We start from the raw sequence: 144,179 nt of genomic DNA on the forward strand, positions 1-144,179 counted from the left end.
ACAGTAAACATATAGTGAAGCATCGGAATCTATAACTGGTCTCACAGTATATGTTCAAACATAGTCAGTAAGAAGAGTCAGTCTTCTTGTACTTAAGTCGGCATTGTGCCTTTTGTATTTAATTCCGATGCAATTTCTGTGTTTCGTCGTCAATAAGGAGGCCCAAGGGATACAGTAAACCTGAAGTGAAGCATCGGAATCTGTAACTAGTGTCACAGGAATGGTTTAAATCATAGACAGTAAGAAGAGCCAGTCATCTTGTACTTAAGTTGGCATTGTGCCTTTTGTATTTATTTCCGATGCAATTTCTGTGTATCGTCGTCAATAAGAAGGTCCAAGATATACAGGAAACCTGAAGTGAAGCATCGGAATCCATAACTAGTGTCACAGGAATGGTTCAAGTCATAGACAGTAAGAAGAGCCATTCCTCTTGTACTTAAGTCGGCAATGTGGCTTTTGTATTTATTGCGACGCAATTTCTGTGTTTCATCGTCAATAAGAAGGTCCAAGGGAAACAGTAAACCTGAAGTGAAGCATCGGAATCTGTAACTAGTGTCACAGGAATGGTTCAAACCATAGACAGTAAGAAGTGCCAGTCTTTTTGTACTTAAGTCGGCATTGTGCCTTATCTATTTAATTCCGATGCAATTTCTGTTTTTCGTCGTCAATAAGAAGGTCCAAGGGATACAGTAAACATATAGTGAAGCATCGGAATCTAAAACTGTTCTCACAGGAAATGTTCAAACATAGTCAGTAAGAAGAGTCAGTCTTCTTGTACTTAAGTCGGCATTGTGCCTTTTGTATTTAATTACGATGCAATTTCTGTGTTTCGTCGTCGATAAGGAGGTCCAAGGGATACAGTAAACCTGACGTGAGGCATCGGAATCTATAACTAGTGTCACAGGAATGGTTCAAACCATAGACAGTAAGAAGAGCCAGTCTTCTTGTACTTAAGTCGGCATTGTGCCTTTTCTATTTAATTCCGATGCAATTTCTGTGTTTCGTCGTCAATAAGAAGGTCCAAGGGATACAGTAAACATATAGTGAAGCATCGGAATCCAAAACTGGTCTCACAGGAAATGTTCAAACATAGTAAGTAAGAAGAGTCAGTCTTCTTGTACATAAGTCGGCATTGTGCCTTTTGTATTTAATTCCGATGCAATTTCTGTGTTTCGTCGTCAATAAGAAGGAACAAGGGATACAGTAAACCTGAAGTGAAGCATCGGAATCAGTAACTAGTGTCACAGGAATGGTTTGAAACATAGACAGTAAGAAGAGCCAGTCTTCTTGTACTTAAGTTGGCATTGTGCCTTTTCTATTTATTTCCGATGCAATTTCTGTGTATCGTCGTCAATAAGAAAGTCCAAGGGATACAGGAAACCTGAAGTGAAGCATCGGAATCCATAACTAGTGTCACACGAATGGTTCAAATCGTAGACAGTAAGAAGAGCCAGTCTTCTTGTACTTAAGTCGGCAATTTGGCTTTTGTATTTATTGCGATGCAATTTCTGTGTTTCATCGTCAATAAGAAGGTCCAAGGGAAACAGTAAACCTGAAGTGAAGCATCGGAATCTGTAACTAGTGTCACAGGAATGGTTCAGAACATCGACAGTAAAAAGAGCCGGTCTTCTTGTACTTATATCGGCATTGTGCCTTTTGTATTTAATTTCGATGCAATTTCTGTGTTTCATCGTCAATAAGAAGGTCCAAGGGATACAGTAAACGTATAGTGAAGCATCGGAATCTAAAACCGGTCTCACAGGAAATGTTGAAAGCATCGTCAGTAAGAAGAATCAGTCTTCTTGTACTTAAGTCGGCATTGTGCATTTTGTATTTAATTCCGATGAAATTTCTGTGTTTCATCGTCAATAAGAAGGTCCAAGGGATACAGTAAACGTATAGTGGAAGCATCGGAATCTAAAACTGGTCTCACAGGAAATGTTCAAAACATCGTCAGTAAGAAGAGTCAGTCTTCTTGTACTTAAGTCGGCATTGTGCCTTTTGTATTTCATTCCGATGAAATTTCTGTGTTTCATCGTCAATAAGAAGTTCCAAGGGATACAGTAAACCTTAAGTGAATCATCGGAATCTGAAACCAGTCTCACAAGAAAGGTTAAAATTATAGACAGTAAAAAGAGTCAGTCTTCTTGTATTTAAGTCTACATTGCGCCTTGAGTATTTAATTCCGATTCAACTTCTGTGTTTCATCGTAAATAAGGAAGTCCAAGGGATACAGTAGACATATAGTGAAGCATCGGAAACTAAAACTGGTCTCACAGGAAATGTTCAAAACATAGTCAGTAAGAAGACTCAGTCTTCTTGTACTTAAGTCGGCATTGTGCCATTGGTATTTAATTCCGATGCAATTTCTATGTATCGTCGTCAATAAGGAGGTCCAAAGGATGCAGTAAACCTGAACTGAAGCATCGGAATATAAAACCAGGCTCACAGGAAAGGTTCAAAGCATAGACAGTAAGAAGAGCCACTCCGCTTGTAGTTGAGTGAGCATTGTGCCTATTGTATTTAATTTCGATGCAATATATCTGTTTCATCGGCAATAAGAAAGTCAGACGAATACAGTAAACCTGAAGTTAAGCATCGGAATCTGAAACTGGTCTCACAGGAATGTTTCAAAACATAGCCAGTAAGAAGAGCCAGTCTTCTTGTACTTAAGCCGGCATTGTGCCTTTTGTATTAAATTCCTATGCAATTTCTGTGTTTCGTCGTCAATACGAAGGTCCAAGGGATACAGTAAACCTGAAGTGAAGCATCGGAATCGATAACTAGTGTCACAGGAATGGTTCAAAACATTGACAGTAAAAAGAGCCAGTCTTCTTGTACTTAAGTCGGCATTGTGCCTTTTGTATTTAATTCCGATGCACTTTCGGTGATTCGTCGTCAATAAGAAGGTCAGAGGGATACAGTAAACCTGAAGTGAAGCATCGGAATCTATAACTAGGGTCACAGGAATGGTTCAAACCATAGACAGTAGGAAGTGCCAGTCTTCTTGTACTTAAGTCGGCATTGTGCCTTATCTATTTAATTCCGATGCAATTTCTGTGTTTCGTCGTCAATAAGAAGGTCCAAGGGATACAGTAAACATATAGTGAAGCATCGGAATCTATAACTGGTCTCACAGTATATGTTCAAACATAGTCAGTAAGAAGAGTCAGTCTTCTTGTACTTAAGTCGGCATTGTGCCTTTTGTATTTAATTCCGATGCAATTTCTGTGTTTCGTCGTCAATAAGGAGGCCCAAGGGATACAGTAAACCTGAAGTGAAGCATCGGAATCTGTAACTAGTGTCACAGGAATGGTTTAAATCATAGACAGTAAGAAGAGCCAGTCATCTTGTACTTAAGTTGGCATTGTGCCTTTTGTATTTATTTCCGATGCAATTTCTGTGTATCGTCGTCAATAAGAAGGTCCAAGATATACAGGAAACCTGAAGTGAAGCATCGGAATCCATAACTAGTGTCACAGGAATGGTTCAAGTCATAGACAGTAAGAAGAGCCATTCCTCTTGTACTTAAGTCGGCAATGTGGCTTTTGTATTTATTGCGACGCAATTTCTGTGTTTCATCGTCAATAAGAAGGTCCAAGGGAAACAGTAAACCTGAAGTGAAGCATCGGAATCTGTAACTAGTGTCACAGGAATGGTTCAAACCATAGACAGTAAGAAGTGCCAGTCTTTTTGTACTTAAGTCGGCATTGTGCCTTATCTATTTAATTCCGATGCAATTTCTGTTTTTCGTCGTCAATAAGAAGGTCCAAGGGATACAGTAAACATATAGTGAAGCATCGGAATCTAAAACTGTTCTCACAGGAAATGTTCAAACATAGTCAGTAAGAAGAGTCAGTCTTCTTGTACTTAAGTCGGCATTGTGCCTTTTGTATTTAATTACGATGCAATTTCTGTGTTTCGTCGTCGATAAGGAGGTCCAAGGGATACAGTAAACCTGACGTGAGGCATCGGAATCTATAACTAGTGTCACAGGAATGGTTCAAACCATAGACAGTAAGAAGAGCCAGTCTTCTTGTACTTAAGTCGGCATTGTGCCTTTTCTATTTAATTCCGATGCAATTTCTGTGTTTCGTCGTCAATAAGAAGGTCCAAGGGATACAGTAAACATATAGTGAAGCATCGGAATCCAAAACTGGTCTCACAGGAAATGTTCAAACATAGTAAGTAAGAAGAGTCAGTCTTCTTGTACATAAGTCGGCATTGTGCCTTTTGTATTTAATTCCGATGCAATTTCTGTGTTTCGTCGTCAATAAGAAGGAACAAGGGATACAGTAAACCTGAAGTGAAGCATCGGAATCAGTAACTAGTGTCACAGGAATGGTTTGAAACATAGACAGTAAGAAGAGCCAGTCTTCTTGTACTTAAGTTGGCATTGTGCCTTTTCTATTTATTTCCGATGCAATTTCTGTGTATCGTCGTCAATAAGAAAGTCCAAGGGATACAGGAAACCTGAAGTGAAGCATCGGAATCCATAACTAGTGTCACACGAATGGTTCAAATCGTAGACAGTAAGAAGAGCCAGTCTTCTTGTACTTAAGTCGGCAATTTGGCTTTTGTATTTATTGCGATGCAATTTCTGTGTTTCATCGTCAATAAGAAGGTCCAAGGGAAACAGTAAACCTGAAGTGAAGCATCGGAATCTGTAACTAGTGTCACAGGAATGGTTCAGAACATCGACAGTAAAAAGAGCCGGTCTTCTTGTACTTATATCGGCATTGTGCCTTTTGTATTTAATTTCGATGCAATTTCTGTGTTTCATCGTCAATAAGAAGGTCCAAGGGATACAGTAAACGTATAGTGAAGCATCGGAATCTAAAACCGGTCTCACAGGAAATGTTGAAAGCATCGTCAGTAAGAAGAATCAGTCTTCTTGTACTTAAGTCGGCATTGTGCATTTTGTATTTAATTCCGATGAAATTTCTGTGTTTCATCGTCAATAAGAAGGTCCAAGGGATACAGTAAACGTATAGTGGAAGCATCGGAATCTAAAACTGGTCTCACAGGAAATGTTCAAAACATCGTCAGTAAGAAGAGTCAGTCTTCTTGTACTTAAGTCGGCATTGTGCCTTTTGTATTTCATTCCGATGAAATTTCTGTGTTTCATCGTCAATAAGAAGTTCCAAGGGATACAGTAAACCTTAAGTGAATCATCGGAATCTGAAACCAGTCTCACAAGAAAGGTTAAAATTATAGACAGTAAAAAGAGTCAGTCTTCTTGTATTTAAGTCTACATTGCGCCTTGAGTATTTAATTCCGATTCAACTTCTGTGTTTCATCGTAAATAAGGAAGTCCAAGGGATACAGTAGACATATAGTGAAGCATCGGAAACTAAAACTGGTCTCACAGGAAATGTTCAAAACATAGTCAGTAAGAAGACTCAGTCTTCTTGTACTTAAGTCGGCATTGTGCCATTGGTATTTAATTCCGATGCAATTTCTATGTATCGTCGTCAATAAGGAGGTCCAAAGGATGCAGTAAACCTGAACTGAAGCATCGGAATATAAAACCAGGCTCACAGGAAAGGTTCAAAGCATAGACAGTAAGAAGAGCCACTCCGCTTGTAGTTGAGTGAGCATTGTGCCTATTGTATTTAATTTCGATGCAATATATCTGTTTCATCGGCAATAAGAAAGTCAGACGAATACAGTAAACCTGAAGTTAAGCATCGGAATCTGAAACTGGTCTCACAGGAATGTTTCAAAACATAGCCAGTAAGAAGAGCCAGTCTTCTTGTACTTAAGCCGGCATTGTGCCTTTTGTATTAAATTCCTATGCAATTTCTGTGTTTCGTCGTCAATACGAAGGTCCAAGGGATACAGTAAACCTGAAGTGAAGCATCGGAATCGATAACTAGTGTCACAGGAATGGTTCAAAACATTGACAGTAAAAAGAGCCAGTCTTCTTGTACTTAAGTCGGCATTGTGCCTTTTGTATTTAATTCCGATGCACTTTCGGTGATTCGTCGTCAATAAGAAGGTCAGAGGGATACAGTAAACCTGAAGTGAAGCATCGGAATCTATAACTAGGGTCACAGGAATGGTTCAAACCATAGACAGTAGGAAGTGCCAGTCTTCTTGTACTTAAGTCGGCATTGTGCCTTATCTATTTAATTCCGATGCAATTTCTGTGTTTCGTCGTCAATAAGAAGGTCCAAGGGATACAGTAAACATATAGTGAAGCATCGGAATCCAAAACTGGTCTCACAGGAAATGTTCAAACATAGTAAGTAAGAAGAGTCAGTCTTCTTGTACATAAGTCGGCATTGTGCCTTTTGTATTTAATTCCGATGCAATTTCTGTGTTTCGTCGTCAATAAGAAGGAACAAGGGATACAGTAAACCTGAAGTGAAGCATCGGAATCAGTAACTAGTGTCACAGGAATGGTTTGAAACATAGACAGTAAGAAGAGCCAGTCTTCTTGTACTTAAGTTGGCATTGTGCCTTTTCTATTTATTTCCGATGCAATTTCTGTGTATCGTCGTCAATAAGAAAGTCCAAGGGATACAGGAAACCTGAAGTGAAGCATCGGAATCCATAACTAGTGTCACACGAATGGTTCAAATCGTAGACAGTAAGAAGAGCCAGTCTTCTTGTACTTAAGTCGGCAATTTGGCTTTTGTATTTATTGCGATGCAATTTCTGTGTTTCATCGTCAATAAGAAGGTCCAAGGGAAACAGTAAACCTGAAGTGAAGCATCGGAATCTGTAACTAGTGTCACAGGAATGGTTCAGAACATCGACAGTAAAAAGAGCCGGTCTTCTTGTACTTATATCGGCATTGTGCCTTTTGTATTTAATTTCGATGCAATTTCTGTGTTTCATCGTCAATAAGAAGGTCCAAGGGATACAGTAAACGTATAGTGAAGCATCGGAATCTAAAACCGGTCTCACAGGAAATGTTGAAAGCATCGTCAGTAAGAAGAATCAGTCTTCTTGTACTTAAGTCGGCATTGTGCCTTTTGTATTTAATTCCGATGAAATTTCTGTGTTTCATCGTCAATAAGAAGGTCCAAGGGATACAGTAAACGTATAGTGGAAGCATCGGAATCTAAAACTGGTCTCACAGGAAATGTTCAAAACATCGTCAGTAAGAAGAGTCAGTCTTCTTGTACTTAAGTCGGCATTGTGCCTTTTGTATTTCATTCCGATGAAATTTCTGTGTTTCATCGTCAATAAGAAGTTCCAAGGGATACAGTAAACCTTAAGTGAATCATCGGAATCTGAAACCAGTCTCACAAGAAAGGTTAAAATTATAGACAGTAAAAAGAGTCAGTCTTCTTGTATTTAAGTCTACATTGCGCCTTGAGTATTTAATTCCGATTCAACTTCTGTGTTTCATCGTAAATAAGGAAGTCCAAGGGATACAGTAGACATATAGTGAAGCATCGGAAACTAAAACTGGTCTCACAGGAAATGTTCAAAACATAGTCAGTAAGAAGACTCAGTCTTCTTGTACTTAAGTCGGCATTGTGCCATTGGTATTTAATTCCGATGCAATTTCTATGTATCGTCGTCAATAAGGAGGTCCAAAGGATGCAGTAAACCTGAACTGAAGCATCGGAATATAAAACCGGGCTCACAGGAAAGGTTCAAAGCATAGACAGTAAGAAGAGCCACTCCGCTTGTAGTTGAGTGAGCATTGTGCCTATTGTATTTAATTTCGATGCAATATATCTGTTTCATCGGCAATAAGAAAGTCAGACGAATACAGTAAACCCGAAGTTAAGCATCGGAATCTGAAACTGGTCTCACAGGAATGTTTCAAAACATAGCCAGTAAGAAGAGCCAGTCTTCTTGTACTTAAGCCGGCATTGTGCCTTTTGTATTAAATTCCTATGCAATTTCTGTGTTTCGTCGTCAATACGAAGGTCCAAGGGATACAGTAAACCTGAAGTGAAGCATCGGAATCGATAACTAGTGTCACAGGAATGGTTCAAAACATTGACAGTAAAAAGAGCCAGTCTTCTTGTACTTAAGTCGGCATTGTGCCTTTTGTATTTAATTCCGATGCACTTTCGGTGATTCGTCGTCAATAAGAAGGTCAGAGGGATACAGTAAACCTGAAGTGAAGCATCGGAATCTATAACTAGGGTCACAGGAATGGTTCAAACCATAGACAGTAGGAAGTGCCAGTCTTCTTGTACTTAAGTCGGCATTGTGCCTTATCTATTTAATTCCGACGCAATTTCTGTGTTTCGTCGTCAATAAGATGTTCCAAGGGATACAGTGGACCTTAAGTGAATCATCGGAATCTGAAACCAGTCTCACAAGAAAGGTTAAAAATATAGACAGTAAGAAGAGTCAGTCTTCTTGTATTTAAGTCGGCATTGCGCCTTCAGTATTTAATTCCGATGCAACTTCTGTGTTTCATCGTCAATAAGAAAGTCCAAGGGATACAGTAGACATATAGTGAAGCATCGGAAACTAAAACTGGTCTCACAGGAAATGTTCAAAACATAGTCAGTAAGAAGAGTCAGTCTTCTTGTACTTAAGTCGGCATTGTGCCATTAGTATTTAATTCCGATGCAATATCTCTGTTTCATCGGCAATAAGAAGGTCAGAGGAATACAGTAAACCTGAAGTTAAGCATCGGAATCTGAAACTGGTCTCACAGGAATGTTTCAAAACATAGCCAGTAAGAAGAGCCAGTCTTCTTGTACTTAAGCCGGCATTGTGTCTTTTCTATTTCATTCCGATGCAATTTCCGTGTTTCATCGTCAATAAGAAGGTCAGAGGGATACAGTAAACCTGAAGTGAAGCATCGGAATCTATAACTTGTGTCACAGGCATGGTTCAAATCATAGACAGTAAAAAGAGCCAGTGTTCTTGTACTGAAGCCGGCATTGTGCCTTTTGTATTAAATTCCTATGCAATTTCTGTGTTTCGTCGTCAATACGAAGGTCCAAGGGATACAGTAAACCTGAAGTGAAGCATCGGAATCGATAACTAGTGTCACAGGAATGGTTCAAAACATTGACAGTAAAAAGAGCCAGTCTTCTTGTACTTAAGTCGGCATTGTGCCTTTTGTATTTAATTCCGATGCACTTTCGGTGATTCATCGTCAATAAGAAGGTCAGAGGGATACAGTAAACCTGAAGTGAAGCATCGGAATCTATAACTAGTGTCACAGGAATGGTTCAAACCATAGACAGTAAGAAGTGCCAGTCTTCTTGTACTTAAGTCGGCATTGTGCCTTATCTATTTAATTCCGATGCAATTTCTGTGTTTCGTCGTCAATAAGAAGGTCCGAGGGATACAGTAAACATATAGTGAAGCATCGGAATCTAAAACTGGTCTCACAGGAAATGTTCAAACATAGTCAGTAAGAAGAGTCAGTCTTCTTGTACTTAAGTCGGCATTGTGCCTTTTGTATTTAATTACGATGCAATTTCTGTGTTTCGTCGTCAATAAGGAGGTCCAAGGGATACAGTAAACCTGAAGTGAGGCATCGGAATCTATAACTAGTGTCACAGGAATGGTTCAAACCATAGACAGTAAGAAGAGCCAGTCTTCTTGTACTTAAGTCGGCTTTGTGCCTTTTGTATTTAATTCCGATGCAATTTCTGTGTTTCGTCGTCAATAAGAAGGAACAAGGGAAACAGTAAACCTGAAGTGAAGCATCGGAATCTGTAACTAGTGTCACAGGAATGGTTTAAAACATAGACAGTAAGAAGAGCCAGTCTTCTTGTACTTAAGTTGGCATTGTGCCTTTTGTATTTATTTCCGATGCAATTTCTGTGTATCGTCGTCAATAAGAAGTTCCAAGGGATACAGGAAACCTGAAGTGAAGCATCGGAATCCATAACTAGTATCACAGGAATGGTTCAAATCGTAGACAGTAAGAAGAGCCAGTCTTCTTGTACTTAAGTCGGCAATGTGGCTTTTGCATTTATTGCGACGCAATTTCTGTGTTTCATCGTCAATAAGAAGGTCCAAGGGAAACAGTAAACCTGAAGTGAAGCATCGGAATCTATAACTAGTGTCACAGGAATGGTTCAGAACATCGACAGTAAAAAGAGCCGGTCTTCTTGTACTTAAGCTGGCATTGTGCCTTTTGTATTTAATTTCGATGCAATTTATGTGTTTCATCGCCAATAAGAAGGTCCAAGGGATACAGTAAACGTATAGTGGAAGCATCGGAATCTAAAACTGGTCTCACAGGAAATGTTCAAAACATCGTCAGTAAGAAGAGTCAGTCTTCTTGTACTTAAGTCGGCATTGTGCCTTTTGTATTTCATTCCGATGAAATTTCTGTGTTTCATCGTCAATAAGAAGGTCCAAGGGATACAGTAAACTTGAAAAGAAGCATCGGAATCAAAAACCGGTCTCACACGAAAGGTTCAATTCATAGACAGTTAGAAGACCCAGTCCTCTTGTACTTGAGTCGGCATTGTGACTTTTGTATTTATTCCCGATGCAATTTCTTTGTTTCATCGTCAATAAGAAGGTCAGGGGGATACACTAAACCTGAAGTGAAGCATCGGAATCTATAACTAGTGTCACAGGAATGGATTAAAATATAGACACTATGAAGAGTCAGTTTTCTTGTACTTAAGTCGGAATTGTGCCTTTTCTATGTCATTCCGAAGCAATATCTGTGTTTCATCGTCAATAAGAAGATCAGAGGGATACAGTAAACATGAGGTGAAGCATCGGAATCTATAACTAGTGTCACAGGAATGGTTAAAAATATACACAGTAAGAAGAGTAAGTTTTCTTGTACTGAAGTCGGCATTGTGCCTTTTCTATTTAATTTCGATGCAATTTCTGTGTTTCGTCGTCAATAAGAAGTTCCAAGGGATACAGTAAACCTTAAGTGAATCATCGGAATCTGAAACCAGTCACACAAGAAAGGTTAAAAATATAGACAGTAAGAAGAGTCAGTCTTCTTGTATTTAAGTCGGCATTGCGCCTTTAGTATTTAATTCCGATGCAACTTCTGTGTTTCATCGTCAATAAGAAGGTCCAAGGGATACACTAGACATATAGTGAAGCATCGGAAACTAAAACTGGTCTCACAGGAAATGTTCAAAACATAGTCAGTAAGAAGAGTCAGCCTTCTTGTACTTAAGTCGGCATTGCGTCATTAGTATTTAATTCCGATGCTATTTCTATGTATCGTCGTCAATAAGGAGGGCCAAGGGATGCAGTAAACCTGAACTGAAGCATCGGAATATAAAACCGGGCTCACAGGAAAGGTTCAAAGCATAGACAGTAAGAAGAGCCACTCTGCTTGTACTTGAGAGAGCATTGTGCCTATTGTATTTAATTCCGATGCAATATCTCTGTTTCATCAGCAATAAGAAGGTCAGAGGAATACAGTAAACCTGAAGTTAAGCATCGGAATCTGAAACTGGTCTCACAGGAATGTTTTAACATAGCCTGCAAGAAGAGCCAGTTTTCTTGTACTTAAGCCGGCAATGTGTCTTTTCTATTTAATTCCGATGCAAGTTCTGTGTTTCATCGTCAATTAGAAGGTCAGAGGGATACAGTAAACCTGAAGTGAAGCATCGCAATCTATAACTAGTGTCACAGGAATGATTCAAAACATAGCCAGTAAAAAGAGCCAGTCTTCTTGTACTTATGTCGGCATTGTGCCTTTTGTATTTAATTCCGATGCACTTTCGGTGATTCATCGTCAATAAGAAGGTCAGAGGGATACAGTAAACCTGAAGTGAAGCATCGGAATCTATAACTAGTGTCACAGGCATGGTTCAAATCATAGACAGTAAGAAGAGCCAGTGTTCTTGTACTGAAGCCGGCATTGTGCCTTTTGTATTACATTCCTATGCAATTTCTGTGTTTCGTCGTCAATACGAAGGTCCAAGGGATACAGTAAACCTGAAGTGAAGCATCGGAATCGATAACTAGTGTCACAGGAATGGTTCAAAACATTGACAGTAAAAAGTGCCAGTCGACTTGTACTTAAGTCGGCATTGTGCCTTTTGTATTTTATTCCTATGCACTTTCGGTGATTCATCGTCAATAAGAAGGTCAGAGGGATACAGTAAACCTGAAATGAAGCATCGGAATCTATAACTAGTGTCACAGGAATGGTTCAAACCATACACAGTAAGAAGTGCCAGTCTTCTTGTACTTAAGTCGGCATTGTGCCTTTTGTATTTAATTACGATGCAATTTCTGTGTTTCGTCCTCAATAAGGAGGTCCAAGGGATACAGTAAACCTGAACTGTAGCATCGGAATCTGAAACCGGGCTCACAGGAAAGGTTCAAAACATAGACAGTAAGAAGAGCCACTCTTCTTGTTCTTGAGCCGGCATTGTGCCTATTGTATTTACTTCCGATGCAATTTCTGTGTTTCATCGGCAATAAGAAGGTTAGATGGATACAGTAAACCTGAAGTGAAGCTTACGAATCTATAACTAGTGTCAAAGGAATGGTTCAAAACGTAGACAGTAAGAAGAGTCGGTCTTCTTGTACTTAAGTCATCATTGTGATTTTTTTTTTTAATTCCGATGGAATTTCTGTGTTTCATCGTCAATAAGAAGGTCAGAGGGATACAGTAAACCTGAAGTGAAGCATCGGAATCTATAATTAGTGTCACAGGATTGGTTCAAAACATAGACAGTAAGAAGAGTCAGTCCTCTTGTACTTAAGTCGGCTTTGTGCCTTTTGTATTTAATTCCGATGCAATTTCTGTGTTTCATCGTCAATAATAATGTCAGAGGGATACAGTATACCTGAAGTGAAGCATCGGAAACCATAACTAGTGTCACAGGAATGGTTCAAACCATACTCAGTAAGAAGTGTGAGTTTTCTTGTACTTAAGTCGGCATTGTGTCTTTTCTATTTAATTCCGATGCAATTTCTGTGTTTCGTCGTCAATAAGAAGTTCCAAGGGATACAGTAAACCTGAAGTGAAGCATCGGAACCTATAACTAGTGTCACAGGAATGGTTCGAAACATAGACAGTAAGAATAGCCAGTCGTGTTGTACTGAAGTAGGCATTGTGCATTTTGTATTTAATTCCGATGCTACTTCTGTGTTTCGTCGTCAATAAGAAGGTCCATGGGATACAGTAAACCTGAAGTGAAGCATCGGAATTTATAACTAGTGTCACAGGAATAGTTCAAAATATAGACAGTAAGAAGAGCCAGTCTTCCTGTACTTAAGTCGGCATTGTGCCTTTTGTATTTAATTCCGATGCAATTTCTGTGTTTCGTCGTCAATAAGAAGGTCCAAGGGATACAGTAAACCTGAAGTGAAGCATCGGAATCTATGTCTAGTGTCACAGGAATGGTTCAACAACATAGACAGTAAGATGAGCCAGTCTTCTTGTACTTACGTCGGCATTGTGCCTTTTGAATTTAATTCCGATGCAATTTCTGTGTTTCGTCGTCTATTAGAAGGTCCAAGGGATACGGTAAACCTGAAGTGAAGCATCGGAATCTATAACTAGTGTCACAGGAATGGTTCAAAGCATAGACAGTAAGAAGAGCTACCCTTCTTGTACTTAAGTCGGCATTGTGCTTTTGTATGTAATTCCGATGCAATTTCTGTGTTTCATCGTCAATAAGAAGGTCCAAGGGATACATTAAACACATGGTGAAGCATCGGAATTCAATACTGGTCTCACAGGAAATGTTAAAAACATAGTCAGTAAGAAGAGTCAGTCCTCTTGTACTTAAGTGGGCATTGTGCCTTTTGTATTTACTTCTGTTGCTATTTCTGTGTTTCGTCGTCTATAAGAAGGTCCAAGGGATACAGTAAACCTAAAGTGAAGCATCGGTATCTAATACCGGTCTCACAGGAAAGGTTGAATACACAGACAGTTAGAAGAGCCAGTCTTCTTGTACTTAAGCCGGCATTGTGCCTTTTGTATTTAATTCCGATGCAATTTCTGTGATTCATCGACAATAACAAGGTCAGAGGGAGACAGTAAACCTGAAGTGAAGGATCGGAATCTATAACTAGAGTCTCAGGAATGGTTCAAACATTGACAGTGAGAAGAGTCAATTTTCTTGCATTTAAGGCGGCATTGTGCCTTTTCTATTTCATTCCGATGCAATTTCTTTGTTTCGTCGTCAATAAGAAGGTCCAAGGGATACAGTAAACCTGAAGTGAAGCATCGGAATACAAAACCGGACTCACAGGAAAGGTTCAAAGCACAGACAGTAAGAAGAGCCAGTCTTCTTGTACTTGAGTCGGCATTGTGCCTTTTGTATTTAATTCCGATGCAATTTCTGGCTTTCATCGTCAATAAGAAGGTTAGAGGGATACAGTAAACCTGAAGTGAAGCATCGGAATCTATAACTAGTGTCACTGGAAAGGTTCAAAACATAGACAGTAAGAAGGGTCAGCCTTCTTGTACTTAAGTCGGCATTAGCCTTTTGTATTTCATTCCGATGCAATTTCTTGGTTTCATCGTCAATAAGAAGGTCAGTGGGATACAGTAAACCTGAAGTGAAGCATCGGAATGTAAAACCGGTCTCATAGGAAAGGTTCAATCATAGACAGTAACAAGGGCCAGTCATCTTGTACTTGAGTCGGCATTTGCATTTTGTATTTAATTCCGATGCAATTTCTGTGTTTCGTCGTCAATAAGAAGGTCCAAGGGATACAGTAAACCTGAAGTGACGCATCGGAATCTAAAACCGGTCTCACAGGAAAGGTTCAATACATAGACAATAAGAAGAGTCAGTCTTCTTTTCTTAAGTCGGCATTGTGCCTTTTCTATTCAATTCCGATGCAATTTCTGTGTTTCATCGTCAACAAGAAGGTCAGAGGAATACAGTAAACCTGAAGTGAAGCATCGGAATCCATAACTAGTGTCACAGGAATGGTTGAAATCATAGACAGTAAGAAGAGCCAGTCTTCTTGTACTTAAGTCGGCATTGTGGCTTTTGTATTTAATTCCGATGCAATTTCTGTGATTCGTCGTCAATAAGAAGGTCCAAGGGATACAGTAAACCTGAAGTGAAGCATCGTAATCTATATCTAGTGTCACAGGAATGGTTCAAAACATAGACAGTAAGATGGGCCAGTCTTCTTGTACTTAAGTCGGCATTGTGCCTTTTGAATTTAATTCCGATGCAATTTCTGTGTCTCGTCGTCAATTAGAAAGTCCAAGGGATACAGTAAACCTGAAGTGAAGCATCGGAATTTGTAACTAGAGTCTCAGGATTGGTTCAAACATTGACAGTAAGAAGAGTCAATTTTCTTGTACTTAAGGCGGCATTGTGCCTTTTCTATTTCATTCCGATGCAATTTCTTTGTTTCGTCGTCAAAAAGAAGGTCCAAGGGATACAGTAAACCTGAAGTGAAGCATCGGAATACAAAACCGGACTCACAGGAAAGGTTCAAAGCACAGACAGTAAGAAGAGCCAGTCTTCTTGTACGTGAGTCGGCATTGTGCCTTTTGTATTTAATTCCGATGCAATTTCTGGCTTTCATCGTCAATAAGAAGGTTAGAAGGATACAGTAAACCTGAAGTGAAGCATCGGAATCTATAACTAGTGTCACCGGAATGGTTCAAAACATAGACAGTAAGAAAGGTCAGTCTTCTTGTACTTAAGTCGGCATTAGCCTTTTGTATTTCATTCCGATGCAATTTCTGGGTTTCATCGTCAATAAGAAGGTTAGTGGGATACAGTAAACCTGAAGTGAAGCATCGGAATGTAAAACCGGTCTCATAGGAAAGGTTCAATTATAGACAGTAACAAGGGCCAGTCATCTTGTACTTGAGTCGGCATTGTGCATTTTGTATTTAATTCCGATGCAATTTCTGTGTTTCGTCGTCAATAAGAAGGTCCAAGGGATACAGTAAACCTGAAGTGACGCATCGGAATCTAAAACCGGTCTCACTGGAAAGGTTCAAATCATAGACAGTAAGAAGAGCCAGTCGTCTTATACTTGAGACGGCATTGTGCCATTTGTATTTAATTCCGATGCCATTTCTGTGATTCATCGTCAATAAGAAAGTGAGAGGGATTCAGTAAACCTCAAGTGAAGCATCGTAATCTATAACCAGTGTCACTGGAATGGTTCAAAACATAGACAGTAAGACGAGTCAGTCTTCTTGTACTTATGTCGGCATTGTGCCTTTTGTATTTAATTCCGATGCAATTTCTGTGATTCGCCGTCAATAAGAAGGTCAGAGGGATACAGTAAACCTGAAGTGAAGCATCGGAATCTATAACTAGTGTCAGAGGAATGGTTCTAAACATAGACAAGAAGAACAGCCAGTCTTTTTGTACTTAAGTCGGCATTGTGCCTTTTGTATTTATTTCCGATGCAATTTCTGTGTTTCGTCGTCAATAAGAAGGTCCAAGGGGTAGAGTAAACCTGAAGTGAATCATCGGAATCTATATCTAGTGTCACAGGTATGGTTCAAAACATATACAGTAAGAGGAGCCAGTCTTCTTGCACTTAAGTCGGCATTGAGCCTTTTTTATTGGATTTCGAGGCAAGTTCTGTGTTTCGTCGTCATTAAGAAGGTACAAGGGATACGGTGAACCTGAAGTGAAGCATCGGAATCCATAACTAGTGTCACAGGAATGGTTCAAACATAGACAGTAAGAAGAGCCACTCGTCTTGTACTTAAGTCGGCATTGTGCCTTTTGTACTTAATTCGGATGCAATTTCTGTGTTACGTCGTCAATAAGAAGGTCCAAGAGATACAGTAAACCTGAAGTGAAGCATCGGAATCTAAAACCGGTCTCACAGGAAACGCTCAAACATAGACAATAAGAAGAGGCAGTCTTCTTGTACTTGAGTCTGCATTGTGCATTTTGTATTTAATTCCGATGCAATTTCTGTGTTTCGTCGTCGAATAGAAGGTCCAAGGGATACGGTAAACCTGAAGTGAAGCATCGGAATCTATAACTAGTGTCACAGGAATGGTTCAAAGCATAGACAGTAAGAAGAGCTACCCTTCTTGTACTTAAGTCGGCATTGTGCTTTTGTATGTAATTCCGATGCAATTTCTGTGTTTCATCGTCAATAAGAAGGTCCAAGGGATACATTAAACATATAGTGAAGCATCGGAATTCAATACTGGTCTCTCCCCCTGCGGGTTCGGGGGTAAGAATAGGCCCGCGTTATTCCTGCCTGTCGTAAGAGGCGACTAAAAGGAGTCTCAAACGTTTCGGCTTTATGTGATGGTCCCCTCTCGGGTTTGACCTCCATCTATCTAAATTATTCCGAAGAGCGAGCCAATTGGGGAAGGGCACCTTACATGGTGCACTGTATCCTTCGTGCACTTAGACCTCTAGCCGTCTTTCTCGTCGTTGCAATGGTGTCCCGCTCGTTTTCGATCTCTTGGGCGATTACCACGCTGCACTCTGCAGTGTTTCTTTTAACTGTGACGACGACCTTGGCCATTTTTGCACCTAAGATCCAGCACGGTAGCCAGTCCGTTGTGGTGGGGTCGCCATGTACCCTCTTGGTTGTAGCCCCCTGACAACACAGGGATCGCTCTACTGATGCCTGCGCCGTTCACTCCCCACGTATGCCAAGGAGTAGATGCCCATCTCCCTGGGGCATCAGGACTCCCGGCAATGGCCATCCTGCCAGGTGGCCTTTGCTGTGGCTGGGTGGCGCCCGTGGGGAGGGCCCTTGGTCGGAGTAGGTGGCATCAGGGCGGATGACCCGCAATGAAGCGTGGTACATCATCTGTCGCTGGCGGCCAGCCGTCAGCAGTCTCTAAGCGTTCGAGAGCCCATTTTAAAGGTAACGTTTATGACCCCAAATCGTTCCCCTCCCTCGCCACACCATGGGAGGAACGACAGGCATTGCGTGACACTGAGACGTATTCGCCCAGATATCTTGTCTGTACCAGAGCTGATGGGGAATCTTTTCTATCCGTGAAGCCTCAGTTCTTTGTAGAGCATTTAGAGGACAAGTTCGGTGAGGTGGAGGGCTTGTCCAAGATGCGGTCTGGATCGGTGTTGATAAAAACGGCATCCTCTGCCCAGTCACGGAGGTTGCTCAATTGTGACAAGTTGGGGGATGTTTCCGTTAACATCACGCCGCATAAGAGTCTGAACATGGTCCAGGGTATTATATTCCACCGGGATCTTCTTCTGCAGTCCGACGATGAATTACGCGCCAACCTCGAACGACGAGGTGTTCACTTCGTCCGGCGCGTCCATCGGGGTCCGAGTGATAATCAGGTCGCCACCGGTGCCTTCATCTTGGCCTTTGAGGGTGATGTCTTACCCGAAAAGGTTAAGGTGATGGTTTACCGTTGTGATGTGAAACCATATATCCCTCCTCCGATGCGGTGTTTTAAATGCTGGAAGTTCGGGCACATGTCATCTCGCTGTACTTCCAGCATGACGTGTCGGGATTGCGGGCGTCCTTCGCATCCCGATACTCCATGTGCCCCGCCTCCTATCTGTGTTAACTGCGGAGAACACCATTCCCCCTGCTCGCCGGACTGTAGGATATTGCAGAAAGAACGGAAGATAATGGAATATAAGACCTTGGATCGGCTGACCTACCCCGAGGCTAGACGGAAATATGAGAGGCTCCATCCTGTGGCAATGCTGCCAACTTACGCCGCTGCTGCAACGACGGTTCTCCCGTCATCACGAATCGGCTCTACGATCGGTCAGCATCCACCGGCCCCCTTGCTTGTGGGGGGCACTTCACACCCTGTTGCTCCTGCTCCATCCTCTCCAGGAGCAACGCCCTCCCAACCATCGGGGACATCAGCTCCCCCTTCCCAGCCGGAGAAGCGTAAGACTTCTTCGGCTGCTCTCGCCAGGAAGGGATCCCTTGGGGCTCTCCCTTCACCAGTTCCGACCAGTGGAAAAGCGGACGCCCGCAAGTGGTTGAAACAACCGCCAGTCCCTGGTCGTCGAGCCTCGCGGTCGTCGTCTGTCCCTGAGACTGACCCGGTGAAGCCCATGCCGCCTGAACCGCCGAAGGCGCAGCGTGACAAGCAGACTAAGAAGAAAGTCCCCAAGCCCAACGGTATTGCGGTGGCACCGATCCCACCGCTTCCTACAAGCTCTGCCTCTGAGGACGAGGTGGAGATTCTGGCGTCCGCTGAGGACCTCGCTCTTGCCGGTCCCTCGGACGCAATGGATGGCATTTGTACGGATGCTCCATCGGCGGCAGCAGGTGACCCAGTGGCGTAATCTGCCTTCCCAGTCTCCTCACGCCTTTCCCAGCCATGGACAACACCATCCTCCAGTGGAACTGCAGCGGTTTCTTCCACCATCTAGCCGAGCTCCGTCAACTTATCAGCCTTCACCCTTTCTTCTGCATTGCTCTCCAGGAAACTTGGTTTCCAGCGATGCGAACCCCCGCCCTCCGTGGCTATCGGGGTTATTACAAGAACCGAGCAGCTTATGACAGGGTGTCTGGTGGCGTCTGCATTTATGTCCTTCACACTCTGCATAGCGAGTCTGTCCCTCTCCAGACGCCTTTAGAGGCTGTTGCTGTACGCGTGTGGACGCCACAGGCTGTTACCGTCTGCAGTCTTTACATTCCACCGGATGGTGATGTCTCGCAGCATGTCCTGGCTGCACTGGTCGCCCAATTGCCGCCACCTTTCTTGCTATTGGGCGACTTCAACGCCCATAACCCTCTGTGGGGTGGGTCGGTGGCAACAGGTCGAGGCACCATCGTTGAGCATTTATTGTCGCAGCTCGATCTCTCGCTGTTAAATGATGGTGCCTTCACACACTTCAGTGTGGCGCATGGCACCTACTCCGCCATTGACCTTTCAATCTGTAGCCATAGCCTCTTACCGTCTGTCCAATGGAGTGTGCATGACGACCTGTGTGGTAGTGACCATTTTCCGATCTTTTTGTCACTACCACAGCGCCACTCTTCTGGGCGCCCTAGCAGATGGGCTATGAATAAGGCTGACTGGGACTTGTTCTCCTCCACTGCCGCTTTTGAGCCTCTCTCTACCGATGACATTGATGCGGTGGTTCAATCGGACACCACCGGCATCGTTACTGCCGCCGAATCTGCCATTCCCCATTCCTGTGGGTCCCCTCGGCGGAAGGCTGTGCCTTGGTGGTCGCCTGAGATCGCTGAAGCGATTAAAGATCGCCGGCGGGCGCTCCAGCGTCACAAGCGACACCCCTCCCTCGACCACCTTATCGCCTTCAAACGGCTGCGTGCGCGGGCCCGCCTCCTTATCCGCCAGGGCAAGAAGGAGTGCTGGGAGCGGTATGTGTCCACCATTGGCCTCCATGTCACTCCCTCGCAGGTCTGGGCCAAGATTCGACGCGTCTACGGCTATCGGCCACCTGCCAGCGTCCCTGCGCTCTCACTGAATGGAGCAGTTTGTACTGACTCCGACGTCATTGCCAATCGCCTAGCAGAGCATTTTGCTATGAGTTCCGCTTCTGCGAATTACCCCCAGGCCTTCCGCTCCATTAAAGAGCGGATGGAACGTCGGAGCCTTTCGTTTCGCACCAACCACCCAGAATCTTACAATGCTCCATTTAGTGAGTGGGAATTTCGCAGTGCCCTCGCTGCTTGCCCTGATACCGCTCCTGGGCCAGATGGCATCCACTGTTGGATGCTGAAACACCTTTCAGTGGACTGCCAGCGGCGCCTTCTCGATCTTTACAACCGTCTTTGGGTCGAGGGGGAGCTTCCGTCGCAATGGCGGGAAGGCATTGTCATCCCCGTTTTGAAGCCTGGAAAGAACCCTCTGGAGGTGGACAGCTACCGTCCCATTAGCCTCACCAACGTTCTTTGCAAGTTGCTTGAACGGATGGTGAGCCGGCGCTTGCATTGGGTACTGGAGTCTCGGGGCCTTCTGGCTCCATCTCAGGGTGGGTTCCGTAAAGGCCGCTCCGCCGCCGACAATCTGGTGAGCCTGGAGTCGGCCATCCGTACTGCCTTTTCCCGCCGTCAGCATTTGGTCGCTGTCTTTTTCGACATGCGGAAGGCGTACGATACGACGTGGCGTCATCACATTCTTTCTACGCTTCATGGATGGGGTCTTCGGGGTCCTCTGGCGATTTTTATCCGCAATTTTCTGTCGTGTCGTACCTTCCGCGTGCAAGTCGCGGCCTCGTCTAGTTCCTCCCACGTCCAGGAGAACGGTGTGCCACAGGGCTCTGTTTTAAGTGTCTGTCTGTTTTTAATAGCCATTAACGGGCTTGCTGTGGCCGTGGGAAATTCTGTCTCTGCTTCCCTGTATGCTGACGACTTCTGCCTTTATTACAGCTCTACTGGCATTGCAGCTGTTGAACGTCAGCTACAGGGCGCTATCCGTAGGGCGCAGTCTTGGGCTGTAGCGCATGGGTTTCAGTTTTCGGCAGCCAAGACCTGCGTTATGCATTTCTGCCGGCGACGTACTGTCCACCCGGAGCCGCAGCTTTCTCTTAACGGCGAACTTCTTTCGGTGGTGGAATCACACAGGTTTTTGGGGGTGGTTTTCGATGCCCAGTTGACTTGGCTGCCTCATATCCGGCAGCTCAAACAGACGTGTTGGCGGCATCTCAATGCACTGCGATGTTTGAGCCACACCCGCTGGGGAGCCGACCGCTCTACCCTGTTACGGCTCTACCAGGCGTTAATCCAGTCCCGTCTGGATTATGGGTGCCTGGCATATGGCTCAGCATCCCCGTCTGCGTTGCGGGTGCTGGACCCAATCCTCCACAGCGGGATACGCCTTGCCACTGGTGCTTTCCGCACCAGCCCTGTGGACAGCTTACTCGTGGAGGCAGGTGTCCCTCCACTGCGGTTCCGGCGCCAACGTTTGCTGGCCGCTTATGCTGCCCATGTTCTAAGCTCGCCCGGGCATCCTAACTATCGTCTCCTGTTCCCGCAGTCAGTCGTCCGTCTGCCGGAACGTCGGCCCCAGTCGGGTTGTCCGATCGCCATACGCGTCAAGGAGCTTCTCTCCGGGCTTGGGCTTGTCCCTGTTCCACCTCCTTTCCGGGCACCTCTGCGTACACCCCCGTGGTGCGTTCCTCGCCCTTGCCTTCGGCTAGACTTGGCACAGGGCTCGAAGGACTCAGTCCCTCCAGAGGCCTTCCGCCGCCGCTTTTATTCCATCCTGGCCACGTATCAGGGCTCTGGCATTGTTTACACCGACGGCTCGATGGTTGCTGGTCGAGTCGGGTATGCGCTCACTCTAGGGGACCATTCCGAACAACGTTCCTTGCCGGCTGGCTGCAGCGTTTACACTGCTGAGCTGGTCGCCATCTTTCGAGCCCTAGAGTATATCCGCTCCTGCTCAGGTGAGTCCTTCGTTATCTGTAGCGATTCCCTGAGCAGTTTACGAGCACTCGACCAGTGTTTTCCTCGTTCCCGTCTGGTGATGGCTATCCATGAGTCCCTGCATACTCTTGCGCGTTGCGGCCGCTCTGCGGTCTTCGTGTGGACCCCAGGCCATGTTGGGATCCCCGGCAACGAGAATGTTGACCGGCTGGCGAAAGAGGCGACTAGTGCACCATCTCTGGACGTTGGCCTCCCGGAGACAGATTTGCGGGCGTTCCTACGCCGCAAAATTCTGGACCTTTGGGACACTGAATGGCGCGCCCTGCCTTTACGCAACAAACTTCGGGCCATCAAGGGGGCTACCGGTGTGTGGCGCTCCTCCTTGCGGGTTTCTCGCAAGGAGTCTGTTGTCCTCTGCCGGCTGCGCATTGGGCACACTCGGCTTACCCACGGCCACTTATTGCGCCGTGAGGATGCGCCTCTATGTCGCTGCGGCTCCGTTTTATCCGTGGTTCATGTTTTATTGGAGTGTCCGTTTTTAGCTGCGCTCAGGCAGTCGTTCGCACTGCCTGACTCGCTCCCTGCCCTTTTAACAGATGACCCGGCTATGGCTGACTTAGTTTTACGTTTTATTCGGGCAGGGGGTTTTTATTCTTTACTCTGAGTGTTTCTGTTTTTATCTTATTGTTTTGTGTTGATTCTGGCATTTGGCCTCCGATTTTAAACTGATTTTTAATGTGTTTTCAGTGGTTGGCTTTTCCTTTTTTATTTCTCTGGTCGGCCAACCACCGTCACACTCTGTGTGCTTTTAGTTCGTTTTGTCTTGTCTTTGTCTCAGTTTCTCTTGTCCTGTATCGTCTGTGATCTCTTCTGTTCCTCGTTTTTATTCTCTGTGGGTGTTCTTTGTCTTTGGAAAAAGGGACCGATGACCATAGCAGTCTGGTCCCTTTAATCCCCCAAACCAACCAACCAACCAATACTGGTCTCACAGGAAATGTTAAAAACATAGTCAGTAAGAAGAGTCAGTCCTCTTGTACTTAAGTGGGCATTGTGCCTTTTGTATTTAATTCTGTTGCTATTTCTGTGTTTCGTCGTCTATAAGAAGGACTAAGGGATACAGTAAACCTAAAGTGAAGCATCGGAATCTAATACCGGTCTCACAGGAAAGGTTGAATACATAGACAGTTAGAAGAGCCAGTCTTCTTGTACTTAAGCCGGCATTGTGCCTTTTGTATTTAATTCCGATGCAATTTCTGTGTTTCATCGACAATAACAAGGTCAGAGGGAGACAGTAAACCTGAAGTGAAGGATCGGAATCTATAACTAGAGTCTCAGGAATGGTTCAAACATTGACAGTAAGAAGAGTCAATTTTCTTGTATTTAAGGCGGCATTGTGCCTTTTCTATTTCATTCCGATGCAATTTCTTTGTTTCGTCGTCAATAAGAAGGTCCAAGGGATACAGTAAACCTGAAGTGAAGCATCGGAATACAAAACCGGACTCACAGGAAAGGTTCAAAGCACAGACAGTAAGAAGAGCCAGTCTTCTTGTACTTGAGTCGGCATTGTGCCTTTTGTATTTAATTCCGATGCAATTTCTGGCTTTCATCGTTAATAAGAAGGTTAGAGGGATACAGTAAACCTGAAGTGAAGCATCGGAATCTATAACTAGTGTCACTGGAAAGGTTCAAAACATAGACAGTAAGAAGGGTCAGTCTTCTTGTACTTAAGTCGGCATTAGCCTTTTGTATTTCATTCCGATGCAATTTCTGGGTTTCATCGTCAATAAGAAGGTCAGTGGGATACAGTAAACCTGAAGTGAAGCATCGGAATGTAAAACCGGTCTCATAGGAAAGGTTCAATCATAGACAGTAACAAGGGCCAGTCATCTTGTACTTGAGTCGGCATTGTGCATTTTGTATTTAATTCCGATGCAATTTCTGTGTTTCGTCGTCAATAAGAAGGTCCAAGGGATACAGTAAAACTGAAGTGACGCATCGGAATCTAAAACCGGTCTCACAGGAAAGGTTCAATACATAGACAATAAGAAGAGTCAGTCTTCTTTTCTTAAGTCGGCATTGTGCCTTTTCTATTCAATTCCGATGCAATTTCTGTGTTTGATCGTCAACAAGAAGGTCAGAGGAATACAGTAAACCTGAAGTGAAGCATCGGAATCCATAACTAGTGTCACAGGAATGGTTGAAATCATAGACAGTAAGAAGAGCCAGTCTTCTTGTACTTAAGTCGGCATTGTGGCTTTTGTATTTAATTCCGATGCAATTTCTGTGATTCGTCGAAAATAAGAAGGTCCAAGGGATACAGTAAACCTGAAGTGAAGCATCGTAATCTATATCTAGTGTCACAGGAATGGTTCAAAACATAGACAGTAAGATGGGCCAGTCTTCTTGTACTTAAGTCGGCATTGTGCCTTTTGAATTTAATTCCGATGCAATTTCTGTGTCTCGTCGTCAATTAGAATGTCCAAGGGATACAGTAAACCTGAAGTGAAGCATCGGAATTTGTAACTAGAGTCTCAGGATTGGTTCAAACATTGACAGTAAGAAGGGTCAATTTTCTTGTACTTAAGGCGGCATTGTGCCTTTTCTATTTCATTCCGATGCAATTTCTTTGTTTCGTCGTCAAAAAGAAGGTCCAAGGGATACAGTAAACCTGAAGTGAAGCATCGGAATACAAAACCGGACTCACAGGAAAGGTTCAAAGCACAGACAGTAAGAAGAGCCAGTCTTCTTGTACGTGAGTCGGCATTGTGCCTTTTGTATTTAATTCCGATGCAATATCTGGCTTTCATCGTCAATAAGAAGGTTAGAGGGATACAGTAAACCTGAAGTGAAGCATCGGAATCTATAACTAGTGTCAGAGGAATGGTTCTAAACATAGACAAGAAGAACAGCCAGTCTTTTTGTACTTAAGTCGGCATTGTGCCTTTTGTATTTATTTCCGATGCAATTTCTGTGTTTCGTCGTCAATAAGAAGGTCCAAGGGGTAGAGTAAACCTGAAGTGAATCATCGGAATCTATATCTAGTGTCACAGGTATGGTTCAAAACATATACAGTAAGAGGAGCCAGTCTTCTTGCACTTAAGTCGGCATTGAGCCTTTTTTATTGGATTTCGAGGGAAGTTCTGTGTTTCGTCGTCATTAAGAAGGTACAAGGGATACGGTAAACCTGAAGTGAAGCATCGGAATCCATAACTAGTGTCACAGGAATGGTTCAAACATAGACAGTAAGAAGAGCCACTCGTCTTGTACTTAAGTCGGCATTGTGCCTTTTGTATTTAATTCCGATGCAATTTCTGTGTTACGTCGTCAATAAGAAGGTCCAAGAGATACAGTAAACCTGAAGTGAAGCATCGGAATCTAAAACCGGTCTCACAGGAAAGGCTCAAACATAGACAGTAAGAAGAGGCAGTCTTCTTCTACTTGAGTCTGCATTGTGCCTTTTGTATTTAATTCCGATGCAATTTCTGTGCTTCGTCGTCAACAAGAAGGTCAGAGGTATACAGTAAACCTGTTGTGAAGCATCGGAATCCTTAACTAATGTCACAGGAATGGTTCAAATCATAGACAGTAAGAAGAGTCAGTCTTCTTGTACTTAAGTCGGCATTGTGCCTTTTGTTTTTTAATTCCGATGCAATTTCTGTGATTCATCGTCAATAAGAAGGTGAGAGGGATAAAGTAAACCTGAAGTGAAGCATCGGAATCTATAACTAGCGTCAGAGGAATGGTTCTCATCATAGACAGTAAGAAGAGCCAGTCTTCTTGCACTTAAGTTGGCATTGTGCCTTTTGTATTTGATTCCGAAGCAATTTCTGTGTTTCGTCGTCAATAAGAAGGTAGAAGGGATACAGTAAACCTGAAGTGAAGCTTCGGAAACTATAACTAGTGTCACAGGAATGGTTCAAAACATAGACAGTAAGAAGAGTCACTCTCCTTGTTCTTAAGTCGGCATTGTGCATTTTGTATTTAATTCCGATGCAATTCCTGTGTTTCATCGTCAATAAGAAGGTCAAAGGGATACATTAAACATATAGTGAAGCTTCGGAATTTAGTACTGGTTTCACAGGAAATGTTAAATTCATAGTCAGTATGAAGAGTCAGTCTTCTTGTACTTAAGTTAGCATTGTGTCTTTTGTATTTAATTCCGATGCAATTTCTGTCTTTCGAAGTCAATAAGATGGTCCAAGGGATACAGTAAACTTGAAGTGAAGCATCGAAATTTATAACTAGTGTCACAGGAATGGTTGAAATCATAGACAGTAAGACGAGCCAGTCTTCTTGTACTGAAGTCGGCATTGTGCCTTTTGTATTTAATTCCGACGCAATTTCTGTGTTTCATCGTCAATAAGAAGGTCCAAGGGAAACAGTAAACATATAGTGAGGAATCGGAATCTAAAACTGGTCTCACAGCAAATGTTCAAAACATAGTCAGTAAGAAGAGTCAGTCTTCTTGTACTTAAGTCGGCATTGTGCCTTTTGTATTTAATTCCGATGCAATTTCTATATTTCATCGTCAATAAGAAGGTCAAAGTGATACAGTAAACCTGAAGTGAAGCATCGGAATCCATAACTAGTGTCAGAGGAATGGTTAAAATCATAGACAGTTGAATAGTCAGTCTTCTTGTACTTAAGTCGGCATTGTGCCTTTTGTATTTGATTCCGATGCAATTTCTGCGTTTCATCGTCAATAAGATGGTCCAAGGGATACAGTAAACATATAGTGAAGCATCGGAATCGAAAACCAGTCTCACAGGAAAGGTTCAAAACACAGACAGTAAGAAGAGCCACTCTTCTTCTACTTGAGTCGGCATTGTGCCTTTTGTATTTAATTCCGATGCAATTTCTGGGTTTCATCGTCAATAAGAAGGTCAGAGGGATACAGTAAATCTGATGTGAATCATCGGAATCTATAACTAGTGTCACAGGAGTGGTTCAAAACATAGACAGTAAGGAGAGTCAGTCTTCTTGTACTTATGTCGGCATTGTGCCTTTTGTATTTAATTCCGACGCAATTTCTATATTTCATCGTCAATAAGAAGGTCAAAGTGATACAGTAAACCTAAAGTGAAGCATCGGAATCTATAACTAGTGTCACAGGAATGGTTCATAACATAGACAGTAAAAAGAGTCAGTTTTCTTGTACTTAAGTCGGCATTGTGCCTTTTCTATTTCATTCCGATGCAATTTCTGTGTTTCGTCGTCAATAAGGAGGTACAAGGGATACAGTAAATCTGAACTGAAGCATCGGAATCTAATACCGGGCTCACAGGAAAGGTTCAAAACATAGACATTAAGAAGAGCCACTCCGCTTGTACTTCAGTCAGCATTGTGCCTATTGTATTTATTTCCGATGCAATTTCTGTGTTTCGTCGTCAATAAGAAGGTCCAAGGGATACAGTAAACCTGAAGTGAATCAACGGAATCTATATCTAGTGTCACAGGAATGGTTCAAAACATAGACAGTAAGAAGAGTCAGTCTTCTTCACTTAAGTCGGCAATGTGCCTTTTGTATTGGGTTCCGAGGCAATTTCTGTGTTTCGTCGTCAATAAGAATGTACAGGGGATACGGTAAACCTGAAGTGAAGCATTGGAATCTATAACTAGTGTCACAGGAATGGTTCAAACATAGACAGTAAGAAGAGCCACTCTTCTTGTACTTAAGTCAGCATTGTGCCTTTTGTATTTAATTCCGATTCAATTTCTGTGTTTCGTCGTCAATAAGAAGGTCCACGAGATACAGTTAACCTGAAGTGAAGTGTCGGAATCTAAAACCGGTCTCACAGGAAAGGTTCAAACATAGACAGTAAGAAGAGCCAGTCTTCTTGTACTTGAGTCTGCATTCTGCATTTTGTATTTAATTCCGATGCAATTTCTGTGCTTCGTCGTCAATAAGAAGGTCAGAGGGATACAGTAAACCTGTAGTGAAGCATCGGAATCCTTAACTAGTGTCACAGGAATGGTTCAAAACATAGACAGTAAGAAGGGTCAGTCTTCTTGTACTTAAGTCAGCATTGTGCCCTTTGTATTTAATTGCCATGCAATTTCTGTGTCTCGTCGTCAATAAGAAGGTCCAAGGGATACAGTACACCTGACTTGAAGCATCGGAATCTATAACTAGTGTCACAGGAATGGTTCAAAACGTAGACAGTAAGAAGAGCCAGTCTTCTTGTACTTAGGTCGGCATTGTGCCTTTTCAAAATTTATTCCGAAGCAATTTCTGTGTTTCGTCGTAAATAAGATGGTCCAAGGGATACAGTAAACCTGAAGTGAAGCATCGGAACTTATAACTAGTGTCACAGGAATGGTTCAAAACATAGACAGTAAGAAGAGCCAGTCGTCTTGTACTTAAGTCGGCATTGTGCATTTTGTATTTAATTCCGATGCTATTTCTGTGTTTCGTCGTCAATAAGAAGGTCCAAGGGATACTGTAAACCTGACGTGAAGCATCGGAATCTATAACTAGTGTCACAGGAATAGTTCAATATATAGACAGTAAGAAGGGCCAGTCTTCTTGTACTTAAGTCGGCATTGTGCTTTTTCAAAATTTATTCCGATGCAATTTCTGTGTTTCGTCGTTAATACGAAGGTCCAAGGGATACAGTAAACCTGAAGTGAAGAATCGGAATCTATAACTAGTGTCACAGGAATAGTTAAAAACATAGACAGTAAGAGGAGCCGGTCTTCTTGTACTTAAGTTGGCATTGTGCCTATTGTATTTATTTCGATGCAATTTCTGTGTTTCGTCGTAAATAAGAAGGACCAAGGGATACAGTAAACCTGAAGTGAAGCATCGGTATCTACAACTAGTGTCACAGGAATGGTTCAAACATAGACAGTAAGAGGAGCCAGTCTTCTTGTACTTAAGTCGGTATTGTGCCTTTTGTATTTACTTCCGATGCAATTTCTGTGTTTCGTCGTCAATTAGAAGGTCCAAGTGATACAGGTAACCTGAAATGAAGCATCGGAAAGTATAACTAGTGTCACAGGAATAGTTCAAATCATAGACAGTAAGAAGAGCTACTACTCTTGTACTTAAGTTGGCATTGTGCTCTTTGTATTTAGTTCCGATGCCATTTCTGTGTTTCATCGTCAATAAGAAGGTCCAAGGGATACATTAAACAACTAGTGAAGTATCGGAATTTAATACTGGACTCACAGGAAATGTTAAAAACATAGTCAGTAAGAAGAGTCAGTCTTCTTGTACTTAAGTCGGCATTGTGTCTTTTGTATTTAATTCTGTTGCAGTTTCTGTGTTTCGTCGTCAATAAGAAGGTCCAAGGCATACAGTAACCCTGAAGTGAAGCATCGGAATCTACAACTAGTGTCACAGGAATGGTTCAAAGCATAGACAGTAAGAAGTGCCAGTCTTCCTGTACTTAAGTCGGCATTGTGCCTTTTGTATTCAATTCCGATGCAACTTCTGTGTTTCATCGTCAATAAGAAGGTCCAAGGGATACAGTAGACATATAGCAAAGGATCAGAACCTAATACTGGTCTCAAAGGAAATGTTCAAAACATAGTCAGTAAGAAGAGTGAGTCTTCTTGTACTTAAGTCGGCATTGTGCTTTTGTATTTAATTCCGATGCAATTACTGTGTTTCGTCGTCAATTAGAAAGTCCAAGGGATACAGTAAACCTGAAGTGAGGCATCGGAATCTATAACTAGTGTCACAGGAATGGTTCAAACCATAGCCAGTAAGAAGTGCCAGTCCTCTTGCACTTAAGTCGGCATTGTGCTTTTTCTATTTAGTTCCGATGCAATTTCTGTGTTTCGTCGTCAATAGGAAGGTCAGAGAGATACAGTAAACCTGAAGTGAAGCATCGGAATCTATAACTAGTGTCACAGGAATGGTTCAAAACATTGACAGTAAGAAGTTTCAGTTTTCTTGTACTTAGGTCGGCATTGTGCCTTTTCTATTTCATTCCGATGCAATTTCTATGTTCCGTCGTCAATAAGGAGGTCCAAGGGATACAGTAAACCTGAACTGAAGCATCGGAATCTAAAACCGGGCTCACAGGAAAGGTTCAAGACATAGACAGTAAGAAGAGCCACTCCTCTTGTACTAGAGTCAGCATTGTGCCAATTGTATCTATTTCCGATGCAATTTCTGTGTTTCGTCGTCAATAAGAAGGTCCAAGGGATACAGTAAACGTGAAGTGAATCATCTGAGTCTATATCTAGTGTCACAGGAATGGTTCAAAACATAGACAGTAAGAAGAGCCAGTCTTCTTGCACTTAAGTCGGCATTGTGCCTTTTGTATTGGATTCCGAGGCAATTTCTGTGTTTCGTCGTCAATAAGAAGGTACATGGGATACGGTAAACCTGAAGTGAAGCATCGGAATCTATAACTAGTGTCACAGGAATGGTTCAATCATAGACAGTAAGAAGAGCCAGTCTCCTTGTACTTAAGTTGGCATTCTGCCTTTTGTATTTGATTCCGAAGCAATTTCTGTGTTTCGTCGTCAATAAGGAGGTAGAAGGGATACAGTAAACCTGAAGTGAAGCATCGGAAATTATAACTAGTGTCACAGGAATGGTTCAAAACATAGACAGTAAGAAGAGTCACTCTCCTTGTACTTAAGTCGGCATTGTGCATTTTGTATTTAATTCCGATGCAATTCCTGTGTTTCATCGTCAATATGAAGGTCCAAGGGAAACAGTAAACATATAGTGATGAATCGGAATCTAAAACAGGTCTCACAGCAATTGTTCAAAGCATAGTCAGTAAGAAGAGTAAGTCTTCTTGTACTTAAGTCGGCATTGTGCCTTTTGTATTTAATTCCGTTGCAATTTCTATATTTCATCGTCAATAAGAAGGTCAAAGTGATACAGTAAACCTGAAGTGAAGCATCGGAATCTATAACTAGTGTCACAGGAATGGTTCAAAACATAGACAGTAAGAAGAGTCAGTTTTCTTGTACTTAAGACGGCATTGTGCCTTTTCTATTTCATTCCGATGCAATTTCTGTGTTTCGTGGTCAATAAGGAGGTCCAAGGGAAACAGTAAACCTGAAAAGAAGCATCGGAAACAATAATTGCTGTCACAGGAATGGTTCAAAACATAGACAGTAAAAAGTGCCAGTCTTCTTGTACTTAAGTCGGCATTGTGCCTTTTGTATTTGATTCCGATGCAATTTCTGCGTTTCATCGTCAATACGAAGGTCCAAGGGATACAGTAAACATATAGTGAAGCATCGGAATCTAAAACTGGTCTCACAGGAAATGTTCAAAACATAGTCAGTACTAAGAATCAGTATTCTTGTACTTAAGTCGGCATTGTGCCTTTTGGATTTAATTTCGATGCAATTTCTGTGTTTCATCGGCAATAAGAAGGTCCAAGGGATACAGTAAACATATAGTGAAGCATCGGAATCTATAACTAGTGTCACAGGAATGGTTCAAAATATAGACACTAAGAAGAGTCAGTTTTCTTGTACTGAAGTCGGAATTGTGACTTTTCTATGTCATTCCGATGCAATTTCTGTGATTCATCGTCATTAAGAAGGTCACAGGGATACAGTAAACCTGAAGTGAAGCTTCGGAATCCATAACTAGTGTCAGAGGAATGGTTAAAATCATAGATAGTAAGAATAGTCAGTCTTCTTGTACTTAAGTCGGCATTGTGCCTTTTGTATTTAATTCCGATGCAATTTCTGTGTTTCACCGTGAATAAGAAGGTACAAGGGACACAGTAAACATATAGTGAAGGATCGGAATCGAAAACCAGTCTCACAGCAAAGGTTCAAAGCCCAGACAGTAAGAAGAGCCAGTCTTCTTCTACTTGAGTCGGCATTGTGCCTTTTGTATTTAATTCCGATGCAATTTCTGGGTTTCATCGTCAATAAGATGGTCAGAGGGATACAGTAAATCTGATGTGAATCATCGGAATCTATAACTAGTGTCACAGGAGTGGTTCAAAACATAGACAGTAAGGAGAGTCAGTCTTCTTGTACTTATGTCGGCATTGTGCCTTTTGTATTTAATTCCGATGCAATTTCTATATTTCATCGTCAATAAGAAGGTCAAAGTGATACAGTAAACCTGAAGTGAAGCATCGGAATCTATAACTAGTGTCACAGGAATGGTTCATAACATAGACAGTAAGAAGAGTCAGTTTTCTTGTACTTAAGTCGGCATTGTGCCTTTTCTATTTCATTCCGATGCAATTTCTGTGTATCGTCGTCAATAAGGAGGTCCAAGGGATACAGTAAATCTGAACTGAAGCATCGGAATCTAAAACCGGGCTCACAGGGAAGGTTCAAAACATAGACAGTAAGAAGAGCCACTCCTCTTGTACTTGAGTCAGCATTGTGCCTATTGTATTTATTTCCGATGCAATTTCTGTGTTTCGTCGTCAATAAGAAGGTCCAAGGGATACAGTACACCTGAAGTGAATCAACGGAATCTATATCTAGTGTCACAGGAATGGTTCAAAACATATACAGTAAGAAGAGTCAGTCTTCTTGCACTTAAGTCGGCAATGTGCCTTTTGTATTGGGTTCCGAGGCAATTTCTGTGTTTCGTCGTCAATAAGAAGGTACAGGGGATACGGTAAACCTGAAGTGAAGCATTGGAATCTATAACTAGTGTCACAGGAATGGTTCAAACATAGACAGTAAGAAGAGCCACTCTTCTTGTACTTAAGTCAGCATTGTGCCCTTTGTATTTAATTGCGATGCAATTTCTGTGTTTCGTCGTCAATAAGAAGGTCCAAGGGATACAGTACACCTGACTTGAAGCATCGGAATCTATAACTAGTGTCACAGGAATGGTTCAAAACGTAGACAGTAAGAAGAGCCAGTCTTCTTGTACTTAGGTCGGCATTGTGCCTTTTCAAAATTTATTCCGAAGAAATTTCTGTGTTTCGTCGTAAATAAGATGGTCCAAGGGATACTGTAAACCTGACGTGAAGCATCGGAATCTATAACTAGTGTCACAGGAATAGTTCAATGTATAGACAGTAAGAAGGGCATGTCTTCTTGTACTTAAGTCGGCATTGTGCTTTTTCAAAATTTATTCCGATGCAATTTCTGTGTTTCGTCGTTAATAAGAAGGTCCAAGGGATACAGTAAACCTGAAGTGAAGAATCGGAATCTATAACTAGTGTCACAGGGATAGTTAAAATCATAGACAGTAAGAAGAGCCTGTCTTCTTGTACTTAAGTCGGCATTGTGCCTATTGTATTTCTTTCGATGCAATTTCTGTGTTTCGTCGTCAATAAGAAGGACCAAGGGATACAGTAAACCTGAAGTGAAGCATCGGTATCTACAACTAGTGTCACAGGAATGGTTCAAACATAGACAGTAAGAAGAGCCAGTCTTCTTGTACTTAAGTCGGTTTGTGCCTTTTGTATTTACTTCCGATGCAATTTCTGTGTTTCGTCGTCAATAAGAAGGTCCAAGTGATACAGGTAACCTGAAATGAAGCATCGGAATGTATAACTAGTGTCACAGGAATAGTTCAAAACATAAACAGTAAGAAGAGCTACTATTCTTGTACTTAAGTCGACATTGTGCTCTTTGTATTTAGTTCCGATGCTATTTCTGTGTTTCATCGTCAATAAGAAGGTCCAAGGGCTACATTAAACAAATAGTGAAGTATCGGAATTTAATACTGGTCTCACAAAAAATGTTAAAAACATAGTCAGTAAGAAGAGTCAGTCTTCTTGTACTTAAGTCGGCATTGTGTCTTTTGTATTTAATTCTGTTGCAATTTCTGTTTTTCGTCGTCAATAAGAAGGTCCAAGGCATACAGTAACCCTGAAGTGAAGCATCGGAATCTACAACTAGTGTCACAGGAATGGTTCAAAACATAGACAGTAAGAAGTGCCAGTCTTCCTGTACTTAAGTCGGCATTGTGCCTTTTGTATTCAATTCCGATGCAACTTCTGTGTTTCATCGTCAATAAGAAGGTCCAAGGGATACAGTAGACATATAGTAAAGGATCAGAACCTAAAACTGGTCTCAAAGGAAATGTTCAAAACATAGTCAGTAAGAAGAGTGAGTCTTCTTGTACTTAAGTCGGCATTGTGCCTTTTGAATTAAATTCCGATGCAATTACTGTGTTTCGTCGTCAATAAGAAAGTCCAAGGGATACAGTAAACCTGAAGTGAGGCATCGGAATCTATAACTAGTGTCACAGGCATGGTTCAAACCATAGACAGTAAGAAGTGCCAGTCTTCTTGCACTTAAGTCGGCATTGTGCATTTTCTATTTAATTCCGATGCAATTTCTGTGTTTCGTCGTCAATAAGAAGGTCAGAGAGATACAGTAAACCTGAAGTGAGGCATCGGAATCTATAACTAGTGTCACAGGAATTGTTCAAAACATTGACAGTAAGAAGTTTCAGTTTTCTTGTACTTAAATCGGCATTGTGCCTTTTCTATTTCATTCCGATGCAATTTCTATGTTCCGTCGTCAATAAGGAGGTCCAAGGGATACAGTAAACCTGAACTGAAGCATCGGAATCTAAAACCGGGCTCACAGGAAAGGCTCAAGACATAGACAGTAAGAAGAGCCACTCCTCTTGTACTAGAGTCAACATTGTGCCTATTGTATTTATTTCCGATGCAATTTCTGTGTTTCGTCGTCAATAAGAAGGTCCAAGGGATACAGTAAACGTGAAGTGAATCATCTGAATCTATATCTAGTGTCACAGGAATGGTTCAAAACATAGACGGTAAGAAGAGCCAGTCTTCTTGCACTTAAGTCAGCATTGTGCCTTTTGTATTTATTTCGATGCAATTTCTCTGTTTCGTCGTCAATAAGAAGGTCCAAGGGATACAGTAGACATATAGTGAAGCATCGGAAACTAAAACTGGTCTCACAGGAAATGTTCAAAACATAGTCAGTAAGTAGAGTCAGTCAACTTGTACTTAACTCGGCATTGTGGCTTTTGTATTTAATTCCGATGCAATTTCTGTGTTTCGTCGTCAATAAGAAGGACCAAGGGATACAGTAAACCTGAAGTGAGGCATCGGAATCTATAACTAGTGTCACAGGAATGGTACAAACCATAGGCAGAAAGAAGTGCCAGTCTTCTTGTACTGAAGTCGGCATTGTGCCTTTTCTATTTAATTCCGATGCAATTTCTGTGTTTCGTCGTCAATAAGAAGGTCCAAGGGATACAGTAAACATATAGTGAAGCATTGGAATCGAAAACTGGTCTCACAGGAAATGTTCAAACATAGTCAGTAAGAAGAGTCAGTCTTCTTGTACTTAAGTCTGCATTGTGCCTTTTGAATTTAAATCTGTTGCAATTTCTGTGTTTCGTCGTCAATAAGAAGGTCCAAGGGATACAGTAGACATGTAGTAAAGGATCAGAACCTGAAACTGGTCTCAAAGGAAATGTTCAAAACATAGTCAGCAAGAAGAGTGAATCTTCTTGTACTTAAGTCGGCATTGTGCCTTTTGTATTTAATTCCGATGCAATTTCTGTGTTTCGTCGTCAATAAGAAGGTCCAAGGGATACCGTAAACCTGAAGTGAGGCATCGGAATCTGTAAGTAGTGTCACAGGAATGGTTCAAACCATAGACAGTAAGAAGTGCCAGTCTCCTTGCACTTAAGTCGGCATTGTACCTTTTCTATTTAATTCCGATGCAATTTCTGTGTTTCGTCGTCAATAAGAAGGTCAGAGGGATACAGTAAACCTGAAGTGAAGCATCGGAATCTATAACTAGTGTCACAGGAATGGTTCAAATCACAGACAGTAAGAAGTGCCAGTCTTCTTGTACTGAAGTCGGCATTGTGCCTTTTCTATTTAATTCCGATGCAATTTCTGTGTTTCGTCGTCAATAAGAAGGTCCAAGGGATACAGTAAACATATAGTGAAGCATTGGAATCGAAAACTGGTCTCACAGGAAATGTTCAAACATAGTCAGTAAGAAGAGTCAGTCTTCTTGTACTTAAGTCTGCATTGTGCCTTTTGTATTTAAATCTGTTGAAATTTCTGTGTTTCGTCGTCAATAAGAAGGTCCAAGGGATACAGTAGACATGTAGTAAAGGATCAGAACCTGAAACTGGTCTCAAAGGAAATGTTCAAAACATAGTCAGCAAGAAGAGTGAATCTTCTTGTACTTAAGTCGGCATTGTGCCTTTTGTATTTAATTCCGATGCAATTTCTGTGTTTCGTCGTCAATAAGAAGGTCCAAGGGATACCGTAAACCTGAAGTGAGGCATCGGAATCTGTAAGTAGTGTCACAGGAATGGTTCAAACCATAGACAGTAAGAAGTGCCAGTCTCCTTGCACTTAAGTCGGCATTGTACCTTTTCTATTTAATTCCGATGCAATTTCTGTGTTTCGTCGTCAATAAGAAGGTCAGAGGGATACAGTAATCCTGAAGTGAAGCATCGGAATCTATAACTAGTGTCACAGGAATGGTTCAAATCACAGACAGTAAGTAGTGCCAGTCTTCTTGTACTGAAGTCGGCATTGTGCCTTTCCTATTTAATTCCGATGCAATTTCTGTGTTTCGTCGTCAATAAGAAGGTCCAAGGGATACAGTAAACATATAGTGAAGCATTGGAATCGAAAACTGGTCTCACAGGAAATGTTCAAACATAGTCAGTAAGAAGAGTCAGTCTTCTTGTACTTAAGTGGGCATTGTGCCTTTTGTATTTAAATCTGTTGCAATTTCTGTGTTTCGTCGTCAATAAGAAGGTCCAAGGGATACAGTAGACATGTAGTAAAGGGTCAGAACCTGAAACTGGTCTTAAAGGAAATGTTCAAAACATGGTCAGTAAGAAGAGTGAGTCTTCTTGTACTTAAGTCGGCATTGTGCCTTTTGTATTTGATTCCGTAGCAATTTCTGTGTTTCGTCGTCAATAAGAAGGTAGAAATAATACAGTAAACCTGAAGTGAAGCATCGGAAACTATAACTAGTGTCACAGGAATGGTTCAAAACATAGACAGTAAGAAGAGTCACTCTCCTTGTACTTAAGTCGGCATTGTGCATTTTGTATTTAATTCCGATGCAATTCCTGTGTTTCATCGTCAATTAGAACTTCCAAGGGATACATTAAACATATAGTGAAGCATCGGAATTTAGTACTGGTTTCACAGGAAATGTTAAATTCATAGTCAGTAAGAAGAGTCAGTCTTCTTGTACTTAAGTCAGCCTTGTGTCTTTTGTATTTAATTCCGATGCAATTTCTGTGTTTTGACGTCAATAAGATGGTCCAAGGGATACAGTAAACTTTAAGTGAAGCATCGGAATCCATAACTAGGGTCAGAGGAATGGTTAAAATCATAGACAGTAAGAATAGTCAGTCATCTTGTAATTAAGTCGGCATTGTGCCTTTTGTATTTAATTCCGATGCATTTTCTGTGTTTCATCGTCAATAAGAATGTCCAAGGGAAACAGTAAACCTGAAATGAAGCATCGGAAACAATAACTACTGTCACAGGAATGGTTCAAAACATAGACAGTAAAAAGTGCCAGTCTTCTTGTACTTAAGTCGGCATTGTGCCTTTTGTATTTGATTCCGATGCAATTTCTGCGTTTCATCGTCAATAAGAAGGTCCAAGGGATACAGTAAACATATAGTGAAGCATCGGAATCTATAACTAGTGTCACAGGAATGGTTCAAAATATAGACACTAAGAAAAGTCAGTTGTCTTGTACTGAAGTCGGAATTGTTTTTTTTCTATGTCATTCCGATGCAATTTCTGTGATTCACCGTCAATAAGAAGGTCACAGGGATACAGTAAACCTGAAGTGAAGCATCGGAATCCATAACTAGTGTCAGAGGAATGGTTAAAATCATAGACAGTAAGAATAGTCAGTCTTCTTGTACTTAAGTCGGCATTGTGCCTTTTGTATTTAATTCCGATGCAATTTCTGTGTTTCATCGTGAATAAGAAGGTCCAAGGGATACAGTAAACATATAGTGAAGCATCGGAATCGAAAACCAGTCTCACAGGAAAGGTTCAAAACACAGACAGTAAGAAGAGCCAGTCTTCTTCTACTTGAGTCGGCATTGTGCCTTTTGTATTTAATTCCGATGCAATTTCTGGGTTTCATCGTCAATAAGAAGGTCAGAGGGATACAGTAAATCTGATGTGAGTCATCGGAATCTATAACTAGTGTCACAGGAGTGGTTCAAAAAATAGACAGTAAGGAGTGTCAGTCTTTTTGTACTTATGTAGGCATTGTGCCTTTTGTATTTAATTCCGATGCAATTTCTATATTTCATCGTCAATAAGAAGGTCAATGTGATACAGTAAACCTGAAGTGAAGCATCGGAATCTATAACTAGTGTCACAGGAATGGTTCAAAACATAGACAGTAAGAAGAGTCAGTTTTCTTGTACTTAAGTCGGCATTGTGCCTTTTCTATTTCATTCCGATGCAATTTCTGTGTTTCGTCGTCAATAAGGAGGTCCAAGGGATACAGTAAATCTGAACTGAAGCATCGGAATCTAAAACCGGGCTCACAGGAAAGGTTCAAAACATGGACAGTAAGAAGAGCCACTCCTCTTGTACTTGAGTCAGCATTGTGAATATTGTATTTATTTCCGATGCAATTTCTGTGTTTCGTCGTCAATAAGAAGGTCCAAGGGATACAGGAAACCTGAAGTGAATCAACGGAATCTATATCTAGTGTCACAGGAATGGTTCAAAATATAGACAGTAAGAAGAGTCAGTCTTCTTGCACTTAAGTCGGCAATGTGCCTTTTGTATTTAATTCCGAGGCAATTTCTGTGTTTCGTCGTCAATAAGAAGGTACAAGGGATACGGTAAACCTGAAGTGAAGCATTGAAATCTATAACTAGTGTCACAGGAATGGTTCAAACATAGACAGTAAGAAGAGCCACTCTTCTTGTACTTAAGTCAGCTTTGTGCCTTTTGTATTTAATTCCGATGCAATTTCTGTGTTTCGTCGTCAATAAGAAGGTCCACGAGATACAGTAAACCTGACGTGAAGGATCGGAATCTAAAACCGGTCTCACAGGAAAGGTTCAAACATAGACAGTAAGAAGAGCCAGTCTTCTTGTACTTGAGTCTGCATTGTGCATTTTGTATTTAATTCCGATGCAATTTCTGTGCTTCGTCGTCAATAAGAAGGTCAGAGGGATACAGTAAACCTGTAGTGAAGCATCGGAATCCTTAACTAGTGTCACAGGAATGGTTCTAAACATAGACAGTAAGAAGAGTCAGTCTTCTTGTACTTAAGTCAGCATTGTGCCCTTTGTATTTAATTGCGATGCAATTTCTGTGTTTCGACGTCAATAAGAAGGTCCAAGGGATACAGTACACCTGACTTGAAGCATCGGAATCTATAACTAGTGTCACAGGAATGGTTCAAAACGTAGACAGTAAGAAGAGCCAGTCTTCTTGTACTTAGGTCGGCATTGTGCCTTTTCAAAATTTATACCGAAGCAATTTCTGTGTTTCGTCGTAAATAAGATGGTCCAAGGGATACAGTAAACCTGAAGTGAAGCATCGGAACTTATAACTAGTGTCACAGGAATGGTTCAAAACATAGACAGTAAGAAGAGCCAGTCGTTTTGTACTTGAGTCGGCATTGTGCATTTTGTATTTAATTCCGATGCTATTTCTGTGTTTCGTCGTCAATAAGAAGGTCCAAGGGATACTGTAAACCTGAAATGAAGCATCGGAACTTATAACTAGTGTCACAGGAATGGTTCAAAACATAGACAGTAAGAAGTGCCAGTCTTCTTGTACTTAAGTCGGCATTGTGCCTTTTGTATTCAATTCCGATGCAACTTCTGTGTTTCATCGTCAATAAGAAGGTCCAAGGGATACAGTAGACATATAGTAAAGGATCAGAACCTAAAACTGGTCTCAAAGGAAATGTTCAAAACATAGTCAGTAAGAAGAGTGAGTCTTCTTGTACTTAAGTCGGCTTTGTGCCTTTTGTATTTAATTCCGATGCAATTACTGTGTTTCGTCGTCAATAAGAAGGTCCAAGGGATACAGTAAACCTGAAGTGAGGCATCGGAATCTATAACTAGTGTCACAGGAATGGTTCAAAACATTGACAGTAAGAAGTTTCAGTTTTCTTGTACTTAAGTCGGCATTGTGCCTTTTCTATTTCATTCCGATGCAATTTCTATGTTCCGTCGTTAATAAGGAGGTCCAAGGGATACAGTAAACGTGAAGTGAATCATCTGAATCTATATCTAGTGTCACAGGAATGGTTCAAAGCATAGACAGTAAGAAGAGCCAGTCTTCTTGCACTTAAGTCGGCATTGTGAATTTTGTATTGGATTCCGAGGCAATTTCTGTGTTTCGTCGTCAATAAGAAGGTACATGGGATACGGTAAACCTGAAGTGAAGCATCGGAATCTATAACTAGTGTCACAGGAATGGTTCAATCATAGACAGTAAGAAGAGCCGCTGTTCTTGTACTTAAGTCGGCATTGTGCCTTTTGTATTTAATTCCGCTGCAATTTCTGTGTTTCGTCGTCAATAAGAAGTTCCAAGGGATACAGTAAACCTGAAGTGAATCATCGGAATCTGAAACTGGTCTCACAAGGAAGGTTCAAAATATAGACAGTAAGAAGAGTCAGTCTTCTTGTACTTAAGTCGGCATTGTGCCATTTGTATTTAATTCCGATGCAATTTCTATGTTTCGTCGTCAATAAGAAGGTGCAAGGGAGACAGTAAAACTGACGTTTAGCATCGGAATCTGTAACTAGTGTCACAGGAATGGTTCAAAACATAGACAGTAAGAGGAGCCAGTCTTCTTGTACTTACGTCGGCATTTTGCATTTTCAAAATTTAGTCCGACGGAAAATCTGTGTTTCGTCGTCAATAAGAAGGTCCAAGGGATACAGTAGACATGTAGTAAAGGATCAGAACCTGAAACTGGTCTCAAAGGAAATGTTAAAAACATAGTCAGTAAGAAGAGTGAGTCTTCTTGTACTTAAGTCGGCATTGTGCCTTTTGTATTTAATTCCGATGCAATTTGTGTGTTTCGTCGTCAATAAGAAGGTCCAAGGGATACAGTAAACCTGACGTGAGGCATCGGAATCTATAAGTAGTGTCACAGGAATGGTTCAAACCATAGACAGTAAGAAGTGCCAGTCTTCTTGCACTTAAGTCGGCATTGTACATTTTCTATTTAATTCCTATGCACTTTCTGTGTTTCGTCGTCAATAAGAAGGTCAGAGGGATACAGTAAACCTGAAGTGAAGCATCGGAATCTATAACTAGTGTCACAGGAATGGTTCAAATCATAGACAGTAAGAAGATTCAGTTTTCTTGTACTTAAGTCGGCATTGTGCCTTTTCTATTTCAATCCGATGCAATTTCTATGTTCCGTCGTCAATAAGGAGGTGCAAGGGATACAGTAAACCTGACGTGTAGCATCGGAATCTGTAACTAGTGTCACAGGAATGATTCAAACCATAAACAGTAAGAGCAGCCAGTCTTCTTGTACTTACGTCGGCAATTTGCCTTTTCAAAAGTTAGTCCGATGGAAAATCTGTGTTTCGTCGCCAATAAGAAGGTCCAAGGGATACAGTAAACCTGAAATGAAGCATCGGAATCTATAACTAGTGTCACAGGAATGGTTCAAAACATAGACAGTAAGAAGAGTCAGTCGTCTTGTACTTAAGTCGGCATTGTGCGTTTTGTATTTAATTCCGATGCAATTTCTGTGTTTCGTCGTCAATAAGAAGGTCCAAGGGATACAGTACATCTGACGTGAAGCATCGGAATCTGTAACTAGTGTCACAGGAATGGTTCAAAACATAGACAGTAAGAAGAGCCAGTCTTCTTGCACTTAGGTCGGCATTGTGCCTTTTCAAAATTTATTCCGAAGCAATTTCTATGTCTCGTCGTAGATAAGAAGGTCCAAGGGATACAGTAAACCTGAAGTGACACATCGGAACTTATAACTAGTGTCACAGGAATGGTTCAAATCATAGACAGTAAGAAGAGCCAGTCTTCTTGTACTTAAGTCGTCATTGTGCCTTTTGTATTTAATTCCGATGCAATTTCTGTGTTTCGTCGTCAATAAGAAGGTCCAAGGGATACAGTAAACCTGAAGTGAAGCATCGGTATCTACAACTATTTTCACAGGAATGGTTCAAACATAGACAGTAAGAAGAGCCAGTCTTCTTGTACTTAATTCGGCATTGTGCCTTTTGTATTTATTTCCGATGCAATTTCTGTGTTTCGTCGTCAATAAGAAGGTCCAAGGGATACAGTAAACCTGAAGTGAAGCATCGGAATCTATATCTAGTGTCACAGGAATGGTTCAAAACATAGACAGTAAGAAGAGCCTGTCTTCTAGTACTTATGTCGGCTTTGTGGCTTTTGTATTTAATGCCGATGCAATTTCCGTGTTTCGTCGTCAATAAGAAGGTCCAAGGGATACAGTTAACCTGAAATGAAGCATCGGAACGTATAACTAGTGTCACAGGAATAGTTCAAAACATAGACAGTAAGAAAAGCCACTCTTCTTGTACTTAAGTTGGCATTGTGCCTTTTGTATTTAATTCCAATGCAATTTCTGTGTTTCATCGTCAATAAGAAGGTTCAAGTTATACATTAAACCTGTAGTGAAGTATCGGAATTTAATACTGGTCTCACAGGAAATGTTAAAATCGTAGTCAGTAAGAAGTGTCAGTCTTCTTGTACTGAAGTCGGCATTGTGCCTATTGTATTTAACTCTGTTGCAATTTCTGTGTTTCGTCGTCAATAAGAAGGTCCAAGGGATACAGTAGACATATAGTGAAGCATCGGAAACTAAAACTGGTCTCACAGGAAATGTTCAAAAGATAGTCAGTAAGAAGAGTCAGTCTTCTTGTACTTAAGTCGGCATTGTGCCTTTTGTATTTAATTACGATGCAATTTCTGTGTTTCGTCGTCAATAAGGAGGTCCAAGGGATACAGTAAACCTGAACTGAAGCGTCGGAATCTGAAACCAGGCTCACAGGAACGGTTCAAAACATAGGCAGTAAGAAGAACCACTCTTCTTGTACTTGAGACGGCATTGTGCCTATTGTATTTAATTCCGATGCAATTTCTGTGTTTCATCGGCACTAACAAGGTTAGATGGATACAGTAAACCTGAAGTGAAGCTTAGGAATCTATATCTAGTGTCACAGGAATAGTTCAAATCATAGACAGTAAGAAGAGTCAGTCTTCTTGTACTTAAGTCGGCATTGTGGCTTTTGTATTTAATTCCGATGCAATTTCTGTGTTTCATCGTCAATAAGAAGGTCAGAGGGATACATTAAACCTGAAGTGAAGCATCGGAATCTATAACTAGTGTCACAGGAATGGTTCAAAACATAGACAGTAAGAAGAGTCAGTCTTCTTGTACTTATGTCGGCATTGTGCCTTTTGTATTTAATTCCGAAGCAACTCCTATGTTTCGTCGTCAATAAGAAGGTCCAAAAGATACAGTAAACCTTACGTGAAGCCTCGGAATCTGTAACTAGTGTCACAGGAATGGTTCAAAACATAGACAGTAAGAGGAGCCAGTCTTCTTGTACATACGTCGGCATTGTGCCTTTTCAAAATTTATTCCGATCCAAAATCTGTTTTTCGTCGTTAATCAGAGGGTCCAAGGGATACAGTAAACCTGAAGTGAAGCATCGGAACCTATAACTAGTGTCACAGGAATGGTTCGAAACATAGACAGTAAGAAGAGCCAGTCGTCTTGTACTTAAGTCGGCAATGTGCCTTTTGTATTATGTTCCGAGGCAATTTCTGTGTTTCGTCGTCAATAAGAAGGTACAGGGGATACGGTAAACCTGAAATGAAGCATCGGAATGTATAACTAGTGTCACAGGAATAGTTCAAAACATAAACAGTAAGAAGAGCTACTATTCTTGTACTTAAGTCGACATTGTGCTCTTTGTATTTAGTTCCGATGCTATTTCTGTGTTTCATCGTCAATAAGAAGGTCCAAGGGCTACATTAAACAAATAGTGAAGTATCGGAATTTAATACTGGTCTCACAAAAAATGTTAAAAACATAGTCAGTAAGAAGAGTCAGTCTTCTTGTACTTAAGTCGGCATTGTGTCTTTTGTATTTAATTCTGTTGCAATTTCTGTTTTTCGTCGTCAATAAGAAGGTCCAAGGCATACAGTAACCCTGAAGTGAAGCATCGGAATCTACAACTAGTGTCACAGGAATGGTTCAAAACATAGACAGTAAGAAGTGCCAGTCTTCCTGTACTTAAGTCGGCATTGTGCCTTTTGTATTCAATTCCGATGCAACTTCTGTGTTTCATCGTCAATAAGAAGGTCCAAGGGATACAGTAGACATATAGTAAAGGATCAGAACCTAAAACTGGTCTCAAAGGAAATGTTCAAAACATAGTCAGTAAGAAGAGTGAGTCTTCTTGTACTTAAGTCGGCATTGTGCCTTTTGAATTAAATTCCGATGCAATTACTGTGTTTCGTCGTCAATAAGAAAGTCCAAGGGATACAGTAAACCTGAAGTGAGGCATCGGAATCTATAACTAGTGTCACAGGCATGGTTCAAACCATAGACAGTAAGAAGTGCCAGTCTTCTTGCACTTAAGTCGGCATTGTGCATTTTCTATTTAATTCCGATGCAATTTCTGTGTTTCGTCGTCAATAAGAAGGTCAGAGAGATACAGTAAACCTGAAGTGAGGCATCGGAATCTATAACTAGTGTCACAGGAATTGTTCAAAACATTGACAGTAAGAAGTTTCAGTTTTCTTGTACTTAAATCGGCATTGTGCCTTTTCTATTTCATTCCGATGCAATTTCTATGTTCCGTCGTCAATAAGGAGGTCCAAGGGATACAGTAAACCTGAACTGAAGCATCGGAATCTAAAACCGGGCTCACAGGAAAGGCTCAAGACATAGACAGTAAGAAGAGCCACTCCTCTTGTACTAGAGTCAGCATTGTGCCTATTGTATTTATTTCCGATGCAATTTCTGTGTTTCGTCGTCAATAAGAAGGTCCAAGGGATACAGTAAACGTGAAGTGAATCATCTGAATCTATATCTAGTGTCACAGGAATGGTTCAAAACATAGACGGTAAGAAGAGCCAGTCTTCTTGCACTTAAGTCAGCATTGTGCCTTTTGTATTTATTTCGATGCAATTTCTCTGTTTCGTCGTCAATAAGAAGGTCCAAGGGATACAGTAGACATATAGTGAAGCATCGGAAACTAAAACTGGTCTCACAGGAAATGTTCAAAACATAGTCAGTAAGTAGAGTCAGTCAACTTGTACTTAACTCGGCATTGTGGCTTTTGTATTTAATTCCGATGCAATTTCTGTGTTTCGTCGTCAATAAGAAGGACCAAGGGATACAGTAAACCTGAAGTGAGGCATCGGAATCTATAACTAGTGTCACAGGAATGGTACAAACCATAGGCAGAAAGAAGTGCCAGTCTTCTTGTACTGAAGTCGGCATTGTGCCTTTTCTATTTAATTCCGATGCAATTTCTGTGTTTCGTCGTCAATAAGAAGGTCCAAGGGATACAGTAAACATATAGTGAAGCATTGGAATCGAAAACTGGTCTCACAGGAAATGTTCAAACATAGTCAGTAAGAAGAGTCAGTCTTCTTGTACTTAAGTCTGCATTGTGCCTTTTGTATTTAAATCTGTTGCAATTTCTGTGTTTCGTCGTCAATAAGAAGGTCCAAGGGATACAGTAGACATGTAGTAAAGGATCAGAACCTGAAACTGGTCTCAAAGGAAATGTTCAAAACATAGTCAGCAAGAAGAGTGAATCTTCTTGTACTTAAGTCGGCATTGTGCCTTTTGTATTTAATTCCGATGCAATTTCTGTGTTTCGTCGTCAATAAGAAGGTCCAAGGGATACCGTAAACCTGAAGTGAGGCATCGGAATCTGTAAGTAGTGTCACAGGAATGGTTCAAACCATAGACAGTAAGAAGTGCCAGTCTCCTTGCACTTAAGTCGGCATTGTACCTTTTCTATTTAATTCCGATGCAATTTCTGTGTTTCGTCGTCAATAAGAAGGTCAGAGGGATACAGTAAACCTGAAGTGAAGCATCGGAATCTATAAGTAGTGTCACAGGAATGGTTCAAATCACAGACAGTAAGAAGTGCCAGTCTTCTTGTACTGAAGTCGGCATTGTGCCTTTTCTATTTAATTCCGATGCAATTTCTGTGTTTCGTCGTCAATAAGAAGGTCCAAGGGATACAGTAAACATATAGTGAAGCATTGGAATCGAAAACTGGTCTCACAGGAAATGTTCAAATATAGTCAGTAAGAAGAGTCAGTCTTCTTGTACTTAAGTCTGCATTGTGCCTTTTGTATTTAAATCTGTTGCAATTTCTGTGTTTCGTCGTCAATAAGAAGGTCCAAGGGATACAGTAGACATGTAGTAAAGGATCAGAACCTGAAACTGGTCTCAAAGGAAATGTTCAAAACATAGTCAGCAAGAAGAGTGAATCTTCTTGTACTTAAGTCGGCATTGTGCCTTTTGTATTTAATTCCGATGCAATTTCTGTGTTTCGTCGTCAATAAGAAGGTCCAAGGGATACCGTAAACCTGAAGTGAGGCATCGGAATCTGTAAGTAGTGTCACAGGAATGGTTCAAACCATAGACAGTAAGAAGTGCCAGTCTCCTTGCACTTAAGTCGGCATTGTACCTTTTCTATTTAATTCCGATGCAATTTCTGTGTTTCGTCGTCAATAAGAAGGTCAGAGGGATACAGTAATCCTGAAGTGAAGCATCGGAATCTATAACTAGTGTCACAGGAATGGTTCAAATCACAGACAGTAAGAAGTGCCAGTCTTCTTGTACTGAAGTCGGCATTGTGCCTTTCCTATTTAATTCCGATGCAATTTCTGTGTTTCGTCGTCAATAAGAAGGTCCAAGGGATACAGTAAACATATAGTGAAGCATTGGAATCGAAAACTGGTCTCACAGGAAATGTTCAAACATAGTCAGTAAGAAGAGTCAGTCTTCTTGTACTTAAGTGGGCATTGTGCCTTTTGTATTTAAATCTGTTGCAATTTCTGTGTTTCGTCGTCAATAAGAAGGTCCAAGGGATACAGTAGACATGTAGTAAAGGGTCAGAACCTGAAACTGGTCTCAAAGGAAATGTTCAAAACATGGTCAGTAAGAAGAGTGAGTCTTCTTGTACTTAAGTCGGCATTGTGCCTTTTGTATTTGATTCCGTAGCAATTTCTGTGTTTCGTCGTCAATAAGAAGGTAGAAATAATACAGTAAACCTGAAGTGAAGCATCGGAAACTATAACTAGTGTCACAGGAATGGTTCAAAACATAGACAGTAAGAAGAGTCACTCTCCTTGTACTTAAGTCGGCATTGTGCATTTTGTATTTAATTCCGATGCAATTCCTGTGTTTCATCGTCAATTAGAAGGTCCAAGGGATACATTAAACATATAGTGAAGCATCGGAATTTAGTACTGGTTTCACAGGAAATGTTAAATTCATAGTCAGTAAGAAGAGTCAGTCTTCTTGTACTTAAGTCAGCCTTGTGTCTTTTGTATTTAATTCCGATGCAATTTCTGTGTTTTGACGTCAATAAGATGGTCCAAGGGATACAGTAAACTTTAAGTGAAGCATCGGAATCCATAACTAGTGTCAGAGGAATGGTTAAAATCATAGACAGTAAGAATAGTCAGTCATCTTGTAATTAAGTCGGCATTGTGCCTTTTGTATTTAATTCCGATGCATTTTCTGTGTTTCATCGTCAATAAGAATGTCCAAGGGAAACAGTAAACCTGAAATGAAGCATCGGAAACAATAACTACTGTCACAGGAATGGTTCAAAACATAGACAGTAAAAAGTGCCAGTCTTCTTGTACTTAAGTCGGCATTGTGCCTTTTGTATTTGATTCCGATGCAATTTCTGCGTTTCATCGTCAATAAGAAGGTCCAAGGGATACAGTAAACATATAGTGAAGCATCGGAATCTATAACTAGTGTCACAGGAATGGTTCAAAATATAGACACTAAGAAAAGTCAGTTGTCTTGTACTGAAGTCGGAATTGTTTTTTTTCTATGTCATTCCGATGCAATTTCTGTGATTCACCGTCAATAAGAAGGTCACAGGGATACAGTAAACCTGAAGTGAAGCATCGGAATCCATAACTAGTGTCAGAGGAATGGTTAAAATCATAGACAGTAAGAATAGTCAGTCTTCTTGTACTTAAGTCGGCATTGTGCCTTTTGTATTTAATTCCGATGCAATTTCTGTGTTTCATCGTGAATAAGAAGGTCCAAGGGATACAGTAAACATATAGTGAAGCATCGGAATCGAAAACCAGTCTCACAGGAAAGGTTCAAAACACAGACAGTAAGAAGAGCCAGTCTTCTTCTACTTGAGTCGGCATTGTGCCTTTTGTATTTAATTCCGATGCAATTTCTGGGTTTCATCGTCAATAAGAAGGTCAGAGGGATACAGTAAATCTGATGTGAGTCATCGGAATCTATAACTAGTGTCACAGGAGTGGTTCAAAAAATAGACAGTAAGGAGTGTCAGTCTTTTTGTACTTATGTAGGCATTGTGCCTTTTGTATTTAATTCCGATGCAATTTCTATATTTCATCGTCAATAAGAAGGTCAATGTGATACAGTAAACCTGAAGTGAAGCATCGGAATCTATAACTAGTGTCACAGGAATGGTTCAAAACATAGACAGTAAGAAGAGTCAGTTTTCTTGTACTTAAGTCGGCATTGTGCCTTTTCTATTTCATTCCGATGCAATTTCTGTGTTTCGTCGTCAATAAGGAGGTCCAAGGGATACAGTAAATCTGAACTGAAGCATCGGAATCTAAAACCGGGCTCACAGGAAAGGTTCAAAACATGGACAGTAAGAAGAGCCACTCCTCTTGTACTTGAGTCAGCATTGTGAATATTGTATTTATTTCCGATGCAATTTCTGTGTTTCGTCGTCAATAAGAAGGTCCAAGGGATACAGGAAACCTGAAGTGAATCAACGGAATCTATATCTAGTGTCACAGGAATGGTTCAAAATATAGACAGTAAGAAGAGTCAGTCTTCTTGCACTTAAGTCGGCAATGTGCCTTTTGTATTTAATTCCGAGGCAATTTCTGTGTTTCGTCGTCAATAAGAAGGTACAAGGGATACGGTAAACCTGAAGTGAAGCATTGAAATCTATTACTAGTGTCACAGGAATGGTTCAAACATAGACAGTAAGAAGAGCCACTCTTCTTGTACTTAAGTCAGCTTTGTGCCTTTTGTATTTAATTCCGATGCAATTTCTGTGTTTCGTCGTCAATAAGAAGGTCCACGAGATACAGTAAACCTGACGTGAAGGATCGGAATCTAAAACCGGTCTCACAGGAAAGGTTCAAACATAGACAGTAAGAAGAGCCAGTCTTCTTGTACTTGAGTCTGCATTGTGCATTTTGTATTTAATTCCGATGCAATTTCTGTGCTTCGTCGTCAATAAGAAGGTCAGAGGGATACAGTAAACCTGTAGTGAAGCATCGGAATCCTTAACTAGTGTCACAGGAATGGTTCTAAACATAGACAGTAAGAAGAGTCAGTCTTCTTGTACTTAAGTCAGCATTGTGCCCTTTGTATTTAATTGCGATGCAATTTCTGTGTTTCGACGTCAATAAGAAGGTCCAAGGGATACAGTACACCTGACTTGAAGCATCGGAATCTATAACTAGTGTCACAGGAATGGTTCAAAACGTAGACAGTAAGAAGAGCCAGTCTTCTTGTACTTAGATCGGCATTGTGCCTTTTCAAAATTTATACCGAAGCAATTTCTGTGTTTCGTCGTAAATAAGATGGTCCAAGGGATACAGTAAACCTGAAGTGAAGCATCGGAACTTATAACTAGTGTCACAGGAATGGTTCAAAACATAGACAGTAAGAAGAGCCAGTCGTTTTGTACTTGAGTCGGCATTGTGCATTTTGTATTTAATTCCGATGCTATTTCTGTGTTTCGTCGTCAATAAGAAGGTCCAAGGGATACTGTAAACCTGACGTGAAGCATCGGAATCTATAACTAGTGTCACAGGAATAGTTCAATATATAGACAGTAAGAAGGGCCAGTCTTCTTGTACTTAAGTCGGTATTGTGCCTTTTGTATTTACTTCCGATGCAATTTCTGTGTTTCGTCGTCAATAAGAAAGTCCAAGTGATACAGTTAACCTGAAATGAAGCATCGGAATGTGTAACTAGTGTCTTAGGAATAGTTCAAAACATAGACAGTAAGAAAAGCTACTATTCTTGTACTTAAGTCGGCATTGTGCTCTTTGTATTTAGTTCCGATGCCATTTCTGTGTTTCATCGTCAATAAGAAGGCCCAAGGGATACATTAAACAAATAGTGAAGTATCGGAATTTAATACTGGTCTCACAGGAAATGTTAAAAACATAGTCAGTAAGAAGAGTCAGTCTTCTTGTACTTAAGTCGGCTTTGTGCCTTTTGTATTTAATTCTGTTACAATTTCTGTGTTTCGTCGTCAATAAGAAGGTCCAAGGCATACAGTAACCCTGAAGTGAAGCATCGGAATCTACAACTAGTGTCACAGGAATGGTTCAAAACATAGACAGTAAGAAGTGCCAGTCTTCTTGTACTTAAGTCGGCATTGTGCCTTTTGTATTCAATTCCGATGCAACTTCTGTGTTTCATCGTCAATAAGAAGGTCCAAGGGATACAGTAGACATATAGTAAAGGATCAGAACCTAAAACTGGTCTCAAAGGAAATGTTCAAAGCATAGTCAGTAAGAAGAGTGAGTCTTCTTGTACTTAAGTCGGCTTTGTGCCTTTTGTATTTAATTCCGATGCAATTACTGTGTTTCGTCGTCAATAAGAAGGTCCAAGGGATACAGTAAACCTGAAGTGAGGCATCGGAATCTATAACTAGTGTCACAGGAATGGTTCAAAACATTGACAGTAAGAAGTTTCAGTTTTCTTGTACTTAAGTCGGCATTGTGCCTTTTCTATTTCATTCCGATGCAATTTCTATGTTCCGTCGTTAATAAGGAGGTCCAAGGGATACAGTAAACGTGAAGTGAATCATCTGAATCTATATCTAGTGTCACAGGAATGGTTCAAAGCATAGACAGTAAGAAGAGCCAGTCTTCTTGCACTTAAGTCGGCATTGTGAATTTTGTATTGGATTCCGAGGCAATTTCTGTGTTTCGTCGTCAATAAGAAGGTACATGGGATACGGTAAACCTGAAGTGAAGCATCGGAATCTATAACTAGTGTCACAGGAATGGTTCAATCATAGACAGTAAGAAGAGCCGCTGTTCTTGTACTTAAGTCGGCATTGTGCATTTTGTATTTAATTCCGCTGCAATTTCTGTGTTTCGTCGTCAATAAGAAGTTCCAAGGGATACAGTAAACCTGAAGTGAATCATCGGAATCTGAAACTGGTCTCACAAGGAAGGTTCAAAATATAGACAGTAAGAAGAGTCAGTCTTCTTGTACTTAAGTCGGCATTGTGCCATTTGTATTTAATTCCGATGCAATTTCTATGTTTCGTCGTCAATAAGAAGGTCCAAGGGAGACAGTAAAACTGACGTTTAGCATCGGAATCTGTAACTAGTGTCACAGGAATGGTTCAAAACATAGACAGTAAGAGGAGCCAGTCTTCTTGTACTTACGTCGGCATTTTGCATTTTCAAAATTTAGTCCGACGGAAAATCTGTGTTTCGTCGTCAATAAGAAGGTCCAAGGGATACAGTAGACATGTAGTAAAGGATCAGAACCTGAAACTGGTCTCAAAGGAAATGTTAAAAACATAGTCAGTAAGAAGAGTGAGTCTTCTTGTACTTAAGTCGGCATTGTGCCTTTTGTATTTAATTCCGATGCAATTTGTGTGTTTCGTCGTCAATAAGAAGGTCCAAGGGATACAGTAAACCTGACGTGAGGCATCGGAATCTATAAGTAGTGTCACAGGAATGGTTCAAACCATAGACAGTAAGAAGTGCCAGTCTTCTTGCACTTAAGTCGGCATTGTACATTTTCTATTTAATTCCTATGCAATTTCTGTGTTTCGTCGTCAATAAGAAGGTCAGAGGGATACAGTAAACCTGAAGTGAAGCATCGGAATCTATAACTAGTGTCACAGGAATGGTTCAAATCATAGACAGTAAGAAGATTCAGTTTTCTTGTACTTAAGTCGGCATTGTGCCTTTTCTATTTCAATCCGATGCAATTTCTATGTTCCGTCGTCAATAAGGAGGTGCAAGGGATACAGTAAACCTGACGTGTAGCATCGGAATCTGTAACTAGTGTCACAGGAATGATTCAAACCATAAACAGTAAGAGCAGCCAGTCTTCTTGTACTTACGTCGGCAATTTGCCTTTTCAAAAGTTAGTCCGATGGAAAATCTGTGTTTCGTCGCCAATAAGAAGGTCCAAGGGATACAGTAAACCTGAAATGAAGCATCGGAATCTATAACTAGTGTCACAGGAATGGTTCAAAACATAGACAGTAAGAAGAGTCAGTCGTCTTGTACTTAAGTCGGCATTGTGCGTTTTGTATTTAATTCCGATGCAATTTCTGTGTTTCGTCGTCAATAAGAAGGTCCAAGGGATACAGTACATCTGACGTGAAGCATCGGAATCTGTAACTAGTGTCACAGGAATGGTTCAAAACATAGACAGTAAGAAGAGCCAGTCTTCTTGCACTTAGGTCGGCATTGTGCCTTTTCAAAATTTATTCCGAAGCAATTTCTATGTCTCGTCGTAGATAAGAAGGTCCAAGGGATACAGTAAACCTGAAGTGACACATCGGAACTTATAACTAGTGTCACAGGAATGGTTCAAATCATAGACAGTAAGAAGAGCCAGTCTTCTTGTACTTAAGTCGTCATTGTGCCTTTTGTATTTAATTCCGATGCAATTTGTGTGTTTCGTCGTCAATAAGAAGGTCCAAGGGATACAGTAAACCTGAAGTGAAGCATCGGTATCTACAACTATTTTCACAGGAATGGTTCAAACATAGACAGTAAGAAGAGCCAGTCTTCTTGTACTTAAGTCGGCATTGTGCCTTTTGTATTTATTTCCGATGCAATTTCTGTGTTTCGTCGTCAATAAGAAGGTCCAAGGGATACAGTAAACCTGAAGTGAAGCATCGGAATCTATATCTAGTGTCACAGGAATGGTTCAAAACATAGACAGTAAGAAGAGCCTGTCTTCTAGTACTTATGTCGGCTTTGTGGCTTTTGTATTTAATGCCGATGCAATTTCCGTGTTTCGTCGTCAATAAGAAGGTCCAAGGGATACAGTTAACCTGAAATGAAGCATCGGAACGTATAACTAGTGTCACAGGAATAGTTCAAAACATAGACAGTAAGAAAAGCCACTCTTCTTGTACTTAAGTTGGCATTGTGCCTTTTGTATTTAATTCCAATGCAATTTCTGTGTTTCATCGTCAATAAGAAGGTTCAAGTTATACATTAAACCTGTAGTGAAGTATCGGAATTTAATACTGGTCTCACAGGAAATGTTAAAATCGTAGTCAGTAAGAAGTGTCAGTCTTCTTGTACTGAAGTCGGCATTGTGCCTATTGTATTTAACTCTGTTGCAATTTCTGTGTTTCGTCGTCAATAAGAAGGTCCAAGGGATACAGTAGACATATAGTGAAGCATCGGAAACTAAAACTGGTCTCACAGGAAATGTTCAAAAGATAGTCAGTAAGAAGAGTCAGTCTTCTTGTACTTAAGTCGGCATTGTGCCTTTTGTATTTAATTACGATGCAATTTCTGTGTTTCGTCGTCAATAAGGAGGTCCAAGGGATACAGTAAACCTGAACTTAAGCGTCGGAATCTGAAACCAGGCTCACAGGAACGGTTCAAAACATAGGCAGTAAGAAGAACCACTCTTCTTGTACTTGAGACGGCATTGTGCCTATTGTATTTAATTCCGATGCAATTTCTGTGTTTCATCGGCACTAACAAGGTTAGATGGATACAGTAAACCTGAAGTGAAGCTTAGGAATCTATATCTAGTGTCACAGGAATAGTTCAAATCATAGACAGTAAGAAGAGTCAGTCTTCTTGTACTTAAGTCGGCATTGTGGCTTTTGTATTTAATTCCGATGCAATTTCTGTGTTTCATCGTCAATAAGAAGGTCAGAGGGATACATTAAACCTGAAGTGAAGCATCGGAATCTATAACTAGTGTCACAGGAATGGTTCAAAACATAGACAGTAAGAAGAGTCAGTCTTCTTGTACTTATGTCGGCATTGTGCCTTTTGTATTTAATTCCGAAGCAACTTCTATGTTTCGTCGTCAATAAGAAGGTCCAAAAGATACAGTAAACCTTACGTGAAGCCTCGGAATCTGTAACTAGTGTCACAGGAATGGTTCAAAACATAGACAGTAAGAGGAGCCAGTCTTCTTGTACATACGTCGGCATTGTGCCTTTTCAAAATTTATTCCGATCCAAAATCTGTTTTTCGTCGTTAATCAGAGGGTCCAAGGGATACAGTAAACCTGAAGTGAAGCATCGGAACCTATAACTAGTGTCACAGGAATGGTTCGAAACATAGACAGTAAGAAGAGCCAGTCGTCTTGTACTTAAGTCGGCAATGTGCCTTTTGTATTATGTTCCGAGGCAATTTCTGTGTTTCGTCGTCAATAAGAAGGTACAGGGGATACGGTAAACCTGAAGTGAAGCATTGGAATCTATAACTAGTGTCACAGGAATGGTTCAAACATAGACAGTAAGAAGAGCCACTCTTCTTGTACTTAAGTCAGCTTTGTGCCTTTTGTATTTAATTCCGATGCAATTTCTGTGTTTCGTCGTCAATAAGAAGGTCCACGAGATACAGTAAACCTGACGTGAAGGATCGGAATCTAAAACCGGTCTCACAGGAAAGGTTCAAACATAGACAGTAAGAAGAGCCAGTCTTCTTGTACTTGAGTCTGCATTGTGCATTTTGTATTTAATTCCGATGCAATTTCTGTGCTTCGTCGTCAATAAGAAGGTCAGAGGGATACAGTAAACCTGTAGTGAAGCATCGGAATCCTTAACTAGTGTCACAGGAATGGTTCAAAACATAGACAGTAAGAAGAGTCAGTCTTCTTGTACTTAAGTCAGCATTGTGCCCTTTGTATTTAATTGCTATGCAATTTCTGTGTTTCGTCGTCAATAAGAAGGTCCAAGGGACACAGTACACCTGACTTGAAGCATCGGAATCTATAACTAGTGTCACAGGAATGGTTCAAAACGTAGACAGTAAGAAGAGCCAGTCTTCTTGTACTTAGGTCGGCATTGTGCCTTTTCAAAATTTATTCCGAAGCAATTTCTGTGTTTCGTCGTAAATAAGATGGTCCAAGGGATACAGTAAACCTGAAGTGAAGCATCGGAACTTATAACTAGTGTCACAGGAACGGTTCAAAACATAGACAGTAAGAAGAGCCAGTCGTCTTGTACTTAAGTCGGCATTGTGCATTTTGTATTTAATTCCGATGCTATTTCTGTGTTTCGTCGTCAATAAGAAGGTCCAAGGGATACTGTAAACCTGACGTGAAGCATCGGAATCTATAACTAGTGTCACAGGAATAGTTCAATTTATAGACAGTAAGAAGGGCCAGTCTTCTTGTACTTAAGTCGGTATTGTGCCTTTTGTATTTACTTCCGATGCAATTTCTGTGTTTCGTCGTCAATAAGAAGGTCCAAGTGATACAGTTAACCTGAAATGAAGCATCGGAATGTATAACTAGTGTCACAGGAATAGTTCAAAACATAGACAGTAAGAAGAGCTACTATTCTTGTACTTAAGTCGGCATTGTGCTCTTTGTATTTAGTTCCGATGCCATTTCTGTGTTTCATCGTCAATAAGAAGGTCCAAGGGATACATTAAACAAATAGTGAAGTATCGGAATTTAATACTGGTCTCACAGGACATGTTAAAAACATAGTCAGTAAGAAGAGTCAGTCTTCTTGTACTTAAGTCGGCATTGTGTCTTTTGTATTTAATTCTGTTACAATTTCTGTGTTTCGTCGTCAATAAGAAGGTCCAAGGCATACAGTAACCCTGAAGTGAAGCATCGGAATCTACAAATAGTGTCACAGGAATGGTTCAAATCATAGACAGTAAGAAGTGCCAGTCTTCTTGTACTTAAGTCGGCATTGTGCCTTTTGTATTCAATTCCGACGCAACTTCTGTGTTTCATCGTCAATAAGAAGGTCCAAGGGATACAGTAGACATATAGTAAAGGATCAGAACCTAAAACTGGTCTCAAAGGAAATGTTCAAAACATAGTCAGTAAGAAGAGTGAGTCTTCTTGTACTGAAGTCGCCATTGTGCATTTTGTATTTAATTCCGATGCAATTACTGTGTTTCGTCGTCAATAAGAAGGTCCAAGGGATACAGTAAACCTGAAGTGAGGCATCGGAATCTATAACTAGTGTCACAGGAATGGCCCAAACCATAGACAGTAAGAAGTGCCAGTCTTCTTGCACTTAAGTCGGCATAGTGCATTTTCTATTTAATTCCGAAGGAATTTCTGTGTTTCGTCGTCAAGAAGAAGGTCAGAGGGATACAGTAAACCTGAAGTGAAGCATCGGAATCTATAACTAGTGTCACAGGAATGGTTCAAAACATTGACAGTAAGATGTTTCAGTTTTCTTGTACTTAAGTCGGCATTGTGCCTTTTCTGTTTCATTCCGATGCAATTTCTATGTTCCGTCGTTAATAAGGAGGGCCAAGGGATACAATAACCTGAAATGAAGCATCGGAATCTAAAACCGGGCTCACAGGAAAGGTTCAGGGCCTTGACAGTAAGAAGAGCCACACCTCTTGTACTAGAGTCAGCATTGTGCCTATTGTACTTATTTCCGATGCAATTTCTGTGTTTCGTCGTCAATAAGAAGGTCCAAGGTATACAGTAAACGTGAAGTGAATCATCTGAATCTATATCTAGTGTCACAGGAATGGTTCAAAGCATAGACAGTAAGAAGAGCCAGTCTTCTTGCACTTAAGTCGGCATTGTGAATTTTGTATTGGATTCCGAGGCAATTTCTGTGTTTCGTCGTCAATAAGAAGGTACATGGGATACGGTAAACCTGAAGTGAAGCATCGGAATCTATAACTAGTGTCACAGGAATGGGTCAATCATAGACAGTAAGAAGAGTCAGTCGTCTTATACTTAAGTCGGCATTGTGCGTTTTATATCTAATTCCGATGCAATTTCTGTGTTACTTCGTCAATACGAAGGTCCAAGGGATACAGTACACCTGACGTGAAGCATCGGAATCTATAAGTAGTGTCACAGGAATGGTTCAAAACATAGACAGTAATAAGAGCCAGTCTTCTTGCACTTAGGTCGGCATTGTGAGTTTTCAAAACTTATTCCGACGCAATTTCTGTGTTTCGTCGTAGATAAGAAGGTCCAAGGGATCAGTAAACCTGAAGTGACACATCGGAACTTATAACTAGTGTCACAGGAATGGTTCAAAACATAGACAGTAAGAAGAGCCAGTCTTCTTGTACTTAAGTCGGCATTGTGCCTATTGTATTTAATTCTGTTGCAATTTCTGTGTTTCGTCGTCAATAAGAAGGTCCAAGGCATACAGTAAACCTGAAGTGAAGCATCGGAATCTATAACTAGTGTCACAGGAATGGTTCAAAACATAGTCAGTAAGAAGTGCCAGTCTTCTTGTACTTAAGTCGGCATTGTGCCTTTTGTATTTAATTCTGATGCAACTTCTGTGTTTCATCGTCAATAAGAAGGTCCAAGGGATACAGTAGACATATAGTGAAGCATCGGAAACTAAAACTGGTCTCACAGGAAATGTTCAAATCATAGTCAGTAAGTAGAGTCAGTCTTCTTGTACTTAACTCGGCATTGTGGCTTTTGTATTTAATTCCGATGCAATTTCTGTGGTTCGTCGTCAATAAGAAGGACCAAGGGATACAGTAAACCTGAAGTGAGGCATCGGAATCTATAACTAGTGTCACAGGAATGGTACAAACCATAGTCAGTAAGAAGAGTCAGTCTTCTTGTACTTAAGTGGGCATTGTGCCTTTTGTATTTACATCTGTTGCAATTTCTGTGTTTCGTCGTCAATAAGAAGGTCCAAGGGATACAGTAGACATGTAGTAAAGGATCAGAACCTGAAACTGGTCTCAAAGGAAATGTTGAAAACATAGTCAGTAAGAAGAGTGAGTCTTCTTGTACTTAAGTCGGCATTGTGCCTTTTGTATTTAATTCCGATGCAATTTGTGTGTTTCGTCGTCAATAAGAAGGTCCAAGGGATACAGTAAACCTGACGTGAGGCATCGGAATCTATAAGTAGTGTCACAGGAATGGTTCAAATCATAGACAGTAAGAAGTGCCAGTCTTCTTGCACTTAAGTCGGCATTGTACCTTTTCTATTTAATTCCGATGCAATTTCTGTGTTTCGTCGTCAATAAGAAGGTCAGAGGGATACAGTAAACCTGACGTGAAGCATCGGAATCTATAACTAGTGTCACAGGAATGGTTCAAATCATAGACAGTAAGAAGATTCAGTTTTCTTGTACTTAAGTCGGCATTGTGCCTTTTCTATTTCATTACGATGCAATTTCTATGTTCCGTCGTCAATAGGGAGGTGCAAGGGATACAGTAAACTTGAACTGAAGCATCGGAATCTAAAACCGGGCTCACAGGAAAGGTTCAAAGCATAGACAGTAAGAAGAGCCACTCCTCTTGTACATGAGTCAGCATTGTGCCTTTTGTATTTAATTCCGATGCAATTTCTATGTTTCGTCGTCAATAAGAAGGTCCAAGGGAGACAGTAAAACTGACGTGTAGCATCGGAATCTGTAACTAGTGTCACAGGAATGATTCAAACCATAAGCAGTAAGAGCAGCCAGTCTTCTTGTACTTACGTCGGCAATTTGCCTTTTCAAAATTTAGTCCGATGGAAAATCTGTGTTTCGTCGTCAATAAGAAGGTCCAAGGGATACAGTAAACCTGAAATGAAGCATCGGAATCTATAACTAGTGTCACAGGAATGGTTCAAAACATAGACAGTAAGAAGAGTCAGTCGTCTTGTACTTAAGTCGGCATTGTGCGTTTTGTATTTAATTCCGATGCAATTTCTGTGTTTCGTCGTCAATAAGAAGGTCCAAGGGATACAGTAAACCTGAAGTGAAGCATCGGTATCTACAACTAGCGTCACAGGAATGGTTCAAACATAGACAGTAAGAAGAGCCAGTCTTCTTGTACTTAAGTCGGCATTGTGCCTTTTGTATTTATTTCCGATGCAATTTCTGTGTTTCGTCGTCAATAAGAAGGTCCAAGGGATACAGTAAACCTGAAGTGAAGCATCGGAATCTATATCTAGTGTCACAGGAATGGTTCAAAACATAGACAGTAAGAAGAGCCTGTCTTCTAGTACTTATGTCGGCTTTGTGGCTTTTGTATTTAATTCCGATGCAATTTCCGTGTTTCGTCGTCAATAAGAAGGTCCAAGGGATACATTAAACCTGAAATGAAGCATCGGAACGTATAACTAGTGTCACAGGAATAGTTAAAACATAGACAGTAAGAAGAGCCACTCTTCTTGTACTTAAGTTGGCATTGTGCCTTTTGTATTTAATTCCGATACAATTTCTGTGTTTCATCGACAATAAGAAGGTTCAAGTTATACATTAAACCTGTAGTGAAGTATCGGAATTTAATACTGGTCTCACAGGAAATGTTAAAATCGTAGTCAGTAAGAAGAGTCAGTCTTCTTGTACTGAAGTCGGCATTGTGCCTATTGTATTTAACTCTGTTGCAATTTCTGTGTTTCGTCGTCAATAAGAAGGTCCAAGGCATACAGTAAACCTGAAGTGAAGCATCGGTATCTATAAATAGTGTCACAGGAATGGTTCAAAACATAGACAGTAAGAAGAGTCAGTTTTCTTGTACTTAAGTCGGCATTGTGCCTTTTCTATTTAATTCCGATGCAATTTCCGTGTTTCGTCGTCCATTAGAAAGTCCAAAGGATACAGTAAACCTGAAGTGAAGCATCGGAATCTGAAACTGGTCTCACAGGAATGGTTCAAAACATAGTCAGTAAGAAGTGCCAGTCATCTTGTACGTAAGTCGGCATTGTGCCTTTTATATTAAAATCCGATGCAATTTCTGTGTTTCATCGTCAATAAGAATGTCGGAGGGATACAGTAAACCTGATGTGAAGCATCGGAATCTATAATTAGTGTCACAGGAATGGTTCAAAACATAGACAGTAAGAAGAGCCAGTCTTCTTGTACTTAAGTCGGCATTGTGCCTTTTGTATTTAATTCCGATGCAATTTCTGTGTTTCGTCGTCAATAAGAAGGTCCAAGGGATACAGTAGACATATAGTGAAGCATCGGAAACTAAAACTGGTCTCACAGGAAATGTTCAAAAGATAGTCAGTAAGAAGAGTCAGTCTTCTTGTACTTAAGTCGGCATTGTGCCTTTTGTATTTAATTACGATGCAATTTCTGTGTTTCGTCGTCAATAAGGAGGTCCAAGGGATACAGTAAACCTGAACAGAAGCGTCGGAATCTGAAACCAGGCTCACAGGAACGGTTCAAAACATAGGCAGTAAGAAGAAACACTCTTCTTGTACTTGAGACGGCATTGTGCCTATTGTTTTTAATTCCGATGCAATTTCTGTGTTTCATCGGCACTAACAAGGTTAGATGGATACAGTAAACCTGAAGTGAAGCTTAGGAATCTATATCTAGTGTCACAGGAATAGTTCAAATCATAGACAGTAAGAAGAGTCAGTCTTCTTGTACTTAAGTCGGCATTGTGGCTTTTGTATTTAATTCCGCTGCAATTTCTGTGTTTCATCGTCAATAAGAAGGTCAGAGGGATACATTAAACCTGAAGTGAAGCATCGGAATCTATAACTAGTGTCACAGGAATGGTTCAAAACATAGACAGTAAGAAGAGTCAGTCTTCTTGTACTTATGTCGGCATTGTGCCTTTTGTATTTAATTCCGAAGCAACTTCTATGTTTCGTCGTCAATAAGAAGGTCCAAAAGATACAGTAAACCTTATGTGAAGCCTCGGAATCTGTAACTAGTGTCACAGGAATGGTTCAAAACATAGACAGTAAGAGGAGCCAGTCTTCTTGTACATACGTCGGCATTGTGCCTTTTCAAAATTTATTCCGATCCAAAATCTGTTTTTCGTCGTTAATCAGAGGGTCCAAAGAATACAGTAAACCTGAAGTGAAGCATCGGAACCTATAACTAGTGTCACAGGAATGGTTCGAAACATAGACAGTAAGAAGAGCCAGTCGTCTTGTACTTAAGTAGGCACTGTGCCTTTTGTATTTAATTAGGATGCTATTTCTGTGTTTCGTCGTCAATAAGAAGGTCCATGAGATACAATAAACCTGACGTGAAGCATCGGAATCTATAACTAGTGTCACAGGAATTTTTCAAAATATAGACTGTAAGAAGAGCCAGTCTTCCTGTGCATAAGTCGGCATTGTGCCTTTTGTATTTCATTCCGATGCAATTTCTGTGTTTCGTCGTCAATAAGAAGGTCCAAGGGTTATGTTAAACATATAGTGAAGCATCGGAATTTAATACTTGTCTCACAGGAAATGTTAAAAGCATTGTCAGTAAGAAGAGTCAGTCTTCTTGTACTTAAGTGGGCATTGTGCCTTTTGTATTTAATTCTGTTGCAATTTCTGTGTTTCGTCGTCATTAAGAAGGTCCAAGGGATACAGTAAACCTGAGTTGAGGCATCGGAATCTATAACTAGTGTCACTGGAATGGTTCAAATCATAGACAGTAGGAAGTGCCAGACTTCCTGTACTTATGTCGGCATTGTGCCTTTTGTATTTAATTCCGATGCAATTTCTGTTTTTCGTCGTCAATAAGAAGGTCGAAGGGTTACTGTAAACCTGAAGTGAAGCATCGGAATCTATAACTAGAGTCACAGGAATGGTTCAAAACAAAGACAGTAAGAAGAGCCCGTCTCCTAGTACTTAAGTCGGCATTGTGCCTTTGGTATTTAAATCCGATGCAATATCAGTGTTTCGTCGTCAATAAGAAGGTCCAAGGGATACAGTAAACCTGAAGTGAAGCATCGGAATCTATATCTAGTGTCACAGGAATGGTTCAAAACATAGACTGTAAGAAGAGCCTGTCTTCTAGTACTTATGTCGGCTTTGTGGCTTTTGTATTTAATTCCGATGCAATTTCCGTGTTTCGTCGTCAATAAGAAGGTCCAAGGGATACATTAAACCTGAAATGAAGCATCGGAACGTATAACTAGTGTCACAGGAATAGTTAAAACATAGACAGTAAGAAGAGCCACTCTTCTTGTACTTAAGTTGGCATTGTGCCTTTTGTATTTAATTCCGATGCAATTTCTGTGTTTCATCGTCAATAAGAAGGTTCAAGTTATACATTAAACCTGTAGTGAAGTATCGGAATTTAATACTGGTCTCACAGGAAATGTTAAAATCGTAGTCAGTAAGAAGAGTCAGTCTTCTTGTACTGAAGTCGGCATTGTGCCTATTGTATTTAACTCTGTTGCAATTTCTGTGTTTCGTCGTCAATAAGAAGGTCCAAGGCATACAGTAAACCTGAAGTGAAGCATCGGAATCTATAACTAGTGTCACAGGAATGGTTCAAAACATAGACAGTAAGAAGAGCCAGTCTTCTTGTACTTAAGTCGGCATTGTGCATTTTGTATTTAATTCCGATGCAATTTCTGTGTTTCGTCGTCAATAAGAAGGTCCATGGGATACAGTAGACATATAGTGAAGCATCGGAAACTAAAACTGGTCTCACAGGAAATGTTCAAAACATAGTCAGTAAGAAGAGTCAGTATTCTTGTACTTCAGTCGGTATTGTCCGTTTTGTATTTAATTCCGATGCAGTTTCTGTGTTTCGTCGTCAATACGAAGGTCCAAGGGATACAGTAAACATGAAGTGATGCATCGGAATCTATAACTAGTGTCACAGGAATTGTTCAAATCATAGACAATAAGAAGAGCCAGTCTTCTTGTACTTATGCCGGCATTGTGCCTTTTGTATTTAATCCCGATGCAATTTCTGTGTATTGTCGTCAATTAGGAGGTCCAAGGGACACAGTAAACCTGAAGTAAAGCATCGGATTCTATAACTAGTGTCACAGGGATGGTTCAAAAAATAGACAGTATGGAAAGCCAGTCTTCTTGTACTTAAGTCTGCACTGTGCCTTTGGTATTTAATTCCGATCCAATTTCTATGTGTCAACGTCAATAAGAAGGACCAAGGTAAACAGTAAACCTGAAGTGAAGCATCGGAATCTATAACTAGTGTCACAGGAATGGTTCAAAGCATAGACAGTGAGAAGAGCCAGTCGTCTTGTACTTAAGTCAGCATTGTGCTTTGTGTATTTAATTCCGATGCAATTTCTGTGTTACATCGTCCATAGGAAGGTCCATGGGATACAGTAAACATATAGTGAAGCATCGGAATCTAAAACTGGTCTCACAGGAAATGTTCAAAACATAGTCAGTAAGAAGAGTCAATCTTCTTGTACTTAATTCGGCATTGTACATTTTTTATTTAATTCCGACGCAATTTCTGTGTTTCGTCGTCAGTAAGAAGGTCAGATGGATTCAGTAAACCAGACGTGAAGCATCGGAATTCGTAACTAGTGTCACAGGAATGCTTCAAAACATAGACAGTATGGAGAGCCAGTCTTCTTGTACTTAAGTCGGCATTGTGCCTTTGGTATTTAATTCCGATGCATTTACTGTGTTTCGTCGTCAATAAGATGGTCCAAGGAATACAGTAAACCTGAAGTGAAGCATCGTAATCCTTAACTAGTGTCACAGGAATGGTTCAAACATAGACAGTAAGAAGAGTCAGTCTTCTTGTACATAAGTCGGCATTGTGCCATTTGTATTTAATTCCAATGCAATTTCTGTGATTCATCGTCAATAGGAAGGTCAGAGGGATACAGTAAACCTGAAGAGAAGCATCGGAATCTATAACTAGTGTCACAGGAATGGTTCAAAACATAGACACTGAGATGAGCCAGTCTTCTTGTACTTAAGTCAGCATTGTGCCTTTTGTATTTAATTCCGATGCAATTTCTGTGTTTCATCGTCAATAAGAAGGTCTAAGGGATACAGTAAACATATAGTGAAGCATCGGAATCTAAAACTGGTCTCACCGGAAATAACCAAAAAATAGTCAGTAAGAAGAGTCAGTTTTCTTGTACTTAAGTCTGCATTGTGCCTTTTCTATTTGATTCCGATGCAATTTCTGCGTTTTATCGTCAATAAGAAGGTCCAAGGGATACAGTAAACATATGGTGAAGCATCTTAATCTAAAACTGGTCTCACAGGAAATGTTCAAAACATAGACAGTAAGAAGAGCCAGTCTTCTTGTACTTGAGTCGGCATTGTGCCTTTTGTACTTAATTCCGATGCAATTCCTGTGTTTTGTCGTCAATAAGAAGGTCAGTGGGATACAGTAAACCTGAAGTGAAGCATCGGAATCCTTAACTAGTGTCACAGGAATGGTTCAAAACATAGACAGTAAGAAGAGTCAGTAATTTTGTACTTATGTCGGCATTGTGCCTTTTGTATTTAATTCCGATGCAATTTCTGTGATTCATCGTCAATAAGAAGGTCAGAGGGATACAGTAAACCTGAAGTGAAGCATCGGAATCTATATCTAGTGTCACAGGAATGGTTCAAAACATAGAAAGTAAGAAGAGCCTGTCTTCTTGTACTTAAGTCGGCATTGTGCCTTTTGTATTTAATACCGATGCAATTTCTGTGTTTCGACGTCTATAAGAAGGTCCAAGGGATACAGTAAACCTGAAGTGAAGCATCGCAATCTATTACTAGTGTCACAGGAATGGTTCAAATCATAGACAGTAAGAAGAGCCACTCTTCTTGTACTTAAGTCGGCATAATGCATTTTGCATTTAATTCCGATGCAATATCTGTGTTTCATCGTCAATAAGAAGGTCCAAGGGATACATTAAACATATAATGAAGCATCGGTATTTAATACTGGTCTCACAGGAAATGTCAAAAACATAGTCTGTAAGAAGAGTCAGTTTTGTTGTACTTAAGTCGGCATTGTGCCTTTTTGTATTTAATTCCGATGCAATTTCTGTGTTACGTCGTCAATAAGAAAGTCCAAGGGATACAGTAAACATATAGTGAATCATCGGAATCTAAAACTGGTCTCACAGGAAATGTTCAAACATAGTCGGTAAGAAATGTCAGTCTTCTACTACTTTAGTCGGCATTGTGCCTTTTGTATTTAATTCCGAAGAAATATCTGTGTTTCGTCGTCAATAAGGAGGTCCAAGGTATACAGTAAACCCGAAGTGACGCATCGGAATATATAACTAGTGTCACTGGAATGGTTCAAAACATAATCAGTAAGAAGAGCCAGTCTTCCTGTACACAAGTCCGCATTGTGCCTTTTGTATTTAATTCCGATGCAATTTCTGTGATTCGTCGTCATTAAGAAGGCGAAGGGTTACTGTAAACCTGAAGTGAAGCATCGGAATCTATAACTACTATCACAAGAATGGTTCAAAGCATAGACAGTAAGAAGAGCCAGTCTTCTAGTACTTAATTCGGCATTGTGCCTTTTGTATTTAATTCCGATGCAATTTCAGTGTTTCGTCGTCAATAAGATGGTCCAAGGGATACACTAAACCCGAAGTGAAGCATCGGAATCTATAAGTAGCGTCAAAGGAATGGTTCAAATCATAGACAGTAAGAAGAGCCAGTCTCCTTGTAATTAAGTCGGCATTGTGCCTTTTGTATTTAATTCCGATGCAATAACTGTGGTTCGTCGTCAATAAGAAGGTCCAAGGGATACAGTAAACCTGACGTGAAGCATCGGTATCTGTAACTAGTGTCACAGGAATGGTTCAAAATATAGACAGATAGAAGAGCCAGTCTTCCTGTACTTAAGTCGGCATTGTGCCTTTAGTATTTAATTCCGATGCAATTTCTGTGTTTCGTCGTCAATAAGAAGGTCCAAGGGATACAGTAAACCTGAAGTGAAGCATCGGAATCTATAACTAGTGTCACAGGAATAGTTCAAAACGTAGACAGTAATAAGAGCCAGTCTACTTGTACTTTAGTCGGCATTGTGCCTTTTGTATTTAATTCCGATGCAGTTTCTGTGTCTCGTCGTCAATAAGTACGTCCAAGGGATACAGTAAACCTGAAATGAAGCATCAGAATCTAAAACCGGTCTCACAGGAAAGGTTCAAAACATAGACAGTAAGAAGAGCCAGTCTTCTTGTACTTGAGTCGGCATTGTGCCTTTAGTATTTAATTCCGATGCAATTTCCGTGTTTCGTCGTCATTAAGAAGGTCGAAGGGTTACTGTAAACCTGAAGTGAAGCATCGGAATCTATAACTACCATCACAAGAATGGTTCAAAGCATAGACAGTAAGAAGAGCCAGTCTTCCAGTACTTAATTCGGCATTGTGCCTTTTGTATTTAACTCCGATGGAATTTCTTGGTTTCATCGTCAATAAGGTCAGAGGGATATAGTAAACCTGAAGTGAAGCATCGGAATCCTTAAGTGGTGTCACAGGAATGGTTCAAACATATACAGTAAGAAGAGACAGTCTTCTTGTACATAAGTCGGCATTGTACCTTTTGTATTTAATTCCGATGCAATTTCTGTGATTAATTGTCAATAAGAAGGTCAGAGGGATACAGTAAACCTGAATTGAAGCCTCGGAATGTATAACTAGTGTCACAGGAATGGTTCAAAACATAGACAGTAAGAAGAGCCAGTCTTCTTGCACTTAAGTCGGCATTGTGACTTTTGTATTTATTTCCGATGCAATTTCTGTGTTTCGTCGTCAATAAAAAGGTCCAAGGGATACAGTAAACCTGAAGTGAAGTATCGGAATCTATATCTAGTGTCACAGGAATAGTTCAAAACATAGAAAGTAAGAAGAGCCTGACTTCTTGTACTTAAGTCGGCATTGTGCCTTTTGTATTTAATTCCAATGCAATTTCTGTGTTTCGTCCTCAATAAGAAGGTCCAAGGGATACAGTAAACCTGAAGTGAAGCATCGGAATCTATAATTAGTGTCATATGAATGGTTCAAATCATAGACAGTAAGAAGAGCCACTCTTCTTGTACTTAAGTCCGCATTGTGCATTTTATATTTAATTCCGATGCAATTTCTGTTTTTCGTCGTCAATAAGAAGGTCCAAAGGATACATGAAACATATAGTGAAGCATCGGAATTTAATACTGGTCTCACAGGAAAAGTTAAAAACATGGTCAGTAAGAAGAGTCAGCCTTCTTGTACTTAAGTCGTCATTGTGCCTTTTTGTATTTAATTGCGATGCATCTTCTGTGTTTCGTCGTCAATAAGAAGGTCCAAGGGATACAGTAAACATATAGTGAAGCATCGGAATCTAAAACTGGTCTCACAGGAAATGTTCAAACATAGTCAGTAAGAAGTGTCAGTCTTCTTGTACTTAAGTCGGCATTGTGCTTTTTGTATTTAATTCCGATGCAATTTCTGTGTTTCGTCGTAAATAAGAAGGTCCAAGGGATACAGTAAACCCGAAGTGAAGCATCTGAATAAATAACTAGTGTCACTGGAATGGTTGAAACCATGAACAGTAAGAAGAGCCAGTCTTCCTGTACTTAAGTCAGCATTGTGCCTTTTGTATTTAATTCCGATGCAATTTCTGTTTTTCGTCGTCAATAAGAAGGTCGAAGGGTTACTGTAAACCTGAAGTGAAGCATCGGAATCTATAACTAAAGTCACAGGAATGGTTCAAAACAAAGACAGTAAGAAGAGCCAGTCTCCTAGTACTTAAGTCGGCATTGTGCCTTTGGTATTTAAATCCGATGCAATATCAGTGTTTCGTCGTCAATAAGAAGGTCCAAGGGATACAGTAAACCTGAAGTGAAGCATCGGAATCTATAACTAGTGTCACAGGAATGGTTCAAAACATAGACAGTAAGAAGAGCCAGTCTTCTTGTAGTTAAGTCGGCATTGTGGATTTTGTATTTATTTCCGATGCAATTTCTGTGTTTCGTCGACATTAAGAAGGTCCAAGGGACACAGTAAACCTGAAGTAAAGCATCGGATTCTATAACTAGTGTCACAGGGATGGTTCAAAACATAGACAGTATGGAAAGCCAGTCTTCTTGTACTTAAGTCTGCACTGTGCCTTTGGTATTTAATTCCGATCCAATTTCTATGTGTCAACGTCAATAAGAAGGACCAAGGTAAACAGTAAACCTGAAGTGAAGCATCGGAATCTATAACTAGTGTCACAGGAATGGTTCAAAGCATAGACAGTGAGAAGAGCCAGTCGTCTTGTACTTAAGTCAGCATTGTGATTTGTGTATTTAATTCCGATGCAATTTCTGTGTTACATCGTCCATAGGAAGGTCCAAGGGATACAGTAAACATATAGTGAAGCATCGGAATCTAAAACTGGTCTCACAGGAAATGTTCAAAACATAGTCAGTAAGAAGAGTCAATCTTCTTGTACTTAATTCGGCATTGTGCATTTTTTATTTAATTCCGACGCAATTTCTGTGTTTCGTCGTCAGTAAGAAGGTCAGATGGATTCAGTAAACCAGACGTGAAGCATCGGAATTCGTAACTAGTGTCACAGGATTGCTTCAAAACATAGACAGTATGGAGAGCCAGTCTTCTTATACTTAAGTCGGCATTGTGCCTTTGGTATTTAATTCCGATGCATTTTCTGTGTTTCGTCGTCAATAAGATGGTCCAAGGAATACAGTAAACCTGAAGTGAAGCATCGGAATCCTTAACCAGTGTCACAGGAATGGTTCAAACATAGACAGTAAGAAGAGTCAGTCTTCTTGTACATAAGTCGGCATTGTGCCATTTGTATGTAATTCCAATGCAATTTCTGTGATTCATCGTCAATAGGAAGGTCAGAGGGATACAGTAAACCTGAAGAGAAGCATCGGAATCTATAACTAGTGTCACAGGAATGGTTCAAAACATAGACACTGAGATGAGCCAGTCTTCTTGTACTTAAGTCAGCATTGTGCCTTTTGTATTTAATTCCGATGCAATTTCGGTGTTTCATCGTCAATAAGAAGGTCTAAGGGATACAGTAAACATATAGTGAAGCATCGGAATCTAAAACTGGTCTCACCGGAAATAACCAAAAATAGTCAGTAAGAAGAGTCAGTTTTCTTGTACTTAAGTCTGCATTGTGCCTTTTCTATTTGATTCCGATGCAATTTCTGTGTTTTATCGTCAATAAGAAGGTCCAAGGGATACAGTAAACATATGGTGAAGCATCGGAATCTAAAACTGGTCTCACAGGAAATGTTCAAAACATAGACAGTAAGAAGAGCCAGTCTTCTTGTACTTGAGTCGGCATTGTGCCTTTTGTACTTAATTCCGATGCAATTCCTGTGTTTTGTCGTCAATAAGAAGGTCAGTGGGATACAGTAAACGTGAAGTGAAGCATCGGAATCCTTAACTAGTGTCACAGGAATGGTTCAAAACATAGACAGTAAGAAGAGTTAGTCTTCATGTACATAAGTCGGCATTGTGCCTTTTGTATTTAATTCCGATGCAATTTCTGTGCTTCGTCGTCAATAAGAAGGTCCAAGGGATACAGTAAACCTGAAGTGAAGCATCGAAATCTAAAACCGGTTTCAAAGGAAAGGTTCAAATCATAGACCGTAAGAAGAGCAAGTCTTCTTGTACTTGAGTCGGCATTGTGCCTTTTGTATTTAATTCCGATGGAATTTCTGAGTTTCATCGTCAATTAGAAGGTCAGAGGGATACAGTAAACCTGAAATGAGGCATCGGAATCCTGATCTAGTGTCACTGGAATGGTTCAAACATAGACAGTAATAAGAGACAATCTTCTTGTACATAAGTCGGCATTGTGCCATTTGTATTTAATTCCAATGCAATTTCTGTGATTCATCGTCAATAAGAAGGTCAGAGGGATACAGTAAATCTGAAGAGAAGCATCAGAATCTATACCGAGTGTCACAGGAATGGTTCAAAACATAGACAGTAAGAAGAGTCAGTAATTTTGTACTTATGTCGGCATTGTGCCTCTTGTATTTAATTCCGATGCAATTTCTGTGATTCATCGTCAATAAGAAGGTCAGAGGGATACAGTAAACCTGAAGTGAAGCATCGGAATCTATATCTAGAGTCACAGGAATGGTTCAAACATAGAAAGTAAGAAGAGCCTGTCTTCTTGTACTTAAGTCGGCATTGTGCCTTTTGTATTTAATTCCGATGCAATTTCTGTGTTTCGACGTCTATAAGAAGGTCCAAGGGATACAGTAAACCTGAAGTGAAGCATCGCAATCTATTACTAGTGTCACAGGAATGGTTCAAATCATAGACAGTAAGAAGAGCCACTCTTCTTGTACTTAAGTCGGCATAATGCATTTTGCATTTAATTCCGATGCAATATCTGTGTTTCATCGTCAATAAGAAGGTCCAAGGGATACATTAAACATATAATGAAGCATCGGAATTTAATACTGGTCTCACAGGAAATGTCAAAACATAGTCTGTAAGAAGAGTCAGTTTTCTTGTACTTAAGTCGGCATTGTGCCTTTTTGTATTTAATTCCGATGCAATTTCTGTGTTTCGTCGTCAATAAGAAAGTCCAAGGGATACAGTAAACATATAGTGAATCATCGGAATCTAAAACTTTTCTCACAGGAAATGTTCAAACATAGTCGGTAAGAAATGTCAGTCTTCTACTACTTTAGTCGGCATTGTGCCTTTTGTATTTAATTCCGATGCAATTTCTGTGTTTCGTCGTCAATAAGGAGGTCCAAGGGATACAGTAAACCCGAAGTGAAGCATCGGAATATATAACTAGTGTCACTGGAATGGTTCAAAACATAATCAGTAAGAAGAGCCAGTCTTAGTGTACTCAAGTCCGCATTGTGCCTTTTGTATTTAATTCCGATGCAATTTCTGTGTTTCGTCGTCATTAAGAAGGTCGAAGGGTTACTGTAATCCTGAAGTGAAGCATCGGAATCTATAACTACCGTCACAAGAATGGTTCAAAGCATAGACAGTAAGAAGAGCCAGACTTCTAGTACTTAATTCGGCATTGTGCCTTTTGTATTTAATTCCGATGCAATTTCAGTGTTTCGTCGTCAATAAGATGGTCCAAGGGATGCACTAAACCTGAAGTGAAGCACCGGAATCTATAAGTAGCGTCAAAGGAATGGTTCAAATCATAGACAGTAAGAAGAGCCAGTCTCCTTGTAATTAAGTCGGCATTGTGCCTTTTGTATTTAATTCCGATGCAATAACTGTGGTTCGTCGTCAATAAGAAGGTCCAAGGGATACAGTAAACCTGACGTGAAGCATCGGTATCTGCAACTAGTGTCACAGGAATGGTTCAAAATATAGACAGAAAGAAGAGCCAGTCTTCCTGTACTTATGTCGGCATTGTGCCTTTGGTATTTAATTCCGATGCAATTTCTGTGTTTCGTCGTCAATAAGAAGGTCCAAGGGATACAGTAAACCTGAAGTGAAGCATCGGAATCTATAACTAGCGTCACAGGAATGGTTCAAAACATAGACAGTAAGAAGAGCCAGTCTACTTGTACTTAAGTCGGCATTGTGCCTTTTGTATTTAATTCCGATGCAATTTCTGTGTTTCGTCGTCAATAAGTACGTCCAAGGGATACAGTAAACCTGAAATGAAGCATCAGAATCTAAAACCGGTTTCACAGGAAAGGTTCAAAACATAGACAGTAAGAAGAGCCAGTCTTCTTGTACTTGAGTCGGCATTGTGCCTTTTGTATTTAATTCCGATGCAATTTCCGTGTTTCGTCGTCATTAAGAAGGTCGAAGGGTTACTGTAAACCTGAAGTGAAGCATCGGAATCTATAACTACCGTCACATGAATGGTCAAAGCATAGTCAGTAAGAAGAGCCAGTCTTCTAGTACTTAATTCGGCATTGTGCCTTTTGTATTTAATTCCGATGCAATTTCAGTGTTTCGTCGTCAATAAGATGGTCCAAGGGATACACTAAACCTGAAGTGAAGCATCGGAATCTATAAGTAGCGTCAAAGGAATGGTTCAAATCATAGACAGTAAGAAGAGCCAGTCTCCTTGTAATTAAGTCGGCATTGTGCCTTTTGTATTTAATTCCGATGCAATAACTGTGGTTCGTCGTCAATAAGAAGGTCGAAGGGATACAGTAAACCTGACGTGAAGCATCGGTATCTGTAACTAGTGTCACAGGAATGGTTCAAAATATAGACAGAAAGAAGTGCCAGTCTTCCTGTACTTAGGTCGGCATTGTGCCTTTTGTATTTAATTCCGATGCAATTTCTGTGTTTCGTCGTCAATAAGAAGGTCCAAGGGATACAGTAAACCTGAAGTGAAGCATCGGAATCCTTAACTAGTGTCACAGGAATGTTTCAAAACATAGACAGTAAGAAGAGTCAGTTTTCTTGTACTTAAGTCGTCATTGAGCTTTTGTATTTTATTCCGATGCAATTTATGTGTTTCGTCGTCAATAAGAACGTCCAAGGGATACAGTAAACCTGAAGTGAAGCATCGGAATCTAAAACCGGTCTCAAGGGAAAGGTTCAAATGATATACGGTAAGAAGAGCCAGTCTTCATGTACTTGAGTCGGCATTGTGCCTTTTGTATTTAACTCCGATGGAATTTCTTGGTTTCATCGTCAACAAGGTCAGAGGGATATAGTAAACCTGAAGTGAAGCATCGGAATCCTTAAGTGGTGTCACAGGAATGGTTCAAACATATACAGTAAGAAGAGACAGTCTTCTTGTACATAAGTCGGCATTGTACCTTTTGTATTTAATTCCGATGCAATTTCTGTGATTAATCGTCAATACGAAGGTCAGAGGGATACGGTAAACCTGAATTGAAGCCTCGGAATGTATAACTAGTGTCACAGGAATGGTTCAAAACATAGACAGTAAGAAGAGCCAGTCTGCTTGCACTTATGTCGGCATTGTGACTTTTGTATTTATTTCCGATGCAATTTCTGTGTTTCGTCGTCAATAAAAAGGTCCAAGGGATACAGTAAACCTGAAATGAAGTATCGGAATCTATATCTACTGTCACAGGAGTGGTTCAAAACATAGAAAGTAAGAAGAGCCTGACTTCTTGTACTTAAGTCGGCATTGTGCCTTTTGTATTTAATTCCAATGCAATATCTGTGTTTCGTCCTCAATAAGAAGGTCCAAGGGATACAGTAAACCTGAAGTGAAGCATCGGAATCTATAATTAGTGTCATATGAATGGTTCAAATCATAGACAGTAAGAAGAGCCACTCTTCTTGTACTTAAGTCCGCATTGTGCCTTTTATATTTAATTCCGATGCAATTTCTGTGATTCGACGTCAATAAGAAGGTCGAAGGGTTACTGTAAACCTGAAGTGAAGCATCGGAATCTATAATTAGCGTCACAGGAATGGTTCAGATCATAGACAGTAAGAAGTGCCAGTCTTCTAGTACTTAAGTCGGCATTGTGCCGTTTGTATTTAATCCGATGCAATTTCAGTGTTTCGTCGTCAATAAGATGGTCCAAGGGATACACTAAACCTAAAGTGAAGCATCGGAATCTATAACTAGCGTCACAGGAATGGTTCAAATCATAGACAGTAAGAAGAGCCAGTCTTCTTTTACTTAAGTCGTCATTGTGCCTTTTGTATTTAATTCTGTTGCAATTTCTGTGTTTCGTCGGCAGTAAGAAGGTCCAAGGCATACAGTAAACCTGAAATGAAGCATCGGAATCTATAACTAGTGTCACGGGAATGGTTCAAACATAGACAGTAAGAAGAGTCAGTCTTCTTGTACATAAGTCGGCATTGTGAAATTTGTAATTAATTCCAATGCAATTTCTGTGATTCATCGTCCATAAGAAGGTCAGAGGGATACATTAAACCTGAAGTGAAACATCGGAATCTATAACTAGTGTCACAGGAATGGTTTAAAACATAGACAGTAAGAAGAGTCAGTCTTTTTGTACTGATGTCGGCATTGTGCCTTTTGTATTTTTTTCCGATGCAATTTCTGTGATTCATCGTCAATACGAAGGTCAGAGGGATACAGTAAACCTGAAGTGAAGCATCGGAATCTATAACTAGTGTCACAGGAATGGTTCAAAGCATTGACAGTAAGAAGTACCAGTCTTCTTGTACTTAAGTCGGCCATGTGCCTTTAGTATGTAATTCCGATGCAATTTCTGTGTTTCATGGTCAATAAGAAGGTCCAAAGGATACATTAAACATATAGTGAAGCATCGGAATTTAATACTGGTCTCACAGGAAATGTTAAAAACTTAGTCAGTAAGAAGAGTCAGTCTTCTTGTACTTAAGTCGGCATTGTGCCATTTTGTATTTAATTCCGATGCAATTTCTGTGTTACGTCGTCAATAAGAAGGTCCAAGGTATACAGTAAACCTGAAGTGAAGCATCGGAATCTATAACTAGTGTCACAGGAATGGTTCAAAACATAGACAGTAAGAAGAGCCAGTCTTCTAGTACATAAGTCGGCATTGTGCCTTTTGTATTTAATTTCAATTCATTTTCAGTGTTTCGTCGTCGATAAGATGGCCCAAGGGATACAGTAAACCTGAAGTGAAGCATCGGAATCTATAAGTAGCGTCACAGGAATGGTTCAAATCATAGACAGTAAGAAGAGCCAGTCTTCTTGTACTTATGTTGGCATTGTGCCTTTTGTATTTAATTCAGATGCAATAACTGTGGTTCGTCGTCAATAAGATGGTCCAAGGGATAGAGTAAACCTGACGTGAAGCATCGGAATCTATAACTAGTGTCACAGGAATGTTTCAAAGTATAGACAGTAAGAAGAGCCAGTCTTCCTGTACTTAAGTCGGCATTGTGCATTTTGTATTTAATTCCGATGCAATTTCTGTGATTCGTCGTCAGTAAGAAGGTCCAAGGGATACAGTAAACCTGAAGTGAAGCATCGGAATCTATAACTAGTGTCACAGGAATGTTTCAAAACATAGACAGTAAGAAGAGCCAGTCTTCTTGTACTTAAGTCGGCATTGTGCCTTTTGTATTTAATTCCGATGCAATTTCTGTGATTCGTCGTCAATAAGTACGTCCAAGGGATACAGTAAACCTGAAGTGAAGGATCGGAATCTAGAACCGGTCTCACATGAAAGGTTCAAAACATAGACAGTAAGAAGAGCCAGTCTTCTAGTACTTGAGTCGGCATTGTGCCATTTGTATTTAATTCCGATGGAATTTCTTGGTTTTATCGTCAATAAGAAGGTCAGAGGGATACAGTTAACCTGAAGTGAAGCATCGGAATCCTGAAGTAGTGTCACAGGAATGGTTCAAACATAGACAGTAAGAAGAGTCAGTTTTCTTGTACATAAGTCGGCATTGTGAAATTTGTAATTAATTCCAATGCAATTTCTGTGATTCATCGTCCATAAGAAGGTCAGAGGGATACATTAAACCTGAAGTGAAACATCGGAATCTATAACTAGTGTCACAGGAATGGTTCAAAACATAGACAGTAAGAAGAGTCAGTCATTTTGTACTGATGTCGGCATTGTGCCTTTTGTATTTTTTTCCGATGCAATTTCTGTGATTCATCGTCAATACGAAGGTCAGAGGGATACAGTAAACCTGAAGTGAAGCATCTGAATCTATAACTAGTGTCACAGGAATGGTTCAAAACATTGACAGTAAGAAGTACCAGTCTTCTTGTACTTAAGTCGGCCATGTGCCTTTAGTATGTTATTCCGATGCAATTTCTGTGTTTCATGGTCAATAAGAAGGTCCAAAGGATGCGTTAAACATATAGTGAAGCATCGGAATTTAATACTGGTCTCACAGGAAATGTTAAAGCATAGTCAGTAAGAAGAGTCAGTCTTCTTGTACTTAAGTCGGCATTGTGCCATTTTGTATTTAATTCCGATGCAAATTCTGTGTTTCGTCGTCAATAAGAAGGTCCAAGGGATACAGTAAACATATAGTGAAGAATCGCAATCTAAAACTGGTCTCACAGGAAATGTTCGAACATAGTCAGTAAGAATCGTCAGTCGCTTGTATTTAAATAGGCATTGCGCCTTTTGTATTTAATTCCGATGCAATTTCTGTGTTTCGTCGTCAATAAGAAGGTCCAAGGGATACAGTAAACCTGAAGTGAAGCATCGGAATCTATAACTAGTGTCACAGGAATGGTTCAAAAGCATAGACAGTAAGAAGAGCCAGTCTTCTAGTACTTAAGTCGGCATTGTGCCTTTTGTATTTAATACCAATGCAATTTCAGTGTATCGTCGTCAATAAGATGGTCCAAGGGATACAGTAAACCTGAAGTGAAGCATCGGAATCCATAAGTAGCGTCACAGGAATGGTTCAAATCATAGACAGTAAGAAGAGCCAGTGTTCTTCTACTTAAGTCGGCATTGTGCCTTTTGTATTTAATTCAGATGCAATAACTGTGGTTCGTCGTCAATAAGATGGTCCAAGGGATAGAGTAAACCTGACGTGAAGCATCGGAATCTATAACTAGTGTCACAGGAATGTTTCAAAATATAGACAGTATGAAGAGCCAGTCTTCCTGTACTTATGTCGGCATTGTGCTTTTTGTATTTAATTCCGATGCTTTTTCTGTGTTTCGTCGAAAGTAAGAAGGTCCAAGGGATACAGTAAACCTGAAGTGAAGCATCGGAATCTATAACTAGTGTCACAGGATTGTTTCAAAACATAGACAGTAAGAAGAGCCAGTCTTCTTGTACTTAAGTCGGCATTGTGCCTTTTGTATTTAATTCCGATGCAAATTCTGTGTTTCGTCGTCAATAAGTACGTCCAAGGGATACAGTAAACCTGAAGTGAAGCATCGGAATCTAAAACCGGTCTCACATGAAAGGTTCAAAACATAGACAGTAAGAAGAGCCAGTTTTCTAGTACTTGAGTCGGCATTGTGCCATTTGTATTTAATTCCGATGGAATTTCTTGGTTTTATCGTCAATAAGAAGGTCAGAGGGATACAGTTAACCTGAAGTGAAGCATCGGAATCCTTAAGTAGTGTCACAGGAATGGTTCAACATAGACAGTAAGAAGAGTCAGTCTTCTTGTACATAAGTCGGCATTGTGCCATTTGTAATTAATTCCAATGCAATTTCTGTGATTCATCCATAAGAAGGTCAGAGGGATACATTAAACCTGAACTGAAACATCGGAATCTATAACTAGTGTCACAGGAATGGTTCAAAACATAGACAGTAAGAAGAGTCAGTCTTTTTGTACTGATGTCGGCATTGTGCCTTTTGTATTTTTTTCCCATGCAATTTCTGTGATTCATCGTCAATACGAAGGTCAGAGGGATACAGTAAACCTGAAGTGAAGCATCGGAATCTATAACTAGTGTCACAGGAATGATTCAAAACATTGACAGTAAGAAGTACCAGTCTTCTTGTACTTAAGTCGGCCATGTGCCTTTTGTATGTAATTCCGATGCAATTTCTGTGTTTCATGGTCAATAAGAAGGTCCAAAGGATACATTAAACATATAGTGAAGCATCGGAATTTAATACTGGTCTCACAGGAAATGTTAAAAGCATAGTCAGTAAGAAGAGTCAGTCTTCTTGTACTTAAGTCGGCATTGTGCCATTTTGTATTTAATTCCGATGCAAATTCTGTGTTTCGTCGTCAATAAGAAGGTCCAAGGGATACAGTAAACATATAGTGAAGAATCGGAATCTAAAACAGGTCTCACAGGAAATGTTCGAACATAGTCAGCAAGAATTGTCAGTCGCTTGTATTTAAATAGGCATTGCGCCTTTTGTATTTAATTCCGATGCAATTTCTGTGTTTCATCGTCAATAAGAAGATCCAAGGGATACAGTAAACCCGAAGTGAAGCATTGGAATACATTACTAGTGTCACTGGAATGGTTCAAAACATAAACAGTAAGAAGAGCCAGTCTTCCTGTACTTAAGTCGGCATTGTGACTTTTGTATTTAATTACGATGCAATTTCTGTGTTTCGACGTCAATAAGAAGGTCGAATGGTTACTGTAAATTTGAAGTGAAGCATCGGAATCTATAACTAGCGTCACAGGAATGGTTCAAATCATAGACAGTAAGGAGAGCCAGTCTCCTAGTACTTAAGTCGATATTGTGCCTTTTGTATTTAATTCCGATGCAATTTCAGTGTTTCGTCGTCAATAAGATGGTCCAAGGGATACAGTAAACCTGAAGTAAAGCATCGGAATCTATAACTAGCGTCACAGGAATGGCTCAACTCATAGACAGTAAGAAGAGCCAGTATTATTGTACTTAAGTCGGCATTGTGCCTTTTTCTATTTATTTCAGATGCAATAACTGGGGTTCGTCGGCAATAAGGAGGTCCAAGGGATACAGTAAACCTGAAGTGAAGCATCGGATTCTATAACTAGGTCACAGGAATGGTTCAAAACATTGACAGTAAGAAGAGCCAGTCTTCTTGTATTTAAGTCGGCATTGTGGCTTTTGTGTTTAATTCCGATGCAATTTCTGTGTTTCGTCGTGAATAACAAGGTCCAAGGGATACAGTAAATCTGAAGTGAAGCAACGGAATCTATAACTAGTGTCACAGGAATGGTTCAAAATATAGACAGTAAGGAGAGCCAGTCTTCGTGTACTTAAGTCGGCATTGTGCCTTTTGTATTAATTTCCGATGCAATTTCTGTGTTTCGTCGTCAATAAGAAGGACCAAGGGATACATTAAACCTGAAGTGAAGCATCAGAATCTATAACTAGTGTCACAGGAATGGTTCAAAACATAGACAGTGAGAAGAGCCCGTCTTCTAGTACTTAAGTCAGCATTGTGCTTTTGTATTTCATTCCGATGCAATATCTGCGTTTCATCGTCAATAAGAAGGTCCAAGGGCTATAGTAAACATATAGTGAAGCATCGGAATCTTAAACTGGTCTCACAGGAAATGTTCAAAGCATAGTCAGAAAGAAGAGTCAGTCGTCTTGTACTTAAGTCTGGATTGTGCCTTTTGTATTTAATTCCGATGCAATTTCTGTGTTTCATCGTCAGTAAGAAGGTCCAAGGGATACATTAAACATATATTTTAATACTGGTCTCACAGAAAATGTTAAAACATAGTCAGTTAGAAGAGTCAGTCTTCTTGTACTTAAGTCGGCATTGTGCCTTTTTGTATTTAATTCCGATGCAATTTCTGTGTTTCGTCGTCAATAAGAAGGTCCAAGCGATACAGTAAACATATAGTGAAGCATCGGAATCTAAAACTGGTCTCACAGGAAATGTTCAAACAAAGTCAGTAAGAAGTGTCAGTCTTCTTGTACTTAAATCGGCATTGTGCCTTTTGTATTTAATTCCGATGCAATTTCTGCGTTTCGTCGTCAATAAGAAAGTCCAAGGGATACAGTAAACCCGAAGTGATGCATCGGAATATACAACTAGTGTCACTGGAATGGTTCAAAACATAAACAGTAAGAAGAGGCAGTCTTCCTGTACTTAAGTCGGCATTGTGCATTTTGTATTTAATTCTGATGCAATTTCTGGATTTCGTCGTCAATAAGAAGGTCGAAGGGTTACTGTAAACCTGAAGTGAAGCATCGGAATTTATAACTAGCGTCACAGGAATGGTATAAATCATAGACAGTAAGAAGAGCCAGTCTTCTAGTACATAAGTCGGCATTGTGCCTTTTGTATTTAATTCAGATGCAATAACTGTGGTTCGTCGTCAATAAGATGGTCCAAGGGATAGAGTAAACCTGACGTGAAGTATCGGAATCTATAACTAGTGTCACAGGAATGTTTCAAAATATAGACAGTAAGAAGAGCCAGTCTTCCTGTACTTTAGTCGGCATTGTGCTTTTTGAATTTAATTCCGATGCAATTTCTGTGTTTCGTCGTCAGTAAGAAGGTCCAAGGGATACAGTAAACCTGAAGTGAAGCATCGGAATCTATAACTAGTGTCACAGGAATGTTTCAAAGCATAGACAGTAAGAAGAGCCAGTCTTCTTGTACTTAAGTCGGCATTGTGCCTTTTGTATCTAATTCCGATGCAATTTCTGTGTTTCGTCGTCAATAAGTACGTCCAAGGGATACAGTAAACCTGAAGTGAAGCATAGGAATCTAAAACCGGTCTCACATGAAAGGTTCAAAACATAGACAGTAAGAAGAGCCAGTCTTTTTGTACTGATGTCGGCATTGTGCCTTTTGTATTTATTTCCGATGCAATTTCTGTGATTTATCGTCAATACGAAGGTCAGAGGGATACAGTAAACCTGAAGTGGAGCATCGCAATCTATAACTAGTGTCACAGGAATGGTTCAAAACATTGACAGTAAGAAGTGCCAGTCTTCTTGTACTTAAGTCGGCCATGTGCCTTTTGTATGTAATTCCGAGGCCATTTCTGTGTTTCATGGTCAATAAGAAGGTCCAAAGGATACATTAAACATATAGTGAAGCATCGGAATCTAAAACTGGTCTCACAGGAAATGTTCGAACATAGTCAGTAAGAATTGTCAGTCGCTTGTATTTAAATCGGCATTGCGCCTTTTGTATTTAATTCCGATGCAATTTCTGTGTTTCGTCGTCAAAAAGATGGTCCAAGGGATACAGTAAACCCGAAGTGAAGCATCGGAATATATAACTAGTGTCACAGGACTGGCTCAAATCATAGACAGTAAGAAGAGCCAGTCATCTTGTACTTAAGTCGGCATTGTGCCTTTTTGTATTTATTTCAGATGCAATAACTGGGGTTCGTCGGCAATATGAAGGTCCAAGGGATACAGTAAACCTGAAGTGAAGCATCAGATTCTATAACTAGTGTCACAGGAATGGTTCAAAGCATAGACAGTAAGAAGAGTCACTCTTCTTGGACTGAAGTCGGCATTGTGCCTTTTGTATTTAATTCTGTTGCAAATTCTGTGTTTCGTCGTCAAAAAGAGGGTCCAAGGCATTCAGTAAACCTGAAGTGGAGCATCGGAATCTAAAACCGGTCTCACAGGAAAGGTTCAATACATAGACAGTAAGAAGAGCCAGTCTTCTTGTACTTGAGTCTGCTTTGTGCATTTTGTATTTAATTCCGATGCAATTTCTGTGTTTCGTCGTCAATAAGAAGTTCCAAGGGATACAGTAAACCTGAAGAGAAGCATCGGAATCTATAACTAGTGTCACAGCAGTGTTTCAGAACATAGACAGTAAGAAGAGCCAGTCTTCTTGTACTTAAGTCGAGATTGTGCCTTTTGTATTCATTTCCGATACAATTTCTGTGTTTCGTCGTCAATAAGAAGGTCCAAGGGATACAGAAAACATATAGTGAAGCATCGTAATCTAAAGCTGATCTCACAGGAAATGTTCAAACATAGTCAGTAAGAAGTGTCAGTCTTCTTGTACTTAAATCGGCATTGTGCCTTTTGTATTTAATTCCGATGCAATTTCTGTGTTTCGTCGTCAATAAGTACGTCCAAGGGATACAGTAAAGCTGAAATGAAGCATCGGAATCTAAAACCGGTCTCACATGAAAGGTTCAAAACATAGAATGTAAGAAAAGCCAGTCTTCTAGTACTTGGGTCGGCATTGTGCCATTTGTATTTAATTCCGATGGAATTTATTGGTTTCATCGTCAATAAGAAGGTCAGAGGGATACAGTAAATCTGAAGTGAAGCATTGGCATCCTTAAGTAGTGTCACAGGAATGGTTCAAACATAGACAGTAAGAAGAGTCAGTCTTCTTGTACATAAGTCGGCATTGTGCCATTTGTAATTAATTCCAATGCAATTTCTGTGATTCATCGTCCATAAGAAGGTCAGAGGGATACAGTAAACCTGAAGTGAAACATCGGAATCTATAAATAGTGTCACAGGAATGGTTCAAAACATAGACAGTAAGAAGAGTCAGTCTTTTTGTACTGATGTCGGCATTGTGCCTTTTGTATTTATTTCGGATGCAATTTCAGTGATTCATCGTCAATACGAAGGTCAGAGGGATACAGTAAACCTGAAGTGGAGCATCGGAAACTATAAATAGTGTCACAGAAATGGTTCAAAACATTGACAGTAAGAAGTGCCAGTCTTCTTGTACTTAAGTCGGCCATGTGCCTTTTGCATGTAATTCCGATGCAATTTCTGTGTTTCATGGTCAATAAGAAGGTCCAAAGGATACATTAAACATATAGTGAAGCATCGGAATTTAATACTGGTCTCACAGGAAATGTTAAAAACATAGTCGGTAAGAAGAGTCAGTCTTCTTGTACTTAAGTCGGCATTGTGCCATTTTGTATTTAATTCCGATGCAAATTCTGTGTTTCGTCGCCAATAAGAAGGTCCAAGGGATACAGTAAACCTTAATTCAGGCATCGGTATCTATATCTAGTGTCACAGGAATGGTTCTAAGCATAGAAAGTAAGAAGAGCCACTCCTCTTGTACTTAAGTCGGCATTGTGCCTTTTGTACTTAATTCTGTTGCAATTTCTGTGTTTTGTCGTCAAAAAGAAGGTCCAAGGCATACAGTAAACCTGAAGTGAAGCATCGGAATCTATAACTAGTGTCACAGGAATGGTTCAAAACATAGACAGTAAGAAGTGCCAGTCTTCTTGTACTTAAGTCGGCATTGTGCCTTTTGTATTTCATTCCGATGTAAATTCTGTGTTTCACCGTCAATAAGAATGTCCAAGGGACACAGTAGACATATAGTGAAGCATTGGAAACTAAAACTGGTCTCACAGGACATGTTCAAATCATAGTCAGTAAGAAGAGTCAGTCTTCTTGTACTTAAGTCAGGATTGTGCCTTTTGTATTTAATTCCGATGCAATTTCTGTGTTTCGTCGTCAATAAGAAGGTCCATGGTACACAGTACACCTGAAGTGAGGCATCGGAATCTGTAACTAGTGTCACAGGAATTGTTCAAAGCATAGACAGTAAGAAGAGCCAGTCGCCTTGTACTTAAGTCGGCATTGTGCCTTTTGAATTTAATTCCGATGCAATTTCTGTGTTTCGTCGTCAATAAGAAGGTCCAAGGGATACAGTAAACATATAGTGAAGCATCGGAATCTAAAACTGCTCTCACAGGAAATGTTCAAAGATTGTCAGTAAGAAGAGTCAGTCTTCTAATACTTAAGTCGGCATTGTGCCGTTTGTATTTAATTCCTATGCAATTTCTGTGTTTCGTCGTCAATAAGAAGTTCCAAGGGATACACTAAACCCGAAGTGAAGCATCGGAATCTATAACTAGTGTCACTGGAATGGTTCAAACATAGACAGTAATAAGAGCCAGTCTTCCTGTACTTAAGTCTGAATTGCGCCTTTTGTATGTAATTCCGATGCAATTTCTGTGTTTCGTCGTCAATAAGAAGGTCGAAGGTTTACTGTAAACCTGAAGTCAAGCATCGGAATCTATAACTAGTGTCACAGGAATAGTTCAAAACATAGACAGTGAGAAGAAACCGTCTTCTAGTACTTAAGTCAGCATTGTGCCTTTTGAATTGATTTCCGATGCAATTTCTGAGTTTCATCGTCAATAAGAAGGTCCAAGGGATACAGTAAACCTGAAGTGAAGCATCGGAATCTAAAACCGGTCTCACAGGAAAGGTTCAATACATAGACAGTAAGAAGAGCCAGTCTTCTTGTACTTGAGTCTGAATTGCGCATTCTGTATTTAATTTCGACGCAATTTCTGTGTTTCGTCGTCAATAAGAAGGTGAGACGGAATCAGTAAACCTAACACGAAGCATCGGAATCCTTAACTTGTGTCACAGGAATGGTTCAAAACATACACAGTAAGAAGAGTCAGTCTTCTTGTACTTACGTCGGCATTGTGCCTTTTGTATTAAACCCGATACAATTTCTGTGTTTCGTCGTCAATAAGAAGTTCCAAGGGACACAGTAAACCTGAAATGAAGCATCGGAATCTAAAACCGGTCTCACATGAAAGGTTCAAGACATAGATTGTAAGAAAAGCCAGTCTTCTAGTACTTGGGTCGGCATTGCGCCATTTGTATTTAATTCCGATATAATTTATTGGTTTTATCGTCAATAAGAAGGTCAGAGGGATACAGTAAACCTGAAGTGAAGCATTGGAATCCTTAAGTAGTGTCACAGGAATGGTTCAAACATAGACAGTAAGAAGAGTCAGTCTTCTTGTACATAAGTCGTCATTGTGCGATTTGTAATTAATTACAATGCAATTTCTGTGATTCATCGTCCATAACAAGGTCAGAGGGATACAGTAAACATGAAGTGAAACATCGGAATCTATAAATAGTGTCACAGGAATGGTTCAAAACATAGACAGTAAGAAGAGTCAGTCTTTTTGTACTGATGTCGGCATTGTGCCTTTTGTATTTATTTCCGATGCAATTTCTGTGATTCATCGTCAATACGAAGGTCAGAGGGATACAGTAAACCTGAAGTGGAGCATCGGAATCTATAACTAGTGTCACAGGAATGGTTCAAAACATTGACAGTAAGAAGTGCCAGTCTTCTTGTACTTAAGTCGGCCATGTGCCTTTTGTATGTAATTCCGATGCTATTTCTGTGTTTCATGGTCAATCAGAAGGTCCAAAGGATACATTAAACATATAGTGAAGCATCGGAATTTAATACTGGTCTCTCAGGAAATGTTAAAAACTTAGTCAGTAAGAAGAGTCAGTCTTCTTGTACTTAAGTCGGCATTGTGCCATTTTGTATTTAATTCCGATGCAAATTCTGTGTTTCGTCGTCAATAAGAAGGTCCAAGAGATACAGTAAACATATAGCGAAGCATCGGAATCTAGAACTGGTCTCACAGGAAATGTTCGAACATAGTCAGTAAGAATTGTCAGTCGCTTGTATTTAAATCGGCATTGCGCCTTTAGTATTTAATTCCGATGCAATTTCTGTGTTTCGTCGTCAATAAGAAGGTCCAAGGGATACAGTAAACCCGAAGTGAAGCATCGGAATATATAACTAGTGTCACAGGAATGGCTCAAATCATAGACAGTAAGAAGAGCCAGTCTTCTTGTACTTAAGACGGATTGTGCCTTTTTGTATTTATTTCAAATGCAATAACTGGGGTTCGTCGGCAATAAGAAGGTCCAAGGGATACAGTAAACCTGAAGTGAAGCATCAGATTCTATAACTAGTGTCACAGGAATGGTTCAAAGCATAGACAGTAAGAAGAGCCACTCTTCTTGGACTGAAGTCGGCATTGTGCATTTTGTATTTAATTCTGTTGCAAATTCTGTGTTTCGCCGTCAAAAAGAGGGTCAAAGGCATTCAGTAAACCTGAAGTGGAGCATCGGAATCTAAAACCGGTCTCACAGGAAAGGTTCAATACATAGACAGTAAGAAGAGCCAGTCTTCTTGTACTTGAGTCTGCATTGTGCATTTTGTATTTAATTCCGATGCAATTTCTGTGTTTCGTCGTCAATAAGAAGTTCCAAAGGATACAGTAAACTTGAAGTGAAGCATCGGAATCTATAACTAGTGTCACAGGAATGGTTCAAAACATAGACAGTAAGAAGTGCCAGTCTTCTTGTTCTTAAGTCGGCATTGTGCCTTTTGTATTTCATTCCGATGTAAATTCTGTGTTTCACCGTCAATAAGAATGTCCAAGGGACACAGTAGACATATAGTGAAGCATTGGAAACTAAAACTGGTCTCACAGGAAATGTTCAAATCATAGTCAGTAAGAAGAGTCAGTCTTCTTGTACTTAAGTCAGGATTGTGCCTTTTGTATTTAATTCCGATGCAATTTCTGTATTTCGTCGTCAATAAGAAGGTCCAAGGTATACAGTACACCTGAAGTGAGGCATCGGAATCTGTAACTAGTGTCACAGGAATGGTTCAAAACATAGACAGTAAGAAGAGCCAGTCTTCTTGTACTTAAGTCGGCATTGTGCCTTTTGTATTAATTTCCGATGCAATTTCTGTGTTCCGTCGTCAATAAGAAGGACCAAGGGATACAGTAAACCTGAAGTGAAGCATCGGAATCAATAACTAGTGTCACAGGAATAGTTCAAAACATAGACAGTGAGAAGAAACCGTCTTCTAGTACTTAAGTCAGCATTGTGCCTTTTGAATTGATTTCCGATGCAATTTCTGAGTTTCATCGTCAATAAGAAGGTCCAAGGGATACAGTAAACCTGAAGTGAAGCATCGGAATCTAAAACCGGTCTCACAGGAAAGGTTCAATACATAGACAGTAAGAAGAGCCAGTCTTCTTGTACTTGAGTCTGAATTGCGCATTCTGTATTTAATTTCGACGCAATTTCTGTGTTTCGTCGTCAATAAGAAGGTGAGACGGAATCAGTAAACCTAACACGAAGCATCGGAATCCTTAACTTGTGTCACAGGAATGGTTCAAAACATAGACAGTAAGAAGAGTCAGTCTTCTTGTACTTACGTCGGCATTGTGCCTTTTGTATTAAACCCGATACAATTTCTGTGTTTCGTCGTCAATAAGAAGTTCCAAGGGACACAGTAAACCTGAAATGAAGCATCGGAATCTAAAACCGGTCTCACATGAAAGGTTCAAGACATAGAATGTAAGAAAAGCCAGTCTTCTAGTACTTGGGTCGGCATTGCGCCATTTGTATTTAATTCCGATGGAATTTATTGGTTTTATCGTCAATAAGAAGGTCAGAGGGATACAGTAAACCTGAAGTGAAGAATTGGAATCCTTAAGTAGTGTCACAGGAATGGTTCAAACATAGACAGTAAGAAGAGTCAGTCTTCTTGTACATAAGTCGTCATTGTGCGATTTGTAATTAATTACAATGCAATTTCTGTGATTCATCGTCCATAACAAGGTCAGAGGGATACAGTAAACCTGAAGTGAAACATCGGAATCTATAAATAGTGTCACAGGAATGGTTCAAAACATAGACAGTAAGAAGAGTCAGTCTTTTTGTACTGATGTCGGCATTGTGCCTTTTGTATTTATTTCCGATGCAATTTCTGTGATTCATCGTCAATACGAAGGTCAGAGGGATACAGTAAACCTGAAGTGGAGCATCGGAATCTATAACTAGTGTCACAGGAATGGTTCAAAACATTGACAGTAAGAAGTGCCAGTCTTCTTGTACTTAAGTCGGCCATGTGCCTTTTGTATGTAATTCCGATGCAATTTCTGTGTTTCATGGTCAATAAGAAGGTCCAAAGGATACATTAAACATATAGTGAAGCATCGGAATTTAATACTGGTCTCACAGGAAATGTTAAAAACTTAGTCAGTAAGAAGAGTCAGTCTTCTTGTACTTAAGTCGGCATTGTGCCATTTTGTATTTAATTCCGATGCAAATTCTGTGTTTCGTCGTCAATAAGAAGGTCCAAGAGATACAGTAAACATATAGTGAAGCATCGGAATCTAGAACTGGTCTCACAGGAAATGTTCGAACATAGTCAGTAAGAATTGTCAGTCGCTTGTATTTAAATCGGCATTGCGCCTTTTGTATTTAATTCCGATGCAATTTCTGTGTTTCGTCGTCAATAAGAAGGTCCAAGGGATACAGTAAACCCGAAGTGAAGCATCGGAATATATAACTAGTGTCACAGGAATGGCTCAAATCATAGACAGTAAGAAGAGCCAGTCTTCTTGTACTTAGGACGGATTGTGCCTTTTTGTATTTATTTCAAATGCAATAACTGGGGTTCGTCGGCAATAAGAAGGTCCAAGGGATACAGTAAACCTGAAGTGAAGCATCAGATTCTATAACTAGTGTCACAGGAATGGTTCAAAGCATAGACAGTAAGAAGAGCCACTCTTCTTGGACTGAAGTCGGCATTGTGCCTTTTGTATTTAATTCTGTTGCAAATTCTGTGTTTCGTCGTCAAAAAGAGGGACAAAGGCATTCAGTAAACCTGAAGTGGAGCATCGGAATCTAAAACCGGTCTCACAGGAAAGGTTCAATACATAGACAGTAAGAAGAGCCAGTCTTCTTGTACTTGAGTCTGCATTGTGCATTTTGTATTTAATTCCGATGCAATTTCTGTGTTTCGTCGTCAATAAGAAGTTCCAAGGGATACAGTAAACTTGAAGTGAAGCATCGGAATGTATAACTAGTGTCACAGCAATGTTTCAGAACATAGACAGTAAGAAGAGCCAGTCTTCTTGTACTTAAGTCGAAATTGTTCCTTTTGTGTTCATTTCCGATACAATTTCTGTGTTTCGTCGTCAATAAGAAGGTCCAAGGGATACAGTAAACCTTAAGTGAGGCATCGATATCTATATCTAGTGTCACAGGAATGGTTCAAAGCATAGAAAGTAAGAAGAGCCACTCCTCTTGCACTTAAGTCGGCATTGTGCCTTTTGTACTTAATTCTGTTGCAATTTCTGTGTTTCGTCGTGAAAAAGAAAGTCCAAGGCATACAGTAAACCTGAAGTGAAGCATCGGAATCTATAACTAGTGTCACAGGAATGGTTCAAAACATAGACAGTAAGAAGTGCCAGTCTTCTTGTTCTTAAGTCGGCATTGTGCCTTTTGTATTTCATTCCGATGTAAATTCTGTGTTTCACCGTCAATAAGAAAGTCCAAGGGACACAGTAGACATATAGTGAAGCATTGGAAACTAAAACTGGTCTCACAGGAAATGTTCAAATCATAGTCAGTAAGAAGAGTCAGTCTTCTTGTACTTAAGTCAGGATTGTGCCTTTTGTATTTAATTCCGATGCAATTTCTGTATTTCGTCGTCAATAAGAAGGTCCAGGGTATACAGTACACCTGAAGTGAGGCATCGGAATCTCTAACTAGTGTCACAGGAATTGTTCAAAGCATAGACAGTAAGAAGAGCCAGTCGCCTTGTACTTAAGTCGGCATTGTGCCTTTTGAATTTAATTCCGATGCAATTTCTGTGTTTCGTCGTCAATAAGAAGGTCCAAGGGATACAGTAAACATATAGTGAAGCATCGGAATCTAAAACAGCTCTCACAGGAACTGTTCAAAGATAGTCAGTAAGAAGAGTCAGTCTTCTTATACTTAAGTCGGCATTGTGCCGTTTGTATTTAATTCATATGCAATTTCTGTGTTTCGTCGTCAATAAGAAGGTCCAAGGGATACACTAAACCCGAAGTGAAGCATCGGAATCCATAACTAGTGTCACAGGAATGGTTCAAAACATAGACAGTAAGGAGAGAAAGTCTTCTTGTACTTAAGTCGGCATTGTGCCTTTTGTATTAATTTCCGATGCAATTTCTGTGTTCCGTCGTCAATAAGAAGGACCAAGGGATACAGTAAACCTGAAGTGAAGCATCGGAATCTATAACTAGTGTCACAGGAATAGTTCAAAGCATAGACTGTGAGAAGAAACCGTCTTCTAGTACTTAAGTCAGCATTGTGCCTTTTGAATTTAATTCCGATGCAATTTCTGAGTTTCATCGTCAATACGAAGGTCCAAGGGATACAGTAAACCTGAAGTGAAGCATCGGAATCTAAAACCGGTCTCACAGGAAAGGTTCAATACATAGACAGTAAGAAGAGCCAGTCTTCTTGTACTTGACTTTGAATTGCGCATTCTGTATTTAATTTCGACGCAATTTCTGTGTTTCGTCGTCATTAAGAAGGTGAGACGGAATCAGTAAACCTAACACGAAGCATCGGAATCCTTAACTTGTGTCACAGGAATGGTTCAAAACATAGACAGTAAGAAGAGTCAGTCTTCTTGTACTTACGTCGGCATTGTGCCTTTTGTATTTAATTCCGATACAATTTCTGTGTTTCGTCGTCAATAAGAAGTTCCAAGGGATACAGTAAACCTGAAGTGAAGCATCGGAATCTATAACTAGTGTCACAGGAATGGTTCAGAACATAGACAATAAGAAGAGGCAGTCTTCTTGTACTTAAGTCGAAATTGTGCCTTTTGTATTCATTTCCGATACAATTTCTGTGTTTCGTCGTCAATAAGAAGGTCCAAGGGATACAGTAAACCTTAAGTGAGGCATCCGAATCTATATCTAGTATCAGAGGAATGGTTCAAAGCATAGAAAGTAAGAAGAGCCACTCTTCTTGTACGTAAGTCGGCATTGTGCCTTTTGTATTTAATACTGTTGCCATTTCTGTGTTTCGTCGTCAAAACGAAGATCCAAGGCATACAGTAAACCTGAAGTGAAGCATCGGAATCTATAACTAGTGTCACAGGAATGTTTCAAAACACACACAGTAACAAGTGCCACTCTTCTTGTACTTAAGTCGGCATTGAGCCGTTTGTATTTAATTCCTATGCAATTTCTGTGTTTCGTCGTCAATAAGAAGGTCCAAGGGATACAGTAAACCTGAAGTGAAGCATCGGAATCTATAAGTAGTGTCACAGGAATAGTTCAAAACATAGACAGTGAGAAGTAACCGTCTTCTAGTACTTAAGTCAGCTTTGTGCCTTTTGTATTTAATTCCCATGCAATATCTGTGTTTCATCGTCAATAAGAAGGTCCAAGGGATACAGTAAACACATAGTGAAGCATCGGAATCTTTAACTGGTCTCACAGGAAATGATCAAACATAGTCAGAAAGAAGAGTCAGTCTTCTTGTACTTTAGTCGGCATTGTGCCTTTTGAATTTAATTCCGATGCAATTTCTGAGTTTCATCGTCAATAAGAAGTTCCAAGGGATACAGTAAACCTGAAGTGAAGCAACGGAATCTAAAACCGGTCTCACAGGAAAGGTTCAATACATAGACAGTAAGAAGAGCCAGTGTTCTTGTATTTGAGTCTGCATTGAGCATTTTGTATTTAATTAAGACGCAATTTCTGTGTTCCGTCGTCAATAAGAAGGTGAGAGGGAATCAATAAACCTAACGTGAAGCATCGGAATCCTTAACTAGTGTCACAGGAATGGTTCAAAACATAGACAGTAAGAAGAGTCAGTCTTCTTGTACTTACGTCGGCATTGTGCCTTTTGTATTTAATTCCGATGCAATCTCTGTGTTTCGTCACCAATAATAAGTTCCAAAGGATACAGTAAACCTGAAGTGAAGCATCGGAATCTATAACTAGTGTCACAGGAATGGTTCAGAACATAGACAGTAAGAAGATCCAGTCTTCTTGTACTTAAGTCGAAATTGTGCCAATTGTATTCATTTCCGATACAATTTCTGTGTTTTGTCGTCAATAAGAAGGTCCAAGGGATACAGTAAACCTGAAGTAAAGCATCGGAATCTATAACTTCACTTCAGGTTTACTGTATGCCTTGGATCTTCTTTTTGACGACGAGGATTGGTTCAAATCATAGACAGTATGAAGAGCCAGTCTTCTTGGAATTGAGTCGGCATTGTGCCTTTTGTATTTAATTCCGATGGAATTTCTGGGTTTCATCGTCAATAAGAAGGTCAGTGGGATAGCGTAAACCTGAAGGGAAGCATCGGAATCCTTAACTAGTGTCACAGGAATGGTTCACACATAGACAGTAAGAAGAGTCAGTCTTCAAGTACGTAAGTCGGCATTGTGCCATTTGTATTTAATTCCGATGCAATTTCTGTGATTCATCGTCAATAAGATGATGAGAGGGATACGGTAAACCTGAAGTGAAGCATCGGAAACTATAACTAGTGTCACAGGAATGGTTCAAAACATAGTCAGTAAGAAGAGTCAGTCATCTTGTACTTAAGTCGGCATTGTGCCTATTGTATTTAATTCCGATGCTATTTCTGGGATTCATCGTCAATAAGAAGGGCCAAGGGATACGGTATACCCGAAGTGAAGCATCGGAATCTATAACTAGTGTCAAAGGAATGGTTCAAAACATAAACAGTATGGTGAGCCAGTCTTCTTGTACTTAAGTCGGCATTGTGCCTTTGGTATTTAATTCCGATTTTATTTCAGGGTTTCGTCGTCTATAAGAAGGACCAAGGTATACAGTAAACCTGAAGTGAAGCATCGGAATCTATAACTAGTGTCACAGGAATGGTTCAAAACATAGACAGTGAGGAGAGCCAGCCTTCTTGTAGTTAAGTCTGCATTGTGCCTTTTCTACACTCCTGGAAATTGAAATAAGAACACCGTGAATTCATTGTCCCAGGAAGGGGAAACTTTATTGACACATTCCTGGGGTTAGATACATCACATGATCACACTGACAGAACCACAGGCACATAGACACAGGGAACAGAGCATGCACAATGTCGGTACTAGTACAGTGTATATCCACCTTTCGCAGCAATGCAGGCTGCTATTCTCCCATGGAGACGATCGTAGAGATGCTGGATGTAGTCCTGTGGAACGGCTTGCCATGCCATTTCCACCTGGCGCCTCAGTTGGACCAGCGTTCGTGCTGGACGTGCAGACCGCGTGAGACGACGCTTCATCCAGTCCCAAACATGCTCAATGGGGGACCGATCCGGAGATCTTGCTGGCCATGGTAGTTGACTTACACCTTCTAGAGCGCGTTGGGTGGCACGGGATACATGCGGACGTGCATTGTCCTGTTGGAACAGCTAGTTCCCTTGCCGGCCTAGGAATGGTAGAACGATGGGTTCGATGACGGTTTGGATGTACCGTGCACTATTCAGTGTCCCCTCGACGATCACCAGTGGTGTACGGCCAGTGTAGGAGATCGCTCCCCACACCATGATGCCGGGTGTTGGCCCTGTGTGCCTCGGTCCTGATTGCGGCGCTCACCTGCACGGCGCCAAACACGCATACGACCATCATTGGCACCAAGGCAGAAGCGACTCTCATCGCTGAAGACGACACGTCTCCATTCGTCCCTCCATTCACGCCTGTCGCGACACCACTGGAGGCGGGCTGCACGATGTTGGGGCCTGAGCAGAAGACGGCCTAACGGTGTGCGGGACCGTAGCCCAGCTTCATGGAGACGGTTGCGAATGGTCCTTGCCGATACCCCAGGAGCAACAGTGTCCCTAATTTCCTGGGAAGTGGCGGTGCGGTCCCCTACGGCACTGCGTAGGATCCTACGGTCTTGGCGTGCATCCGTGCGTCGCTGCGGTCCGGTCCCAGGTCGACGGGCACGTGCACCTTCCGCCGACCACTGGCGACAACATCGAGGTACTGTGGAGACCTCACGCCCCACGTGTTGAGCAATTCGGCGGTACGTCCACCCGGCCTCCCGCATGCCCACTATACGCCCTCGCTCAAAGTCCGTCAACTGCACATACGGTTCACGTCCACGCTGTCGCGGCATGCTACCAGTGTTAAAGACTGCGATGGAGCTCCGTATGCCACGGCAAACTGGCCGACACTGAGGGCGGCGGTGCACAAATGCTGCGCAGCTAGCGCCATTCGACGGCCCACACCGCGGTTCCTGGTGTGTCCGCTGTGCCGTGCGTGTGATCATTGCTTGTCTTTTTTCCATTTCCAGGAGTGTATTTGATTCCGATGCAATTTCTGTGTTTCATCGTCAATAAGAAGGTCCAAGGGATACAGTAAACATATAGTGAAGCATCGGATACTAAAACTGGTCTCACAGGAAATGTTCAAAAAATAGTCAGTAAGAAGAGTCAGTCTTCTTGTACTTAAGTCGGTATTGTGCCTTTTGAATTTAATTCCGATGCAATTTCAATGTTTCATCGTCAATAAGAATGTCCAAGGGATACAGTAAACCTGAAGTGAAGCATCGAAATCTGAAACGGGTCTCACAGGGAAGGTTCAATGCATATACAGTAAGAAGAGCCAGTCTTCTTGTACTTAAGTCGGCATTGTGCATTTTGTATTTAATTCCGATGCAATTTCCGTGATTCATAGTAATTACGAAGGTCAGAGGGATACAGTAAACCTAAAGTGAAGCATCGGAATCTATAACTAGTGTCACATGGATGGGTCAAAGCACAGACAGTAAGAAGAGCCAGTCTTCTTGTACTTAAGTCGGCATTGAGTCTTTTGTATTTATTTCCGATGCATTTTCTGTGTTTCGTCGTCAATAAGAAGGTTGAAGGGTTACTGTAAACCTGAAGTGCAGCATCGGAATCTATAACTAGCGTCACAGGAATGATTCAAAGCATAGACAGTAAGAAGAGTCAGTCATCTAGTACTTAAGTCGGCATTGTGCCTTTTGTATTTAATTCCGATGCAATTTCTGTGTTTCGTCGTCAATAAGAAGGTCCAAGGGATACAGTAAACCTGAAGTGAGGCATCGGAATCTGTAACTAGTGTCACACTAATGGTTCAAAACATAGATAGTAAGAAGAGCCAGTCTTCCGGTACTGAAGCCTGCATTGTGCCTTTTGTATGTAATTCCGATGCAATTTCTGTGTAGCGTCGTCAACAAGAAGCGCAAAGGTTTACTGTATACCTGAAGTTAAGCATCGGAATATATAACTAGCGTCACAGGAATCGTTCAAAACATAGCCAGTAAGAAGAGCCAGTCTTCTAGTACTTAAGTCGCCCTTGTGCATTTTGTACTTAATTCCGACGCAATTTCTGTGTTTCGTCGTCAATAAGAAGGCCAGAGGGATTCAGTAAATCTGACGTGAAGCATCGGAATCCTTAACTAGTGTCACAGGAATGGTTCAAAACATAGATAGTAAGAAGAGTCAGTCTTCTTGTACTTAAGTCGGCATTGTGCCTTTTGTATTTATTTCCGATGCAATTTCTGTGTTTCGTCGTCAATAAGAAGTTCCAAGGGATACAGTAAACCTGAAGTGAATTATCGGAATCTAAAACCGGTTTCAAAGGGAAGGTTCAAATCATAGACAGTAAGAAGAGCCAGTCTTCTTAACTTGAGTCGGCATTGCACATTTTATATTTAATTCCGATGGAATTTGTGGGTTTCATCGTCAATAAGAAGGTCAGAGTGATACAGTAAACCTTAAGTGAAGCATCGGAATCCTTAACTAGTGTCACAGGAATGGTTCAAACATAGACAGTAAGAAGAGTTCGTCTTCTTGTACATAAGTCGGCATTGTGCCATTTGTATTTAATTCCGATGCGCTTTCTATGATTCATCGTCAATAAGAAGGTCAGAGGGATACAGTAAACGTGAAGTGAAGCATCGGAATCTATAACTAGTGTCACAGGAATGGTCCAAAACATAGAAAATAAGATGATCCAGTCTTCTTGTACTTAAGTCGGCATTGTGCCTTTTGTATTTAATTCCGATGCAATTTCGGTGTTTCGTCGTCTATAAGAAGATCCATGGGATACAGTAAACATATAGTGAAGCATCGGAATCTAAAACTAGTCTCACACAAAATGTTCAAAACATAGTCAGTAAGAAGAGTCAGTCTTCGTGTACTTAAGTCGGCATTGTGCCTTTTGTATGTAATTCCGATGCAGTTTCTATGTTTCGTCGTCAATAAGAGGGTCCAAGGGATAAAGTAAACCTGAAGTGAAGCATCGGAATCTATAACTAGTGTCACAGGAATGTTGAAATCATAGACAGTAAGGAGAGCCAGTCTTCTTGTACTTAAGTCGGCATTGTGCCTTTTGTATTTAATTCCGATGCAAATTCTGTGTTTCGTCGACAATAAGTAGGTCCAAGGGAGACAGTAAACATATAGTGAAGCATCGATATCTCAAAATGGTCTCACAGGAAATGTTCAAAACATAGTCAGTAAGAAGGTCAGTCTTCTTGTACTTAAGTCGGCATTGTGCCTTTTGTATTTTATTCCGATGCAATTTCTGTGTCTCATCGTCAATAGGAAGGTACAAGGGATACAGTAAACCTGAAGTGAAGCATCGGAATCGAAAACCGGTCTCACAGGAAAGGTTCAATACATAGACAGTAAGAAGAGCCAGTCTTCTTGTACTTGAGTCGGCATTGTGCATTTTGTATTTAATTCTGACGCAATTTCTGTGTTTCGTCGTCAATAAGAAGGCCAGGGGGATTCAGTAAATCTGACGTGAAGCATCGGAATCCTTAACTAGTGTCACAGGAATGGTTCAAAACATAGATAGTAAGAAGAGTCAGTCTTCTTGTACTTTAGACGGCATTGTGCCTTTTGTATTTATTTCCGATGCAATTTCTGTGTTTCGTCGTCAATAAGAAGTTACAAGGGATACAGTAAACCTGAAGTGAAGCATCGGAATCTATAACTAGTGTCACAGGAATGGTTCAAAACATAGAAAATAAGATGAGCCAGTCTTCTTGTACTTAAGTCGGCATTGTGCCTTTTGTATTTAATTCCGATGCAGTTTCGGTGTTTCGTCGTCTATAAGAAGATCCATGGGATACAGTAAACATATAGTGAAGCATCGGAATCTAAAACTAGTCTCACGGGAAATGTTCAAAACATAGTCAGTGAGAGGAGTAGGCCTTCGTGTACTTAAGTCGGCATTGTGCGTTTTGTATTTAATTCCGATGCAATTTCTATGTTTCGTCGTCAATCAGAAGATCCAAGGGATAAAGTAAACCTGAAGTGAAGCATCGGAATCTATAACTAGTGTCACCGGAATGGTTCAAAACATTGACAGTAAGGAGAGCCCGTCTTCTTGTACTTAAGTCGGCATTGTGCCTTTTGTATTTAATTACGATGCAATTTCTGTGTTTCGTCGTCAATAAGAAGGTCCAAGGGAGACAGTAAACATTTAGTGAAGCATCGAAATCTAAAACTGGTCTCACAGGAAATGTTCAAAACATAGTCAGTAAGAAGGTCAGTCTTCTTGTACTTAAGTCGGCATTGTGCCTTTTGTATTTAATTCCGATGCAATTTCTGTGTTTCGTCGTCAATAAGAAGGTCCAAGGGATAAAGTAAACCTGAAGTGAAGCATCGGAATCTACAACAAATGTCACTGAAATGGTTCAAAACATAGACAGAAAGAAGAGCCAGTCTTCCTGTACTTAAGACGGCATTGTGCCTTTTGTATTTAATTCCGATGCAATTCCTGTGTTTCGTCGTCAATAAGAAGGTCGAAGGCTTACTGTAAACCTGAAGTGAAGCATCGGAATCTATAACTAGCGTCACAGGAATTGTTCAAACATAGACACAAAGAAGAGCCAGCCTTCTTGTAGTGAAGTTGGCATTGTGGCTATTGAATTTAATTCCGATGCAATTTCTGAGTTTCATCGTCAATAAGAAGGTCCAAGGGATACAGAAGACATATAGTGAAGCATCCGAATCCAAAACTAGTCTCACAGGAAATGTTCAATACATAGTCAGTAAGAAGAGTCAGTCTTCTTGTACTTAAGTTTGCATTGTGCCTTTTGTATTTGATTCCGATGCAATTTCCGTGTTTCATCGTCAATAAGAAGGTCCAATGGATACAGTAAACATATTGTGAAGCATCGGAATCTAAAACTGGTCTCACAGGAAATGTAAAAACATAGTCCGTAAGAAGATTCAGTCTTCTTGTACTTAACTCGGCATTGTGCATTTTGAATTTAATTCCGATGCAATTTCTGTGTTTCATCGTCAATAAGAAGGTCCAAGGAATACAGTAAAACTGAAGTGAAGCATCGGAAACTAATACCGGTCTCACAGGAAAGGTTCAATACATAGACAGTAAGAATAGCCAGTCTTCTTGTATTTGAGTCGGCATTGTGCCTTTTGTATATAATTCCGACGCAATTTCTGTGTTTCGTCGTCAATAAAAATGTCAGAAGGATACAGTAAACCTGACGTTACGCATCGGAAGCCTTAACTAGTGTCACAGGAATGTTTCCAACATAGACAGTAAGAAGAGTCAGTTTTCTTGTACTTAAGTCGGCATTGTGCACTTTGTATTTAATTCCGATGCAATTTCTGTGTATCGTCGTCAATATGAAAGTCCAAGGGATACAGTAAACCTGAAGTGAAGCATCGGAATCTAAAACCGGTCTCACAGGAAAGGTTCAAAACATAGACAGAAATAAGAGGCAGTCTTCTTGTACTTGAGTCGGCATTGTGCCTTTTGTATTTAATTCCGATGCAATTTCTGTATTTCGTCGTCAATAAGAAGGTCAGAGGGATACAGTAAACCTGAAGTGAAGCATCGAAATTCATAACTAGTGTCACAGGAATGGTTCAAAACATAGACAGTAAGAAGAGTCAGTCTTCTTGTTCTTAAGTCGGCATTGTGCCTTTTGTATATAATTCCGATGCAATTTCTGTGTTTCGTCGTCATAAGAGGGTCCAAGGGATACAGTAAACCTGAAGTGAGGCATCGGAATCTAAAACCGGTCTCACAGGAAAGGTTCAAATCATTGACAGTAAGAAGAGCCAGTCATCTTGTGCTTGAGTCGGCATTGTGCCTTTTGTATTTAATTCCGATGGAATTTCTAGGTTTCATCGTCAATAAGAAGGTCAGAGAGATACAGAAAACCTGAAGTGAAGCATCGGAATCCTTAACTAGTGTCACAGGAATGGTCCAAAACATAGACATTAAGAAGAGTCAGTCTTCTTGTACTTAAGTCGGCATTGTGCCTTTTGTATTTAATTCCGATTCAATTTCTGTGCTTCATCGTCAATTAGAAGGTCAGAGGGATACAGTAAACCTGAAGTGAAGCATCGGAATCTATAACTAGTGACACAGGAATGGTTCAAATCATAGACAGTAAGAAGAGTCAGTCTTCTTGTACTTATGTCGGCATTGTGCCTTTTGTATTTAATTCCGATGCAATTTCTGTGTTTCATCGTCAATAAGAAGGGCAGAGGATACTGTAAACCTGAAGTGAAGCATCGGAATCTAAAACCGGTCTCACAGGAAATGTTCAATCATAGACAGTAAGAAGAGCCAGACTTCTTGTACTTGAGTGGGCATAGTACCTTTTGTATTGAATTCCGATGCAATATCTGTGTTTCGTCGTCAATAAGAAGGTCCAAGGGCTGCAGTAAACCTGAAGTGAAGCATCGGAATCTAAAACCGGTCTCACAGGAAAGGGTCAAAACATAGACAGAAAGAAAAGCCAGTCTTCTTGAACTTGAGTCGGCATTGTGCCTTTTGTAATTAATTCCGATGCAATTTCAGTGTTTCGTCGTCAATAAGAAGGTCCAAGGGATACATTTAACCTGAAGTGAAGCATCGGAATCTAAAACCGATCTCACAGGAAAGGTTCAAATCATAGATAGTAAGAAGAGCCAGTCTTCTTGTACTTGAGTCGGCATTGTGCCTTTTGTATTTAATTCCGATGGAATTTCTGCGTTTCATCGTCAATAAGAAGGTCAGAGGGATACAGTAAACCTGAAGTGAAGCATCGGAATCCTTAACTAGTGTCACAGGAATGGTTCAAATCATAGACAGTAAGAAGAGTCATTTTCTTGTACTTAAGTCGGCACTGAGCCTTTTGTATTTAATTCCGATGCAATTTCTGTGTTTCATCGTCAATACGAAGGTCAGAGGGATACAGTAAACCTGAAGTGAAGCATCGGAACCTATAACTAGTGTCACAGGAATGGTTCAAAACATAGACAGTAAGAAGAGCCAGTCTTCCTGTACTTAAGTCGGCATTGTTAATTTTGTATGTAATACCGATGCAATTTCTGTGTTTCGTCGTCAATAAGAAGGTTGAAGGGTTACTGTAAACCTGAAGTGCAGAATCGGAATCTACAACTAGCGGCACAGGAATGGTTCAAAACATAGACAGTAAGAAGAGCCAGTCTTCTAGTACTTAAATCGGCATTGTGCCTTTTGTATTTAATTCAGATGCAATAACTGTGGTTCGTCGTTAATAAGAAGGTCCAAGGGATATAGTAAACTTGAAGTGAAGCATCGGAATCTATAACTAGTGTCACAGGAATGGTTCAAAGCATAGACAGTGAGAAGAGCCAGTCCTCTTGTACTTAAGTCGGCATTGTGCCTTTGGTATTTAATTCCGATGATATTCCTGTGTTTCGTCGTCAATAAGAAGGACCAAGGTATACAGTAAACCGGAACTGAAGCATCGGAATCAGTAACTAGTGTCACAGGAATGATTCAAAACATAGACAGTGAGAAGAGCCAGTCTTCTTGTACTTAAGTCAGTATCGATCCTTTTGTATTTAATTCCGATGCAATTTCTGTGATTCATCGTCAATAAGAAAGTCCAAGGGATACAGTAAACATATAGTGAAGCATCGGAATCTAAAACTGGTCTCACAGGAAATGTTCAAAACATAGTCAGTAAAAAGAGTCAGTCTTCTTGTACTTAAGTCTGCATTGTTAATTTTCTATTTGATTCCGTTGCAATTTCTGTGTTTCATCGTCAATACGAAGGTCCAAGGGATACAGTAAACATATAGTGAAGCATCGGATACTAAAACTGGTCTCACAGGAAATGTTCAAATAATAGTCAGTAAGAAGAGTCAGTCTTCTTGTACTTAAGTCGGTATTGTGCCTTTTGAATTTAATTCCGATCCAATTTCAATGTTTCATCGTCAATACGAAGGTCCAAGGGATACAGTAATCCTGAAGTGAAGCATCGGAATCTAAGACCGGTCTCACAGGAAAGGTTCAATGCATAGACAGTAAGAAGAGACAGTCTTGTTGTACTTAAGTCGGCATTGTGCATTTTGTATTTAATTCCGACGCACTTTCTGTGTTTCGTCGTCAATAAGAAGGTCAGAGGGATTCAGTAAACCTGACGTTAAGCATCTGAATCCTTAACTAGTGTCACAGGAATGGTGCAAAATATAGACAGTAAGAAGAGTCGGTCTTCTTGTACTTAGGTCTGCATTGTACATTTTGTATTTATTCCGATGCAATTTCTGTGTTTCGTCGTGAATAAGTACGTCCAAGGGATACAGTAAACCTGAAGTGAAGCATCGGAATCTAAAACCGGTCTCACAGGAAAGATTCAAAACATAGACAGTAAGAAGAGTCAGTCTTCTTGTACTTGAGTCGTCATTGTGCCTTTTGTATTTAATTCCGATGCAATTTCTGTGTTTCGTAGTCAATAAGAAGGTCAGAGGGATACAGTAAACCTGAAGTGAAGCATCGGAATTTTTAACTAGTGTCACAGGAATGGTTCAAACATAGACTGTAAGAAGAGTCAGTCTTCTTGTACATAAGTCGGCATTGTGCCATTTGAATTTAATTCCAATGCAATTTCTGTGATTCATCGTCAATACGAAGGTCAGAGGGATACAGTAAACCTGAAGTGAAGCATCGGAATCCATAACTAGTGTCACAGGAATGGTTCAAAACATAGACAGTAAGAAGAGTCAGTAATTTTGTACTTATGTCGGCATTGTGTCTTTTGTATTTAATTCCGATGCAATTTTAGTGATTCATCGTCATTGAGAAGGTCAGAGGGATACAGTAAACCTAAAGTGAAGCATCGGAATCTATAACTAGTGTCACATGAATGGGTCAAAGTACAGACAGTAAGAAGAGCCAGTCTTCTTGTACTTAAGTCGGCATTGAGCCTTTTGTATTTATTTCCGATGCTTTTTCTGTGTTTCGTCGTCAATAAGAAGGTTGAAGGGTTACTGTAAACCTGAAGTGCAGCATCGGAATCTATAACTAGCGTCACAGGAATGGTTCAAAGCATAGACAGTAAGAAGAGTCAGTCATCTAGTACTTAAGTCGGCATTGTGCCTTTTGTATTTAATTCCGATGCAATTTCTGTGTTTCGTCGTCAATAAGAAGGTCCAAGGGATACAGTAAACCTGAAGTGAGGCATCGGAATCTGTAACTAGTGTCACACTAATGGTTCAAAACATGGATAGTAAGAAGAGCCAGTCTTCCGGCACTGAAGCCTGCATTGTGCCTTTAGTATGTAATTCCGATGCAATTTCTGTGTAGCGTCGTCAATAAGAAGCGCAAAGGTTTACTGTATACCTGAAGTTAAGCATCGGAATATATAACTAGCGTCACAGGAATCGTTCAAAACATAGTCAGTAAGAAGAGCCAGTCTTCTAGTACTTAAGTCGCCATTGTGCATTTTGTACTTAATTCCGACGCAATTTCTGTGTTTCGTCGTCAATAAGAAGGCCAGAGGGATTCAGTAAATCTGACGTGAAGCATCGGAATCCTTAACTAGTGTCACAGGAATGGTTCAAAACATAGATAGTAAGAAGAGTCAGTCTTCTTGTACTTAAGTCGGCATTGTGCCTTTTGTATTTATTTCCGATGCAATTTCTGTGTTTCGTCGTCAATAAGAAGTTCCAAGGGATACAGTAAACCTGAAGTGAATTATCGGAATCAAAAACCGGTTTCAAAGGGAAGGTTCAAATCATAGACAGTAAGAAGAGCCAGTCTTCTTGAACTTGAGTCCGCATTGCAACTATTATATTTAATTCCGATGGAATTTGTGGGTTTCATCGTCAATAAGAAGGTCAGAGAGATACAGTAAACCTTAAGTGAAGCATCGGAATCCTTAACTAGTGTCACAGGAATGGTTCAAACATAGACAGTAAGAAGAGTTCGTCTTCTTGTACATAAGTCGGCATTGTGCCATTTGCATTTAATTCCGATGCGCTTTCTATGATTCATCGTCAATAAGAAGGTCAGAGGGATACAGTAAACGTGAAGTGAAGCATCGGAATCTATAACTAGTGTCACAGGAATGGTTCAAAACATAGAAAAAAAGATGAGCCAGTCTTCTTGTACTTAAGTCGGCATTGTGCCTTTTGTATTTAATTCCGATGCAATTTCGGTGTTTCGTCGTCTATAAGAAGATGCATGGGATACAGTAAACATATAGTGAGGCATCGGAATCTAAAACTAGTCTCACACAAAATGTTCAAAGCATAGTCAGTAAGAAGAGTCAGTCTTCATGTACTTAAGTCGGCATTGTGCCTTTTGTATTTAATTCCGATGCAGTTTCTATGTTTCGTCGTCAATAAGAAGGTCCAAGGGATAAAGTAAACCTGAAGTGAAGCATCGGAATCTATAACTAGTGTCACAGGAATGTTGAAATCATAGACAGTAAGGAGAGCCCGTCTTCTTGTACTTAAGTCGGCATTGTGCCTTTTGTATTTAATTCCGATGCAAATTCTGTGTTTCTTCGTCAATAAGTAGGTCCAAGGGAGACATTAAACATATAGTAAAGCATCGGAATCTAAAACTAGTCTCACAGGAAATGTTCAAAACATAGTCAGTAAGAAGGTCAGTCTTCTTGTACTTAAGTCGGCATTGTGCCTTTTGTATTTTATTCCGATGCAATTTCTGTGTCTCATCGTCAATAGGAAGGTACAAGGGATACAGTAAACCTGAAGTGAAGCATCGGAATCGAAAACCGGTCTCACAGGAAAGGTTCAATACATAGACAGTAAGAAGAGCCAGTCTTCTTGTACTTGAGTCGGCATTGTGCATTTTGTATTTAATTCTGACGCAATTTCTGTGTTTCGTCGTCAATAAGAAGGCCAGAGGGATTCAGTAAATCTGACGTGAAGCATCGGAATCCTTAACTAGTGTCACAGGAATGGTTCAAAACATAGATAGTAAGAAGAGTCAGTCTTCTTGTACTTAAGACGGCATTGTGCCTTTTGTATTTATTTCCGATGCAATTTCTGTGTTTCGTCGTCAATAAGAAGTTCCAAGGGATACAGTAAACCTGAAGTGAAGCATCGGAATCTAAAATCGGTTTCAAAGGGAAGGTTCAAATCATAGACAGTAAGATGAGCCAGTCTTCTTGAACTTGAGTCGGCATTGCGCCTTTTATATTTAATTCCGATGGAATTTGTGGGTTTCATCGTCATTAAGAAGGTCAGAGTGATTCAGCAAACCTTAAGTGAAGCATCGGAACCCTTAACTAGTGTCACAGGAATGGTTCAAACATAGACAGTAAGAAGAGTTCGTCTTCTTGTACATAAGTCGGCATTGTGCCATTTGTATTTAATTCCGATGCCATTTCTATGATTCATCGTCAATAAGAAGGTCAGAGCGATACAGTAAACGTGAAGTGAAGCATCGGAATCTATAACTAGTGTCACAGGAATGGTTCAAAACATAGAAAATAAGATGAGCCAGTCTTCTTGTACTTAAGTCGGCATTGTGCCTTTTGTATTTAATTCCGAAGCAATTTCGGTGTTTCGTCGTCTATAAGAAGATCCATGGGATTCAGTAAAGATATAGTGAAGCATCGGAATCTAAAACTAGTCTCACAGGAAATGTTCAAAACATAGTCAGTAAGAAGAGTAGGTCTTCGTGTACTTAAGTCGGCATTGTGCCTTTTGTATTTAATTCCGATGCAATTTCCATGTTTCGTCGTCAATAAGAAGGTCCAACGGAAAAAGTAAACCTGAAGTGAAGCATCGGAATCTATAACTAGTGTCACAGGAATGGTTCAAAACATTGACAGTAAGGAGAGCCCGTCTTCTTGTACTTAAGTCGGCATTGTGCCTTTTGTATTTAATTACGATGCAAATTCTGTGTTTCGTCGTCAATAAGAAGGTCCAAGGGAGACAGTAAACATTTAGTGAAGCATCGAAATCTAAAACTGGTCTCACAGGAAATGTTCAAAACATAGTCAGTAAGAAGATCAGTCTTCTTGTACTTAAGTCGGCATTGTGCCTTTTGTATTTAATTCCGATGCAATTTCTGTGTTTCGTCGTCAATAAGAAGGTCGAAGGCTTACTGTAAACCTGAAGTGAAGCATCGGAATCTATAACTAGCGTCACAGGAATTGTTCAAACATAGACACAAAGAAGAGCCAGCCTTCTTGTAGTGAAGTTGGCATTGTGGCTATTGAATTTAATTCCGATGCAATTTCTGAGTTTCATCGCCAATAAGAATGTCCAAGGGATACAGAAGACATATAGTGAAGCATCCGAATCTAAAACTAGTCTCACAGGAAATGTTCAATACATAGTCAGTAAGAAGAGTCAGTCTTCTTGTACTTAAGTTTGCATTGTGCCTTTTGTATTTGATTCCGATGCAATTTCCGTGTTTCATCGTCAATAAGAAGGTCGAAGGGATACAGTAAACATATTGTGAAGCATCGGAATCTAAAACTGGTCTCACAGGAAATGTAAAAACATAGTCCGTAAGAAGATTCAGTCTTCTTGTACTTAACTCGGCATTGTGCATTTTGAATTTAATTCCGATGCAATTTCTGTGTTTCATCGTCAATAAGAAGGTCCAAGGAATACAGTAAACCTGTAGTGAAGGATCGGAATCTAATACCGGTCTCACAGGAAAGGTTCAATACATAGACAGTAAGAATAGCCAGTCTTCTTGTATTTGAGTCGGCATTGTGCCTTTTGTATATAATTCCGACGCAATTTCTGTGTTTCGTCGACAATAAAAATGTCAGAAGGATACAGTAAACCTGACGTTACGCATCGGAAGCCTTAACTAGTGTCACAGGAATGTTTCCAACATAGACAGTAAGAAGAGTCAGTTTTCTTGTACTTAAGTCGGCATTGTGCACTTTGTATTTAATTCCGATGCAATTTCTGTGTATCGTCGTCAATATGAAAGTCCAAGGGATACAGTAAACCTGAAGTGAAGCATCGGAATCTAAAACCGGTCTCACAGGAAAGGTTCAAAACATAGACAGAAATAAGAGGCAGTCTTCTTGTTCTTAATTTGGCATTGTGCCTTTTGTATTTAATTCCGATGCAATTTCTGTGTTTCGTCGTCATAAGAGGGTCCAAGGGATACAGTAAACCTGAAGTGAGGCATCGGAATCTAAAACCGGTCTCACAGGAAAGGTTCAAATCATTGACAGTAAGAAGAGCCAGTCATCTTGTGCTTGAGTCGGCATTGTGCCTTTTGTATTTAATTCCGATTCAATTTCTGTGCTTCATCGTCAATTAGAAGGTCAGAGGGATACAGTAAACCTGAAGTGAAGCATCGGAACCTATAACTAGTGACACAGGAATGGTTCAAATCATAGACAGTAAGAAGAGTCAGTCTTCTTGTACTTATGTCGGCATTGTGCCTTTTGTATTTAATTCCGATGCAATTTCTGTGTTTCATCGTCAATAAGAAGGGCAGAGGATACTGTAAACCTGAAGTGAAGCATCGGAATCTAAGACCGGTCTCACAGGAAATGTTCAATCATAGACAGTAAGAAGAGCCAGACTTCTTGTACTTGAGTGGGCATTGTTCCTTTTGAATTGAATTCCGATGCAATTTCTGTGTTTCGTCGTCAATAAGAAGGTCCAAGGGCTGCAGTAAACCTGAAGTGAAGCATCGGAATCTAAAACCGGTCTCACAGGAAAGGGTCAAAACATAGACAGAAAGAAAAGCCAGTCTTCTTGTACTTGAGTCGGCAATGTGCCTTTTGTAATTAATTCCGATGCAATTTCAGTGTTTCGTCGTCAATAAGAAGGTCCAAGGGATACATTTAACCTGAAGTGATGCATCGGAATCTAAAACCGGTCTCACAGGAAAGGTTCAAATCATAGATAGTAAGAAGAGCCAGTCTTCTTGTACTTGAGTCGGCATTGTGCCTTTTGTTTTTAATTCCGATGGAATTTCTGCGTTTCATCGTCAATAAGAAGGTCAGAGGGATACAGTAAACCTGAAGTGAGGCATCGGAATCCTTAACTAGTGTCACAGGAATGGTTCAAATCATAGACAGTAAGAAGAGACATTTTCTTGTACTTAAGTCGGCACTGAGCCTTTTGTATTTAATTCCGATGCAATTTCTGTGTTTCATCGTCAATACGAAGGTCAGAGGGATACAGTAAACCTGAAGTGAAGCATCGGAATCTATAACTAGTGTCACATAAATGGTTCAAAACATAGACAGTAACAAGAGTCAGTCTTCTTGTACTGATGTCGGCATTGTGCCCTTTGTATTTAATTCCGATGCAATTTCTATGTTTCATCGTCAATAAGAAGGGCAGAGGGATACAGTAAACCTGAAGTGAAGCATCGGAATGTAAAACCGGTCTCACAAGAATGGTTCAATCATAGACAGTTAGAAACGCCAGTCTTCTTGTACTTGAGTCGGCATTGTGCCTTTTCTATTTAATTCCGATGCAATTTCTGTGTTTCATCTTCAATAAGAAGGTCAGAGGGATACAGTAAACCTGAAGTGAAGCATCGGAAAGTATAACTAGTGTCACAGGAATGGTTCAAAACATAGACAGTAGGTTGATCCGGTCTTCCTGTACTTATGTCGGCATTGTGCCTTTTGTATTTAATTCCGATGCAATTTCTGTGTTTCGTCGTCAATAAGAAGGTCCAAGGGATACAGTAAACCTGAAGTGTCGCATCGGAATCTAAAACCGGTCTCACAGGAAAGGTTCAAAACATAGACAATAAGAAGAGTCAGTCTTCTTGTACTTAAGTCGGCATTGTGCCTTTTCTATTTAATTCCGATGCAATTTCTGTATTACATCGTCAACAAGAAGGTCAGAGGAAAACAGTAAACCTGAAGTGAAGCATCGGAATCTATAACTAGTGTCACAGGAATGGTTGAAATCATAGACAGTAAGAAGAGCCAGTCTTCCTGTACTTAAGTCGGCATTGTGTCTTTTGTATTTAATTCCGATGTAATTTCTGTGTTTCGTCGTCAATAAGACGGTCCAAGGCTTACAGTAAACTTGAAGTGACGCATCGGAATCTATAACTAGTATCACAGGACTGGCTCAAATTATCGACAGTAAGATGAGTCAGTCTTCTTGTACTTAAGTCGGCAATGTGCCTTTTGTTCTTAATTCCGATGCAATTTCTGTGTTTCATCGTCAATAAGAAGGTCAGAGGAATACAGTAAACCTGAAGTGAAGCATCGGAATCTATAGCTAGTGTCACAGGAATGGTTCAAAACATAGACTGTAAGAAGAGTCAGTTTTCTTGTACTTAAGTCGGCATTGTGCCTTTTCTCCATAATTCTGATGCAATTTCTGTAATTCGTCGTCAATAAGAAGGTCCAAGGGATACAGTAAACCTGAAGTGAAGCATCGGAATCTAAAACCGGGCTCACAGGAAAGGTTCAAAACATAGACAGTAAGAAGAGTCAGTCCTCTTGTACTTAAGTCAGCAGTGTGCCTTTTGTATTTAATTCCGATGCAATTTCTGTGTTTCATCGTCAATAAGAAGCTCAGAGGGATACAGTAAACCTGAAGTGAAGCATCGGAAACTAAAACTGGTCTCACAGGAATGGTTTAAATCATAGTAAGAAGAGCCCGTTTTCTTGTACTTAAGTCGGCATTTTGCCTTTTGTATTTAATTCCGATGCAATTTCTTTGTTTCGTCGTCAATAAGAAGGTCCAAGGGATACAGTAATCCTGAAGTGAATCATTGGAATCTGAAACCGGTCTCACAGGAAAGGTTCAAAATATAGGCAGTAAGAAGAGTCAGTCTTCTTGTACGTAAGTCGGCATTGTGCCTTTTGTGTTTAATTCCGTTGCAATATCTGTGTTTCATCGTCAGTAAGAAGGTCAGAGGGATACCGTAAACCTGAAGTGAGGAATCGGAATCTAAAACTGGTCTCACAGGAATGGCTCAAAAGATCGACAGTAAGAAGAGCCAGTCCTCTTGTACTTAAGTCGGCATTGTGCCTTTTCTATTTAATTCGGATGCAATTTCTGTGTTTCATCGTCAATAAGAATGTCAGAGGGATACAGTAAACCTAAAGTGAAGCATCGGAATCTATAACTACTGTCACAGGAATAGTTCAAAACATATACAGTAAGAAGAGTCAGTTATCTTGTACTTCAGTCGGCATTGTGCCTTTTCTTTTTAATTCTGATGCAATTTCTGAGTTTCGTCGTCAATAAGAAGGTCCAAGGGTTACAGTTAAACTGAACTGAACGCAGGAATCTAAAACCGGTCTCACAGGAATGGTTCAAAACATAGACAGTAAGAAGAGTCAGTCTCGTTGTACTTAAGTCGGCATTGTGCCTTTTGTATTTAATTCCGATGCAATTTCTGTGTTACATCGTCAATACGAAGGTCAGAGGGATACAGTAAACCTGAAGTGAAGCATCGGAATCTCAAACTGGTCTCACAGGAATTGTCAAAACATAGACAGTAAGAAGAGCCCGTCTTCTTGCACTTAAGTGTTCATTGTTCCTTTTCTATTTAATTCCGATGCAATTTGTGTGTTTCATCGTCAATAAGAAGGTCAGAGGGATATAGTAAACCTGAAGTGGAGCATCGGAATCTAAAACAGGTCTCACAGGAAAGGGTCAAAACATAGACAGAAAGAAGACCCAGTCTTCTTGTACCTGAGTCGGCATTGTGCCTTTTGTATTTAATTCCGATGCAATTTCTGTGTTTCGTCGTCAATATGAAGGTCCAAGGGATACAGTAAACCTGAAGTGAAGCATCGGAATCTAAAACCGGTCTCACAGTAAAGGTTCAAATCATAGACAGTAAGAAGAGCCAGTTTTCTTGTACTTGAGTCGGCATTATGCCTTTTGTATTTAATTCCGAAGGAAATTCTATGTTTCATCGTCAATAAGAGGGTCAGAGGGATACAGTAAACCTGAAGGGAAGCGTCGGAATCCTTAACTAGTGTCACACCAATGGTTCAAATCATAGACAGTAAGAAGAGTCAGTCTTCTTGTACTTAAGTCGGCTTTGAGCCTTTAGTATTTAATTCCGATGCAATTTCTGTGAATCATCGTCAATAAGAAGGTCAGAGGGATACAGTAAACCTGAAGTGAAGCATCGGAATCTATATCTAGTGTCACAGGAATGTTTCAAAACATATACAGTAAGAAGAGTCAGTCTTCTTGTACTTATGTCGGCATTGTGCGTTTTGTATGTAATTCCGATGCAATTTCTGTGATTCATCGTCAATAAGAAGGTCAGGGGGGTACCGTAAACCTGTAGTGAAGCATCGGAATGTATAACTAGTGTCACAGGAATGTTTCAAAACATGAAGAGTCAGTCTTCTTGTACTTATGTCGGCGTTGTGCCTTTTGTATTTAATTCCGATGCAAATTCTGTGATTCATCGTCAATAAGAAGGGCAGAGGGATACAGTAAACCTAAAGTGAAGCGTCGGAATGTAAAACCGGTCTCACAGGAAAGGTTCAATCATAGACATTAAGAAGAGCAAGTCTTCTTGTACTTGAGCCGGCATTGTGCCTTTTGTATTTAATTCCGATGCAAATTCTGTGTTTCGTCGTCAATAAGAAGGTCCAAGGGATACAGTAAACCTGAAGTGACGCATCGGAATCTAAAACCGGTCTCACAGGAAAGGTTCAATACATAGACAATAAGAAGAGTCAGTCTTCTTGTACTTAAGTCGGCATTGTGCCTTTTCTATTTAATTCCGATGCAATTTCTGTGTTTCATCGTCAACAAGAAGGTCCAAGGGGTACAGTAAACCTGAAGTGAAGCATCTGAATCTACAACCGGGCTCACAGGAAAGGTTCAAAACATAGACAGTAAGAAGAGTCAGTCCTCTTGTACTTAAATCGGCTGTGTGCCTTTTGTATTTAATTCCGATGCAATTTCTGTGTTTCATCGTCAATAAGAAGCACAGAGGTATACAGTAAACCTGAATTGAAGCATTGGAATCTAAAACTGGTATCACAGGAATGGTTTAAAACATAGACAATAAGTAGAGCCAGTCTTCTTGTACTTAAGTCGGCATTGTGCCTTTTCTATTTAATTCCGATGCAATATCTGTGTTTTATCGTCAATAAGAAGGTCAGAGGAATACAGTAAACCTGAAGTGATACGTCCGAATCTATAACTAGTGTCACAGGAATGGTTCAAAACATAGACAGTAAGAAGAGTAAGTTTTTTTGTACTTAAGTCGGCCTTGTGTCTTTGCTGTTTAATTCCGATGCAATTTCTATGTTTCGTCGTCAATAAGAAGGTCCAAGGGATACAGTAATCCTGAAGTGAAACATTGGAATCTGAAACCGGTACCACAGGAAAAGTTCATAATATAGACAGTAAGAAGAGTCAGTCTTCTTGTACTTAAGTCGGTATTGTGCATTTTCTATTTAATTGCGATGCAATTTCTGTGTTTCATCGTCAGTAAGAAGGTCAGAGGGATACAGTAAACATGAAGTGAGGCATCGGAATCTAAAACTGGTCTCACAGGAATGGCTCAAAACATAGACAGTAAGAAGAGCCAGTCTTCTTGTACTTTAATCGGCATTGTGCCTTTTGTATTTAATTCCGATGCAATTTCTGTGTTTCGTCGTCAATAAGATGGTCCAAGGGATACAGTAAACCTGAAGTGAAGCATCGGAATCTAAAACCGGTCTCACAGGAAAGGTTCAAATCATAGACAGTAAGAAGAATCAGTCTTCTTGTACTTGAGTCGGCATTATGCCTTTTGTATTTCATTCCATTGGAATTTCTGGTTTTCATCGTCAATAAGAAGGTCAGAGGGATACAGTAAACCAGAAGTGAAGCATCGGAATCCTTAACTAGTGTCACAGGAATGGTTCAAATCATAGATAGTAAGATAAGTCAGTCTTCTTGTACTTAAGTCGGCATTGAGCCTTTTGTATTTAATTCCGATAGAATTTCTGTGATTCATCGTCAATAAGATGGTCAGAGGGATACAGTAAACCTGAAGTGAAGCATCGGAATCTATAACTAGTGTCACAGGAATGGTTCAAAACATATACAGTAAGAGGAGTCAGTCTTCTTGTACTTATGTCGGCATTGTGCCTTTTGTATTTAATTCCGATGCAATTTCTGTGATTCATCGTGAATAAGAAGGTCAGACGGATACAGTAAACCTGAAGTGAAGCATCGGAATCTATAACTAGTGTCACTGGAATGGTTCAAAGCATAGACAGTAAGAAGAGTCAGCCTTCTTGTACTTATGTCGGCATTGTGCCTTTTGTATTTAATTCCGATGCAATTTCGGCGTTTCATCGTCAATAAGAATGGCAGAGGGATACAGTAAACCTGAAGTGAATCATCGGAATGTAAACCGGTCTCACAGGAAAGGTTCAACCATAGACAGTAAGATGAGCCAGTCTTCTTGTACTTATGTCGGCATTGTGCCTTTTGTATTTAATTCCGATGCAATTTCTGTCTTTCGTCGTCAATAAGAAGGTCAGAGGGATACAGTAAACCTGAAGTGAAGCATCGGAATTATAAAATTAATAAAATAAATAAAATATAAAAATATATTGTTATTTAGATATTGATTTTTTTATCTGTATGATGGTGATTGTGATTGCAATTGTTTTTGCTTATCTGGAACGTGGACGTTTAATTATTCGGTATCAGACGCTTGATAATGGCTTTTTCGTAAAGGCAATGTTGCTCGTAGTTGACCGTGAAATAAAACTGAATAATCGGACTTCGTACTTAAATCGTTTCCAAAGACTGCTGCGGTAGGTGCGGACTCATAATCTAAATCTCAATATTGCAATAATTTGCCAGCCATGCCAATACGTCGTACAGAGGTGATTGTCTACTAAACATAAAAAAGTTACACAGTTAGTTAAATCAGATATATTCAATGAATAAGCCTACAGTTCATAATCCTACTTACTTTTATAAATATAATTCTTTACAGAATCGAGTGCCTAGTGTGGTTGCAACTCGCAGGATTCTTCTATAACATGAAATATGGCGGTGTGCCAGACAATAAAATAAAATACGTGCTTCTCGCACCACTTCTACCAGAGCTCTCCCTTTCTTAATCAAACATTAGAGTATCGTAATTGTGCTTTTGTTTTATCAGCGACACAGCGCTGCAGTTGTGTGCCATAGGCTTTATTTATTTGTCACTGATTATTTATTTAATAAGTATTTCGCGTTTCCGCGGAAACTCACGCTCGGCATGCATGTGCCTTTATATTGCCCCCTGAATTGCGAAGCGAAAGGACACACCTGCAGGCGAGCAATTCACCTAAGGGCACAAGAAAATCTAAGTTATCTACAACTATTTACATGACATACATTACACATTATACACATTATATACAAAATTTAAATGACGCGGGTGCGCCGTAAAAGTTCTAATGTTGGCATGCGCAGAAGCGTCTGTGTAACTGCGGCACTGCCGTTATACCGTACAGTTAGATCACGCGGCACAGTATTGCAGATCATATTGTTCGTGTGCGCGCGTTTTTCAGTCGTTGCACAAAGAAAATATTCAACCAAGATTACATATGAAGACTACATTCTATGACAGGTAACTTAGTTTTAAATTTACAATATTTGATATAACACAATACAACTTAGATTGTTGAATGTTCTTAGTTACATAGTATTGTTTTGGAATACTTCAAAGAAAAATGTCCGTATTCTTCAGGTGCGTTGACCTATACACATCGTGTCGTTATTACAGTTCATATTCATCCGCTGCACAATAATTTTTTACAGGTTAGTATCGTCGTGGTAAAGTTTTTTGATCACAGTAACATCGTTGTATAACAACGTGATTAATACATAAGCGTGTCCATTTCTCATTTCCATTATAGTCGTAGTGATGCAGTTCGTTGTGACTAAAAGCATTGCCGATGCTATTTCTGTGTTTCGTCGTCAATAAGAAGGTCCAAGGGATACCGTAAACCTGAAGTGAAGCATCGGAATGTAAAACCCGTCTGACAGGAAATGTTCATAACATAGACAGTAAGAAGAGCCAGTCTTCTTGTACTTGAGTCGGGATTGTGCCTTTTGTAATTAATTCCGAAGCAATTTATGTGTTTCGTCGTCAATAAGAATGTCAGAGTAATACAGTAGTCCTGAAGTGAAGCATCGGAACCTAAAACCGGTCTCACAGGAAAGGTTCAAAACATAGACAGTAAGAAGAGCCAGTCTTCTTGTACTTGAGTCAGCATTGTGCCTTTTGTATTTAATTCCGATGCAATTTCTGTGTTTCGATGTCAATAAGAAGGTCACAGGGATACAGTATACCTGAAGTGAAGCATCGGAATCGATAACTAGTATCACAGGAATGGTTCAAAACATAGACCGTAAGAAGAGTCAGTCATTTTGTACTTAGGTCAGCAATGTGCCATTTGTATTTAATTCCGATGCAATTTCTGTGTTTCATCGTCAATAAGAAGGTCAGAGGGATACAGTGAACCTGAAGTGAAGCATCGGAACCTATAACTAGTGTCACAGGAATGGTTCAAACATAGACAGTAAGAAGAGCCAGTCTTCCTGTAATTAAGTCGGCATTGTGCCTTTTGTATTTAATTCCGATGCAATATCTGTGTTTCGTCGTCAATAAGAAGGTCCAAGGGATACAGTAAACCTGAAGTGAAGCATTGGAAACTGAAACCGATCTCACTGGAAAGGTTCAAAACATAGACAGTAAAAAGAGCCAGTCTTCTTCTACTTGAGTCGGCATTTCGCCTTTTGTATTTAATTCCGATGCAATTTCTGTGTTTCATCGTCAATAAGAAGGTCAGAGGGATACAATAAACCTGAAGTGAAGCATCGGAATCTAAAACTGGTGTCACAGGAATGGTTCAAAACATAGACAGTAAGAAGAGTCAGTTTTCTTGTACTTAAGTCGGCATTGTGCATTTTGTATTTAATTCCGAGGCAATTTCTGTGTTTCATCGTCAATAAGAAGGTCAGAGGGATAGAGTAAACCTTAAGTGAAGCATCGGAATCTATAACTAGTATCACAGGAATGGTTCAAAACATAGACAGTAAGAAGAGCCAGTCTACTTGTACTTGAGTCGGCATTGTGAATTTTGTATTTAATTCCGAAGCAATTTCTGGGTTTCATCGTCAATAAGAAGGTCCGAGGGATACAGTAAACCTGAAGTGAAGCATTGGAATCTAAAACCGGCCTCACAGGAAATGTTCAAACATAGACAGTAAGAAGGGCCAGTCTTCTTGTACTTGAGTCGGCATTGTGCGTTTTGTATTTAATTCCGATGCAATTTCTGTGTTTCGTCGTCAATAAGAAGGTCCAAGAGGTACAGTACACCTGAAGCGAAGCATCGGAATCTATAACTAGAGTCACAGGAATGGTTCAAAACATAGACAGTGTGAAGAGTCAGTCTTCTTGTACTTAAGACGGCATTGTGCAATTGTATTTAATTCCGATGCTATTTCTGTGTTTCGTCGTCAATAAGAAGGTCAGAGGGATACAGTAAACCTGAAGTGAAGCATCAGAATCTAAAACCGGTCTCACGGGAAAGGTTCAAAACTTAGAAAGTAAGAGGAACCAGACTTCTTGCACTTGAGTCGGCATTGTGCCTTTTCTATTTAATTCCGATGCAATTTCTGTGTTTCATCGTCAATAAGAATGTCAGAGGGATACAGAAAACCTGAAGTGAAGCATCGGAATCTAAAACCGGTCTCACAGGAAAGGTTCAAAACATAGACAGTAAGAAGAGTCAGTCTTCTTGTACTTAATTCAGCATTGTGCCTTTTATATTTAATTCCCATGCAATTTCTGTGTTTCATCGTCAATAAGAAGGTCAGAGGGATACAGTAAACCTGAAGTGAAGCATCGGAATCCATAAATAGTGTCACAGGAATGGTTCAAAACATAGACAGTGAGAAGAGTCAGTCTTCTTGTACTTAAGCCGGCATTGTGCATTTGTATGTAATTCCGATGCTATTTCTGTGTTTCGTCGTCAATAAGAAGGTCCAAGGGATACAGAAAACCTGAAGTGAAGCATCAGAATGTAAAACCCGTCTGACAGGAAATGTTCATAACATAGACAGTAAGAAGAGCCAGTCTTCTTGTACTTGAGTCGGCATTGTGCCTTTTGTGATTAATTCCGAAGCAATTTATATGTTTCGTCGTCAATAAGAATGTCAGAGTGATACAGTAGTCCTGAAGTGAAGCATCGGAATCTAAAACCGGTCTCACAGGAAAGGTTCAAAACATAGACAGTAAGAAGAGCCAGTCTCCTTGTACTTGAGTCGGCATTGTGCATTTGTATTTAATTCGGATGCAATTTCTGTGTTTCGTCGTCAACAAGAAGGTCAGAGGGATACAGTAAACCTGAAGTGAAGCATCGAAACCCATAACTAGTGTCACAGGAATGGTTCAAAACATAAACAGTAAGAAGTGTCAGTCTTCTAGCACTTAAGTCGGCATTCGGAATTTTCTATTTAATTCCGATGCAATTTCTGTCTTTCGTCGTCAATAAGAAGGACAGAGGGATACAGTAAACCTGAAGTGAAGCAGCGGAATCTGTAACTTGTGTCACAGGAATGGTTTAAAACATAGACAGTAAGAAGTGTCAGTCTTCTTGTACTTAAGTCGGCATTGTGCCTTTTGTATTTAATTCCGATACAATTTCTGGGTTTCATCGTCAATAAGAAGGTTCAAGGGATACAGTAATCCTGAAATGAAGCATCGGAATCTAAAACCGGTCTCACAGGAAAGGTTCAAATCATAGACAGTAAGAAGAGACAGTTTTCTTGTACTTGAGTTGGCTTTGTGCCTTTTGTAATTAATTCCGATGCAACTTCTTTGTTTCGTCGTCAATAAGAAGGTCAGAGTGATACAGTAAACCTGAAGTGAAGCATCGGAATCGATAACTAGTGTCACAGGAATGGTTCAAAACATAGACAGTAAGAAGAGTCAGTCTCCTTGTACTTAAGTCAGCATTGTGTCTTTTGTATATAATTCCGATGCAATTTCTGTGTTTCATCGTCAATAAAAAGGTCCAAGAAGTACAGTAAACCTGAAGCGAAGCATCGGAATCTATAACTAGTGTCACAGGAATGGTTCAAAACATAGACAGTGAGAAGAGTCAGTCTTCTTGTACTTAAGACGGCATTTTGCAATTGTATTTAATTCCGATGCTATTTCTGTGTTTCGTCGTCAATAAGAAGGTCCAAGGGATACCGTAAACCTGAAGTGAAGCATCGGAATGTAAAACCGGTCCGACAGGAAAGGTTCATAACATAGACAGTAAGAAGAGGCAGTCTTCTTGTACTTGAGTCGGCATTGTGCCTCTTGTATATAATTCCGATGCAATTTCTGTGTTTCGTCGTCAATAAGAAGGTCCAAGGGATACAGTAAACCTGAAGTGAAGCATCGGAATCTAAAACCGGTCTCACAGGAAAGGTGCAAATCATAGACAGTAAGAAGAGCCAGTCTTCTTCTACTTGAGTCGGCATTGTGCCTTTTCTATTTAATTCCGATGAAATTTCTGTGTTTCATTGTCAATAAGAAGGTCGGAGGGATACAGTAAACCTGAAGTCAAGCATCGGAATCTAAAACCGGTCCCACAGGAAAGTTCAAAATATAGACAGAAAGAAGGGTCAGTCTTCTTGTACATAAGTCGGCATTGTGCCTTTTCTATTAAATTCCCATGCAATTTCTGTGTTTCATCGTCAATAAGAAGGTCAGAGCGATACAGTAAACCTGAAGTGAGGCATCGGAATCTAAAATCGGTCTCACAGGAATGGTTCAAAACATAGACAGAAGGAAGAGTCAGTCTTCTTGTACTTAAGTTAGCATTGTGCCTTTTGTATTTATTTCCCATGCAATTTCTGTGTTTCATCGACAATAAGAATGTCAGAGGGATACTGTAAACCTGAAGTGAAGCATCGGAATCCATAAATAGTGTCACAGGAATGGTTCAAAACATAGACAGTGAGAAGAGTCAGCCTTCTTGTACTTAAGTCGGCATTGTGCAATTGTATTTAATTCCGATGCTATTTCTGTGTTTCGTCGTCAATAAGAAGGTCCAAGGGATACAGTAGACCTGAAGTGAAGCATCGGAATGTAAAACCCGTCTGACAGGAAATGTTCACAACATTGACAGTAAGAAGAGCCAGTCTTCTTGTACTTGAGTCGGCATTGTGCCTTTTGTATTTAATTCCGATGCAATTTCTGTGTATCGTCGTCAATAACAAGGTCAGAGTGATATAGTAAACTTGAAGTGAAGCATCGGAATCCATAACTAGTGTCACAGGAATGGTTCAAAACATAGATCGTAAGAAGAGTCAGTCATTTTCTACTTAGGTCAGCATTGTGCCATTTATATTTACTTCCGATGCAATTTCTGTGTTTCATCGTCAATAAGAAGGTCAGAGGGATACAGTGATCGTGAAGTGAAGCAGCGGAATCTATAACTAGTGTCACAGGAATGGTTCAAACATAGACAGTATGAAGAGCCAGTCTTCTTGTACTTGAGTCGGCATTGTGCCTTTTGTAATTAATTCCGAAGCTATTTATGTGTTTCGTCGTCAATAAGAATGTCAGAGTGATACAGTAAACCTGAAGTGAAGCATTGGAATCTAAAACCGGTTTCACAGGAATGGTTCAAAACAAAGACAGTAAGAAGAGCCTGTCTTCTTGCACTTGAGTCGGCATTGTGCCTTTTGTATTTAATTCCGATGCAATTTCTGTGTTTCATCATCTGTAAGAAGGTCAGAGAGATACAGTAAACCTGAAGTGAAGCATCGGAATCCATAACTAGTGTCACAGGAATGTTTCAAAACATAGACAGTAAGAAGTGTCATTCTTCTAGCACTTAAGTCGGCATTGGGCCTCTTCTATTTAATTCCGATGCAATATCTGTCTTTCATCGTCAATAAGAAGGTCAGAGGGATATAGTAAACCTTAAGTGAAGCAGCGGAATCTGTAATTAGTGTCACAGGAATGGTTTAAAACATAGACAGTAAGAAGAGTCAGTCTTCTTGTACTTAAGTCAGCATTGTGCCTTTTGTATTTAATTCCGATACAATTTCTGGGTTTCATCGTCAATAAGAAGGTCCAAGGGATACAGTAAACCTCAAGTGAAGCATCAGAGTCTAAAACCGGTCTCACAGGAAAGGTTCAAATCATAGGCAGTAAGAAGAGCCAGTCATTTGTACTTGAGTCGGCATTGTGCCTTTTGTATTTCATTCCGAAGCAATTTCTGTGTTTCGTCGTCAATAAGAAGGACAGAGGGATACAGTAAACCTGAAGTGAAGTATCGGAATCTAAAACCGGTCCCACAGGAAAGGTTCAAATCATAGACAGTAAGAAGAGACAGTCTTCTTGTACTTGAGTTGGCATTGTGCCTTTTGTAATTAATTCCGATGCAATTTCTGTGTTTCGTCGTCAATAAGAGGGTCAGAGGGATACAGTAAACCTGAAGTGAAGCATCGGAATCGATAACTAGTGTCACAGGAATGGTTCAAAACATATACGGTAAGAAGAGTCAGTCTCCTTGTACTTAAGTCAGCATTGTGCCTTTTGTATTTAATTCCGATGCAATTTCTGTGTTTCGTCGTCAATAAGAAGGTCCAAGGGATACAGTAAACCTGAAGTGGTGCATCAGAATCTAAAACCGGTCTCACGGGAAAGGTTCAGAACATAGAAAGGAAGAGGAACCAGACTTCTTGTACTTGAGTTGGCATTGTGCCTTTTCTATTTAATTCCCATGCAATTTCTGTGTTTCATCGTCAATAAGGAGGTAAGAGGGATACAGTAAACCTGAAGTGAAGCATCGGAATCTATCAATAGTGTCACAGGAATGGTTCAAAACATATAGAGTAAGAAGAGCCAGTCTTCCTGTACTTAAGTCGACATTGTGCCTTTTGTATTTACTTCCGATGCAGTTTCTGTGTTTCGTCGTCAATAAGACGGTCCAAGGGGTACAGTAAACCTGAAGCGAAGCATCGGAATCTATAACTAGTGTCACAGGAATGGTTCAAAACATAGGCAGTAAGAAGAGTCAGTCTCCTTGTACTTAAGTCATCATTGTGCCTTTTGTATTTAATTCCGATCCAATTTCTGAGTTTCGTCGTCAATAAGAAGGTCCAAGGGATACAGTAAACCTGAAGTGAAGCATCAGAATCTAAAACCGGTCTCACGGGAAAGGTTCTAAACATAGAAAGTAAGAGGAACCAGACTTCTTGTACTTGAGTCGGCATTGTGCCTTTTCTATTTAATTCCGATGCAATTTCTGTGTTTCATCGTCAATAAGAATGTCAGAGGGATACAGGAAACCTGAGGTGAAGCATCGGAATCTAAAACCGGTCTCACGGAAAAGGCTCAAAGCACAGACAGTAAGAACAGTTTGTCTACTTGTATTTAAGTCAGCATTGTGCCTTTTCTATTTAATTCCCATGCAATTTCTGTGTTTCATCGTCAATAAGATGGTCCAAGGGATACAGTAAACCTGAAGTGAAGCATCGGAAAGTAAAACCGGTCTGACAGGAAATGTTCATAACATAGACAGTAAGGAGAGTCAGTCTTCTTGTACTTGAGTCGGCATTGTGCATTTTGTATTTAATTCCGATGCAATTTCTGTGTTTCTTCGTCAACAAGAAGGTCAGAGGGATACAGTAAACCTTAAGTGAAGCATTGGAATGGATAACTAATGTCACAGGAATGGTTCAAAACATAGACCGTAAGAAGAGTCAGTCATTTTGTACTTAGGTCACCATTGTGCCATTTGTATTTAATTCCGATGCAATTTCTGTGTTTCATCGTCAATAAGAAGGTCAGAGGGATACAGTGAACCTGAAGTGAAGCATCGGAATCTATAACTAGTGTCACAGTAATGGTTCAAACATAGAGAGTAAGAAGAGCCAGTCTTCCTGTAATTAAGTCGGCATTGTGCCTTTTGTATTTAATTCCGATGCAATATCTGTGTTTCATCGTCAATAAGAAGGTCAGAAGGATACAATAAACCTGAAGTGAAGCATCGGAATCTAAAACTGGTGTCACAGGAATGGTTCAAAACTTAGACAGTAAGAAGAGTCAGTCTTCTTGTACTTAAGTCGGCATTGTGAATTTTGTATTTAATTCCGAGGCTATTTCTGTGTTTCATCGTCAATAAGAAGGTCAGAGGGATACAGTAAACCTGCAGTGAAGCATCGGAATCTATAACTAGTGTCACAGGAATGGTTCAAATCATAGACAGTAAGAAGTGTCAGTCTTCTAGCACTTAAGTCGGCATTGCGCCTTTTCTATTTAATTCCGATGCAATTTCTGTCTTTCATCGTCAATAAGAAGGTCAGAGGGATACAGTAAACATGAAGTGAAGCATCGGAATCTAAAACCGGTCTTACAGGAAAGGTTCAAAACATAGACAGTAAGAAGAGTCAGTCTTCTTGTACTTAAGTCAGCATTGTGCCTTTTCTATTTATTTCCCGTGCAATTTCTGAGTTTCATCGTCAATAAGAAGGTCAGAGGGACACAATGAACCTGAAGTGAAGCATCGGAATCCATAAATAGTGTCACAGGAATGGTTCAAAACATAGACAGTAAGAAGAGCCAGTCTTCCTGTACTTAAGTCGGCATTGTGCCTTTTGTATTTAATTCCGATGCAATTTCTGGGTTTCGTCGTCAATAAGAAGGTCCAAGGGGTACAGTAAACCTGAATCGAAGCATCGGAATCTATAACTAGTGTCACAGGAATGGTTCAAAACGTAGACAATAAGAAGAGCTAGTCTACTTGTGCTTGAGTCGGCATTGTGAATTTTGTATTTAATTCCGAAGCAATTTCTGGGATTCATCGTCAATAAGAAGGCCCAAGGGATACAGTAAACCAGAAGTGAAGCATCGGAATCTAAAACTGGCCTCACAGGAAAGGTTCAAAGCATAGACAGTAAGAAGAGCCAGTCTTCTTGTACTTAAGTCGGCATTGAGCGTTTTGTATATAATTCCGATGCAATTTCTGTGTTTCGACGTCAATAAGAAGGTCAGAGGGATCCAGTAAACCCAAAGTGAATCATCGGAATCCTTAACTAGTGTCACAATAATGGTTCAAAACATGGACAGTAAGAAGATTCAGTCTTCTTGTACTTAAGCCGGCATATTGCCTTTTGTATTTAAATCCGAAGGAATTTCTGTGTTTCGTCGTCAATAAGAAGGTCCAAGGGATACAGTAAACCTGAAGTGAAGCATCGGAATCTAAAACCGGTCTCACAGGAAAGGTTCAAAACATAGACAGTAAGAAGAGCCTGTCGTCTTGTCCTTGAGTCGGCATTGTGCCTTTTGTATTTAATTCCGAAGCAATTTCTGTGTTTCATCGTCAATAATAACGTCAGAGGGATACAGCAAACCCGAAGTGAAGCATCGGAATCTATAACTAGTGTCACAGGAATGGTTCAAAACATAGACAGTAAGTAGAGTCAGTCTTCTTGTACTTAAGTCGGCATTGTGCCTTTTTTTCCGATGCAAATTCTGTGTTTCATCGTCAAGAAGAAAGTCACAGGGATACAGTAAACCTGAAGTGAAGCATCGGAATCGATAACTAGTGTCACAGGAATGGTTCAAAACATAGACAGTAAGAAGAGTCAGTCTCCTTGTACTTAAGTCAGCATTGTGTCTTTTGTATTTAATTCCGATGCAATTTCTGTGTTTCGTCGTCAATAAGAAGGTCCAAGAGGTACAGTAAACCTGAAGCGAAGCATCGGAATCTATAACTAGTGTCACAGGAATGGTTCAAAACATAGACAGTGAGAAGAGTCAGTCTTCTTGTACTTAAGACGGCATTTTGCAATTGTATTTAATTCCGATGCTATTTCTGTGTTTCGTCGTCAATAAGAAGGTCCAAGGGATACCGTAAACCTGAAGTGAAGCATCGGAATGTAAAACCGGTCCGACAGGAAAGGTTCATAACATAGACAGTAAGAAGAGGCAGTCTTCTTGTACTTGAGTCGGCATTGTGCCTTTTGTATATAATTCCGATGCAATTTCTGTGTTTCGTCGTCAATAACAAGGTCAGAGGGATACAGTAAAACTGAAGTGAAGCATCGGAATCCATAACTAGTGTCACAGCAATGGATCAAAACATGGACCGTAAGAAGAGTCAGACATTTTGTACTTAGGTCAGCATTGTGCCATTTGTATTTAATTCCGATGCAATTTCTGTGTTTCATCGTCATAAGAAAATCAGAGGTATACAGTGAACCTGAAGTGAAGCATCGGTATCTATAACTAGTGTCACAGGAATGGTTCAAAGCATAGACAGTAGGAAGAGTCAACCTCCTTGTACTTAAGTCAGCATTGTGCCTTTTGTATTTAATTCCGATGCAATTTCTGTGTTTCGTCGTCAATAAGAAGGTCCAAGGGATACAGTAAACCTGAAGTGAAGCATCGGAATCTAAAACCGGTCTCACAGGAAAGGTGCAAATCATAGACAGTAAGAAGAGCCAGTCTTCTTCTACTTGAGTCGGCATTGTGCCTTTTCTATTTAATTCCGATGAAATTTCTGTGTTTCATTGTCAATAAGAAGGTCGGAGGGATACAGTAAACCTGAAGTCAAGCATCGGAATCTAAAACCGGTCTCACAGGAAAGTTCAAAATATAGAAAGAAAGAAGAGTCAGTCTTCTTGTACATAAGTCGGCATTGTGCCTTTTCTATTAAATTCCCATGCAATTTCTGTGTTTCATCGTCAATAAGAAGGTCAGAGCGATACAGTAAACCTGAAGTGAGGCATCGGAATCTAAAATCGGTCTCACAGGAATGGTTCAAAACATAGACAGAAGGAAGAGTTAGTCTTCTTGTACTTAAGTTAGCATTGTGCCTTTTCTATTTAATTCCCATGCAATTTCTGTGTTTCATCGACAATAAGAAGGTCAGAGGGATACAGTAAACCAGAAGTGAAGCATCGGAATCCATAAATAGTGTCACAGGAATGGTTCAAAACATAGACAGTGAGAAGAGTCAGCCTTCTCGTACTTAAGTCGGCATTGTGCAATTGTATTTAATTCCGATGCTATTTCTGTGTTTCGTCGTCAATAAGAAGGTCCAAGGGATACAGTAGACCTGAAGTGAAGCATCGGAATGTAAAACCCGTCTGACAGGAAATGTTCATAACATTGACAGTAAGAAGAGCCAGTCTTCTTGTACTTGAGTCGGCATTGTGCCTTTTGTATTTAATTCCGATGCAATTTCTGTGTATCGTCGTCAATAACAAGGTCAGAGTGATACAGTAAACCTGAAGTGAAGCATCTGAATCCATAACTAGTGTCACAGGAATGGTTTAAAACATAGACCGTAAGAAGAGTCAGTCATTTTCTACTTAGGTCAGCATTGTGCCATTTGTATTTACTTCCGATGCAATTTCTGTGATTCATCGTCAATAAGAAGGTCAGAGGGATACAGTGATCGTGAAGTGAAGCAGCGGAATCTATAACTAGTGTCACAGGAATGGTTCAAACATAGACAGTATGAAGAGCCAGTCTTCTTGTACTTGAGTCGGCATTGTGCCTTTTGTAATTAATTCCGAAGCTATTTATGTGTTTCGTCGTCAATAAGAGGGTCAGAGGGATACAGTAAACCTGAAGTGAAGCATCGGAATCGATAACTAGTGTCACAGGAATGGTTCAAAACATCTACGGTAAGAAGAGTCAGTCTCCTTGTACTTAAGTCAGCATTGTGCCTTTTGTATTTAATTCCGATGCAATTTCTGTGTTTCGTCGTCAATAAGAAGGTCCAAGGGATACAGTAAACCTGAAGTGGTGCATCAGAATCTAAAACCGGTCTCACGGGAAAGGTTCAGAACATAGAAAGGAAGAGGAACCAGACTTCTTGTACTTGAGTTGGCATTGTGCCTTTTCTATTTAATTCCCATGCAATTTCTGTGTTTCATCGTCAATAAGGAGGTAAGAGGGATACAGTAAACCTGAAGTGAAGCATCGGAATCTATCAATAGTGTCACAGGAATGGTTCAAAACATATATAGTAAGAAGAGCCAGTCTTCCTGTACTTAAGTCGACATTGTGCCTTTTGTATTTACTTCCGATGCAGTTTCTGTGTTTCGTCGTCAATAAGACGGTCCAAGGGGTACAGTAAACCTGAAGCGATTCATCGGAATCTATAACTAGTGTCACAGGAATGGTTCAAAACATAGGCAGTAAGAAGAGTCAGTCTCCTTGTACTTAAGTCATCATTGTGCCTTTTGTATTTAATTCCGATCCAATTTCTGAGTTTCGTCGTCAATAAGAAGGTCCAAGGGATACAGTAAACCTGAAGTGAAGCATCAGAATCTAAAACCGGTCTCACGGGAAAGGTTCAAAACATAGAAAGTAAGAGGAACCAGACTTCTTGTACTTGAGTCGGCATTGTGCCTTTTCTATTTAATTCCGATGCAATTTCTGTGTTTCATCGTCAATAAGAATGTCAGAGGGATACAGTAAACCTGAAGTGAAGCATCGGAATCTAAAACCAGTCTCACAGAAAAGGCTCAAAACACAGACAGTAAGAACAGTTTGCCTACTTGTATTTAAGTCAGCATTGTGCGTTTTCTATTTAATTCCCATGCAATTTCTGTGTTTCATCGTCAATAAGATGGTCCAAGGGATACAGTAAACCTGAAGTGAAGCATCGGAAAGTAAAACCGGTCTGACAGGAAATGTTCATAACATAGACAGTAAGGAGAGTCAGTCTTCTTGTACTTGAGTCGGCATTGTGCATTTTGTATTTAATTCCGATGCAATTTCTGTGTTTCTTCGTCAACAAGAAGGTCAGAGGGATACAGTAAACCTTAAGTGAAGCATCGGAATGGATAACTAATGTCACAGGAATGGTTCAAAACATAGACCGTAAGAAGAGTCAGTCATTTTGTACTTAGGTCACCATTGTGCCATTTGTATTTAATTCCGATGCAATTTCTGTGTTTCATCGTCAATAAGAAGGTCAGAGGGATACAGTGAACCTGAAGTGAAGCATCGGAATCTATAACTAGTGTCACAGTAATGGTTCAAACATAGAGAATAAGAAGAGCCAGTCTTCCTGTAATTAAGTCGGCATTGTGCCTTTTGTATTTAATTCCGATGCAATATCTGTGTTTCATCGTCAATAAGAAGGTCAGAAGGATACAACAAACCTGAAGTGAAGCATCGGAATCTAAAACTGGTGTCACAGGAATGGTTCAAAACTTAGACAGTAAGAAGAGTCAGTCTTCTTGTACTTAAGTCGGCATTGTGCATTTTGTATTTAATTCCGAGGCTATTTCTGTGTTTCATCGTCAATAAGAAGGTCAGAGGGATACAGTAAACCTGCAGTGAAGCATCGGAATCTATAACTAGTGTCACAGGAATGGTTCAAATCATAGACAGTAAGAAGTGTCAGTCTTCTAGCACTTAAGTCGGCATTGCGCCTTTTCTATTTAATTCCGATGCAATTTCTGTCTTTCATCGTCAATAAGAAGGTCAGAGGGATACAGTAAACATGAAGTGAAGTATCGGAATCTAAAACCGGTCTTACAGGAAAGGTTCAAAACATAGACAGTAAGAAGAGTCAGTCTTCTTGTACTTAAGTCAGCATTGTGCCTTTTCTATTTATTTCCCATGCAATTTCTGTGTTTCATCGTCAATAAGAAGGTCAGAGGGATACAATGAACCTGAAGTGAAGCATCGGAATCCATAAATAGTGTCACAGCAATGGCTCAAAACATAGACAGTAAGAAGAGCCAGTCTTCCTGTACTTAAGTCGGCATTGTGCCTTTTGTATTTAATTTCGATGCAATTTCTGGGTTTCGTCGTCAATATGAAGGTCCAAGGGGTACAGTAAACCTGAATCGAAGCATCGGAATCTATAACTAGTGTCACAGGAATGGTTCAAAACGTAGACAGTAAGAAGAGCCAGTCTACTTGTGCTTGAGTCGGCATTGTGAATTTTGTATTTAATTCCGAAGCAATTTCTGGGATTCATCGTCAATAAGAAGGCCCAAGGGATACAGTAAACCAGAAGTGAAGCATCGGAATCTAAAACTGGCCTCACAGGAAAGGTTCAAAGCATAGACAGTAAGAAGAGCCAGTCTTCTTGTACTTAAGTCGGCATTGAGCGTTTTGTATATAATTCCGATGCAATTTCTGTGTTTCGACGTCAATAAGAAGGTCAGAGGGATCCAGTAAACCCAAAGTGAATCATCGGAATCCTTAACTAGTGTCACAGGAATGGTTCAAAACATGGACAGTAAGAAGAGTCAGTCTTCTTGTACTTAAGCCGGCATATTGCCTTTTGTATTTAAATCCGAAGGAATTTCTGTGTTTCGTCGTCAATAAGAAGGTCCAAGGGATACAGTAAACCTGAAGTGAAGCATCGGATCTAAAACCGGTCTCACAGGAAAGGTTCAAAACATAGACAGTAAGAAGAGCCTGTCGTCTTGTCCTTGAGTCGGCATTGTGCCTTTTGTATTTAATTCCGAAGCAATTTCTGTGCTTCATCGTCAATAATAACGTCAGAGGGATACAGCAAACCCGAAGTGAAGCATCGGAATCTATAACTAGTGTCACAGGAATGGTTCAAAACATATACAGTAAGAAGAGTCAGTCTTCTTGTACTTAAGTCGGCATTGTGCCTTTTTTTCCGATGCAAATTCTGTGTTTCATCGTCAAGAAGAAAGTCACAGGGATACAGTAAACCTGAAGTGAAGCATCGGAAACTAAAACCGGTCTCACAGGAAAGGTTCAAAACATAGACAGAAAGAAGAGCCAGGCTTCTTGTACTTGAGTGGGCATTGTGCCTTTTGTAATTAAATCCGAAGCAATTTCTGTGTTTCGTCGTCACTAAGAATGTCAGAGTGATACAGTAAACCTGAAGTGAAGCATCGGAATCTAAAACCGGTCTCACAGGAATGGTTGAAAACATAGACAGTAAGAAGAGCCTGTCTTCTTGCACTTGAGTCGGCATTGTGCCTTTTGTATTTAATTCCGATGCAATTTCTGTGTTTCATCATCAGTAAGAAGGTCAGAGAGATACAGTAAACCTGAAGTGAAGCATCGGAATCCATAACTAGTGTCACAGGAATGGTTCAAAACATAGACCGTAAGAAGAGTCAGTCATTTTCTACTTAGGTCAGCATTGTGCCATTTGTATTTACTTCCGATGCAATTTCTGTGTTTCATCGTCAATAAGAAGGTCAGAGGGATACAGTGAACGTGAAGTGAAGCAGCGGAATCTATAACTAGTGTCACAGGAATGGTTCAAACATAGACAGTATGAAGAGCCAGTCTTCTTGTACTTGAGTCGGCATTGTGCCTTTTGTAATTAATTCCGAAGCTATTTATGTGTTTCGTCGTCAATAAGAATGTCAGAGTGATACAGTAAACCTGAAGTGAAGCATTGGAATCTAAAACCGGTCTCACAGGAAAGGTTCAAAACATAGACAGTAAGAAGAGCCTGTCTTCTTGCACTTGAGTCGGCATTGTGCCTTTTGTATTTAATTCCGATGCAATTTCTGTGTTTCATCATCAGTAAGAAGGTCAGAGAGATACAGTAAACCTGAAGTGAAGCATCGGAATCCATAACTAGTGTCACAGGAATGGTTTCAAACATAGACAGTAAGAAGTGTCATTCTTCTGGCACTTAAGTCGGCATTGGGCCTCTTCTATTTAATTCCGATGCAATTTCTGTCTTTCATCGTCAATAAGAAGGTCAGAGGGATATAGTAAACCGTAAGTGAAGCAGCGGAATCTGTAATTAGTGTCACAGGAATGGTTTAAAACATAGACAGTAAGAAGAGTCAGTCTTCTTGTACTTAAGTCAGCATTGTGCCTTTTGTATTTAATTCCGATAGAATTTCTGGGTTTCATCGTCAATAAGAAGGTCCAAGGGATACAGTAAACCTCAAGTGAAGCATCAGAATCTAAAACCGGTCTCACAGGAAAGGTTCAAATCATAGGCAGTAAGAAGAGCCAGTCATTTATACTTGAGTCGGCATTGTGCCTTTTGTATTTAATTCCGAAACAATTCCTGTGTTTCGTCGTCAATAAGAAGGTCAGAGGGATACAGAAAACCTGAAGTGAAGTATCGGCATCTAAAACCGGTCCCACAGGAAAGGTTCAAATCATAGACAGTAAGAAGAGACAGTCTTCTTGTACTTGAGTTGGCATTGTGCCTTTTGTAATAAATTCCGATGAAATTTCTGTGTTTCGTCGTCAATAAGAGGGTCAGAGGGATACAGTAAACCTGAAGTGAAGCATCGGAATCGATAACTAGTTTCACAGGAATGGTTCAAAACATATACGGTAAGAAGAGTCAGTCTCCTTGTACTTAAGACAGCATTGTGCCTTTTGTATTTAATTCCGATGCAATTTCTGTGTTTCGTCGTCAATAAGAAGGTCCAAGGGATACAGTAAACCTGAAGTGGAGCATCAGAATCTAAAACCGGTCTCACGGGAAAGGTTCAGAACATAGAAAGTATGAGGAACCAGACTTCTTGTACTTGAGTTGGCATTGTGCCTTTTCTATTTAATTCCCATGCAAATTCTGTGTATCATCGTCAATAAGGAGGTAAGAGGGATACAGTAAACCTGAAGTGAAGCATCGGAATCTATAAATAGTGTCACAGGAATGGTTCAAAACATATATAGTAAGAAGAGCCAGTCTTCCTGTACTTAAGTCGGCATTGTGTCTTTTGTATTTACTTCCGATGCAGTTTCTGTGTTTCGTCGTCAATAAGACGGTCCAAGGGGTACAGTAAACCTGAAGCGAAGCATCGGAATCTATAACTAGTGTCACAGGAATGGTTCAAAACATAGACAGTGAGAAGAGTCAGTCTTCTTGTACTTAGGCCGGCATTGTGCAATTGTATTTAATTCCGACGCTATTTCTGTGTTTCGTCGTCAATAAGAAGGTCCCAGGGATACAGTAAACCTGAAGTGAAGCATCGGAATGTAAAACCGGTCTGACAGGAAATGTTCATAACATAGACAGTAAGAAGAGTCAGTCTTCTTGTACTTGAGTCGGCATTGTGCCTTTTGTATTTAATTCCGATGCAATTTCTGTGTTTCGTCGTCAATAACAAGGTCAGAGGGATACAGTAAACCTGAAGTGAAGCATCGGAATCCATAACTAGTGTCACAGGAATGGTTCAAATCATAGACCGTAAGAAGAGTCAGTCATTTTGTACTTAGGTCAGCATTGTGCTATTTGTATTTAATTCCGATGCAATTTCTGTGTTTCGTCGTCAATAAGAAGGTCAGAGGGATACAGTAAACCTGAAGTGAAGCATCGGAATCGATAACTAGTGTCACAGGAATGGTTCAAAACATAGACAGTAAGAAGAGTCAGTCTCCTTGTACTTAAGTCATCATTGTGCCTTTTGTATTTAATTCCGATCCAATTTCTGTGTTTCGTCGTCAATAAGAAGGTCCAAGGGATACAGTAAACCTGAAGTGAAGCATCAGAATCTAAAACCGGTCTCACGGGAAAGGTTCAAAACATAGAAAGTAAGAGGAACCAGACTTCTTGTACTTGAGTCGGCATTGTGCCTTTTCTATTTAATCCGATGCAATTTCTGTGTTTCATCGTCAATAAGAATGTCAGAGGGATACAGTAAACCTGAAGTGAAGCATCGGAATCTAAAACCGGTCTCACAGAAAAGGCTCAAAACACAGACAGTAAGAAGAGTTAGTCTACTTGTATTTAAGTCGGCATTGTGCCTTTTCTGTTCAATTCCCATGCAATTTCTGTGTTTCATCGTCAATAAGAAGGTCCAAGGGATACAGTAAACCTGAAGTGAAGCATCGGAAAGTAAAACCGGTCTGACAGGAAATATTCATAACATAGACAGTAAGGAGAGTCAGTCTTCTTGTACTTGAGTCGGCATTGTGCATTTTGTATTTAATTCCGATGCAATTTCTGTGTTTCTTCGTCAACAAGAAGGTCAGAGGGATACAGTAAACCTTAAGTGAAGCATCGGAATGGATAACTAATGACACAGGAATGGTTCAAAACATAGACCGTAAGAAGTGTCAGTCATTTTGTACTTAGGTCACCATTGTGCCATTTGTATTTAATTCCGATGCAATTTCTGTGTTTCATCGTCAATAAGAAGGTCAGAGGGATACAGTGAACCTGAAGTGAAGCATCGGAATCTATAACTAGTGTCACAGTAATGGTTCAAACATAGACAGTAAGAAGAGCCAGTCTTCCTGTAATTAAGTCGGCATTGTGCCTTTTGTATTTAATTCCGATGCAATATCTGTGTTTCGTCGTCAATAAGAAGGTCCAAGGGATACAGTCAACCTGAAGTGAAGCATTGGAAACTAAAACCGGTCTCCCTGGAAAGGTTCAAAACATAGACAGTAATATGAGCCAGGGTTCTTCTACTTGAGTCGGCATTTTGCCTTTTGTATTTAATTCCGATGCAATTTCTGTGTTTCATCGTCAATAAGAAGGTCAGAAGGATACAATAAAGCTGAAGTGAAGCATCGGAATCTAAAACTGGTGTCACAGGAATGGTTCAAAACTTAGACAGTAAGAAGAGTCAGTCTTCTTGTACTTAAGTCGGCATTGTGCATTTTGTATTTAATTCCGAGGCTATTTCTGTGTTTCATCGTCAATAAGAAGGTCAGAGGGATACAGTAAACCTGCAGTGAAGCATCGGAATCTATAACTAGTGTCACAGGAATGGTTCAAATCATAGACAGTAAGAAGTGTCAGTCTTCTAGCACTTAAGTCGGCACTGCGCCTTTTCTATTTAATTCCGATGCAATTTCTGTCTTTCATCGTCAATAAGAAGGTCAGAGGGATACAGTAAACCTGAAGTGAAGCATCGGAATCTAAAACCGGTCTTACAGGAAAGGTTCAAAACATAGACAGTAAGAAGAGTCAGTCTTCTTGTACTTAAGTCAGCATTGTGCCTTTTCTATTTATTTCCCATGCAATTTCTGTGTTTCATCGTCAATAAGACGGTCAGAGGGATACAATGAACCTGAAGTGAAGCATCGGAATCCATAAATAGTGTCACAGGAATGGTTCAAAACATAGACAGTAAGAAGAGCTAGTCTTCCTGTACTTAAGTCGGCATTGTGCCTTTTGTATTTAATTCCGATGCAATTTCTGGGTTTCGTCGTCAATAAGAAGGTCCAAGGGGTACAGTAAACCTGAATCGAAGCATCGGAATCTATAACTAGTGTCACAGGAATGGTTCAAAACGTAGACAGTAAGAAGAGCCAGTCTACTCGTGCTTGAGTCGGCATTATGAATTTTCTATTTAATTCCGAAGCAATTTCTGGGATTCATCGTCAATAAGAAGGCCCAAGGGATACAGTAAACCTGAAGTGAAGCATCGGAATCTAAAACCGGCCTCACAGGAAAGGTTCAAAGCATAGACAGTAAGAAGAGCCAGTCTTCTTGTACTTAAGTCGGCATTGAGCGTTTTGTATATAATTCCGATGCAATTTCTGTGTTTCGTCGTCAATAAGAAGGTCAGAGGGATCCAGTAAACCCAAAGTGAATCATCGGAATCCTTAACTAGTGTCACAGGAATGGTTCAAAACATGGACAGTAAGAAGAGTCAGTCTTCTTGTACTTAAGTCGGCATATTGCCTTTTGTATTTAAATCCGAAGGAATTTCGGTGTTTCGTCGTCAATAAGAAGGTCCAAGGGATACAGTAAACCTGAAGTGAAGCATCGGAATCTAAAACCGGTCTCACAGGAAAGGTTCAAAACATAGACAGTAAGAAGAGCCTGTCGTCTTGTCCTTGAGTCGGCATTGTGCCTTTTGTATTTAATTCCGAAGCAATTTCTGTGTTTCATCGTCAATAATAACGTCAGAGGGATACAGCAAACGCGAAGTGAAGCATCGGAATCTATAACTAGTGTCACAGGAATGGTTCAAAACATAGACAGTAAGAAGAGTCAGTCTTCTTGTACTTAATTCGGCATTGTGCCTTTTTTTCCGATGCAAATTCTGTGTTTCATCGTCAAGAAGAAAGTCAGAGGGATACAGTAAACCTGAAGTGAAGCATCGGAAACTAAAACCGGTCTCACAGGAAAGGTTCAAAACATAGACAGTAAGAAGTGCCAGTCTTCTTGTACTTGAGTCGGCATTGTGCCTTTTGTAATTAATTCCGAAGCAATTTCTGTGTTTCGTCGTCAATAAGAATGTCAGAGTGATACAGTAAACCTGAAATGAAGCATCGGAATCTAAAACCGGTCTCACAGGAAAGGTTCAAAACATAGACAGTAAGAAGAGCCTGTCTTCTTGCACTTGAGTCGGCATTGTGCCTTTTGTATTTATTTCCGTAGCAATTTCTGTGTTTCATCATCAATAGGAAGGTCAGAGAGATACAGTAAACCTGAAGTGAAGCATCGGAATCCACAACTAGTGTCACAGGAATGGTTCAAAACATAGACAGTAAGAAGGGTCAGTCTTCTTGTACCTTAGTCAGCATTGTGCCTTTTGTATTTAATTCCTATTCAATTTCTGTGTTTCATCGTCAATAAGAAGGTCAGAGGGATACAGTAAACCTGAAGTGAAGCATCGAAAACTAAAACCGGTCTCACACGAAAGGTTCAAAACATAGACAGTAAGAAGAGACAGTCTTGTTGTACTTGAGTTGGCATTGTGCTTTTTGCATTTAATTCCGATGCAAGTTCTGTGTTTCGTCGTCAATATGAAGGTCCAAGGGATACAGTAAACCTGAAGTGAAGCATCAGAATCTAAAACCGGTCTCACAGGAAAGGTTCAAAACATAGAAAGTAAGAAGAACCAGACTTCTTGTACTTGATACGGCATTGTGCATTTTCTATTTAATTCCGATGAAATTTCTGTGTTTCATCGTCAATAAGAATGTCAGAGAGATACAGTAAATCTGAAGTGAAGCATCGGAATCTAAAACCGGTCTCACAGGAAAGGTTCAAAGCATAGACAGTAAGAAGACCCAGTCTTCTTGTACTTGAGTCGGCATTGTGCCTTTTGAATTTATTTCAGATGCAATTTCTGTGTTTCGTCGTCAATAAGAAGGTCAGAGGGATACAGTAAACCTGAAGTGAAGCATCGGAATCCATAACTAGTGTCACAGGAATGGTTCAAAACATAGACAGTAAGAAGAGTCAGTCATTTTCTACTTAGGTCAGCATTGTGCCTTTTGTATTTACTTCCGATGCAATTTCTGTGTTTCATCGTCAATAAGAAGGTCAGAGGGATACAGTGAATGTGAAGTGAAGCAGCGGAATCTATAACTAGTGTCACAGGAATGGTTCAAACATAGACAGTATGAAGAGCCAGTCTTCTTGTACTTGAGTCGGCATTGTGCCTTTTGTAATTAATTCCGAAGCTATTTATGTGTTTCGTCGTCAATAAGAATGTCAGAGTGATACAGTAAACCTGAAGTGAAGCATTGGAATCTAAAACCGGTCTCACAGGAAAGGTTCAAAACATAGACAGTAAGAAGAGCCTGTCTTCTTGCACTTGAGTCGGCATTGTGCCTTTTGTATTTAATTCCGATGCAATTTCTGTGTTTCATCATCAGTAAGAAGGTCAGAGGGATACAGTAAACCTGAAGTGAGCATCGGAATCCATAACTAGTGTCACAGGAATGGTTCAAAACATAGACAGTAAGAAGTGTCATTCTTCTGGCACTTAAGTCGGCATTGGGCCTCTTCTATTTAATTCCGATGCAATTTCTGTCTTTCATCCTCAATAAGAAGGTCAGAGGGATATAGTAAACCTGAAGTGAAGCATCAGAATCTAAAACCAGTCTCACAGGAAAGGTTCAAATCATAGGCAGTAAGAAGAGCCAGTCATTTGTACTTGAGTCGGCATTGTGCCTTTTGTATTTAATTCCGAAGCAATTTCTGTGTTTCGTCGTCAATAAGGTCAGAGGGATACGGTAAACCTGAAGTGAAGCATCGGAATCTAAAACCGGTCTCACAGAAAAGGCTCAAAACACAGACAGTAAGAACAGTTTGTCTACTTGTATTTAAGTCAGCATTGTGCCTTTTCTATTTAATTCCCATGCAATTTCTGTGTTTCATCGTCAATAAGAAGGTCAGAGGGATACAGTGAACCTGAAGTGAAGCATCGGAATCTATAACTAGTGTCACAGTAATGGTTCAAACATAGAGAGTAAGAAGAGCCAGTCTTCCTGTAATTAAGTCGGCATTGTGCCTTTTGTATTTAACTCCGATGCAATATCTGTGTTTCGTCGTCAATAAGAAGGTCCAAGGGATACAGTAAACCGGAAGTGAAGCATTGGAAACTAAAACCGGTCTCCCTGGAAAGGTTCAAATCTTAGACAGTAATATGAGCCAGTCTTCTTCTACTTGAGTCGGCATTTTGCCTTTTGTATTTAATTCCGATGCAATTTCTGTGTTTCATCGTCAATAAGAAGGTCAGAAGGATACAATAAACCTGAAGTGAAGCATCGGAATCTAAAACTGGTGTCACAGGAATGGTTCAAAACTTAGACAGTAAGAAGAGTCAGTCTTCTTGTACTTAAGTCGGCATTGTGCATTTTGTATTTAATTCCGAGGCTATTTCTGTGTTTCATCGTCAATAAGAAGGTCAGAGGGATACAGTAAACCTGCAGTGAAGCATCGGAATCTATAACTAGTGTCACAGGAATGGTTCAAATCATAGACAGTAAGAAGTGTCAGTCTTCTAGCACTTAAGTCGGCATTGCGCCTTTTCTATTTAATTCCGATGCAATTTCTGTCTTTCATCGTCAATAAGAAGGTCAGAGGGATACAGTATACCTGAAGTGAAGCATCGGAATCTAAAACCGGTCTTACAGGAAAGGTTCAAAACATAGACAGTGAGAAGAGTCAGTCTTCTTGTACTTAAGTCAGCATTGTGCCTTTTCTATTTATTTCCCATGCAATTTCTGTGTTTCATCGTCAATAAGAAGGTCAGAGGGATACAATGAACCTGAAGTGAAGCATCGGAATCCATAAATAGTGTCACAGGAATGGTTCAAAACATAGACAGTAAGAAGAGCCAGTCTTCCTGTACTTAAGTCGGCATTGTGCCTTTTGTATTTAATTCCGATGCAATTTCTGGGTTTCGTCGTCAATAAGAAGGTCCAAGGGGTACAGTAAACCTGAATCGAAGCATCGGAATCTATAACTAGTGTCACAGGAATGGTTCAAAAGCGTAGACACTAAGAAGAGCCAGTCTACTTGTGCTTGAGTCGGCATTGTGAATTTTGTATTTAATTCCGAAGCAATTTCTGGGATTCATCGTCAATAAGAAGGCCCAAGGGATACAGTAAACCAGAAGTGAAGCATCGGAATCTAAAACCGGCCTCACAGGAAAGGTTCAAAGCATAGACAGTAAGAAGAGCCAGTCTTCTTGGACTTAAGTCGGCATTGAGCGTTTTGTATATAATCCCGATGCAATTTCTGTGTTTCGACGTCAAAAGAAGGTCAGAGGGATCCAGTAAACCCAAAGTGAATCATCGGAATCCTTAACTAGTGTCACAGGAATGGTTCAAAACATGGACAGTAAGAAGAGTCAGTCTTCTTGTACTTAAGTCGGCATATTGCCTTTTGTATTTAAATCCGAAGGAATTTCTGTGTTTCGTCGTCAATAAGAAGGTCCAAGGGATACAGTAAACCTGAAGTGAAGCATCGGAATCTAAAACCGGTCTCACAGGAAAGGTTCAAAACATAGACAGTAAGAAGAGCCTGTCGTCTTGTCCTTGAGTCGGCATTGTGCCTTTTGTATTTAATTCCGAAGCAATTTCTGTGTTTCATCGTCAATAATAACGTCAGAGGGATACAGCAAACGCGAAGTGAAGCATCGGAATCTATAACTAGTGTCACAGGAATGGTTCAAAACATAGACAGTAAGAAGAGTCAGTCTTCTTGTACTTAAGTCGGCATTGTGCCTTTTTTTCCGATGCAAATTCTGTGTTTCATCGTCAAGAAGAAAGTCAGAGGGATACAGTAAACCTGAAGTGAAGCATCGGAAACTAAAACCGGTCTCACAGGAAAGGTTCAAAACATAGACAGTAAGAAGAGCCAGTCTTCTTGTACTTGAGTCGGCATTGTGCCTTTTGTAATTAATTCCGAAGCAATTTCTGTGTTTCGTCGTCAATAAGAATGTCAGAGTGATACAGTAAACCTGAAGTGAAGCATCGGAATCTAAAACCGGTCTCACAGGAAAGGTTCAAAACATAGACAGTAAGAAGAGCCTGTCTTCTTGCACTTGAGTCGGCATTGTGCCTTTTGTATTTAATTCCAATGCAATTTCTGTGTTTCATCATCAGTAAGAAGGTCAGATAGATACAGTAAACCTGAAGTGAAGCATCGGAATCCATAACTAGTGTCACAGGAATGGTTCAAAACATAGACAGTAAGAAGTGTCATTCTTCTGGCACTTAAGTCGGCATTGGGCCTCTTCTATTTAATTCCGATGCAATTTCTGTCTTTCATCGTCAATAAGAAGGTCAGAAGGATATAGTATACCTTAAGTGAAGCAGCGGAATCTGTAATTGGTGTCACAGGAATGGTTTAAAACATAGACAGTAAGAAGAGTCAGTCTTCTTGTACTTAAGTCAGCATTGTGCCTTTTGTATGTAATTCCGATACAATTTCTGGGTTTCATCGTCAATAAGAAGGTCCAAGGGATACAGTAAACCTCAAGTGAAGCATCAGTATCTAAAACCGGTCTCACAGGAAAGGTTCAGATCATAGGCAGTAAGAAGAGCCAGTCATTTGTACTTGAGTCGGCATTGTGCCTTTTGTATTTAATTCCGAAGCAATTTCTGTGTTTCGTCGTCAATAAGAAGGTCAGAGGGATACAGTAAACCTGAAGTGAAGTATCGGAATCTAAAACCGGTCCCACAGGAAAGGTTCAAATCATAGACAGTAAGAAGAGACAGTCTTCTTGTACTTGAGTTGGCATTGTGCCTTTTGTAATTAATTCCGATGCAATTTCTGTGTTTCGTCGTCAATAAGAGGGTCAGAGGGATACAGTAAACCTGAAGTGAAGCATCGGAATCGATAACTAGTGTCACAGGAATGGTTCAAAATATATACGGTAAGAAGAGTCAGTCTCCTTGTACTTAAGACAGCATTGTGCCTTTTGTATTTAATTCCGATGCAATTTCTGTGTATCGTCGTCAATAAGAAGGTCCAAGGGATACAGTAAACCTGAAGTGGAGCATCAGAATCTAAAACCGGTCTCACGGGAAAGGTTCAGAACATAGAAAGTAAGAGGAACCAGACTTCTTGTACTTGAGTTGGCATTGTGCCTTTTCTATTTAATTCCCATGCAATTTCTGTGTATCATCGTCAATAAGGAGGTAAGAGGGATACAGTAAACCTGAAGTGAAGCATCGGAATCTATAAATAGTGTCACAGGAATGGTTCAAAACATATATAGTAAGAAGAGCCAGTCTTCCTGTACTTAAGTCGGCATTGTGTCTTTTGTATTTACTTCCGATGCAGTTTCTGTGTTTCGTCGTCAATAAGACGGTCCAAGGGGTACAGTAAACCTGAAGCGAAGCATCGGAATCTATAACTAGTGTCACAGGAATGGTTCAAAACATAGACAGTGAGAAGAGTCAGTCTTCTTGTACTTAGGCCGGCATTGTGCAATTGTATTTAATTCCGATGCTATTTCTGTGTTTCGTCGTCAATAAGAAGGTCCCAGGGATACAGTAAACCTGAAGTGAAGCATCGGAATGTAAAACCGGTCTGACAGGAAATGTTCATAACATAGACAGTAAGAAGAGTCAGTCTTCTTGTACTTGAGTCGGCATTGTGCCTTTTGTATTTAATTCCGATGCAATTTCTGTGTTTCGTCGTCAATAACATGGTCAGAGGGATACAGTAAACCTGAAGTGAAGCAACGGAATCCATAACTAGTGTCACAGGAATGGTTCAAATCATAGACCGTAAGAAGAGTCAGTCATTTTGTACTTAGGTCAGCATTGTGCTATTTGTATTTAATTCCGATGCAATTTCTGTGTTTCGTCGTCAATAAGAAGGTCAGAGGGATACAGTAAACCTGAAGTGAAGCATCGGAATCTAAAACTGGTGTCACAGGAATGGTTCAAAACTTAGACAGTAAGAAGAGTCAGTCTTCTTGTACTTAAGTCGGCATTGTGCATTTTGTATTTAATTCCGAGGCTATTTCTGTGTTTCATCGTCAATAAGAAGGTCAGAGGGATACAGTAAACCTGCAGTGAAGCATCGGAATCTATAACTAGTGTCACAGGAATGGTTCAAATCATAGACAGTAAGAAGTGTCAGTCTTCTAGCACTTAAGTCGGCATTGCGCCTTTTCTATTTCATTCCGATGCAATTTCTGTCTTTCATCGTCAATAAGAAGGTCAGAGGGATACAGTAAACCTGATGTGAAGCATCGGAATCTAAAACCGGTCTTACAGGAAAGGTTCAAAACATAGACAGTAAGAAGAGTCAGTCTTCTTGTACTTAAGTCAGCATTGTGCCTTTTCTATTTATTTCCCATGCAATTTCTGTGTTTCATCGTCAATAAGAAGGTCAGAGGGATACAATGAACCTGAAGTGAAGCATCGGAATCCATAAATAGTGTCACAGGAATCGTTCAAAACATAGACAGTAAGAAGAGCCAGTCTTCCTGTACTTAAGTCGGCATTGTGCCTTTTGTATTTAATTCCGATGCAATTTCTGGGTCTCGTCGTCAATAAGAAGGTCCAAGGGGTACAGTAAACCTGAATCGAAGCATCGGAATCTATAACTAGTGTCACAGGAATGGTTCAAAACGTAGACAGTAAGAAGAGCCAGTCTACTTGTGCTTGAGTCGGCATTGTGAATTTTGTATTTAATTCCGAAGCAATTTCTGGGATTCATCGTCAATAAGAAGGCCCAAGGGATACAGTAAACCAGAAGTGAAGCATCGGAATCTAAAACCGGCCTCACAGGAAAGGTTCAAAGCATAGACAGTAAGAAGAGCCAGTCTTCTTGTACTTAAGTCGGCATTGAGCGTTTTGTATATAATTCCGATGCAATTTCTGTGTTTCGACGTCAATAAGAAGGTCAGAGGGATCCAGTAAACCCAAAGTGAATCATCGGAATCCTTAACTAGTGTCACAGGAATGGTTCAAAACATGGACAGTAAGAAGAGTCAGTCTTCTTGTACTTAAGTCGGCATATTGCCTTTTGTATTTAAATCCGAAGGAATTTCTGTGTTTCGTCGTCAATAAGAAGGTCCAAGGGAAACAGTAAACCTGTAGTGAAGCATCGGAACCTAAAACCGGTCTCACAGGAAAGGTTCAAAACATAGACAGTAAGAAGAGCCTGTCGTCTTGTCCTTGAGTCGGCATTGTGCCTTTTGTATTTAATTCCGATGCAATTTCTGTGTTTCATCGTCAATAATAACGTCAGAGGCATACAGCAAACCCGAAGTGAAGCATCGGAATCTATAACTAGTGTCACAGGAATGGTTCAAAACATAGACAGTAAGAAGAGTCAGTCTTCTTGTACTTAAGTCGGCATTGTGCCTTTTTTTCCGATGCAAATTCTGTGTTTCATCGTCAAGAAGAAAGTCAGAGGGATACAGTAAACCTGAAGTGAAGCATCGGAAATTAAAACCGGTCTCACAGGAAAGGTTCAAAACATAGACAGTAAGAAGAGCCAGTCTTCTTGTACTTGAGTCGGCATTGTGCCTTTTGTAATTAATTCCGAAGCAATTTCTGTGTTTCGTCGTCAATAAGAATGTCAGAGTGATACAGTAAACCTGAAGTGAAGCATCGGAATCTAAAACCGGTCTCACAGGAAAGGTTCAAAACAAAGACAGTAAGAAGAGCCTGTCTTCTTGCACTTGAGTCGGCATTGTGCCTTTTGTATTTAATTCCGATGCAATTTCTGTGTTTCATCATCAGTAAGAAGGTCAGAGAGATACAGTAAACCTGAAGTGAAGCATCGGAACCCATAACTAGTGTCACAGGAATTGTTCAAAACATAGACCGTAAGAAGAGTCAGTCATTTTCTACTTAGGTCAGCATTGTGCCATTTGTATTTACTTCCGATGCAATTTCTGTGTTTCATCGTCAATAAGAAGGTCAGAGGGATACAGTGAACGTGAAGTGAAGCAGCGGAATCTATAACTAGTGTCACAGGAATGGTTCAAACATTGACAGTATGAAGAGCCAGTCTTCTTGTACTTGAGTCGGCATTGTGCCTTTTGTAATTAATTCCGAAGCTATTTATGTGTTTCGTCGTCAATGAGAATGTCAGAGTGATACAGTAAACCTGAAGTGAAGCATTGGAATCTAAAACCGGTCTCACAGGAAAGGTTCAAAACATAGACAGTAAGAAGAGCCTGTCTTCTTGCACTTGAGTCGGCATTGTGCCTTTTGTATTTAATTCCGATGCAATTTCTGTGTTTCATCATCAGTAAGAAGGTCAGAGAGATACAGTAAACCTGAAGTGAAGCATCGGAATCCATAACTAGTGTCACAGGAATGGTTCAAAACATAGACAGTAAGAAGTGTCATTCTTCTGGCACTTAAGTCGGCATTGGGCCTCTTCTATTTAATTCCGATGCAATTTTTTTCTTTCATCGTCAATAAGAAGGTCAGAGGGATATAGTAAACCTTAAGTGAAGCAGCGGAATCTGTAATTAGTGTCACAGGAATGGTTTAAAACATAGACAGTAAGAAGAGTCAGTCTTCTTGTACTTGAGTCGGCATTGTGCCTTTCCTATTTAATCCGATGCAATTTCTGTGTTTCATCGTCAATAAGAATGTCAGAGGGATACAGTAAACCTGAATTGAAGCATCGGAATCTAAAACCGGTCTCACAGAAAAGGCTCAAAACACAGACAGTAAGAAGAGTTAGTCTACTTGTATTTAAGTCAGCATTGTGCCTTTTCTATTTAATTCCCATGCAATTTCTGTGTTTCATCGTCAATAAGAAGGTCCAAGGGATACAGTAAACCTGAAGTGAAGCATCGGAGAGTAAAACCGGTCCGACAGGAAATGTTCATAACATAGACAGTAAGGAGAGTCAGTCTTCTTGTACTTGAGTCGGCATTGTGGATTTTGTATTTAATTCCGATGCAATTTCTGTGTTTCTTCGTCAACAAGAAGGTCAGAGGGATACAGTAAACCTTAAGTGAAGCATCGGATTGGATAACTAATGACACAGGAATGGTTCAAAACATAGACCGTAAGAAGAGTCAGTCATTTTGTACTTAGGTCACCATTGTGCCATTTGTATTTAATTCCGATGCAATTTCTGTGTTTCATCGTCAATAAGAAGGTCAGAGGGATACAGTGAACCTGAAGTGAAGCTTCGGAATCTTTAACTAGTGTCACAGTAATGGTTCAAACATAGACAGTAAGAAGAGCCAGTCTTCCTGTAATTAAGTCGGCATTGTGCCTTTTGTATTTAATTCCGATGCAATATCTGTGTTTCGTTGTCAATAAGAAGGTCCAAGGGATACAGTAAACCTGAAGTGAAGCATTGGAAACTAAAACCGGTCTCCCTGGAAAGGTTCAAAACATAGACAGTAATATGAGCCAGTATTCTTCTACTTGAGTCGGCATTTTGCCATTTGTATTTAATTCCGATTTTAATTCCGATGCAATTACTGTGTTTCATCGTCAATTAGAAGGTCAGAAGGATACAATAAACCTGAAGTGAAGCATCGGAATCTAAAACTGGTGTCACAGGAATGGTTCGAAACTTAGACAGTAAGAAGAGTCAGTCTTCTTGTACTTAAGTCGGCATTGTGCATTTTGTATTTAATTCCGAGGCTATTTCTGTGTTTCATCGTCAATAAGAAGGTCAGAGGGATACAGTAAACCTGCAGTGAAGCATCGGAATCTATAACTAGTGTCACAGGAATGGTTCAAAACATAGACAGTAAGAAGAGTCAGTCTCCTTGTACTTAAGTCATCATTGTGCCTTTTGTATTGAATTCCGATCCAATTTCTGTGTTTCGTCGTCAATAAGAGGGTCCAAGGGATACAGTAAACCTGAAGTGAAGCATCAGAATCTAAAACCGGTCTCACGGGAAAGGTTCAAAACATAGAAAGTAAGAGGAACCAGACTTCTTGTACTTGAGTCGGCATTGTGCCTTTTCTATTTAATCCGATGCAATTTCTGTGTTTCATCGTCAATAAGAATGTCAGAGGGATACAGTAAACCTGAAGTGAAGCATCGAAATCTAAAACCGATCTCACAGAAAAGGCTCAAAACACAGACAGTAAGAAGAGTTAGTCTACTTGTATTTTAGTCAGCATTGTGCCTTTTCTATTTAATTCCCATGCAATTTCTGTGTTTCATCGTCAATAAGAAGGTCCAAGGGATACAGTAAACCTGACGTGAAGCATCGGAAAGTATAACCGGTCCGACAGGAAATGTTCATAACATAGACAGTAAGGAGAGTCAGTCTTCTTGTACTTGAGTCGGCATTGTGCATTTTGTATTTAATTCCGATGCAATTTCTGTTTCTTCGTCAACAAGAATGTCAGAGGGATACAGTAAACCTTAAGTGAAGCATCGCAATGGATAACTAATGACACAGGAATGGTTCAAAACATAGACCGTAAGAAGAGTCAGTCATTTTGTACTTAGGTCACCATTGTGCCATTTGTATTTAATTCCGATGTAATTTCTGTGTTTCATCGTCAATAAGAAGGTCAGAGGGATACAGTGAACCTGAAGTGAAGCATCGGAATCTATAACTAGTGTCACAGTAATGGTTCAAACATAGACAGTAAGAAGAGCCAGTCTTCCTGTAATTAAGTCGGCATTGTGCCTTTTGTATTTAATTCCGATGCAATATCTGTGTTTCGTCGTCAATAAGAAGGTCCAAGGGATACAGTAAACCTGAAGTGAAGCATCGGAATCTAAAACCGGTCTTACAGGAAAGGTTCAAAACATAGACAGTAAGAAGAGTCAGTCTTCTTGTACATAAGTCAGCATTGTGCCTTTTCTATTTATTTCCCATGCAATTTCTGTGTTTCATCGTCAATAAGAAGGTCAGAGGGATACAATGAACCTGAAGTGAAGCATCGGAATCCATAATTAGTGTCACAGGAATGGTTCAAAACATAGACAGTAAGAAGAGCCAGTCTTCCTGTACTTAAGTCGGCATTGTGCCTTTTGTATTTAATTCCGATGCAATTTCTGGGTTTCGTCGTCAATAAGAAGGTCCAAGGGGTACAGTAAACCTGAATCGAAGCATCGGAATCTATAACTAGTGTCACAGGAATGGTTCAAAACGTAGACAGTAAGAAGAGCCAGTCTACTTGTGCTTGAGTCGGCATTGTGAATTTTGTATTTAATTCCGAAGCAATTTCTGGGATTCATCGTCAATAAGAAGGCCCAAGGGATAAAGTAAATCTGAAGTGAAGCATCGGAATCTAAAACCAGCCTCACAGGAAAGGTTCAAAGCATAGACAGTAAGAAGAGCCAGTCTTCTTGTACTTAAGTCGGCATTGAGCGTTTTGTATATAATTCCGATGCAATTTCTGTGTTTCGTCGTCAATAAGAAGGTCAGAGGGATCCAGTAAACCCAAAGTGAATCATCGGAATCCTTAACTAGTGTCACAGGAATGGTTCAAAACATGGACAGTAAGAAGAGTCAGTCTTCTTGTACTTAAGTCGGCATATTGCCTTTTGTATTTAAATCCGAAGGAAATTCTGTGTTTCGTCGTCAATAAGAAGGTCCAAGGGATACAGTAAACCTGAAGTGAAGCATCGGAATCTAAAACCGGTCTCACAGGAAAGGTTCATAACATAGACAGTAAGAAGAGCCTGTCTTCTTGTCCTTGAGTCGGCATTGTGCCTTTTGTATTTAATTCCGAAGCAATTTCTGTGTTTCGTCGTCAATAAGAATGTCAGAGTGATACAGTAAACCTGAAATGAAGCATCGTAATCTAAAACCGGTCTCACAGGAAAGGTTCAAA

This window comes from Schistocerca piceifrons, unplaced genomic scaffold (genome assembly GCF_021461385.2).
Source record: "Schistocerca piceifrons isolate TAMUIC-IGC-003096 unplaced genomic scaffold, iqSchPice1.1 HiC_scaffold_2325, whole genome shotgun sequence".
NCBI lineage: Eukaryota > Metazoa > Arthropoda > Insecta > Orthoptera > Acrididae > Schistocerca > Schistocerca piceifrons.